Raw genomic sequence first — 144,179 nt, 5'->3', positions numbered from 1 at the left:
CTATTTAAAACTAATATATAGGCCTATTTATATTTACATTTATATTTACATTGATATTTATATTTAGCTATGACATTACCCTTTAATATGAAGTTCATTAAGCACATTCAGGACACATAAGCACTTGTTTAGCAGGTTCCTCGTACGATAATACACTGAGGCACGTGCATTTTAAGTGGTACCAGTGATCACAAAAGTGACACATAATATATTTAAGTGTATCGTTCTCTATATCACTTATGAATTCTTCTTCAGGCCTTAGACGGCATTTCAACAACTTCTTGCGTCTCGTCTTTTTAACTACTAGTGCTACTTGGCTTGACAGTCCTTTTCTCTTTTTTTTGACTTAAAATTTCTCCTTTCTATTGTATTCTCTCCCTTTTTCATTTTAGACATTCCTCTTCTAGTTTTCTTTTCTTTTCATTCTTTACCATCTGATAATTTCTCCATGCCTGGGAGGATACTGCACTTTAAACTTTTTCTCTGGGCACATGTTTGGTAGTTTTGTTTTTGATTGGAGCTAGCCAGAAAAGATGCTAATCAAAGCCAGATGATATGGAAGTATTTTACGAAGGTTTTCTTTGAATTTCTTCTGAGATCATATGGAGTTATTTCTGGCTCTACTGACTGTAGAAACAGAAGCAGACCTTTCACTTTGCGTCGCTTCAGTACAAGATGCCACAACGGATATGTTGTTTTCCTGGTTTGAGTGAGACGTAACGTCTATTTCTGATATCGAAGATATATTTGTAGGCTCTAGACGGCCAATTGCTAAAATTTGGTATATTCCAGGACTAAGATATCGAGCATTTCACTAGCAAGTATCTACTGATAGCAGATCGATCCTCTTCGGACAGAACAATAGCCTTATATGTGTTCATTAGTGTAGAATAAGAAGACTCTTTGGATAGAGTATCCTCAACGCACCTGATTGCAAAAACATCTGACACTGAGTGTATTTCAGTAGATGTCTTTGGACTGGTTGAAAGAAACGCCAAATCACGCGTTCTTAAACTGTTAGACATATTTTCCTCACGCTCATAGTGAGTTAGAATGTAAATATTTGATTATTCTGTATTGTTTCGGCAATCAGGCAACTCTAGGAACAGAGCAGATAAGAACAGATAATAATAATAATAATAATAATAATAATAATAATAATAATAATAATAATAATAATAATAATAATAATAATAATAATAATAATAGTTGAAGAGCAATTGCAGCCTTGGAATTAAAAACGTGCAGAAACGCGACATTGTGCGGAGTAATTTAAAAAAATAAATCAATTAGATATGGATAACCCTTACTTCCTCATAGCTACCTTAGATTAAAAGACTAAGCTATGATCAGGGTCAAGGGCGTCGATCCTGCTAGGGCCGGGGGGCCCGGGGCCCAAAAGCTTATGTAGGGCGTATGCTTAGGGTAAAATAAATACTCATTACCTGTCCTTTTTAAATTTTAGAGAAATAATTCAGACCAGCCATAAATCCTTAACCTTTTTTCCCTCAGTTCTAGAAAAATACAAGAATTGAAATGGTTACAATACCAGACTGATATTAAAGTACGGGACAAAAATAAACGACCAACATCGTCATAAGTTTTAATGGCATTTTCGATCTTTAATTTTGTCCCGTACTTTATAACTGTATTATACTTGTATGATGCAATTAGTGACATCATAACAGTTACTTTTTCATTAAATCGTTAGAAAAGTCTTCTACGTATTAGTTAAGTGTCTTAGTTGTATGTCATGTGTCATTTAAATTGAATGAATGATAAGTGGATGACTACTGGAGTATATGTATCCAGTAGTCGTCCGTTGAAAGTAATGGGGGGCTGACCATTGGAAATTGAAGTGAAGAGTCATTTCCAATAGTCAGCCCCTAATGGCTGACTACCGGAAAAGGTTATCAAAAATGCAACTTGTAGTCAGCCCCCCTTATTTCTACGCAATATCTTGTTTTGTATCATAAACCACGAATTTTTGATAAGCTACGATACATTCATGCATAGAAGAAAGCAATAACTCGTACTATTTTACAATAATATAATTTTAACTTAACTTTGAAGTAAAGCTTTTTCCTTATTTTTTTATTAACAAAATGCGCACTTTGCTCACTTGCATCAGCAGACCTCAAATGATAATTTTTCTTTTCTGCCACGAGGAGTCACACCAGGCCAGAACAAATGAGGTTGAATAGTGGAGCTCTGATTTAAGTTATAGTTGATTATTTGTTTGATAACAAGCTACTGTATATTTATTTAATATGCTTTTTACTGAAAAATGGCTGACTACTGGAGACGGCTGACTTTAGGCACACTTACTCTCCTAACTAACTAACTAATTCTATGGCCTATGGAACCCGGAGGTTCAATGCCGCATTCACAAAAGCTCTCCACTGACTTCTATCCTTAGCTAACTGGATCCAGTTTCTACTTTGTATTCCTATTTCTGCGAGATCCATCTTAATATTGTCCTCCCATCTGCGCCTAGGTCTTCCTAATTATAAGCTCAAGTAATATGTAACATAATAATAATAATAATAATAATAATAATAATAATAATAATAATAATAATAATAATAATAATAATAATAATAATAATATCTTAGTATCAAACTTTAAGCGATTTTTATATGATGCATATATTCATGAAAATAGTCACTATTTGTTATGTACTCATTTGGTGTTCCCCTAGGGTTACTAGGAATTGAAATCAGGATCTCTGACTGTGCAGTCCAGTATGCTAACTGTATGACCACAGAGCACGGATCTGACAAAAAACATTTTCATAACGTTTTGCTACCCCTCCTTTTCCCGTATCGATTAAAGTGCCATCCGTGAAGGAATTGTTTTCAATTCTTGGCGAAATCAGTCACTTTTTTCTGGAGAATCGAAATGTCCAATCAGAAATGGGGGTCCCACTTTGAAAATTTTAAAGTTACCCCTACCGCCAAAGGGAATGGGGATAGCGGATTTTGTTTGGTATAATTGAACTATACATATAAAGCAGAAACATATATTCTCATTTTGGGCGTGTGTTTTCAATTTGATATTAACTTAGAAATCTATTTGAACTTTGGTAGTGCTAGCATTTCCATAGCGTCATCTTCGTATACAAACAGATGATGAATAAAAGTGACAGAGGTTTGAAAGCTGACAGTTTATCTGATTTTGTTTTTATAACCAATTCAAATGTTAAAAATGTAACGTTGTATTTAGAAAAAATAAAATATCCTTATATTGAAAGAAAACCGGACTGGGAACCGAACCGTCAACCATTACTGTAATTTCAAGCGCCTCGCTAAACCCACTTATTTTCTTTAATTTACGTCGCGAAAGGCGGCCCCGAAGTTCACTTACCAAAGTCTACTTTCCCCTTATCAGTACTTTCTGTATATTTCCTACTCGGTTATACACGTTTTACAGTAACCTTGAATGATAGGGACACAAACACAGACACGTCGAGAACATTTAAAATTCCAAAAGTTCTCCCACCGGGAATCAAACCCGGTACCCTGTACACCACAGACACACATGCTAGCCACTAGACCACACAGCCAAGTTATAAAGCCAGCGCGTTTTAATAATTCTACTGGAAATGCACGAGATATGCACTTGTAATACATTGAGTGATTTATTCGAGAGAGGCAAAGCACTTTACTTTGAATTCATTTCTTGGTTTCGTTTCTACTGTGTTTATTCTTTGTATTTTTCGTACACTACTTGAAAAAGCAAATACATTTTTCGCTACGGTGTCCAGAAATACTATTTTAACTGATCATAAAACAGAAATCTTTCGGTGAAATAATATGGGGTAATGTGTGCTATTCTAGTTTCATACCGAGTTCCTTCGTAGCTAAGCGGTTAGCATACGCACCTTTGACGTAAGAGACCCGGTTCGATTCCCGGTGTGAGCTCATGTGGTTCGGATTTCACGCTAATCATTAGGTAAACGTCTCATATAGCCTCGATGCTGAAAGGGATGTTAAAATCAACTCAACATTATTTTATACCATCAATTGAAGAAAAAGGTAGACGATACTATCCTGTTAAAAACATGCATTTATTTCTTTGGCATATATTACAAAGCATCGGACTATTTGCGACACTTCAAGAAAAAGATGCTTTATGAATATTAAGTCGCTTCAAGCGTTCAAATCGCTTTGTAAAAATCCAGATTATGAATTGCAATAACTTTTTACGTTGTAATTAAAATTACAGCATATATTGTTTTCTATCTCTCTCACATACTTTCTCTCTCTCTCTCTTTCTTTCTCTATATATACACACCTGTATATTACAATAGGTATCAGAACATGAATAATTTTCATTTTGGACGTGTGATTTAAGGTTGGTATTCTAATCAGAAAGTTGTTCCCATTATAACAATGTTAACGTGCCTCATTTTAGCGTCTTCGTATATAAATGATGACAGGGTGAACAAATGTAACAGGCTTTGAAACGTGATAGTTCATCTGATTTTTTTTCAAGCACTTCAAAGCAGAACTTTATATTTAAAGAAATGTTTCCATATGTTGAAAAAAATCAAAACTGCCGGGAGACAGATTCGAACTGCCGCCCTCCGATGCTAGACTTTCAAGAACACTACTAAACACGCTTGACCACCGAGACAATTCATGAAAGAATATGCTGTAATAATGCTCATATATCGCTCCAAGCGCACGTTCACACCTGAAGTTTTAAATAGTCATTTTCTCCCTATATCAGTAATTTCAACTGAAGATATTGACTGATTTTGCATATTGGAACTGTGCATGAAGTATGAATTGCATATTAAACGCAGAAATACGTAGTTGACTCTTCAGTTCATGTTTCTGTTCAATAGCTTCACATGTTAGTGAGTGTTTCCTAATACCTGTGTCATTTTCCCTCTTTTTTCCCACGGGATATTCTTCGTGTAATTATTTGACACACTAAGGTTTCATAAGATTAAAGGTTTTTTGCTTATAATTTTCTTATTTTGCTTTATTTTTTCTCTAAAATAATAAATAATTATGCATTATTACACTGCTTTGTTAAGGAAAGCACAAAGAAGCGATAATATAGTCAGAAAAGCGAGTTATTAATGAAAATGTGGAAGTTACAGTATATGCGAACTTTTTTTTGCGGATGAGGATACATAGACACGCGTTATTTTGTTATAAAATTACACGGCGAACGCATTTTATATTATCCCAAACGGTTATTATCGAATACGTGGTTTGAAGAAGCCCTCCGACTCACCAAATTAAAAAGACCTCACAGATTTATCCCTTTATAAGCAAACTTTCTTTCGTCACCACCGTGGCGAAGTCGGAAGAACACTCGCCTCGTAATCATAAGGTTGGTGTTTCGAGCACACCTCGGGGTACTTTTCTTATACTTTTTAGTGTTTTTTTAAACTCACCTTAATGCAAACAAGTCACACATACAGGAGATCTAACATATTTTGGGGGAGTAATTTTGTGGTTCATTGGCGTTTGCTCGCGTCTCTGCCGCTGGTGGTATAATTTTCAAAACGGAAGAGGGGCCACCGCGGATCCTCGCTGCGGGGCCGCCACTTTTTGGCGAGATGTCACTGGCTGCTCATCGATGGTCTACGACGCATATGGCAAGGGGTAATATTTATTGATAAAATCAATTTTCATAATCAACCAACAACAACAATAAGAAATCACAGACAAATAAAGGAGCCGTAAAACAAGCAAAACAATTAAGCTAAAAAAAATGGTTGTGTTGGCAATATTCTCAGAAAAACTATATTTTATAATTCTTGGTTACTGTTTTAAATCAGAAACGTCACATTTCTAACTTAGTTTCAGCGGAAGCAATCTTCTAATTCATTGTGCTGACAACGTCGCCGCAACTGGATTGGTTGACGTGAGAGCAGCCCTGGTCATACGCCAGTTGGGGTGTCGTGTTTTGTTTCTATTGACAATCGGGCTTTACTCAAAAAATAGCCCTCGTACATTAATCATGATATAATTTAGAAGATATGGTAATGTTTATTCTACCATATGTATCCAAGAGGAGTAATAAATCCATTTCTGAATTTTCTTGTTTAATTAATTGTGGTAGGAAACACAATGTACATATTATATTGTACCACAAATATTTTCAAAACCAAAGAAAGCTAACTAACAAAAGCATTAAAAGTGAAAAAATAGTTTTTTCCAAGTGAAGTCTGATTTTCAACTTTGAAAACACAAGAAAGGGTTAGTATAACACCTGGAAAGCAATATTTACTGTTTGCATTTTCTAAAAATTGCTGCTAACAAAGCTGATGATGTGGTTCTGAAACCCTACTTCTTTGCGAACAATTTAGCATGATGGTTGGGAATGGCCCATAGTGTCAGGTTGATCTTACAAGACGTCCTGGGAACGTCACGTTTAGGTAATCACGCATAACGTGCGCAAAGTGCGGTGGGCACCGCGTTATTAAAACACCACCGAATGCAGAATGTTTTGTCGTTAAAGAATTGAGGACTGCGGAGTTACTGAAGCATGTCCAGGTAGGAATGTGCAGGTATGTTCGTTGCTTCAAAGAAAAAACTATAAGTATGCTGTTGGGGACACCTAACCAAACGTTCACCTTGGTAGTGCTACGTTCTAATTCATGATGATGTTTCCTTGTTCTTCAGCCCATACCCAGGTGTTCAGGCGATTGACGAAGCCACAAGTGTGAAAAGTTGCTTTACCACTGAGCAGAACGTGTGTTAACAAATTTTCATTTCTAACTACCTCAATTAAGTAGTGACACATTGCCGTATCTACCGTATAGTACTCAAGTTCAATATGATGGAGCATCTGGATAACTTTTACTTCAGTACGGAGCAAAGATTTGCTACACGGTGGACTTTGGGATGCCGTGTTCCCGACTGATGCGACGTGTCGAAGCTTTTGGATTCGCCTGTCTTATTGTCTCAGCAGTTTCCTACGACCTCTATGGCAGCCAACAATGTTTCTAGTCACGAACACTCCCAGTTCGCTAAAACTTGTTGATCAATCCTCTAATAGTGTTCGTGTTGGTTCTTCTCTATGGTGACATCGGCGAGAAAGCTCTTGGGTATCAGCAAATGGCAGTCAATTGAGGCTCTACCTTATGACATCTGCTTTTTATTGTAGGGTCAACATCTTTTAGATTACCTGCAATAAAGAGACAAAAATTAGCGTTTTCCCAGAAATGGTTATGGACTTCTCGAGCGCCCAGTATTATTATTATACAATACAGGGTGGCCCAAAAGTATGTATACAGACCATCATCAACCAAGTATGATATTTTTATTTATTAATTTATTGAATATATTTGCTTTGGTCTGTTCCGAGCTTAAGGCATAAGTGAAAATAAATTAAGAACAAATAAGGAAGAATCTAAATCAATACCCGTATGGATAACAACAAGTAAATGATATAAAATGTCATGATCGATCCGTACGGAACTGTATACCTACTTTTGAACCACTCTGTATATTGAGTCAGCATTTTATATTATATTACATTCGAAAAGTTTTCACAACAAGGAATCAAACTGAAAGATTCGTTACGGTTTAATGGACACATAAAAATACAGATAATTAAGTAATAAAATGTGGTACCTGTTTAATCTAACGTGCAGTTACAGCTGAAATAAAAAAAAAACATTATGAATAAAAACACAAAAACATAATTCAGGTTCAGAGAACTTCAAAGATACTAGGATAATAAGTTATAAGAAAACGTAGGGGAATAGAAGTAAGTCCGATTCCTTTGCATTCTAAATTTGCACGTACACCAAAAGGAACAATTCTCAGGACAGATCCTAACATAAAAATGGCGTTGTCAAGCATTCTTGAGTCTGTGTATTCAACTTTTATCCGTGCTTCTGAGGTTCAGCAAATAGTCTGAGTAGCCATCATTTAGAAATCATTCTCGGTGTGGAAAACCCGAGATCCTACTGCACTGTGATCGGCGTTAAAGACAAATCACTAATGACTGTCCAGTCTAAGGTTTCGTCTTTTAAGGAAGACCATAGACGGGTACATGTCAAGATCATCAATGGTCAGTGCAGAAGTTTTTCCTTTATCCAGGCCGTCCTGTTTGTATGGAAACATTTTGCCATGAACTTAGGAGCGCACACCACGTCCTTTCTAACATCTATGCTTCAATAACCGCATGGCTTCCAAAATCGCGACAATGCCTGTTGTAAGAAGACGAGATAGTGACTACGGGGACTCGAAGCCAGTATATTCTACCTTGAAGATTAATTAACTTTATACCCAGTATAGTTTGCGGTTGCAATAGAAACCGTACATATCTCAGTCTCTTTAGCACAGCATGGGTCTCCGCATAGGAATGACGTAAGCAGGGCTGTATATTGTCCTTCATACACAAACAAGATATATTTTTTTATACATTTTTTTCTAAACCCTTGTGCATTGAAGCTGACATCAGTGAGGTTTTCTATAGCGCTAAAAAGTTGCATTTAGCAAAGTATATTTTCAAAATATGAGCGCCTTATTTTTTCTTTATTATTTTTAACTCTTGTGGTCAGGACACTACTACTACACAATCTCACCAAACCCACCAACATTGTCTTCGCATTCGACCGATTTTGTCACGCTTTATTCGGTCGTGGTAAACCTGGACTTTTCACTCAGAAGATTGGGCCTTTGTTTCTGGGTCATATGGTTTGAATTTTCACTTTTTAGCAAATAACATAGGCTATATTGTTTTCTTATCATTTCGGTTCATCCATATTAAATTTTACTGTTATTATATTTAATGTTCATAGAGACTATTACAGCTGGGTTTTGCAGAATCAGTTAAAGATACATTTTCAGTTTTAAATACAGATTTCATTAGAATAATCTTAACCATCTTCTCAAACAGATAAATTTATAATACTACATTACAATGTATAATTCCTATTTGGATAAGACCTACGTTATATTGATCGGACTTCGCATATAAACAACTAATACTGTATAACAGGTACTTTAAAATGGTTGAACTTCATGTATACCCATTCAGTTTTGCACAATAGAGATATTCCAGCTATTGAATTTCATAGTTATACATTCATTTTCTAACACAAAATACGTTACGATTATTGGAATTCATAGATACACAGACAATACTGTGTAGGAGGTACATTTCAAACGTCGGACTAAAGGATTTAACATTTCGAAGGTACTTTGCAGCTACTCGTATCTAAAACAATAAAATAAAACAAACACTTTACAGGAGAAGAAAAATGTTTGAAGAATTTGGGGATTAGTTAAAAGTAGCTGACTTTCAAATAATCTCCTACTTTTTCAAACATTTATTTCCTTCTGCAAAGTTGTGTTTTGTTTCGGAGATACGAGGTAGCTGCAAAAGACTTTCGATATATTTTTATAACAATTAGGTTAGAATATTTTGAAATTATAACAAAGTATTTAAGAGAAATACTGTAATTATCAGCTTTTCCGCCTCCACATTACAATCGGCATGTAGAATTTTGACTACGAAATACTTAGACTTAATATTTCATGGCTATACATCTAGTTTTGTATAAAAGATACACAACAATCATCGGAATTCATCGAGATACATCCAATGCTGTGTAAGAGGTACATAACAACAATGGGACTTCATGAGCATACATCCAAATTTATATATATTGGGTACATAAAAAGCACAGCGCTTGATACACACATTTAATTTAGTATAATACGAACATAAAAACAAAAGAATTAATGAATACATACCCAATCTTTTATAAGCGGTACTAAAAATTAATATACATACAATTCTGTGTAATAGGTGAATAACAAGAATCGAACTCCATGGATATGCATCCAATTTTGTATAATAAGTGCGAAACAACGAACGTACTTAAAGAACGAACATGCAATTTCAAATTAGAAGAACGAAACGACGAATGCACTTAAGATATATGCACAAATGATTTATGTATAAGAAGTAATATATTAATCCAACTTTACATAAAAAGTACATAACAGCAGCCAATGGACTTGAAGAATATAATAACCAAATATTGTATAAGAAGTACATAACAGCAGCCAATGGACGTGAAGAATATATTAACCCAATCTTGTATAAGAAGTACGTAACAGCAGTCAATGGACTTGAAGAATATACTAACCCAATCTTGTATAAGAAGTACGTAACAGCAGAAAATGGGCTTGATGTATATATTAATCGAATCTTGTATAAGAAGTACGTAACAGCAGCCAGAGGACTTGATGAATATATTTATCCAATCTTGTATAAGAAGTACGTAACAGCAGCTAATAGAATTCATGTATATATATTTTCCAATCTTGTATAAAAAGTACGTAACAGCAGCCAATGGACTTGAAGAATATATATTTAACCAATCTTGTATAAGAAGTACGTAACAGCAGCCAAGGGATTTGATGAATATATTTATCCAATCTTATATAAGAAGTACGTAACAGCAGCCAACAGACTTGATGTATATATTTAACCAATCTTGTATAAGAAGTATGTAACAGCAGCCAGCGGACTTGATGAATATATTTAACCAATCTTGTATAACAAGTACGTAACAGCAGCCAGGGAACTTGATGTATATATTTATCCAATCTTGTATAAGAAGTACGTAACAGCAGCCAGCGGACTTGATGAATATATTTATCAAATCTTGTACAAGAAGTACGTAAAAGAAGCCAGGAGACTTGATGAATATATTTAACCAATCTTGTATAAGAAGTACGTAACAGCAGCCAGGGAACTTGATGCATATATTTATCCAATCTTGTATAAGAAGTACGTAACAGCAGCCAGCGGACTTGATGAATATATCTATCCAATCTTGTATAAGAAGTACGTAAAAGAAGCCAGGAGACTTGAAGAATATATTTAAACAAATCTTGTATAAGAAGTACGTAACAGTTGAGAATGGACTTGATGTATATATTAATCGAATTTTGTATAAGAAGTACGTAAAAGCAGCCAGGAGACTTGATGAATATATGTATCCAATCTTGTATAAGAAGTACGTAACAGCAGCCAGCGGACTTAATGAATATATTTATCCAATCTTGTATAAGAAGTACGTAACAACAGCCAGGGGACTTGATGAATATATCTCTCCAATCTTGTATAAGAAGTACGTAAAAGCTGCTAACGGACTTGATGAATATATCTATCCAATCTTGTATAAGAAGTACGTAAAAGCAGCCAACCGACTTGATGAATATATTTAACCAATCTTGTATAAGAAGTACGTAACAGCAGAGAATGGACTTGATGTATATATTAATTGAGTCTTGTATAAGAAGTACGTAACAGCAGTCAATGGACTTGAAGAATATACTAACCCAATCTTGTATAAGAAGTACGTAACAGCAGAAAATGGGCTTGATGTATATATTAATCGAATCTTGTATAACAAGTACGTAACCGCAGCCAGGGAACTTGATGTATATATTTATCCAATCTTGTATAAGAAGTACATAACAGCAGCCAGCGGACTTGATGAATATATTTATCAAATCTTGTACAAGAAGTACGTAACAGCAGCCAATGGACTTGAAGAATATATATTTAACCAATCTTGTATAAGAAGTACGTAACAGCAGCCAAGGGATTTGATGAATATATTTATCCAATCTTGTATAAGAAGTACGTAACAGCAGCCAGCGGACTTGATGAATATATTTATCCAATCTTGTATGAGAAGTACGTAACAGCAGCCAATGGACATGACAAATATATTTAACCAATCTTGTATAAGAAGTACGTAACAGCAGCCAATGGACTTGATGTATATATTTATTCAATCTCGCAAAAGAAGTACGTAACAGCAGCCAACAGACTTGATGAATATATGTATCCAATCTTGTATAAGATGTACGTAAAAGCAGCCAACAGACTTGAAGAATATATATGTATCCAATCTTGAATAAGAAGTACGTAACAGCAGCCAATGGAATTGATGAATATATATGTATCCAATCTTGTATGAGAAGTACGTAACAGCAGTCAATGGACTCGATGAATATATATGTATCTAATCTTGTTTAAGAAGTACGTAACAGTAGTGGATGGACTTGATGAATATATATTTATCCAATCTTCTATAAGAAGTATGTAACAGCTACCAATGGACTTGAAGAATATATTTATTCAATCTTGTATAAAAAGTACGTAAAAGCAGCCAACGGACTTGATGAATATATTTAACCAATCTTGTATAGGAAGTACGTAACAGCAGAGAATGGACTTGATGTATATATTAATTGAATCTTGTATAAGAAGTACGTAACAGCAGGGAATGGACTTTATATATATATTAATCGAATCTTGTATAAGAAGTACGTTACAGCAGCCAGCGGACTTGATGAATATATTTATTCAATCTTGTATAAGAAGTACGTAACAACAGCCAATGGACATGATAAATATATTTAACCAATCTTGTATAAGAAGTACGTAACAGCAGCCAATGGACTTGATGTATATATACATTCAATCTTGTATAAGAAGTACGTAAAAGCAGCCAGGGAACTTGATGAATATATCTATCCAATCTTGTATAAGAAGTACGTAACAGCAGCCAACAGACTTGATGAATATATTTATCGAATCTTGTATAAGAAGTACGTAACAGCAACAATGGAATTGATGAATATATTTATCCACTCTTGTATAAGAAGTACGTAACAGCAGCCAATGGACTTGAAGAATATATATGTATCCAATCTTGTATAAGAAGTACGTAACATTAGCCAGCGGACTTGAAGAATATATATGTATCCAATCTTGTATAAGAAGTACGTAACAGCAGCCAACAGACTTGAAGAATATATATATATCCAATCTTGAATAAGAAGTACGTAACAGCAGCCAACGGAATTGATGGATATATATGTATCCAATCTTGTATGAGAAGTACGTAACAGCAGTCAATGGACTTGATGAATATATATGTATCTAATCTTGTATAAGAAGTACGTAACAGTAGTGGATAGACTTGATGAATATATATTTATCCAATCTTGTATAAGAAGTACGTAACAGCTACCAATGGACTTGAAGAATATATTTATTCAATCTTGTATAAGAAGTACGTAAAAGCAGCCAATGGACTTGATGAATATATTTATCCAATCTTGTATAAGAAGTACGTAACAGCAGCCCATGGACTTGAAGAATATATTTATTCAATCTTGTATAAGAAGTACGTAAAAGCAGCCAACAGACTTGATGTATATATTTATCCAATCTTGTATAAGAAGTATGTAACAGCAGCCAGCGGATTTGATGAATATATTTAACCAATCTTGTATAACAAGTACGTAACAGCAGCCAGCGAACTTGATGTATATATTTATCCAATCTTGTATAAGAAGTACGTAACAGCAGCCAGCGGACTTCATGAATATATTTATCAAATCTTGTACAAGAAGTACGTAACAACAGCCAAAAGATTTGATGAATATATTTAACCAATCTTGTATAAGAAGTACGTAACAGCAGCCAGGGAACTTGATGCATATATTTATCCAATCTTGTATAAGAAGTACGTAACAGCAGCCAGCGGACTTGATGAATATATCTATCCAATCTTGTATAAGAAGTACGTAAAAGAAGCCAGGAGACTTGAAGAATATATTTAAACAAATCTTGTATAAGAAGTACGTAACAGTTGAGAATGGACTTGATGTATATATTAATCGAATTTTGTATAAGAAGTACGTAAAAGCAGCCAGGAGACTTGATGAATATATGTATCCAATCTTGTATAAGAAGTACGTAACAGCAGCCAGCGGACTTAATGAATATATTTATCCAATCTTGTATAAGAAGTACGTAACAACAGCCAGAGGACTTGATGAATATATCTCTCCAATCTTGTATAAGAAGTACGTAAAAGCTGCTAACCGACTTGATGAATATATCTATCTATATAATCTTGTATAAGAAGTACGTAAAAGCAGCCAACCGACTTGATGAATATATTTAACCAATCTTGTATAAGAAGTACGTAACAGCACAGAATGGACTTGATGTATATATTAATTGAGTCTTGTATAAGAAGTACGTAACAGCAGGGAATGGACTTGATGTATATATTAATCGAATTTTGTATAAGAAGTACGTAAAAGCAGCCAGGAGACTTGATGAATATATGTATCCAATCTTGTATAAGAAGTACGTAACAGCAGCCAGCGGACTTGATGAATATATTTATCCAATCTTGTATAAGAAGTACGTAACAGCAGCCAATGGACATGACAAATATATTTAACCAATCTTGTATAAGAAGTACGTAACAGCAGCCAATGGACTTGAAGAATATATATGTATCCAATCTTGTATAAGAAGTACGTAACAGCAGCCAATGGACTTGAAGAATATATATGTATCCAATCTTGTATAAGAAGTACGTAACAGCAGCCAACAGACTTGAAGAATATATATGTATCCAATCTTGAATAAGAAGTACGTAACAGCAGCCAATGGAATTGATGAATATATATGTATCCAATCTTGTATGTGAAGTACGTAACAGCAGTCAATGGACTTGATGAATATATATGTATGTAATCTTGTTTAAGAAGTACGTAACAGTAGTGGATGGACTTGATGAATATATATTTATCCAATCTTCTATAAGAAGTATGTAACAGCTACCAATGGACTTGAAGAATATAGTTATTCAATCTTGTATAAAAAGTGCGTAAAAGAAGCCAACGGACTTGATGAATATATTTAACCAATCTTGTATAAGAAGTACGTAACAGCAGCCAATGGACTTGAAGAATATATATGTATCCAATCTTGTATAAGAAGTACGTAACAGCAGCCAACAGACTTGAAGAATATATATGTATCCAATCTTGAATAAGAAGTACGTAACAGCAGCCAATGGAATTGATGAATATATATGTATCCAATCTTGTATGTGAAGTACGTAACAGCAGTCAATGGACTTGATGAATATATATGTATCTAATCTTGTTTAAGAAGTACGTAACAGTAGTGGATGGACTTGATGAATATATATGTATCTAATGTTGTATAAGAAGTACGTAACAGTAGTGGATGGACTTGATGAATATATATTTATCCAATCTTGTATAAGAAGTACGTAACAGCTACCAATGGACTTGAAGAATATATTTATTCAATCTTGTATAAGAAGTACGTAAAAGCAGCCAATGGACTTGATGAATATATTTATCCAATCTTGTATAAGAAGTACGTAACAGCAGCCAATGGACTTGAAGAATATATATGTATCCAATCTTGTATAAGAAGTATGTAACAGCAGCCAATCTACTTGAAGAATATATATGTATCCAATCTTGTATAAGATGTACGTAAAAGCAACAATGGAATTGATGAATATATTTATCCACTCTTGTATAAGAAGTACGTAACAGCAGCCAATGGACTTGAAGAATATATATGTATCCAATCTTGTATAAGAAGTACGTAACATTAGCCAGCGGACTTGAAGAATATATATGTATCCAATCTTGTATAAGAAGTATGTAACAGCAGCCAACAGACTTGAAGAATATATATGTATCCAATCTTGAATAAGAAGTACGTAACAGCAGCCAATGGAATTGATGAATATATATGTATCCAATCTTGTATGAGAAGTACGTAACAGCAGTCAATGGACTTGATGAATATATATGTATCTAATGTTGTATAAGAAGTACGTAACAGTAGTGGATGGACTTGATGAATATATATTTATCCAATCTTGTATAAGAAGTACGTAACAGCTACCAATGGACTTGAAGAATATATTTATTCAATCTTGTATAAGAAGTACGTAAAAGCAGCCAATGGACTTGATGAATATATTTATCCAATCTTGTATAAGAAGTACGTAACAGCAGCCAATGGACTTGAAGAATATATATGTATCCAATCTTGTATAAGAAGTATGTAACAGCAGCCAATCTACTTGAAGAATATATATGTATCCAATCTTGTATAAGATGTACGTAAAAGCAGCCAATGATATTCATGAACATATTTGTCCAATCTTGTACAAGAAGTACGTAACAGCAGCCAGCGGACTTGATGAATATGTTAATCCAATCTTGTATAAGAAGTACGTAACAGCAGTCAATGGACTTGATGTATGTATTTGTCCAATCTTGTATGAGACGTTCATAACAACAGAGAATGAACTTGATGAATATATTTATCGAATCTTGTATAAGAAGTACGTAACAGCAGCCAATGGACTTGATGAATGTGTTAAACCAATCTTGTATACGAAGTACGTAACAATCAGTATATTTAATGAATAATATTAAAACAATCTTTATAAGAATTAAGTAACAGTCAATACCCTTGATGGATGGAGACCTAGTTGTGTATATGAGAAACATTAGAATTATTGGACTTTATTAATAGACGTAGCATTCTGTGTAACATACATGTTAGATAATTAAAAGTGATGTCAAATGATGGGACAAACTTCTATATTTTTAAACAAGATGTTTGGCAGGTTCCAGCCTAAACTTGTAATATAGAGAGAAACAATATTATTACTTGAATTGGAAGATCCGCTTTTTACTGTATAACGCACATTTTTTATGTATCCTAATGTTTTCTTTACCAATGCGTCAAAGACGATATTGCTATTTTGGAATTTCAATTTTTATGGAAGTTGTTAGTATAGTTCTCCATTAATTCTGGAAGAAAATAAATTGAATGACATGAAATTGAAATTTAGGAATATTTAGTTAAACTGCTCAATAGAAGCAAATGGTAGAAATAGAACGCGATGATGAAGAAGGATAATTTTGGCAATGTATGTACGAATGAAAAGGAAGATTATATAACAGAATAACCTATTATATTTTTATATTTTTGTAACTTAAACTTAATTATATAAAATTATATAATATAATGAGGATTATAGAAGTATTAGTCTCATGTCTCATGCAGCTAAAATTTTGCTACGAATACTGAACAGAATTTTATTTGGAAGAACAAATAAAGAAGTTGGGAAGGAGCACTTCGGGTTCAAAAGAGGTAACTGCACAAGGGATGCTATTGGATTATTAATAGCGATCGGTGAAAGATTTATAGAGAAACGGAAAGAGGTGAATGTATTTTTTGATCTAGAAAAGGCTTTTGACCGCGTGAATTGGGAATTGTTGTTGGGAGTTCTAAAGAAGATAGGGTTTTCTTTGAAAGATCGAAGATCCATAAGAAACTTATACATGAACTAACAAGTAAGTGTTAGGATAGGGGAAGAACTGACGGAAGAGAGTGCAATTAGAAGGGGAGTTCGACAAGGATGCTGCCTCTCGCGAACACTATTTAATGCCCATCTAGAAGACACAGCGATAAAGAGTTTACATGATGATGACGGCATTTCGGTAGGAGGTAGAATGATTAGATGCATAAGATTTGCAGGCGATATGGCGCTTGTTGCAGAATCCTACAAGGAAATCACTAGTGTTAGAAAACCTGAGGATGGGTTTGAAGAATACGGGATGAAAATAAATGTTAGAAAGATAAAAGCCATGGTGACTGGAACGAAGAGGTCTGTGTAAATATAAAAATGGGAGAAGAGCAAATAGAACAAGTGAATAGTTTCTGATATCTGGGTAGTATTCTTAATAATGACATGAAGTGTGAACGTGAAATCAAAGCAAGGATAGGAATGGCGAAAGGAGCCTTTAGGAGGGAGAAAAGTCTGTTTTGTGTGACCTTGAATAGGGAGTTGAGAAAAAGACTCATAAAATGCTTCGTGTGTAGTGTTGTACCGCATGGGGCGGAAACATGGACATTACGTAAAAGTGATGGGAAAACGACAGGAAACCTTCGAAATGTGGAAAGAATTAATGAAAAGATAGAAGAATGGAAAGAATTAGTTGGGTCGAGAGGAAAACGAACGAGAGATTTTTAGAAATAGTGGGGGAGAAAAGAATAGTTTTAGATATTGTTAAGGAGAGGAAGAGAAACTGGTTGGGACATTGTCTAAGAAGAAATTGTATCATGGGGGACGTCCTAGAGGGTATGGTAGCGGGAAAGAGAGGGAGGGACGAGGAGACTACAATTAATGGATGTTATAAAAACAGAAAGATCATATGTGAAGACGAAGAGGTTAGCGGAAGATCGTGGAGCGGGGAAGCTTGTCAGCTGCTGCAAGTGACCTGCCAGTAAGGGCAGAATGCCTATGATGATGATGATGATATAAAATTGCATAGTCTTATTTTTATATTTCGAAAATCTCGCATGAAACGCACGTAAAAAACAATAACCATAACAAAGCAATTCAAACTGTAATTATTATGCTGAATTTGTTTATAGTTGTTTTTAGGTGAAGTAACATTTTCATGAAAGCTTACTGATAGTTAACTCTGTTATCTGTTATTTTTGTTTTCAGTTTTGTATTAAATTCGAACATAATTTTGAAAAAGGTAACAAATTTATTAGAGAAATAAAATTCTATGAACTTTATTCTACAAAGTATTATTTGTACCATCTGTAATTCAAACTATTATTTAAGCGATATCCCCTTAAATAAATAACAGAATGGAATTTTACAATTATAACAAGATAAGTAGTTTTTACTTAAATGGAGAGACTAAGAAGGTGTTAGTCTGCGATTTTTCTAAAATTTTGCACATAGATAGTTAGTGCTTCAGAAGAATGCAATATGAAACGGTGTATGGTACCATTTCATAGCAACTACTCACCAAGATATAAGGTTTGTATCTGAAAAATAACAAAGTAAATAAATAAATACGTAATAAAGAAATAATACATTTGGCAGTGTGTAGTTAGCATACAGCTTACAACAACCAGTAAATCTAAAACGGTTTACGATATCAGCTACTAGAGGTCAATATAGAGGTGTGTGTTTGAAAAATGTGGAATACAAATTGTCCGCAAAGTCGAGGGGCAATTAACGTTTCTGTGTTACTTTCATTGGTTGGTTTTGTTTACATTTGTAGTAGTAATAATGTGGATCGTAATAGCTGTTCGTGAACGTATGCATATACATGGAATCAACATGCTTTGTATACAATAAACAAACATTAGAGTTATTATGCTCAATTGTGGTGGTGAAGTGTATTTGCATATTGTACAAATATACGGAATCCTTACGTTTACTACGGAAATCAGTACGGAAAGTAAGTTATACATATGCTACATACTTTTCCCGCTTAGATGTTACTTCATGCCATTACAGGATGTATGACATCTAACAGCCTTTTGTACATTACATACATATACGTATGTTGCATACGTCAGCTAAATGTTACATACGTCCATCTGTATATAAGATCCTGGCAGTCTATGTAGAGGTCTTTCGTTCGTACGGAAAGTACGTTTATTCCGAACACATACGGACAGTACATATAAAATATACTTTTTCACTTATACTTTTGCTGTACGTTAATTCCAAAAGATACAGGATTTATACATGTAACCAACGGCTTTACGTACGCCACATACATTTTTTTCTCAGTGTACATTTTCCTTAAGTAAGGAGAGAACTTGCGATGATAAGATATGTTCTTTTCAAACATGTATACAAATACACCCACTGCAGTGAGCGTACTTGATAAATCGATCCTTCATGCATACATCAACGTGGCAAACCAGCTCATTGAAAGCCCAAAATATAAAAACATGCTTCTTTCACTTTTAAAAACGAAACTTTCTCTGTAGTCAGTCCTGTGGAATACTACGAGCTTTGTATCATAGGTTTAAATATTGGGGCAATTAACTAAAGATGTAGAAAATATTGAGGTTTCAATGTATTCCTTTGCAGGTAATCCAAGCATCATATATGGGATAAAACTCTTGTGAAGGACTTTGAGCATCTGTATTTTCTGCTTGCTTTGCTGAAAGGATTACTTCAAGTAACGACATATATTTCCATATTCCTATGACATTTAATTGTCTGTGGAAAGTTGTGTCTAACGGCTGGCAAAGTGGTGAACATTTTTCAGTTACAATGTTGAGGGTAATATTGGGTCTGCCGATGGGGATGTTACAAAAAACTTGTTGTAGGATTCTATTTTATTATGTCCACCAAAGTAGTCAATAATGTACAGAAAATCCTGCGTTACATGCGGTACTATTTGCTTTTCGAGTCCTTATTTTCCCTGACGAAGTACATATTAAGGTAATATTAGGAGGGATGTTTTGTAATATAACTCTCAACTCTTGGGTCAAATTTACCACGTGGTTTTTGCAAGCATACGATGACATTCCCTTTTCTATTACCTACCACGATAATAGTATACTGAACTGAATAGCTATGAGTATTTAAATTTTTTGGAGATTGTGCATAGCCGAAAAAGTTCTTTTCTCACTTCAAGGTCAAAGTTCGTGCGGACATTAGCTCATTGGAAGCCTTATTTATCAGTGTTTATTATGTGGCTCTAATCGAAATATGGAGCATACGATTGAATGTCGACTTGATAGGTCCGCGCATTTCTTCGAATGTGCTCCTCGGATAGGACTCCTCTGCGACTAATTTTGTTTTCTTTTGTTTTCTAGATATGCCATGCCTGGATTTAAATTTTATAAGCCATGATTTGCTAGCTTTAAATTGCAAATTGTCGTCCCACATTTTCAAACATTTTTCGATGGAAACCCTCTTAGGTGAGATGCTCATAATATTTTAAATGTTCTATGGTTTTCTTCAACCACATTGAAGACACAGTCATCTATTTCTCTGAATTTCCGCCCTTGCGATCTTCTATTCACTTGCTCCTTGAATCTATTCAGGTGCTTTGGACTTTTTATTTCGAAAAATCTTCCTTTATTTTCAAAGTCTACCACCTCCACCGTGGATGCCGCCCCATAAACGTATAATATGTACCTTTCTGTTCCAAAGTACCTTAGATAGTCGACCACGTTTTGCTGGGGTAGGTGGTATATAAATGTCGTCTTCGTGAATGGAGCGTGTTCCTTTATATTCTTCATCTGAAGTATCACCATACCCGTACTCTTCAGAAAGTCTATGTGGTAATGCATAAACTCTTCGCCTCCAACAGCAACAAATTCGTCTAATAGTGACTGGAGTTCTTCGAAAAGCTTATTAGGGTTGACTTGATATTAGTTTAGCGTCCCTTTCAGCAGCGAGGCTATGTAAGAAGTGGACCTACTGATTAACGTGGAATCCGAACCACATGAGCTCCCGCCGGGAATCGAACCCGGGTCTCCCACGCTAAAGGACTCTACCCTAATCGAAAATCTTATTAGGAAATTGCACGTCCGTATTTCTTGGAATTTTCCTGCAATTCTTATTGTTGTTGTAGCGAGTATGATTGATGGAAGTAAATTCTGTTAAAATTCCCAATAAATTTGATATATTTTGTTGACTGGATACATCCTTTTTATGTTCCTCACCAACCATAGATTCTGTTTGTTACCTTTGTCTTGGCAACACCTCCCTGAGGATGAGGAGTGTCGGACCTTATTGTTTTTGTAACACCTCACTGAGGACGAGGAGTGTTGGACCTCATTGTCTTTGAAATATCTCCATGAGGATGAGGAGTGTCGCTTGTAGAGCTATCCACAAGAACAAAAGTGCCTGTGGTACTATCTCCATGTTTGCAAAGAGTTGTAAGATTTTGAGACGCATCTATATAACTATCTCGGCCCTGCCTACTTGGCACTGCCTGTTAAGGAAGTTGGCGGTTTTAGCGGGTAGGCTGGGTAGGCACGGGCCTACCCAGAAATTTTGATAAATATATAAACGCTAAAAGATACAATAAAGAGTAAATATACAGGTATTTTCCAATATTTATATTAATGGTAGATAATTATTTAACAAAATCACATCAACCACTACTGTAAAAATAATATCCTACTGTCATTAATCAATCAAATGTGTATATCTATCCATAAACGAGGGAGCGGGCCTACCCAAAATTAAAGCCATAAAGCCGGACTGGTTATTTCTGATAAAATATTGTGAATAGAACTTTTACACTTTTTTGAACACTGCCTTACGACGATAGCCAGTTGTGTTTCTGACGTGGCAATCTTCGATCAAAAACGGCGAAATGTAGAGCAAGAAGGAGCTGCTGATTCAGAGTGTCGACGCTTATGGCTTTTTAGTGAAAATCTCTCACGCCGAATAATTAATGTAGCTACGTGAAGTCAGAGCCAGGCTTGTTGTCTGTCATCTATACGGTAGGCCCACGTGTTAGAACATATTTGAGGCTAAGCTAACCTGTCTCTTAAAGAGGAGGCTATGGTAAATAGAAAGGAACTAGAGCGACCGAATTAGTTAGGCCTGCCATGTTTGTTTTCTTTTGCAGCTTGTATGTTTTCTGGGGACAATTGAATACCGAGTTTTCTATCCATTTCCGTTTTATTGAGAAGCTCTTTTATTCTTTACCACCACATGATTGTTACACACTTCCTACCATGACACCGATCTGCTATGCACTATATTGCTGATATTCATTTGATGCGATGCATATTAAGTTATAAACTTTGATAAAACTACTTTTGACTTTTTACTTAGATTGGGTTGTATTGAGTGCATTGATTATACATACATAATTTTGAGTCGTTATTTTAGAGAGAGCTCCCTTATTGCTATGTGGATAGCGTACGCGCCCTTGGCGTGGGAGACTCGCGTTCGATTCCCGGCGGGAGCTCATGTGGCTCGGATTCCACATTAATCAGTAGGTTCACGTCTCATGTAGCCCCTCTGCTGAAATATTTTAGTTTAATGGCAAACGATGAAGTCCTGTAGAATAAGGAAGACGATGATTAATAGCAACTGACTAATGCTGGAAGAATTGGTGGAATGAGAAAGTGGGAGGAAACGGAGTACTTGAGAAAACCCACGGACATGATGTCCACCACGAACTTACTTGATCGGGGATCGAACCAGGGACACCACGCACCAGAGGTAAGCGCTTTACCACTGAGCTACAGTGCCTCGCTACTGAAAAGGACGCTAAACTCAAAACCAAATCAAATCAGGCCCGTAGCCAGCCCCAAAATATAGGGGGACCCGGTGGATGTTAGGGAAGGCGATCCAACCATATTATAGTTCATCACCATATTATAGGTCATTTGCAAGCCTACCGTGTAAATTTTAGGGGAGACAGTAAAAATTTAGAAGTGGCCCGGCTCTCGTGCCCCCCGTGGATACGGACCTGAATCAAATCAAAGTAACATGATAAAAACTGAATTCGAAGTAGGTGTTATTCACTATATCAAAAATTTATTTTTAACGGTTCAAATGTTTTCCCTTGGCGTGATTACAAGATTCTTGTCATTTTTATATAATATACGTATTGTGTCAATAACATAACATTGCGGTTTAAGAACTGTTTTAAGTACAGAAAACCTTAACAGGGGCATCGGTCCCACCCATCCCAACCGTGTGTGCTTCCATAAAATTCAGTTATGTGTTAGGTACAACTTACGGGAAATACGTTTTGAATTTTGTACATCACAGTCTTAAGAATTTCCATATAGGTCTATATTATAAAAGTATCTTAAAATACCCTTAAGTAGACCTTCGTTATTTAAGCTGAAATTACCTTTTGCAACGAAAATAATGAACTAAGACAATCAGGATCAATTCTCTCCTATTATAAAATATATTTAAAATGTACTGTAATTATTACGAATTTATTTGAATTACATATGTTCATTTTCCATACCATTTCCCTTAAGAATTGTATAAAACAGTTTTGTTTAAAACTAACAGTTGCACAATATTGATGTAGGAACAAACGCAGTGTGACTAATCTCTACTGCTGGTGCGCTCTCGTTTTCATTAATTTCTCAACTGAATATTCAATTGTCTATGTGCGATTGCAAGAGCGGACCCAGAGAACAGGAAAGAACCGGCTCTTTCGGGCTTTTACGTACTTGACCTACCGTACTCCCCCATTCTAAAGATTTGATTTTAATTGATAGTTAAAAGTTTACGCTTTATTATGTAAAATATCAATGTAAGTCCAAGTGCCACATCAAAGTGATAAATATTTGCATTGTTGGTACTCTCTTTAATTTATTAATGCCAGAGGTGCAAATACACTAAGACAATGCACATTTGAAGAGCTCGACTGAAGAGACGCTCGCCATAGTGAGGACCAACGAAACTACTCCTCCAAAACAGTAACTGACTGAAGATTATAAAGCAAGAGGGCGGTTCGGGAGTGAGCGATGTACAAGATTCACATTGTCACTCCTAAAGAATCGTCCCTTCCCGAGAACAGTGGTTCAGAAAGAACCATGACTCCTGAAGAACCACGACTCCTGAAGAACAATGACGAACCACGACTCCAAAAGAGTTAGTCAGAAGAGTCGGCTCACTCACGAGCGATACATCACCACCTGTGAGGCCCATTATATTGCCAAATTTTCATACTTTTCACATCAGCGCTAAATAGCTTACTGATTTCATACGTTACACACTTTGTGCGAAGAGTATTTGAGAAAGGAGACTTGAAGCTAAAAACATTATGGTTAGTATTTGACTGATGAGGCATCTTTTCTTCCGATGAATACAAACACTGTTCATTACAATATATTATTGTTTCATTAAAAATGGTGTGATTTAAAGCACATAGTTGTTTCATTTTTAATTTTTTCCATTTCCAAGTGCAGTTTTTAAAATTTTTGGCGTGTATATGTACACTTTTTTGATTTATTTATTAGTCTGACTTCATATCATCTAAAAGTTCACGAAACATTTAAAAGTGAAGCAAAATACAATATCGTTTAAGTTAAGTTCACTTCATCCAAGGAAAGAAACACACAGAATTTTCCTTTTTCAAATGCTGCATTGCTGAAATTTACAATTGTCTATATAAATCAAATCTTCCCTTTGCCAGGGCTCGCTCGGTTTACCACTAGATCCACAATAACCGGGCCTAAGGCCGCACGTTGGATGATTAAAATAACTACAACAATAACACGCCAATGGGCCCTTTCCATATATCACAAATTAAGGGGACAATATTGACAAATCTCAAAGCCATACGAATAAATATTATTTCTAGGGCCCCTAATTGTAGACATTTTCTTTACTGAAATTGGCCCACGATTCATTTTTGTTTTATTTACCTTTTGTGTGCTATTTTGTTTATGCAACGTAGAGAACCAGTTTGACGCTTCATTTATAATTTCATGTTCGTATCGTATATGGAGTAAGAAAATTTTGTCTTAAAGTAGGACCCTCTCAAACGGTGGGGAGCTTCTCTGAGGGGGGCAGTTGCCCTCACTGCTCACCATAAGTTACGACCCTGTCGAGATATACTCTTTTACCATAAATTACAACTCATACATCCTTGTGTTGAGAATGAATGAAGTTTTCGAACCAGAATATATACATGAATCATTGATGCAAAACTCCATGAAATTGGTAAAATTTTCGTGAATTACTGTAGGGAAGAAGGTGCGTCCCTAGCGGGATCCAGGAGTTAGTACATGCACAAAAGGTATCCCCAAAATACTATATCTCCTAGGCTATAAATTTGCAATGTTTTATTGGAATTATATTAGTATATATGGAGAAATAATAAGAAAGTGAACAAATCTATACGTGACTGCAATACAGTATAAATCTATTTTATTTTTTTTCGGGGGGGGGGGGGCGTCATATCCCTCTAGAATGGCGCTAAACACATAATTTCATCTCGTAATTTTATAAATCTTTTCTAAAGAACTGACGGGAACGGTAGCTCACTGGTAGAACGCTTACCTCGTGTTTGTGGGGTCTCTGTTTCGATGCCCGGCAAGTAAGTTTGTGGTGTACAACGTTGTATACGTGGGTTTTCTCGGGGTATTACCGTTTGCTCCCGCATTCTCATTCCACCAATTCTTCCATCTCCATTCACTTGCCTAAACTATTGCTTCGTTTAGCTTGAAGTCAATATTAAAAAGTAATTTGGACAAGAGTCCTTTTGGCACTGTTTCAAGGACAAAGTACCTCTCCGAACTGTACGAAATCATTTTGGCATGGAGATAAGGCGTTTTGGAGACAGAAATGATACAATGATGTAATGTAATTATTTGATTATTATAATGGACATAAAATAAAAGTGATAGCTATAAAAAAATATATTGTTGTAATATCTGAAATAGAAGGACTTATGAATAAAAAATGACTGGTTCGAAACATTCTCAAAGCAGATGACAATAGTATTAAATGCATATGACAACTCCTTTTAAAACTTCACGAAACTAAACTTTAAAAAAGACCGCATGATCAAAGCGTGTTTGCATCAAGGATGTTATAAATAGAGGATCTGCCCATATGTATCTTCATCGTATTAAATCGATGAAGCCAAAAAACAACCGAGCATCGGCACGTCTGATTGGCTACTCTCGTTTCTGCCATCGTCTAATTGGCTACTTTCGTTTCCGCCATGATTGTTGGCTCAAAACATTGCGATCCTATTGGGCGGAGTGGGCAGAGTAAGGGTGGCGAAACTGTGACGTATGGCTTCAAGATTTTGTTGTAAGGGCATATCCTCTGTTCTATAAGATCCTTGGTTTGCATGGTAAAAAACAGTTTGTAAAGATGATTATGTGTGTGAACAATCATCTCGTTGTGTGTATGCTGTTGAGCAGTGTTTCTCAACCTAATTCCTATCACGATTCCAATTCTATCACATCCTCTTGCCAGCGACCCCATTATAACTTCAGGTTTGTAATAAACTTATGTGAGATTTTTAATATACCAATTGCGGAGATCTCACGATATCCATCTATTTCTATAATAATAGAATCAATTTCCTGTATATAGTGGATACAGTAACTTCCCTAAAAAGCGAATGGATTAAAACCAAATTTGTTCAGATTATTCATATTACAAATATCGAATCCGATTCATGATACTGTTTCAAAATGGAGTCCGTTTGAAAATTTTAAAACTTCATAACTCCCTTAATTTTGGGTCATATGATAATAACATAAAGTGATTTCTAATTTTGGTTAAAAAAACTTGGACAGTTGTTAAGAAAAATAAAACTTATTGAGTATTTTAAATGACTTGATAATTTGCGTCAGCAAGATTGAACTGGACATTACCGCACTAGTGAAATCAAACCATGCTCAAGTATCTCATTAGCTTTCAATTTTAATTGTATTTCAATATGCAGGTTTCGTTGCATTTGTATTTTTCTGGTATTTCAATATTCAGTTCTCATTACTCTCATATCGTATCGCTTATTTAAATTTATTTTTAAACAACTCTGCACATGTTGAAAATGTTTAATAGACCTACTTTTTCTTAACAGTATGTATAAAATAAAAATATGCCTATCAGAACAAAATTGAAACTGATATTTAAAAATATTTTCTGGTATTAGATTCTAATTATATTTATCTCTTCCGTTTATCTTCGCGATCCCAGATTGAGAAACCCTGCTGTAGAGGGATCAAAATTTCTCCATTCTCCGTCTGTTATAATCATTCTCTGCTCCTTCTTCCTCTCTAAGGGTATCATCACATTTGATATTCATATGGATAGGAATTTCAAAGGAATGAATATCCTGCCAGTCCGTTCCAACGTGTAGTTGAAGCAATCGTCTGATATCACCTGTACTTACCCGGTTTGACGTAAGATACTGTCCTTAGAATCTACTGTGTTATGAGAAAAGAATACATTTTTTAAATTTATCTGAATTTAGCTGTGACTTGTGGACAAGAGTCGCTTTGAAATTGTTTTTATTTACGCTAGAGATGTCTAAATAACAAAAAAAAACAGCTTGTGTCTGTAAATATAAAGAGTTTTCCTCCGCCATTTAGGTTTGTTGGAGAGGACAAAAGCCAGTTTGTAACTGTATGACATTTCCCACATTTGAACGTAATTTGCACCGCTTATCGAATGTTTTGGAACTATAAACCATATATCAAATAAAAGCTATTAATACCATTGATACAATGGTGCCAATATCTCAAAATCGAATTTTCTTGGATAAGATGCTGTTTGGAAATGGACGATTCATATAACAAATTACTTCGCTGTTATTGGTCTCAAGAAGTAAAACCAAAAATCGTTTCGTAAAGGGGCAGACTACTAAATATTTTTGAAAAGCTAAGGAATTTTCTTTTGCCCGTTTTTCGTAAGTGAAAAGAGATAATGAAATGTAACTTACCACAGTAATAGATTATGGCATTCTACATCCGAAAATACGATTCGAAAGAATTATCAGTGTTGCTATCCATAGAAATTAGAATGTGTCCAAAATTTGAATTACCCAAAAATCTAGGTTAAGGCAGCGACTAGAAAAATGAACTCGACGGTAGTTGATTAATTATAATGTTGTCTTGGTTCTTTGTTTACTACTTTTTAAATAATGTTTGTATTTATTTTGTAATAACTTTCAGAAGTGGAAACACCATACATCCCCAGTTAGCCACTGCGACCTGTGCCATAGAGGGAACGCACGTACATTTTGTTACCTCAATATTCTGACTGACTAAGAGTTGATAAAGGAATTGTCATTTATTACTCAATCTGTCGTGAAATGAAATGAAATATCTTATGTAATTTCTCACAAGTATGATTTACAATCTAAGGGACACTGATATTTTATGAATTATTACGAAATTATTGTTGAAATCATCATGTAGAAGGAAATGGAAGAATTTTAATAGAATTCTCAGACATGACGTTGTCCAGAACAAACTCACATGGGATCGAACCTGGGACTTCTCTGACAGAGGTAAGCCTTTTACTACTCAGTAAATATACTCTTCTCAATCTATTGTGTGTAATGTTATTACATCATGAAATTTATTTTTAAAAAAATACTATTTCATGAAAATATATGCTAGTATGTTAGCTATACAAGTTGTTGCAAAAATATGTCACGATATTTTGGGAACAGATTTTTCGCATGAAAATAAGAAACAAATTCATATGGATCTGTACTTAAAAGTGGATAGCTTTGGAGTTATAGGGTGACGAAACCGTGAAACAAGTGAAGTTTAAAAGTTCATAGCTCCACTATTTTGGGACCTATCGTAGTCAGGTCAAGACATCACTGAGAAACTGGTATGTGTACTATCCAAATATCCATGTTTAAGAATGGTCCAGTACTTGAACACCAATTTTTAGAAAGGTAGGGGGAAAGTGATCAAGTACTCGCAAACAGCTTTTCTAAAAATGATTGTACAAATACCGGAGGTTCTGAAAGATGGATATTTGGATAGTTCACATATTACAGGGTGGCGCGTATTGTATCTACCAGTTGCAGTTGGCAACCCTGATCAAATGCGCGTACGAATGCTGCGCATGCTTACGGCACTGAATAGCAGGGCCTCTGGCAATTAGTTTACCATGGAGCGGTGGTCTGTGCAGACGCGAATTGCGGCGGTGGAAGCCTTTATCCGAACCGGTTCTGTCAGTGAGGCTCAGCGGGCACTGCGACGAAACAGTGATGATCGCCATGTTGCTATACCCGAGAGACACAGTATTCTGAGATGGGTGAGACAGTGGCGGGCCACAGGTAGTGTTGTGAACCGGAAATCACCAGGTCGTGGACGAAGTGTTCGAACAAATGTAAACTTGGAACGAGTGCGCGTAGCGATGGAACGCAGTCCCAAACGTTCAGCACGGCAACATGCACGAACATTACATTTGACACGACGTTCATTGGGTCGTTTGCTGGGTGATTTGAAGTTCCATCCGTATAAACTGCAGGTGGTACAAGAGTTGAGAGCCATTGATAAGGAAAACAGACTCAATAACTGCCAGAACATTCTTGAGTTGATTAACCGAGATCCACTGTTCCTCCAACAACTTTTGATGTCCGATGAAGCAATCTTCCACCTGACTGGGTATGTTAATAAGCAAAACTTCCGGTATTGGTCTCAGGAGAATCCTCGTTCATTACATGAAAAGCCTCAAGGTAGCCCAAAAGTTGTGGTATGGTGTGCAGTTGGAATGTGTGGCATTATTGGTCCCTATTTTTTTGAGGATGACGCCGGACATGCAACAACTGTAAATTCCGACCGCTACTGCCATATGTTACAGACGTTTCTCATTCCGGAATTGCAGGAAAGGGGTGTGATCAATAACGTTTATTTCCAGCAAGACGGTGCTACGGCACACACGGCACGCCAAAGTATGTCTATACTCAGAGAAACATTTCCAAACCGCGTGATATCCCGATTTGGCGATGTCTCATGGCCATCCCGTTCCCCAGATTTAACAGCTCCTGATTACTTCCTCTGGGGATATGTTAAGGAAAGGGTCTTTGCCAATCGCGTGAAGACAATTGACGAACTGAAGACTGCCATTCGTCATGTGATAAGTTCCATTCCACAGGATACGTTAATGCGTGTGATGAATGCCTTCCCACGTCGCCTGCAGCAGTGCATCCAGGAAAAAGGCGGACATTTACAGGACGTTATTTTTAAAGTTTAGTGAGCTCCTTCGACAAGTGTTGTACAGTGTACAAATTGCCAGTCCATATACTTATATTCCATAACAGTTTTGCATTAAAACTTGCATAACACACCTTTGTATTTTCATTTGAAGTTGGTAGATACAATACGCGCCACCCTGTAGTTCCTCAGTCTTGACCCCATGACGATCGGTTCTATCGTAGTGGAACTATGGACCTCTAAGATTTCACGTTTTCGGCACCCTATAAGTACGAAACTATGCACTTTCGACCAGATGTCCATATGAACTTTTTTATTTTTATTTTGTTGTGAGAATGTATTCCCAAAATATTATGCCACATTTTTGCAACTCCCTGTATAAGTTTTAGATAAACATTACAATCAATCATTAGAAGCGTTCATACTAGGAACATACAACCTGCTTACTAGATTAAGGAGAGCCTCATTACGAGAAGACTTGACGGAAAGACATGACATTGCTAGTCATTAATTCAAGTTGTCTTCAATTGCTTTACAGTGTTGCAGAAATGCAAATATCTGGAGTCTATAGCAGTGGTTGAACTCTGGACTACTTGTACAAATTTATTGGTTCGATTGGAGTTTATCATCGCTTGCAGCACCAAAGCTATATAAGACAGACACCTATAGCTTATTCAGGGATCCGAACCATGTGAGCTTCTACTTAATATCCAACCCGGGTCTCCTTCGCCAAAGCCTAATACGCTGACCATAAAGCTACGCACTTATATGAATAACATTTAGGGGATACACAGAACAAAATATAACCATGTCATAAAGGCAAAAGATTTTTTCTCTTTTTGGAAACAAGTCTCTGGACCAGAAACTGGTTAGTAACCTCGCAGAGAAACTTTAGATAATAATTGATTGTTTTGCGTGTCTGTATCCTCCAGGATATGATAGTGGTCGATGCTTGCGAGCAAGAAAACAAAATTTGAGAACAAGCTTCTGGAGGAAACATGGAGAAGGAACGACAGCTGCTGACATCTAGGGATTCTGCCGCAAGATAATTACAGACTAATTACCTCGAGTTAAGACGTTCTCCTGACCCTATCATCCATCACCCAAAATTCCTTCTCTTTCCCCTCTCCCTCCCTCCATCTGTAGCCTCAGGATACTGCCCCTTCCGACTATCCAAAACATCATCCTAGCTGATGATAGAGGGTTGCCAGGTCTCATAACTGGAATAAACTGTTCGTCCGTATTCTCCCAGTAGTGAACGAAATATTTCTGAGAGTTGAAAGGGATATAGGCAGAAAGTGTTACTATGTAAGTAGCATACATTATGCCAGTAAGAAATGACTAATGTAATTCTCGTTAGTTACAATTTTATGTTTGATGTAAAGAAATATTACTAGATAAGAGCTGGCGCTGTAAACACTAAGTATTGGGGAGCTTTGCTCTCATTTTTTATTCAATTTTTACTATTTACGATTCATTACTTTGGACAATTTTATTATTTGTTAAATCTTCATATACTATTTTTCATTTTTAATAAGTTCATGCGCCGCTTATCCTTTCTTATAAGTGTGATAAACAATTATATTTAAAACAGGCAAATTCGGCCATCTTGGCACGTGCCATTTTAGTATATATATTCTTATTTCAAACAATTTATAATTTAAGCAAATAGAGTTACGTAGTCCACAGGGCTCTAAGGCCGAGACTTAATTTATAAATCTTCCGTAAAGGAGGTAACTGAAACTGAAACTGCATATTACTCTTCATAGACTAAGATCTGCACCAGAATAAAATGTTTTCCTTTTTAGGAGAGGATTGCTTTGGGTTAGAAAGAAATATTAGAAAGAATTGTGAGGCTTTACACAAAAAGTAATAAGAATACATAAAGTGTTATATATTGAGTTTGCTTATGAGCTAATGCACAGTTAAGTATACACTTGCATTACGTGTTTTAACCCTATTACTCATGTCAATGGTAAGATCTGCATATATATTTTTATTACTTACGTATATATCCGTGTTTTGAAATTATGATAGAAATTTTTTTCGCAAAGGAAGTGGGTAAGAAACACCATTTTTTCCACCTACGGTCTTATGGATATGAAGTGCAAGTATTAACGTTACAACTATATAAAATACATTCAGAAAAAGAACCCGACAAACTAATGTGCCTGCTGATATTCTACCAGTTTAGACGTTTATTTCGAACTTGCATCAACAATTTTACTATAAAGTGCTTCATGAACCATTATACTTCTTGTACTAGTGAAGACTGGACTTAATAATTTATCAATAAGCATTCGTGTAGTGTGCATGAAACATCTTGCACTAAACTTATTGTGTAAGCTCAAAGAACATCTATACTGATTTAATGTTAACAGCACTGTTTCGTTTGTGGGATTCTTTATGTGATTCTACAATATTTTTCATGTGTGTCTTACAGATATGGGCATTTATTCCGACGTTGGTCGTCCGCCTAGTTTTTGGCTAAAAACGTAATAATTGGTTCCTTTGTGTACCAAAGTTTAATATTTAATTCAAATAGTATTGCCGAGCAAGCGTTAGTGAGTGAAGGTAGGTTAGAGCCCCTCAGGGCACGTTATTTTCTGTCTTTATTACAATTAAATGGAAAGGGAGATCTGTGTTCTAGAACCTTACTGCCTTGTTGGATATGTTACCGTTACATTGACAAGTATAACTTTCTCTACTTTTCTTTTCAGTTATTTGCTTACCGCATTTTCTAGAATCTATTTTAGATTTATTAAGCCATGACTTTTACTTTTAATAGATTTTCCTGATTATCACCAGCCATGTTTACAAAACAAATGCTCATTACATTCCCATAATCCTACCCTGAAGTAACCTTGCACGAAGTAGTTCCCTCCGCTTGCCAAAGAGTTCCATGTTTAGAACCGTTTATATAAGAAAATAAACACAACTTTCCCTCTCTTTATACTTTATCAAGCACACCAACAAATTATTAATTTCTTCCCGGTAAATTTTCAAAATTTTGTTAGAAACGGACGACCAACTTTGGAACTTAACCCCAGATATGTAGCTATAGGATATACTGGCTTTTACGGACACTTACATTTTATAAGTATCAAAGGCGAAAAAAATGCTAATCTTTACCAATCTCCTTAACAAAAGTATGCGCGAATAAAATACTAGATGCACTGTACTATGTATCCGGAAAATTTCGTAATAAATTCCAGGACTGCCACCCGGCGAGACCTTTCCAGTGACTTCCTTTCATCGGCATAAAAACTACTAACCTACGATAATATAGCTTAATTTACCTACTCTATTCTCGTAATCTAACCTAACCTATCCTAACTTACTCCACTCTACTCTATGCTATCACAAGTCGCAGAGTGTTATTTGCCTAAATAATAGTTTTATGGCACACCACATTATGCATACTATGTATCTGTATGTAATTAATTGAACATGTGCCATGAAAATAACAGTGCTGAATACCTTAGAGAATCATTTAGTACAAGAACCGTGAAGTTTCTTTTCAACGACCTTTGTAAATTTACACAAAACATTTTGTTTCGTCGGAGACAACACTAGACTAAGGCCATTGTAACCTGAGCTCTGACAGGTCTAACATCGTGTAAGCTGACAACAGTGTTGCGAACTGTCATAGTAACAAGAATCAAAGTGAACACTCGACATCACGAGAAAGGAATCGAATTACTTTATCAGTGATTAAATCAGATTATAAGTTGAAATATTTACAAAGTAGATTTTCTTTCTTTTTTTTTAATAATAATCCTACCTCAGCGTTCCAGCACAACCTAGTTCCACTAGGCCTGACGTTCTGGCTACAGTAATGATTATTTTTTTTTCCTTTTTCCACTTGTATTTATACAACTCTGTCCTTTAGACAAGAATGCTACGGAAATAGGAGGGGTACATGGAACAACAACCGGTCCACCTCCCTGTCGCCGCAGGGAGTAGCTTTTCGTGGAATTGAAAGCGAAAAGGGTAGTGAGTGTGTCTGTATACGGCTCTTTTATAGTTCAAGGGCAATGATCCGTGATTTGGAATGTCAAGCTGAAATTTGTAGAATTTCTAATGGTCTTTGTAGACAATTTGTTGACATCCGAAAAAAAATATACATAGCAGTGGCGGCTCGTGGAATTTAAAAGCGGTGGGGCACATCCAAAATACCTACATACTAGGGCGTCATATATATATATATATAGCATTAATAATCTACTATAGTAAAATACTAATTAAAAATTTTAATTATGTCGGTGGATAGTCTTGCCTTCCGTCCCCCCACCATAATCTGAAACAGTCTACTGCTACATACTAGGATAACATTAAAAGCCAAACAAAGCAAAGCTTCCTTTTTTTTTTTTTTTGTATATCAGTTCCAGTCTTCTATTTTGGCTGTAGAAAACTCCTCTATCACACGCTTATTGAAGTCCGGAATGGCATTTACCATGTTCTTCTCTATTGATAGTATGGCCAGTGCGTTCAACCTTTCGTTCTTCATGGAATTCCGCAAGAATGTTTTTATTATATATATATATATATATATATATATATATATATATATATTTACAAATGCAATAATCCTGTCATACCACCATAACTATGCATAATAAATAAATACCTGAAATTTCAAAGCTGGTATTTAAAAAAAATGGTCTCAGAAAACTCGCCGTCCCAGGCCATAACCCATGTTGGCTCATGTGTAAAAACACCCCTGATTGATATTTTGGGTAACGAATTATTTATTTGTTTTCAACAACAATTTGTTTCAACTACTATATGTCCATTTCCTTCAATTATGGTGGTTTCTTAACTACTTTTCTGGGAAACATTATATACGTAAAGTGTAGCTCACTATTTGAAAATACGATTGGATGCCGATTGGTAACTTATGTGTAAATTTTAGAAGGTCAATGTATTGTAAATTAACTGCACCATGGTGGCAACCCGTAATATGTCATTCACTACACCCGGAAAGGCCAAGCATAAAACTTTACCACCCCCCAAATTCTGAAAATGGCTTGACCCTCCTTCCTCCTTCCCCCTCCTTCCGTTCCCCTCTGTACAGAGCTGAGTTTCCTTCTCACGACCTTCTTACCGCTGTATGTCCCGTAAGACAGAGCGCCTCATGCGACAGGTCTCAACATTACTGTGCCCATTTTCAATGGACATAGCCATAACCAGCCATAACATCCCCTGCCACCTCTGATGATAGGGCTACTGTCAAAGCATAGAGATTGTAAGTCCGCAGCCAAAAATCAACCGTCGCTGTGTTGCCAAGTTTCGTCTATCCTACGAGAGCGCATAACCACATCCTTCTTCACTCGCAAACACGGCTGTGGCGGAACAAATCCAACAATACAAAAGAAGGAAAGAAAGAAGCTTCTGTTAATGTATTAGTACTGATTTAATAATTGCAGTTCTATTTAGATCAGGAATGGCAGGGCACGTGACCGTGTGCCCCTTAAACAGATCCGCCGCTGATACATAGTCTATATATTATAGAAACCGTTATAAAGAGCTTTTCATAAGGACTGATTTAGAAATTGAATAGTAGGAAAGTAACGAACATGATCCAGCTATGTTTGTATTTTCGTAGAATACTTTTAAGAAAATCATTATGTGAAGGGCAAGATAGGTTTAGATGCACAAAAATATATTTGGCATGGTAACAGGACAGTGTTGTCGGATTTATACCTACTCAGTACTGTGAAACTTTTTCTGTTGTCAGATTGTTTGGTCTTTTAGTGCCATGTAATGTGTGCAATTATCTCAGTGCATTGATGTGAATATCGTGGTGTAATTGTTGTTATTTTCATTCGTCAGTGGAACACAGTTTGTTTTCGTATTATTCATATAGACTTAACGTATAAATTTAGTGTGTGTATGTCTGTGTGTTTGTGTTGGACAATGGCTGAAGTGCGTAAGAAGCGTGGAAAGGGGGTGCCCTTAACAAGTCAGGCACGGGAATTTGTGTTTAATCTTAGGGAATATTTCGAAAAAGAACGTGACAACGACGGTCCTTTATTGCCATTGAATAAAGTGATTGAAAGAGTAGCTTCAGCTTTACACATTAGCCCTGCAACTGTGAAAAGAATCACAAAAGAGAAGTGTCCGAAAGACCTCGCTGAACCGACATAAACTTTATCTACCCCAGGAAAAAAGTGTAATAGGCCATGTATAGTCAAAAATTTGGATGATTTTGACATAGATTCTATTCGACGTCATATCCACGATTATTATAAGAGGAAAGAATATCCAACAAGAAAAAAACTTCTGGTGTCTTTGAAGGAAAGTGGATTGTTCAAGGGAGGGAAAAGTAGTCTGAGCAAAATTTTGCACTCACTCACTCACTTAGGCTTCACTTCGAAAAAATTTTCCGGAAGAACTGTTCTTCTTGAGAGGGAAGATGTAGTGGCGCATCGTGCCCGGTTTTTACGGGAAATAACTCGTATTCCTGTTGAGGAAATAGTGTGGGTTAGTGAAACATGGGTGAATGCAGGACACGTTAGATCTATGGGTTGGACAGACAACTCAATTCGTTGTACTTCTAAAACCCCAATAGGAAAAGGCGGTCGTCTCATTCTTTTACACGCAGGGTCAATAAATGGGTTTGTTCCACATTGCATGCTTCTTTTCCAATCAAAAAAAAAAAAAAAAAAAAAACAGTGGACTACCACGAGGAAATGACATCCGAAAAATTTAAGTCGTGGTTTCAAGACTCTCTTCTCGCGAATATTCATCCTCATTCCACTATTGTTTTGGACAATGCATCGTTTCACAATACAGAGGTAAATAAAGCGCCTACCACGTCTACAAGGAAAGAAGCGGTGTTAAAATGGCTTGAAGAAAATCGAATTCCTGGTTTTTGTTCTTCAATGAACAAAGCTGAATTACTTCAGATTGTTCGACGTTACAAAGACACGGTAGAACATTTTGAGATCGACGAATTAGCCAAGACAGCAGGACATAAAGTTATCAAGTTGCCCCCTTATCATTGCCATTACAATTCAATTGAATTGATTTGGGCACAATTAAAAGGTTACGTTGCGGAAAACAACAAGACATTCACCATGCAAAGTGTTCGCGGTTTAATATTGCAAGCGATTAAAGAAATTACTCCAGCAAAGTGGAGAAAAGTCGTGGATCATACTTGGCAAATAATTTTGAACTCCAAGGAGGAAGAAAGTTTACTTGAAAACACTGTAGAAGAACTGGTGATCTCGTGGCAAGACAGCGATAACAGCAGTGACGAAGACGCAACAGATTATGAAACTATGAGTGATAATTCAGAGACATCGTACGGAAGATCTGATGTACAGGCTTTGATGGACTACTGCGAAGTAGGATTTCTACAGTAAATGGCATTAAACTGTCTACAATTGAATGCCGTTCTATAACGTAAGTAGTTTTCATTTTTTTTTAAGATATAGCATTATGTGTTTAGAAGTAGTGATAAGTTTATTTATGATTTTGTAAACAATCTTAACACAATACTTTCTGTTTGTTTCTTTTGACTGATACTTTCGTCAGTTATGATGCTAAACAACATTTTTGCTGTAACACATATGTGATTCTTCTCCCAAAAAAATTCCCTTGTATTGAATGTCTTTTAAAGTTAGCTAGCTATGGTGTAGCTAGCACCCATTGCGAGGGCTACACCTTATATTAGGGAAAGAGATTTGATATTATTATGGGGGAAGAAAGAAATTTCTGTTGGGCAAAGAAATTCTATGGTTACGGAAGGTAAATGTGGCAACCGCGCTAGATCGTACGTGAGAGTTGTCAGAGCTCTTCTTAGCGCGGCCTCACTCTAACATAATTCACGAAAATTGCAGAGCAGATTCTTGTGGAAATAAGAGCACTTTTCTTTTTTCCAAATAAATAAATAAAAATTATGTGCGTGGCTTATATAAACAACTGATAAGGAATACATGTATCCCACAACCAGGCCGGTAGCCAGCCCAAAAATGTAGGGGCGGCCCGGTAGAAGTTAGGGCGGCCCGACCCAACCACATTATTGTTCATCACCATATTATAGTTCACTTGCAAGCCTACCGTGAAAATTTTAGGGGGTCAGCAAAATTTAGGGGGGACGGCACCCCTAGATCCCTCTTGGATACGGGCTTGCTCACAATTCACCATCTGCTGAACATACATATTTGTGTTTGAAGCATGCGTTGTTAAGGAAGCAGGCAGCATCAGTTATCGCCCTAGAACAGGCAGGCCTGGACTTAGTGCGGAGACAATTCAGAAGGTAAGAGACATCTTCATAAGAAATCAAACAGCAGAGCCAGATTCGTAAGACATCAGTGCACCGCATCTTACATAAGCGTCTTCTTTTCCGTTTGTACAAAATCCAGATCGAGCAGTTCCTACAACCAACGGAGTACAGTGTTCGTTATGACTTTACTGTTGCCACGATGGCTGAGATTGAGGGAGATGTTGACTATCCGAAACGTGTCCTTTTCTCAGATGAGGACACATTTCATTTGAATGGGGTTGTCATCCGAAATAATGCTCGTATCTGGGGGTCTGAGGATCCCCATGCTGCTTTTGAGACCGTCACAGACAGCACTAAGCTGAACGTGTGTGGTGCGGTCTTATGCACAATCAAATCACATAACATTTTTTTTTCTGCAGTGAAAAGACGATCACAGTCAATACCTATCTTGATGTGTTGCAATTATTTGTTGTGCCATAGATTCAGAACATTCCGGACTTAATTTTCTAACGAGAAGATGCACTACCTCATTGAGGTTAGATATTGGTGCCTATTTGGATACAAGATTTCCTGGAAGATGCATTGGGCGTGATGGTTCCATAAACTGGCCTTCCCGATCACTGAACATAACACCACTGGACTTCTTCTTTTGGAGATATGTTAAGGATTACATTTACCAAACACCAGGGAACGACATCGCAGGATTATGGCGCGGAAATACTGAAGTCATAACATTCAACCCTCACATAATGTTGACCAACACACTTGCAGAATTGGAATATCACTCGGATATCCTTCAGGCAACGAAAGGATCACACGTAGAACTTTATTAATTGTGTACAGAAAAACTCGAATATGTTACATGCAATTCAATATAAAAAAACTATTTGTCTATGTGTCATATTTTATTCCTTATGAATGATTGTAATCAGGGAAAGATTTCTACTACACCCTATACTAATTTTGTCCCGTTTCAATATATCTAATTATAACGGATTATTTATAAATTAACGTCTGTATTTGGTTCTGGAGAATCTGGTGTTCTGCGCTGCAAACGTGAAAGCAATAAAAACGCACAGAATACGTCGGCTTGAGCGTATTTGGTGCGTTTCAGAATAATAGACCGCATGCTGTTTTGGAATCAGTAAAATATGTCTAAAGGAAGGGAAAAAAAGGAAAGACGTGTTGCCAGGCATTGAAATTTTAGAAAGAAACATCCGCTTGGAAAATGCTTTGTGCAGAGTATGAAACTCTGCTATTATAAAGTACATATGCGTGTGTATAAAAAAAGAAAATTCACAAAATTACAAGGAAATTTCGAAAAATTAGCTAATCACAGAAAAATCTATGTAACACAAAAGGGTTATTTCTCGTGATTCGCATGAATGAGAATAAGGGTGTGGCAGTAAGATCTGGAAATCCTGACGGACTCAAAATATGATTTATAGCCCTTGCGAAAGTAGAATTACCGAGTAGCAACCTAGATCACGTTCACGGACGGGTGTAACGCATCCTTGAATAGACAAGGCTAAACTAATAATTAAAATCAAAACAAGGACAAGTATTAATAGGCTTTTCTTATATATTTTTTTAAGTTTCGGAAGTACAGTCTTCTTCTTGATAATGAGTGATAAGTACGATATTGCAAGCAGTAAAATAGAAAAGCCGTCCCTAATTCTAGCGCAGCAAGGCTATTGTTATCACCTTGAACAAACCCAGGTCCAGCCCGGCTGGATCTGAATTCTATGCTCGGCCCGGCCCGGCCCGGCCCGAATCTCGATCCGGGCGTAACCGGCCTCAGAACAACCAAGTCTGATAAGTCAAGTCAATCCTTCAATATGCAATGGAAAATGAGAAATGTGTCGTCATAACATTGCAATGTCTATTTGTCCTTCTCGAATGAGAAAATCGTGTGAAAGGTTACCCAAAGTTTGCTTTCTATATCCTTATTCTGTATGTCTATTTGATATATGTACTTGCTCTTTCCAGCCATGTTTATTATATAATACAGCTCATGGACCTAAAAGCCTTATACTACACTGATTAGTTGTAATGGACCCGTTTGGTCTCCATTACAGAATAAGATTATTTTTCTTTTAATATGCCCTTATTGTTTATCTTTACCATTATCAAAAGTTTATTAGTTATTGTTAGTATTGCATTTATGCTATTATTTTTGTTATTCCGTTGTATAAGTTAATGTTGGATTATAATTAATCTGCGCCATCGGTGTACTGGCGTTAATGGCCGCGAAATTAAAGCCAGTTGTATTCCTTTTCTTCTGTTAAATTGATATTTTCTGCTGTTTATATATGATTAGTGAGTGAAATAGAAATAACTATGTATATAGTAGTGTTGATCAAGAGAAGAAAATGAATTTGTCGTATTAGTTTAAATAGTCTGGAATCCGTGAGGATTCCGTAACTGGATTGTCTTCTCTCCTGTTTATAAATAACGTCTTTTGCATCAGGAAGAATAAGGTATACGTATTGCTAAGTTCATCATAAAGTTGACAACAGATGCCTATACATATTCATACTCGTTTAATTGGTTATTATATGTGTATGTTTTTGCCATATCAAATGATTCAGTTTGCTTCCTGTAATTAAGTGATCATCCTTCTGCTGTTAGTATAAATATAATATAAATGTTTCTTGATATATACAGTATATATGATAAAAATGCGACAATTTGAAGAATTAATTGATGATGTACAATGAATAAATATTAATTATGTGCATTGGGATGAGTCAGATCTAGAACAGGAATGCTATTAAGTAACCTAGATGTTAATGGGGATAACTTTGAGATATATGAATGTTTACATATAATTGTATTGGCATAACGTCTTGACTATACCGAGGTGATGAGAGGACAACTGTTTGTGTACTGACGTGAAGTCTTAGCAGTTGTAGCAGCATTAGCAGTGGTCGTAGTAGTAATAGTAGACGAAGTAGTAGTAGTAGAAGTAGTAATAGTAGTAGTAATACAGTACTTGGCTTGTGTATAGCCCGCTCCCCCAGTTCTCTGTCACCGGAACTGGAAGAGTCACTACTACTGCTACTGCTACTGCTACTGCTACTACTACTACTACTACTACTACTACTACTACTACTACTACTACTACTACTACTACCGCTATTACTACTACTACTACTACTGGTACTACTACTAATACGTATATCAGGAACAGAACCCAACCAACCCCTGCGGGGCTTCTAACCCGTTCCTACTACTATTACTACTACTACCACTGCTACTATTACTACTACTACCGCTACTACTACTACTACTACTACTACTACCGCTACTACTACTACCACTACTTATACTAAAGCTTCCCTTACCACAAGATTTACATCTTAAATCTTTATAACATGTGATTCCGATTCATTATGAACTAATGTGAATCGGTAGAATCACTATGATTCGTTTAAAATCACTGGGGGGAGCGGGCTATACTTAATCCCAGTACTTTACAGTCTTGAATAAAGAGTCAGTTTCCCAAACACATTACGATTAGCATAGGCTAACATTAGTTTCCGATCCGTCTTTCACAGAGTCCGATGTATATTTATATCCGATCCGGAATATGCCCGGCCCGGTTAGTGCCCGGTCCAGTTTGATATACTTGAAACAGGCATAACCGGGCCGAGTAATCCGCCGGGCTAAACGGGCGCGCCCGGCCCGTGCAGGGCTCTTGTTTTGGATCTATGTGAATAAAAAAAGAGCAGAAATGTGTCATGGGAAGCAGAGAACGTCAGAAGATGGAAATATAGTTTCAAGTGAGAATTACAACTGTACTCCGTATATTTCTGGGATCGCAATGAAGAAAAGGTTAGATAGATGTAGAAATCGTGCAAGAAATTATTTGTCTGAAATTACACATAAAATTTTCTCAGAATAATTACAAGATCTGAAGGAAAGCGGATACGATTTTGTAACTAATTTTCCGAAACATGATAATTTTAAAACAACGCTATGTAGGCCTAATACACGACGAATATCTCTAAATACCCAGCTAAACCCAGCAGTAAGTGGTAATAGTGAAGAGATTATTACGTTACCGGGAGGCGGTAATTTTTTTGAAGGCAAACGATACTGCTGTATCTTGTGAACGAACAATTGTGTTCGGAGTCGATAATTTGTAGTTTGTTCTTGAGGGCTATAAGGAATTCTTTGTGGATGGGGCATTTTCCACATGTTCGAGGCAGTTCCAGCCAATAGTAAGTGTTCATGTTGATATTTCTAGTTCTGGCGGTGATACAAATGCATGCATGCCCTGTGATATTCGCTTCGTTGCCTAACACGAGTGAGAGAACCTATAAAAGACTATTTTCATTGCTAAAAATCATCCACCCAGAAAGCAGTTATAAATTCGTTGAGGGTAGTATTTTCTGAGTCTCGGTTGTATGGTTGTAACTTTCATTTCCACCAAGCCCTATTCATCAAGATTTAAGAAATTAGTTTATGCAAGATAATAGACAATCTACAACTATCAGGTTCGCATACAGGATGTGTTCAAGCCAGGGCGGATCCAGGAATGGCTTCTCAGGGGGGGGAGGGGCAGTGAGTTGTAATACTGCTACTTAGAGCTACTTTCAAGAGCTCCAAGGTCTGGGATGTTTTTATTTATATATAAAATAAGAAAGTGTTTTCTTCTGGAGAGGCGATATTCCCTGGATCCGCCCCTGGTTCAAGCTTATCTCTCTTGCTGCTAGAAAAGAATTCGAATGGTTGCTTGGAACTAGTATCTTTACAATAGATACACTTATCTAATATAGGGGAAGATGGGGTAAGAAGAGACAGGAGTAATAAGAGACAAAATATCTGTGTAGGTTTCTTTATCATCAGAAAAAAACGAAACAAATCTGCAGCTTACTGTATCCTTCTGTGTACAAGCCATTAAAAATCCATTGCTTTTAGGCAACTTCTTTACTTCTTTTCTGCTTTTCAAAAAGTGTCTACCAAAAACATTAGATATTAGATATCTAAAGTCAGTCTTTTTCGTGAAGATTTTTTTTATATATAACTTACAAGTAACACTTCCCAAGTGTAACACTCCGATTTTGATAGAATTTGGTAGGTAGATACTACACATGAAATAAACGAATACGTGTTTCTTTCTTTTCTGCGGAAAAACGGTTTTAGGGGGGAAAAGCCCCCACCAAAAATTTTGAAAGTTGACGCCCGAAAGGCAAGAACAAGTGGTTCAAAGTGAACGAAATTGTGCACAGATATTGTAGACATAAAACGAGGGAATAAGCGTTTCGTATTTTCCTGGTAAAAACGGTTGGGTGGGGCACGGTCCCCTCCAAACCTTTGATCACGAAATATCAAAAGTACTAATATCAGTATGTTAGATATGCGTAAAGGACATGAAGAATTGCAACGGAACTTTGTGTAGGGACAATTCGAAAAAATAAACTAATACGGGTTTTCTTTTTTCTGTGGAAAAATCGTTTTAAGGGGCAAAAGTCCCACCCAAAAGTTTGAAATTTGACGCCCGAAAGGAAGAAGAAGTGGAGCGAAGTGGATGAAATCGTGCACAGTTATTGTAGACATAAAATGAGGTAACACTTGTTCCATATTTTCCTGTAAAGAAGCGATTGGGTAGGGCACGGACCTTCCAACTGTTGATTACGAAATATCAAAAGTGCAAATAAGTGTACGTCAGAAGTTTCTAAAGAATATGGAGAATTGCAACGAAACTTCGAATAGGGACAATTTGCAAAACAATAAATGAAACGTGTTTTAATTTGTGCGGAAAAACCGTGTTGGAGCCTAGACCCCCTCCGAAAAAGAAGTAAATATTACCGTAATAGCGCAGGAAGAGGGTCGAAGCTAATGAAATTGTGTGTAGATATTGTATATGCTAAATAAAGCCTTACTCAAGTCTCCTTTTCCGATTTGCTTCAAATTTGACATATCAACTGTACACAGGAAATAAATCGATACGTGCTTTTGTTTATATGGAAAAAACATTGTAATGGTTAAAGGCGCCTCCTGAAATCTATAAAATACGCTATACTGTTTGACCTTACTGTTGATCTGCCAAATTTAAAGGAATCGGATGGAGACACTTGTGAAACACGAAAAGTTTTATTTTACATATCCAATATTTACACACAAGTTTTCACGCTTCGGTCTACTCCTTCCGCCACCCAACGCCTCGGTCCACCCATCAGTTTTTGTTTTTCAGGAAAATATGAAACCCTTTTTCCCTCGTTTTATGTCTACAATATTTGTGCACAATTTCATTCACTTCAGTTCACTTCTTCTTGCCTTTTGGGCGTCAAATTTCAAAATTTTGGGTGGGATATTTTGCCCCCTAAAACTGTTTTTTTTTTTCGTAGAAAATAAAAGAAAATATATTCGTTTATTATTTGCTTATTGTCCCTACACAAAGTTTTGTTCAATTCTTCATGTCCTTTAGGCACTTCTGATATTTCATGACCAAAGTTTTTTTGGGGGCCGTAGCCCACCCAACCGTTTTTTCCAGGAAAATATGAAACACGTATTCCCTCATCTTATTTCTATAATATTTGTGCGCAATTTCATTCACTTCGGTTCACTTCTTGCCTTTTGGGCGTCAACTTTCAAAATTTTGCTTGGGGGTTTCCCCCCTAAAACCGTTATTACGCAGAAAATAAGAAACCCGGATTGGTTTATTTTTTGATTATTGTCCCTACACAAAGTTTGGTTCCAATTCTTCACGTCGTTTAGGCACTTCTGACATATTGTTATTAGCAATTTTGATATTTCGTGATCAAGGTTTCGAGGGGTCAGTGCCCCACCCAACCGTTTTTTTTTTCAGGAAAATATGAAACCCGTAATCCCTCATTTTATGTCTACAATATCTGCGCACAATTTCATTCCACTTTTTCTTGCCTTTCGGGCGTCAACTTTCAATTGTTTTTGGAGGGGCTTTGCCCCCTAAAACAGTTTCTCCGCAGAAAAGAAAAAAACACGTGTTCGTTTATTTGATGTGTAGTATCTTCCTGCAAAATTTTATCAAAATCGGAGTGTTACACTTGGGAAGTGTTACTTGTTAGTTATAAATGTTTGTAAAAATGTTTTGAATAAATTTGTACAGTCTACAGAAAAAAAACCCTGCAACATGAGCATGTAAGTTTATTGTGAAACTACGCCTAACAGCGCAGAGAATCAACATAACATCTAAGTAGCACGAATCACGTCAGGAGAAACCTCGGTATCCTACCCTGCACACTTATTTTGGAGCAAGAGACTTGTTTCACAATAAACTTACATGCTCATGTTGCATATTTTTTTCCTGCTGACTGTACAGCATTACTGATACTTTAAACTGGAATTTTTTAAATTTTTCTCTGATCAATGAGCTTGCCAGAAAATGTGTGTCTGTTATTACCCCCCTCCTTTTTTTGTGTCTTGTCTCCTCATGATGATATTCACGAAGTGAATAAAGTGTTTATCTTTTATGGTCCTGTAATTTTATCAGGAAACGATAAGTTCATTGTTGAAAGAACAGAATTTAGAGGCTTTTTATTCTGTTAAAAAGAGATTATATTTGGTTTAAAAAAGATTTGGTTTAGGCCTATTATGTGTTTTCACGCTTAAAAGTTTCATCCCATTATTGTTAGACCCTAAAAGTATTCACGTAGGCTATTTTTCAGTTTGTTACAGCAAATTTTATTTTGTATAGTCTACTGTGTAAAAAGTCACTGTAGCATAAAGAGTTGTTTTACGTTGTAGGCCCTATATTTTTAATTACAAAAATATTTATATTACTATAATGTGTATTTTTGTCATTCCAAAATGTTCACAATGAGTGGGAAACTTTACGAATTATGAAAATCTCTAATTGGTATAGTTTGTAATGAAAAGTATTAAGCTTTCAAGTACGACTTTCACTAACTTTAATTTTTACGTGGCAATTGACAGAAAAGTAACCAGGATAAAAACATGTAAAAAGTTAGGACAATAGAATACATCTTAGGCATATCCCTTGTAACACAATTTAATAACAAGGTACAGCATGAAAGAAATCTGGACAGCGTCTCTTATTACCCGATATGGGGTAATAAGAGAAACAACTAAAAATTAAAAAAAAAACATTTTTTCGCAGTCTTCCTGTACATTGAGAAGAAATAAAATAATTTTCTATTGTATTGCCCAGTAGCAAAGTATATGTATACACAAAGAATCAGAAATGTGACTTGAAAACTGTTAGCATTTCAAATTACTTTTGTCTCTTATTACCGAATCTTCCCTCTAAAGTTTATTCTAAGTCCGGAACGGTTATCAAAATTAAGTGACCATGTAACTATTAACAAATACGAGGGAGCATCAGAAACTACGATTGCAAGATCGATATTTCTGGAGTTTCGTCTGTTATAGAGGAATGAAAAGTGTGTGGTTATTTTAATACATGGAGTTGGCAACTCTGCAGAGTTTCAGCCACCTGTCACTTACGGTGCTAGTTGTAGGTAAACGCAAATGAGAACTCGTTTGGAAAGCTGGGCTCGCGAAGAAGTCGATTCAGTTATTCGATTTCTCTGGACGTAACATGTATGTCTAACCGCTGCATAAATCCACCGACAGTTAATAGAGGTCTACGGAGAGACGGCAATGGCTCGTCAGCATGTCGCAGAATGGTGTCGAAAGTTTGAAGCTGGTAGAGGAAACGTCACCGACGAGGAGCGCGATGGCCGACATAGCGCGGCATCAGATTTCAGCGCAGCTCGCAGTGGCGTATTTAGGGGAAGCTTCCGGGCTTAAGCTCCCCCCGAAATCTTACTTACTATAGTAAAGTATATGAAATATCTTGCAGAATTTTCACATTTTCAGGTAAAGCCCCCCCTGAAAGTTAACAAAGCCCTCCCCGAAACAAGATCGTAAATACACCACTGACAGCTCGTGTAAAGGAGCTGATTCAAGATAACAAAGGATAATATTACGGTATCTGATAGTGGAAATGGGAATGTCGTTCGAAAGTGTTCGTCACACCGTGTGACAATATTCTGTAGCACCGGGAAGTTTGTTCCCTATGGATTCCACGCTATCTGTTCAAGGAGCATGATAAGATCATGGGGACAAGTCTGCAACATATGGAACGGTTCCCCACGGAAGGGAACTCTTCTCTTTCACAGGTTACAACGATATTATATATATCTGTGCCCTATTTTCATGTGAATTACTTCCATTTTTCTTGTAGCTATTGTGGGCTAAGGTGTTTAATAGTGCACAATCTGTTGTTAAGAAGGAGACAGATAATATGTTGTTGATTTGATATAGGAATTAATGCGTAATCGTAGGAGCAGTAATTACGAATAACTGTTTGTTTCGAGTTCATATGACAACTAAAAATTAAATTAGTAGAGATTTTGAAAAGTAAAAAGGTAATTGTGATGTGTATGTGATGATTTTAATTTCATGTTTGTGCACTCACTAGTTCTTAGTGGTGACTGGTATTTAGTATTCGAACTGTGGGCTATAAATATAACGAAAGAAGTACGTAAAAAGAAGTAAATTGTTACATAACAAGAAATTCGTTGCAAGGTGACGAAATATGGATCCACTCTTACACCCCCGGCAGTCATCAAAGAATTTTAAGGTCACTTCATCTGCTGGGGAGTTGATGGCCATAGTCTTTCAGAACATCGACGCTGTCGTACTCGTGGAATCTTTCAAAAGAGGGTTCACAGTGACCGCTGACCGATACTGTGAGACTTTGACACGATTGCACGAAGTAATCAGGAGGAAACTACCAGGACTCGTCACTAAGGACAACATCTTCCTTCACGACAACGCGCACTCGCATACAACCCAGAAGACCACCACGTTGTCGAAACACTTTCGCTGGGGTATCATCGACCACCCTCCCTACGGCTCGGACCTCACTCCACCTGATTTTCACTTCTTCCCTCACTTGAAGGACCACATAGGAGGCCGTCGCTACGCCTTAGACAAAAAGGTGAAACACTTCGTGAACACGCAAGGGCAGGATTTTTACCAGGAGGGAATCTTCAAACTCACACCTCGACGCAACAAGTGCTTCAAGCGATATGAAGACTAGGTCGAAAAAAACTAATGTATGTATTATCTGTTAGCTGTATTGCTTGTATGAAAAAATATATACATGTTTCACTGCAGGCTGTGTAACCTTACTTTCTGATCACTTCTCGTAACGTAAGTAAAGTCAATATTCATATGAAATAAAATAATGCAGATTTAGTGTACATATTTATTTATGCCTAACTTTGTATGTAAAAATATGAATTCTTCTTCTTCTTAACGTTGCTGGCGTGGATGATAACATTTGAAGGTCCACCGAAGTTTCTAATCATTTTCCTGAAGCTGTGTGATTTCATTCAGTTCGCTGTTCGTATCAAACACTTCATTTCATAACCACTATACATTTCATATGATCGACGTTCAAAACATATCCTATTTTTGTAGTTTTGTGACGATTCCATCAGCCGAATATAACACTTTCTTAAAAAAGTAAGTTGAATAAATGATTGGTTTTCCAAAAAATAGAAGGAACGGTAGATGTTATCGGATCATTCTAGACGTGTGATATCCAAAATTGTTTCAGTAATCTATAAATTCTTGTACATCTTATTTCATTATGTCGAAATGTAGTGATTTGCTATATATGATAAGAAGAAGAATTCATTTACAATTATCCACTAATAGTTACACAAATGCCATCTGATAGTATACAATGAAATGAAGAACTATTCGATGAAATTATCTTGTGGAGGTCATTTTGTAATTGGCTAAATAAGCACATTTCTCAGAATTGTGTAAAATTTCATAAAGTACGTAGATAAAGTTTCTTCCATCAACACTAACCAAAGAACCAGGGGAAATTTGTTGCATGGAGTAACTGCCCGCAATCTAAACGAAATTCCTCTCTTGTAATAAGTGTTCAGTTCAAAGAGTTACACTGCACTTTCATATTAATCGAATACTTTTTATGTAAATACATTCCGTAGGATATCTCAAAAATTAAAAATCTTGTAATAGAAAGAATAAGGAGAAAACTTTTCGCACACACTACGCTGCCATTTCATTCTCGTCGTTTTCTGAAAAAAAAAAAAAAAAAAACATCAAATGCTTTCTTATCACAGGCACTGAGTTATTTCATTTAAATCGAGTTTCAAAACATACAGTTTCGTGGGATTTTCATTCGCATAATACAACATTTTGTGATCACTATTTCTTCATTTCATTTCACCGATCTACATTTTGCTCATTGTTTATACCCTCATAAGCGAAGAAACACAACGAAATGATGCTTAGACAAAGAGAAGTAACAGCAGAAAGGAAGATTTCATACTCTGTACGATACTTATACAGTTAGAGTGTTGACATATTTCTTCTAAACCAATACCCATTACCAGTGATTGAAGTTCTTGAATACAACTTAAAATAATTACAATTGATGGCACTGAGAATTTCTGAGCTATATAATAGCGTAGTAATCGAATGTTACTTATCTAAACTGACATAAAAATACTTGTAAGTTGTCCGCTTCATCTGAATATCAGAGAGCTATTTTTGCCGAAAAAATACGTTTTTTCCGCTCACCCGAAAAACAGGGAGCTATGGGCCAAAATGGAGTAAAAAATTAAGCAAAAATCATTCCCAGGGTCACAATAGTACCCATGAGAGTGATAACGTGACACCACGAAGAGAGTAAAAACCGGATTATACGTTTTTTCAAGTACTTTTTTATCCGTTGCCATCTTATATTCAGGTTAATTCCTGAATGTGGAGAGCTTCTTCTGATTTCCGAAAGATTATCTTCCACCATATTTTGGATGTTGATCTCCACCTGTTCCATGTTTTCTTTTAATTTTTCCCTTAACTCTTCTGGACTTAAATTTTCGGACTGATAATGGGTAATTAGTGCTTTTGTTTGGTTGAAGCTGCTTTCAACAACTTGTACAAACTCTTTCTCCAAATCATCACACATTTCTTTTTGACAAAATTGCATCTTTTGCTCATATATCTTCGCTTTCTTCTTAATTTTCTTCTGCAGGAAGTTCTTCAATTTCTTTTCTTCATCCTCTAACTTCTTCAGGACGTCCTCATCATAGCTTGTTTCATGTTCTTCTTTAACACCAGATATATTTTCATCAAGATCATTGAATTCCAGCAAAATTTGTGAGGCATCCACTTGCGAGGCTTCATCAACCTTTGTATGATGGCCCTTTTGCGTTTTTTTATTATAAGTTTTTGGACGCATTTGGACTGCTTTGTCCCTGGTATTGAGGAGGGGAGGTTGCTGGGTAATGTAGCTGCGGCCTTTTTGAATTTTCATGTTTTTGGTTGAAACCACTGATGTTTGTAGTTTCTTATTTTTAGTTTCAGACTTTTGTCTTTCTTCGCCAATCATACATCGGGAATCGCTTTTTTTCTTCAACGCCTTGAGTAGTATGATCTGATTTGCAATTGGTATTTCTGACGTGCGGGGACTTAACAAATTCATCCTATGTGAGCAATTAACTTTTAAGTCATCTTCTGCAAGAAACCCGTCTCTAACCAGGTGCAGAAAAAAGTCATTATCCGGTTCTTCAGGAAACTTAACTAATTCAAGTAGTCCCTTGCTTGCTTCCTTTATGGCTTTCAAGTAACAGTAGTGGCACCCTCCTGGTAATACTTTAGTGATTGGAATAGATGGGCTAGTCTTACTTTCATACTCAGCGAATGCGTTGTTGAATTCTCTCGAATTGTCAGAAGTACTAGGTGGCATCAACACAGTCTCTGAAGATGTACTTTGTTTCAACTTATTTGTAAGTGTAGAATCATCATATTGGTTCAAACATTTAAGTTTGGCGCTTGGATTGATCGATTCTGGAACAGATGACGGAAGTGCACCAAACACACTATTAAACTCGCTCGAGCCGTCAAAAGCCCTAGGTGCCTCAAGACTATCACTAGACGATCCACGTTGTCTGGATTCGTCTGTAATCGTAGCCTTATCAGATTCATTTGTAGATTTTAATTTGAAGCTTGGATTGAACGAGTCCGATACAGATTGGTGAAGTGCACCGAAGAAATTGTTAAACTGGCTCGAATTGTCAAAAGCACTAGGTGCCTCAAGTCTATCAACGGGAGATCCACTTTGTCTTGCCTTATCAGTAATCGTGGACTTATCAGATCGATTCTTCGATTTTAGTTTGACTCTTGGATCAACCTCCATAATGTTTAGTTTTTATTAATGATCCAATGTACCTTGGCTAATTTTCGAAGTACTTATAAATCAATGGAAACGTGCATACATTGTTTAAATATATAAAACAATAGAGAGAATAATAATAGCAACAAAAGTTCAAAAATATTAAAAACTAAAAATGGGAGAGCTGTAAATAAATATTTGATAATTAATATAATTGTATTTCGACTTTCATTTCTTATTCCAGTTAACATAAAAGTAGGTGAAAGCAGCAAAATAAGAATGATTTGACAAATGAAAATTACTGTTAATCAAAATTAAATTTAAATCAATTTTTTTCAACATTTTTATTGTGTATGTTGATAATTTCAAAATTTACACGAGTGTTGGGGAAAAAATACTGACACATACTGTTACTTCAATGTATGTCAACACCCGAGGGCATTGCTTTCCTAGTGAAGTGTAGAGGTGTACAGTAGGCCACACAAATTTCTGATTTACAAACTCCGCGAGATATGCAACCCAACTAACGCCTGCTCCAAGATTAATTACGCCTGCTAGTAGCTAGCAGAGCTGTGTGAAGTTGCCCCCACCTATTAAAAGTACAAATCGTAAAGAGTATTTTAGTGCAGAAGTGGAGCGAAACGCTGACTGCAGAAATGACAAAAGAGAGTCTTTGGATACTTGAACTCACAGTACTTCTTGTTTGTATGATACACACATAAAATTATACACGACCACTTGAAAAAATATACGGATACCACAGACGCCGAAGAGAAGATAACAGCCGGGGGACTTAGTTAATCTTATAATTAATCAAATGAGGATTATACAAACAAGTTTACTTAGGTCATATAACTATACATATCCACGTATCAAATAATATACGGATAGATTATGAGGTATATTATATGGTAGGTTATTTTCTTTTAACTATCCCAAAGCTTTCCGCCGAGTTTCTCGCTAGTCCTACCTGCAAATCCAATAAAAGGTATGGATGGATCGTTTTGGGGGAAGAATTAAACCCCCAATGAAAATTTGGGAGGTCTAACAGGGCGTGAACTCCTAGGTTCCGGCGGTGCTGATTCACACGTAATCCTACTTCGAAAGAAGAATTTGTTGATTTCATTATTCGTCAAATAATTTTTGAAAATACTAACTATTGGCAATTTATTTGTAAATATTAAAAAAAAACAAAATTCGATAACACCCAAACGAGTTGGAGAACTTATTCCTTATTAACGTATTTCCGTTAGGTTACAAATATAACTGAGGGTTCATGATTTGTATAATATTTGTGAAATTTTACACATTGAGACACAAAGAGAAACGGGAATAATATAGTGTCAATAAACAACTTAAAAATGCACGAAATTAACGTATAATATGAAATATAGAACCATACACAGAATTAACTCTGAAACTCGTTTTCTCCATTCACTTTCTTTCCTTTATTTTCATGATTACATCATCACTGAATTTCTCCACTGGAGATTATCTTTCATTTTACAGCATCCAACTGGAGCTCAGCATTGTAAATGAAATACTTTGAAAAGGTTAAACGGCGAAAACGGGAATAGAGCCCGGGCCACCTGATTAGAAATGCTACAACTCTAACCACTCATCTAAAGCGTTAACTCTCCCGGCTCGTCTAAATAAAGAGCGTTTACTATTCGCTCAAAACAGTAGCTTGTTAATAGTCAGATTGATTGGCAAAACACAGGATCGGAGGGCACTATATCACTGTACTCACTAAATTATCAACATTACAGATTTTTTAAAAAACAAAATACAAAACTCCTTTATTTTGAATCAAATACGGCGCGTGTATTAGACTCGTAAACAAACTAAAGACAAATCAATTACTGCGTAGTAATCGTGGTTAAATGGTCACGGCGCTAGACCAGTAATCTGAACACTGGAATCGTAAGCTTTTTAAATCTGGGGGAGGGGGTCGGATGAATCAAAATCAAAATCCTCTTTCCGACGAAGGTTACATATACATAGTAGTATAGTTTCTTCAAATATACTTGACTAAAGTATGGGGGGAACACGAACCCCCGACACTCCCGCTAACGACGCCCGTGATCTGATTGTAGTCGAATCGAATCGGATCCATGAACGACCAGTACATATTTTTTACTTTAGAATTTTTGGTGGCGATTGATCGGCGACGACACACGTTTTATTTTCTTCTGATATTTGAATACTCGGATCTTTCAATACTTGAACTATCAAATCTTCACGAGTAATAATAATAGCAATAGCAATAATAATAATAATAATAATAATAATAATAATAATAATAATAATAATAATAATAATAATAATAATCTCATAGAAGATTAAAAGTTTGTAGCTTATAATCGCTCAGGGCATAACATTACAATCAGAAATGTAACATTTGGCAAGAATATTTCGGTTTTGTTTAGTGTTGCTCACGAGAAGAGGAATTCTCATCTCGTTTCTGAAACAAAACAAAACAACTCATTGGTTTAAAATTTTGTAGTTGCAGAGATAGATATCCTGGAGGTCCAGACGCCCTCCCGAAATCTCGACTTATCTGTAAATTTTGTCTAATTTTAGGCAACTTTAAAAATTTTAATGCCATTATTATTATTATTATTATTACTATTACTATTATTATTATTATTATTATTATTATTATTATTATTATTATTATTATTATTATTATTATTATTATTATTATTATTATTACTGGAAATTTAAGAACTCAAAATTAGGTCCTAATGCAATGTTAATAAGCGTACTGAAGTTGATAGGAAAAGAAAAGGAAAGGATAAGAGATAGTGATAAGGAAAACATAAGAGCTATTACTATCCGAAAGGAAACGAAAGGTGAGAAAGAAGATGTCAGCTCCTGATCAATATTAATATCGAAACTTCGGATGCCTAAACAGAAATTAAATAGGATTTGTCTTCACCACGATACATAGTAGCACGCTTTCTTTGGCTAAAAGACTTTGGATTATGTATGCGTTATATTGGTATTTTAACAAAATGTAATACCAATATAAAAAAGAATAGTTCCTATTTACAAATTTTGGTTGAACGGATATATGCAACGTGTTGGAAATGGCAAACGAAAAAATTGTTTTTTCTAGCAGTAGGAGTAATAGTGAAAGACGTTCGGAATAATTGCTCGGATACAATATCGTTTCAGACACATTTACGACTCATACTAGGCCTTAAGCATAACCCTTAGGGGTCGTATTCATGAATTGTTTGCTAGACACGTTACGTTTTCCACCACAGTACGAATCAAGGTTTTAGACAGACATGTGACGTCATTTTGCTAGTATTTCCCCTGTGAAGAAAACAGTCTCCACTCTAACATGTAAGACCGAAAGAAATTGAGCATTTTTCATTTCATTACACATCAGAAGTATGCATATTGTAGTTCATAAAAACAACTTACCTCACCGAGAATCGAACCCGGGACCCTTGAATTACGAAACGACTGCTCATGCCACCACGCTAAGACTTCTCTGTTAAGTCAGAGTCAAAAACACTCGTTTATGAATCAAATTACATACGTTGACGATAACGACGAAACACACAGATTTCTGTGATAAATAAAATGCTATAATCGAGAGACTTCAATTTTAAATTAGAAAACAAAAATAGACTTATAGTGCAACAGACCAATTTTTTTTCTGATTCACCGAAAGTATCTCCATATCTTGCTATTATTACAATTACTATCAATATCCAAAAATGACTGAAGTTCTTTTTTTTTTACTTACAAGGAGAAAGCAGACTTTGGTAAACTAACATCGGGGCCATTTTTTGCAAGGCGATTGTGAAATTTAAAGTGTTCATATTACAAACTGGGAGAGCGCAATGGCCTAATATAGCATGGAAAAAGCGTCTTAAAGATTTCGACTCGACGCATATGTCGTGCGTTGCGCAAATTTTTAAGTGACGTCGTTGCATGGTCAGAAGCGTTTGTGGCTCACGTTCTAAGGAATACGGGTTCGATTCTCGCGGGCGTCAACTTTTTATTTTGCTTTTTTGCTTCAACCAATAAAGCAGTCACTTGTAGCCGCAAGTAAAATGTTAATTCTCCATATGTTTATAATGAATTAACACAATAAAAGTATTCAAGTCAGGTTTAAAGTCATTCAATATTTCATGGTAACTGGCAAGGGCGCTGATCCTGCACCCCCAAAGATGATGTGGGCCCTATGTATTTTTATGAATATGTATTTTTATTATCATATGTATTGTTGTATGTTTTTTTTATGAATGGGCTCCCAAATTGACAGAGAAATCGGCGCGGTTGGTAACTGCCCAAAAAAATCTATTTCGTAAATATATTGCTATCACGAGTTATATTATGGTTACCACAGTCGTTGTATAAAAAATGTTCTTATGCTTCGTGTCTACATCTGTTGACAGTGTGTGTATCACTAGCACTGGCACAAAAAGCACGGGGGGATGAGGGTGACATGTCCCCTCCAATCTTGAAACTGAGGAATTGTGCCCCAATAATTCGATTTGAAATGTGTTTTCTGGGGAGAAATGTGATGAATTGTGTCCGATTGCCACATAGAAAAATGAGATGAAATTGATATTACCCCAGAATATGCATCAAATCTGCCAGCATCACAATGTTGAAGACAACTCTGCTCCCCTGATCCTCCACAGTATTGTTTTTCAACAGCATAAATATTTTCAACATCGCTTTATGGAAACGGTCTTACTTGTCGGCCCCCCCCCCAATATTGGAGACAGATTTTCGTCGCTTAATAGAAGGGGAATAAGTGGTAATCTCCTTTGGTTATAGTAACATCCAGTATTATCAAATAGGATTTCCTTCTCATCACGCTTGGAATTTTCACACTGTCAACAGATGTAGGCACGAAGCGTCAAGAATATTTTTTACACAACGACTGTGGTAACTATAATATAACTCGTGATATCAATATATTTACGAAATAGATTACATGGGGACAAATTACATGGAAACACGAATTGCCTTATTTTACATATACAATATCTACACACAATTTCAATCCCTTCGATCCACCCCTTCCCGTACTTGTACGATAATATTTACTTTTTGAGGAAGAGGCCTTAGCCCCAACACTGTTTCTCCGCACAAGCTAAAAACACATGTTTGCTTATGGGAGTAAGACCGTTCCCATAAAGCGATGTTGAAAATATTTATGATGTTGAAAAACAATACTGTGGAGGATCAGAAGAGCAGAGTTGTCTTCAACATTGTGATGCTTATTCTGGGAAAATATCAATTTCATCTCATTTTTCTTTGTGACAATCGGACACAATTCATCACATTTCTCCCCCAAAAAACACATTTCATATCGGATTATTGGGGGCACAATCCCTCAGTTCCAAGATTGGAGCGGACATGTCCCCAGGGATGAATTCAGGGGTTAGCTCGGGGGAATCTCTCCCGAAGAAAATTCATTAACACCCGGAGAAACTTCCAAAATTTCAGTCACAAAATGTAGAAATTACTTCACCCAATTATTTGCTTTTCTTTCCGTGCACGTGCAGACGAAATCCGATCTCTCAATATACATATAAATGACGCAGACCCATTCTATATAAATATTAAACAATTAACATCTAAGATAGAATACCAAAATAGTCAATAAAACTTGTATTTCTTAACACTATGACCGAGTTTGGCACAACATGAAATTGTCAACTGTTGAAGAAAGGTTTGTATTTTAATAGGTACTATACTCTCGCCCTATATTATATATTAATACAGTAGGTAGCACTAGCACAGATCGAGATAGGAAAGGAAAGATAGAGAAGATCTTTCGATCATTCCGTATGATCTCTGATGTCAGCAGACTTCATTTAGTTCTTGAAAATGTACAGTTCTTGCATTATTTGAAATAGAGCGCCTAAATTCCATTTCTCGCATCGGAAGTAACAGACGTAAATGTGTTTTACGATTGTTAAAGTAAACACACCTTTCTTTAACTAAAAATAAGTGAGTTAAAGGATGAGATTCAAAGGGACCAGGGAGGAACAGTTATCCCTCCTGGGTTAGAGATTTATATAGAATTTATCAATATAATAGTAGTATATAAGTGAAAGATTGCTATTGAAGGTGACGAAGATCCTGCTCAGTGCCGTGCAATGGGGGAGGGGCCATGGTCCCGGGCGCTGAAGTAAGGGTTGCAAAATTCGGGAGGGAAAAAGAAAAGAAAGTAAGGAAAGAAAAAAAGAGAGGAATGAAACACATATGCACATGTGGGCATGTGCACATATATAAAACGAAAGGGAAAAAGTAATAAAGAGTGTTCAAAATCAAGGAAAAGCAGGGTTTACTTTTTAAAATTTTCCCACCTTTCGCGGCTGGTCTGTCGACCTCACTCATACGTACTGGGCTACCGTCGTATACTCTCGCCCCAAGCGCTGATTTTCCACGACACGGCACAAAGTCGTGGAAAATCCCACTGAAGATTTCGTAAACTAAACTATTTATGTGTATGCAATGAAGAAACCAAGGCTAATATGCTTGATTTAGAATCAGAAGTGTGAGAAAGAATGATAACTTTTTGTTAAGATATTCCTATGTATCTTTGTTTTAGGACAAAAAAAAAATATTTGCGTTAATTTAAATCTTTTTGAAAACTTCTACATTAGTAACAAACAGTAACTACTGAACATAGGAAATAATAACAAAAATAGCTACTGTAAATAGCAGTTAAAGTTTAGTCTAAAATATTTTTGCCAGTCTTTATTTAATGTTTTCGATTAAATTAAACGATTGTTTTTTTAAACTATAATCTCACATTGAATATTTATCAGCAATTAGTCTCAATATTAGGTAAGATGTGCATGTGAATGGAATTGTTAAATATGCTGCTTTCTTCCAAAAATACAGAAAAACAACCCTTCCCCTCCCCCGAGGAGTTCACATTTCCCCCGGGTGAACATGTTTGAATTCAACACTGCATGTCCCCCTCGATCCCGTGCCATTTGTGCCAGTGCTTGTAATCCACAATTTGTCAACAGATGTAGACACGAAGCATAAGAGCATTTTTTACACAAAGACTGTGGTAACCACAATATAACTCGTGATATCAAAATGCACGACAGTGCATGGCAGCCAAGTTTCGCGAAGAAAATGAAAACTGGCCTGCACTGCCGTAAGTATATTATACACGAACAACAGTTTTGAGTAAAATCGCCGATTTCGAGGCTTGTAAAAACGATTCTATTAAGGATAGAAACATGAAATTTAGATTTTATGGAGATATAACAGAGATGTACTCATATGCCAACTCTCACACTCCCACCTTCAACCATATTCGAGTACTGAGCCCCTGAAATATCCAGTTTTCAGGCTCACTGACTCATTCATCAAATTGATTAGGTACTTCCCAATGAGATAGAAACGTGAAACTTTGCATAAAGGTACCCTATAATGACGTGAGTATCGAAAACATTCCGAAATTTGAGGAATGTGCTATGGGAAATTTTTTATGGGCAAAAAACTGTCCTTAGCCAGGAAAAAATCGTTTCACTCACTCCCTCATCAAATTGATTAGGTACTTTAGAATGGGACAGAGAGGTGAAACTCTGCACCTCGGTACTTTATAATGACTTGAGTATGAAAAAAGTCCGAAATTTGAAGAATGTCCAATGGGAATTTTTTATGGGCAAAAAATTGTCCTCAGCCAGGAAAAAAATCGTTTCACTCACTCCCACATCAAATTGATTACGTACTTCCAAATGAGATAGAAACGTGAAACTTTGCATAAAGGTACCCTATAATGACGTGAGTATCGAAAACATTCCGAAATTTGAGGAATGTGCTATGGGAATTTTTTTATGGGCAAAAAACTGTCCTTAGCCAGGAAAAAATCGTTTCACTCACTCCCTCATCAAATTGATTAGGTACTTTAGAATAGGACTGAGAGGTGAAACTCTGCACCTCGGTACTTTATAATGACTTGAGTATGAAAAAAGTCCGAAATTTGAGGAATGTCCAATGGGAATTTTTTATGGGCAAAAAAATTGTCCTCAGCCAGGAAAAAAATCGTTTCACTCACTCACTCATCAAATTGGTCAGGTACTTCCCAATGAGATAGAAACGTAAAACTTTGCACAAAGGTACCTCATAATGACGTGAGTATGGAAAAAGTCCGAAATGTGAGGAATGTGTTATGGGAAAGTTTTTATAGGCAAAAAAAAAAACTGTCCTTAGCCAAACAAGAAATCGTTTCACTCACTCAACAAATTGATTAGGTACTTCCCAATAAGGTAGACACGTGAAACTTTGCATAAAGGTACCCTATAATAAGTTGAATATGGAAAAAGTCCAAAATCTGAGGAATGTGCTGTGGAAATTTTTATAGAAAAAAAAACTGTACTTAAGCAAGCAAGAAATCGTTTCACTCACTCACTCATCAAATTGTTTAGGTATTTCCCAATGAGATAGAAACTTGAAACTTTGGTTAAAGGTACCCTATAATGACTTGAGCATAGAAAAGTTCCGAAATGTGTGGCATGTGTTTGGAGAAATTTATTTAGTGGAGAAAAAATTTTCTTAGCCAAGCAGAAATCGGTTCATTCTATCACGCATCAAATTGATTAGGTACTTCCCAATGAGATATAGATGTGAAAATTCGCATAGAAGCACCCTATAATGACTCGAGTACAGAAAAAGTCCGAAATATGATTAATGTGCTATGGGAATTTTTATGGATGATAAATTGTCCTTAGCCAGGAAAAAAATTGCTTTAATCACTCACTCACTCATCAAATTGATTAGGTACTTCCCAATGAGACAGAGACGTGAAACTCTTCGTAAATGTATCTTATAATGGCTTAAGTGTGAACGAAACATGAGGAATGTGCTATGGGGAATTTTTCATGGGCGAAAAACTATCCATAGCAAAGCAGAAAACTTTTCATTTACTCGCTCATCACACTGATTTGCTAGTTCCCAATGAGATAATGACGTGAAACTGAGAATAAATGTACCTTATAATGACTTGAATGTGAAAAAGGACAATAATGTGAGGAATATGCTACGGGAAATTTTTCATGGATCATTTTTCATGGGAAATTTAAGGAATGTGCTATGGAATTTTCTATGGGCGAAAAACTGTCCTTACTCAAAACGGAGATCGGTTCATTTACTCATTCATCATTGATTAGGAGCTTCCAAATGAGATAGAGAATTGAAACTCTGCATAATGGAACCTACCTTACGTAATGACTTGTGTAAGTAAAAGGTTCCAAATTTAAGTAATGTACTATGGGAATTTTTATGGGCGAAGAACTGTTCATAGCCATTAGGTACTTCTTAATGAGATAAACATGCGAAACTCTCCATGAAGGTACCCTATAACGGCTTGAGAATGAAATTTAAGGAATTTGCTATGGAAAATGTTTCATTGGCAAAAAGAAAATGTCCTTACAATCAGAAATCGGGAACGATTCCGTTATTGAACACATCATGTGTATAGTGATAATGTTGTCAATCGTCCGAGTGGTCGAGTTGGTGCCCTCCTCGCTGGTCTATTGGCTACCACGTGCGCCTTTGGTGTATGGGGTCCTGGGTTCGATTCCCGGTGGAAGAGCCTTTGGAATCTTAACTCTCCTCGATGTTTCTGTGTTCGTGTCCCTGTCGTTCTAGGTTAATAGAAAAATGAGCTAAGGTCACTGAGAAAAATCCGTTATCCGAACAGCGGTATAGTGTACAAATATACGGGATCCTCATGTTTACTACAGAAAACAATATTTAACATACGTTATCCATATGCTACATACGTACTGCCCTCTTTCCCGCTTAGATGTTACACAATGTCGTTGCAGGATATCTGACATCTAACAGTCTTCCGTACATTACGTACGTCAGCTATAAGTTACATACGGTCATCTGTATGTGAGATCCTGACCGCCTACATACAGTCTTTTCGTTCGTGCGGAAAGTATGTTTATTCGGAACACTTATACGGAAAGTAGGTATAAAATATACTTTTTCAGTTATACGTTTAGTGTACGTTAAGTCCAAAAACTACAGGATTTACACATGTAACCAACGTTTTTACGTACACCACATTTTTTTCTCGGTGTGCGAGTAAAATAAGTGAAAGCTAGTAATAAGTAGTTAAACAAGTTAATAAGGCATGTTCTGTGAATCAGTTAATTTTTAAAAACGTGGGCTAAGACACGTACATACTGCCGTAAATTTCGTGGTTGGAAACCCAGACAAGGAAAACCAATATTTTTTTTCTTTTCTCGGTGAAGATTTTTCCTTTATTACAGTCATTGGTATTAAATAGATATTGAAATTAATTTGATAAGTAAGATAATGTTGAGATGAGAATATTTAAAATTAATGAAGTTTTCGAAGAAATGAGAAATCCAATTGTTCGAATTTATGTGAGACTAGCAACAAAATGTAGCCGATTTCGTAAATATATTGGTAATACGAGATATATTATGGTTACCACAGTCGTTATGTAAAAATGTACTTGATGCTTCGTGTATCTATCTGTGAACAGTGTGTGAATCTCTTTCGTATCAGCCTTTTCATCAACAGTGAATTTCGTGCCTTTGCTCTTCATATTTTCTGAATTTGCCCTCTTGGGGGTTCGCCCCGACACCCCCGCCTTTGCTCGGCCTACTTACTCATACCTCTTAAGCTCACAATTTCCGAATTTCAAGTTTCTTTTCCTATTTCAACTATCTAAAAGATAAGATTTTGTATTCCAGGAAAACGCCTATTTAAATAACATGGTGATTTCTTCATCTCCCTTTAGACTCCTTAAAAATTAAAAATATTCACTTTTGGCAATTTTTCTGTCGGTTAGTTCCGAAAAACTACAATCATGTCAAATTTAATCATTGTAGCCCTACAAGAAGTGCTCTATAATTTTGGGGTGTAAAAGGTGTCCGATATAAATACCATGGAAAAGATTTTTCAGTTGCCCATAAAACCACTCTAAAGTTGGAATTGTTTATTTTTACTGATTTTCTTACGTAATACTAATGAAAACGTAGAAGCATACCGAATTTCAACTTTTTATTCCTATTCCAAGTTCCTAAAACATGGGATTATAAGTCAAAAAAAGATCCATTTAAATAACATGGGGAAATTCTTCATCCTCCTTCATCATTTCAAGTTTCCACGTCAACCGGAAGCACCTCTTTAATTTATGTCAGTTCATGTAGTTTTATATACAATTAGGATATGTTGGTGGCAAATATAATTAAGATTACAAGCTATTTTAAAGGTGTATATCATTGGAAAGAAAACCCGAGACAGTATGAAACTGCGCAACATGCGCGTCATATAATGAACTCCGTAATTTCGCAATGTGGAAAAGTAGAGAACAACTAAGTATATTGTAACACCAGCTATGTCTAGTGATGTAGCAGCGAGGATTCAGCATCCAGGGCTTTGGGCTCTGTTGATACTCTTCGTATTTAGGTAATGAAAAATGATATATTAGCGATCGTGATTTTGTAGTTGGGGTAAATGAATTAGAATCTCGTTTGGACATAACTCTCTGACACATATTAAATATAATAAATCCTCCTCGCTGCTCTAGTGGCTAGAATGTACGCCTTTCTTGTACAGGGTCTTAGGTTCAATTCCCGGTGGGAGAGCCCTTGGGAACTAATGTTGCATGTGACACATTATGACTCCTTTAAAAATATACAATTTTAAATTTAAATCCAGCAATATGCCACAATTGAGAATCCCAATATACGACATTGACATGGCGAACTACAAAAAGAAGTGAAATATGAACAAAAACACCAGAGCTACAAAAAGTGCAGCCAAGTTCGTCAGCCTCAAAAAGTGTTGTGATGAGAAAGGATAAGCCAGGTTCCTTGGCCACTGCATCTGAAACGAACACTGGAACTTGGCGCGAGGTGTCAAGGAAAATGATGTTAAGGAACCTTAGGAATAGTGGTGGTGAGCTTGGTGGGTTTGGGACTACCACAACCTGAGGAATATCAACTTTGCTAACAAGTAAGGGACCATATGGTTGTCGCGCAAATCAGATACAGACATACGCCATCTGATTGAGCATGAAAAGATATGGTGAACACAGAAATTTAAGGTGCTAAGGGCCATAGGGAGCGGAGCGAGGAAAGAGGAAACATGCTATGTTCGCACGTGTACAGAGTCTTTTCAATTGTCTTTTGTGTTACTAATATTTTTCCTTGTGCTTGAATTGCTATACTGTTCTATATCTTCCATATCAATATTATGCAGCACTGGCAACACTTCGGTCCGGATGGCAACCCTGATTATGATCTTCGTCCTTGATGCCCTTGTTATGTTTAGTTTCTTTCTTTTGGTTGAATTTCTTTCCCTGTTTGCACGAAATTAACTTTTCCCGTCATTCCTGACTTTCTCCAATTTTGCCGACATTCAATGTTTCCTCTTTCCTCGCTCCGCTCCCTATAGCCCTTAGCACCTTAAATTTCTCTGTTCGCCATATCTTTTCATGCTCAATCAGATGGCGTATGTCTTCATCTGATTTGCGCGACAACCATATGGTCCCTTACTTGTAAGGCGCTAAGGCACATATACAGTATACTGCAGTAAGGTTGGTGGTTCGAAACCCAGACAAGTAAACCTTATATTCCTCTACGAAGTGTCAAGGTAAATGATGTTAACGAGCCCTAAGGATGGTATTTGTGGGCGTGGTAGATTTGGGGGTCACCACTAGCCTTAGGGCTGAAATGTCCCGGCAGTGAAACTAGGAACAGACATCTTAATTTATTCGAATATGTTAGACACCTCGCGCCATGTTCCAGTGTTCGTTTCAGACGCAAAGGCCAAAAAACTTGGCTTATCCATCCTCATTTCAACACCTTTTGAGGCTGACGAACTTGGCTGCACTTTTTGCACCTCTGGTGTTTTTGTTCATATTTACGAAATAGATTATATTTTTTTGCCAGTTACTAACGGCCCCGATTTCTCTGTAAATTTGGGGGCCCATTCATTAAAAAATACATGCAACAATACATATAATAATAAAAAATACATATTCATAAAAATACATGGGCTTACATGAGCTTTGGGGGCCTAGGATCAGCGCCCTTGCCAGTTACCACGAAATATTGAAAGATTTTACAACTTATTTGAATATTTTTAAGGTTTTAATTCATTAAGGTAATTGTGGGGAACTCCGATACTTGATAGTTAGCAACACTGTAACTTGTAGTTGGAGGACAATAAAAGATAACCGATTATCGAGGTTGATGCAGGAAAGTTTTAAGACGAGTTGTGGAAAGTTTCGCCATTACATTTGAATTTACTGGGATAGAAGAGGGAACAAAAAGAGCAGATGTGAGTTCATGCATAAGAAAATATGTGTGTATTATAAAATTGTGATACTGAAAGGTAAGTAGTGATATCAAGATCATTGCGAGTTGTTATTTATTGAGCATTGTGTGGTGGCACAAGCTCCATGCTGAGGAATGGTGTACAAATCATTTGCCTGTGCAGTGTTGGTAACTGTACGTATAATGTACTAAATTGCAGACGTGCTACTACGGGGAACTCCAACATAGGAAAATCGGGGAACTTCGACACTTCGTGAATGGCAATGTTTTTGTGCCTTAGATGGATATAATTAAGCAACACACTTAAAATCGTGTATGTTGTGTTTTTCACGGTGCGAATATGGTAGGGAACTATAAAAGAAAATCATCGAAATGCCAGTGGACTGTTGAGATAATGAGTGCTGCTATCGACGCAGCGAAAAATGGTATGCCTTTGGCTACTGCTACTCGTGCATACGATGTTCCCAGGAACACACTGAGAGACAAAATACACTCTGGATATTCGGAAAGAAGGAATAATTTCTACTAGGAATGCCGCCAGGAACAAAAGTAGGAATGTCAGAGACATGCTACACGACATACGACATCTTCCCCAAATTTCTGGATCACCTAGCCTCTCACAAACCAGACGGACCAATTTTTGCTTGTGTTAGGCGGTCATGAAGCCCACTGCAAGGATGTGCATGTTCTTGAACATGCATTGGAGAATGGTATTCATATGATTTGCCTTCCTCTACATGCTATGCACAAAATGCAGACCTTAGACGTTGCATTTTTAAAACCCCTTAAGCAGTATTACAATGATGCATGTAAGCTGTTCGTATATACTCATCCAGGAAAACCAATTTCAAAAATATACTTTGGACATCTTCTCAACAAAGCTTGGTCTAAAGCTGTGTGTGTTGATACTGGTGCGAGTGGATTCGAATCAACAGGAATTTACAGACTAGATCCATTCAAAATTGCAGATAGTGATCTTTTGCTATCGGTACCTCATTCATTAAATGACAATCTTCAAAGAGACACCGTTGAAGGACAAGGAAGCAGTGTTTCTTTAACTTCACAGGCAACTCCGTCTATTACTTTCCATGACTTGACCGTACACCTACAAAAACAGAGATTCGTCTCAAAGGAAAAAGGCAGCAAAAACAGGTTTAACTGCAGGTGGAACAATAGTCACATCTCCAGAGTATATGGATGGTCCTCGAAAAATACAATCGTGCCCTAAGGGTAACCAGAGGAGCACTCGAAAGGTTTTATTTTCTAGACCGAGACAGCGAACCTTCGAAGCACCCCAATCCTTGCGCAATCGCAATGACAACCAAGTTTGTCCCAAATGTAAGGTTCAATACAACAGAGCCCTAACAGTGGGGACTGGGTACAGCGTATGGTTTGCAGTAACTGATATCACGAACGATGTGTTTCTAATGCAGATTACCCTTATTTTCCATGTGACGATTGTCTGTCAAGTGATTAGAACAGATCCAGAAAGGACGAACTATTGTTTGATTTATATTTGTATCCTTCTGATTAAAAAAAAATAAAAAATAAAAATGGTATTATAGCCTACTTGTATTACTTTACTTTAAATTGTTGCTTTTTCGTATAGATTAAGATTATTTCATATGCTGCCTGTATTACATTAAAACTTTCTAAGCTGTTCGCCTGAGCCGACATGTTGCGTGGTTTACTTTTATATTTTTTTCCCACAGTTGTGAGTGTGCTACATGTATGGTTACCCTGTCATCCATTTGTTAAATAATGTACTTCAACTGTAAATATAAAACACTGTTGCAAAGAATTGCACTTTTCTGTTTTTGCCAAGAAATCACTTACCATGTCGGAGTTCCCCACAATTCCCTCTTAAACATATGGGGAACTAACATTTTACTTGTAGCTACAAGTGACTACTTTATTGGTTGAAGCAAAAAAAACAAAATAAAAAGTTGACACCCGCGAGAATCGAACCCGTATTCCTTAGAACGTGAGCCACAAACGCTTCTGACTCTACAACGACGTTACTTAAAAAAATTGTGCAACGCACGACATATGCGTCGAGTGGAAATCTTTAAGACGCTTTTTCTATGCTATATTAGGCCATTGCGCTCTCCCAGTTTGTAATATGAACACTTTAAATTTCACAATCGCCTTGCAAAAAATGGCCCCGATGTTAGTTTACCAAAGTCTGCTTTCTCCTTGTAAGTGAAAAAAAAGAACTTCAGGCATTTTTGGATATTGATAGTAATTGTAATAATAGCAAGATATGGAGATACTTTCAGTGAATCAGAAAAAAAATTGGTCTGTTGCACTATAAGTCTATTTTTGTTTTTTAATTTAAAATTGAAGTCTCTCGATTATAGCATTTTATTTATCACAGAAATCTGTGTGTTTCGTCGTTATCGTCAACGTGTGCATGTTTTTGACTCTGACTTAACAGAGAAGTCTTAGCGTGGTGGCATGAGCAGTCGTTTCGTAATTCAAGGGTCCCGGGTTCGATTCTCGGTGAGGTAAGTTGTTTTTATGAACGTAACGCGTCTAGCAAACAATTCATGAATACGACCCCTAAGGGTCATGCTTAAGGCCTAGTATGAGTCGTAAATGTGTCTGAAACGATATTGTTTCCTAGCAATTATTCCGAACGTCTTTCACTATTACTCCTGCTGCTAGAAATAATAATATTTTCGTTCGCCATTTCCAACACGTTTCGTTTTCTTTGGTAATTTTACGATCAGTGAGATGTTACAAAATGATTGCAAGTTTGCGATGGTTAAATTGTTGAAAAGAATCTTTTATGTCACAAAGCGTAACAAATTGTAAACCTTTCTCATGTTCTGTAGCGTTTGAATTTTGTTATTGTGTCAAGGGCCCTTTTTGTCCCTGGATACCCATTAGCGATTTCTTAAAAATGCACTGCCAGTAAGATTGAGTAAGACTAAGATATGTTGAAGATCTTGTCATGAGAAAAAGTCTTAATGGACATAACTATCGAATTATGACCGTTTGGCCACTACAGGCTCAGATTTTTTTAAAAACATCTGAGTATAATGACATTTTTTATTTCAGTGTAAATGAATGAAACTGTGATATGTTGTAAGTCGTGATCCTGAGAAAAAATGTCTAGGACATTCTAGAGTTTTCCTTGTCTCGCACAAATGAGCATCTGCATGTTATCTACCGGTATGCTTAAATAATATTGGCCGCTACTCTCCCATCCCTTTTTCGGGTTGTTAGATAGAACTTTTCATGATTTTATACAATTCTACCAGAATTCCAGGTATCCTTACCTTCTTCTGTTTTAAAAAATGTGGCCCCGTAGTTGCTAAATGGTCACTGATTGGTGTTTGTGTCCATTAAGTCTTTTTCTCAGGATCACAGTATCTACAATATATCACGATTTCAAGCAATTCCACCGACATCCAGAATAACGTTACCTTCTGCTGTTTTCAAAAAGGTGGCCCTGTAGTGGTCAAACGGTCAGTGATTGGTGGCTGTGCTTATTGAGACATTTTCTCTGGATCACAACATTTACAACCTATCAGAGTTTCAGTCATTTTCATCGAAATCCACAATATCAGGACATTCGGCTGCTTTTAAAAAAGTGGCCCTGCAGTGGCCAAACGATCAGTGATTTGTGGTTATATCCGTTAAGACTTTTTCTCAGGATCACAATATCTACAGCATATCACGGTTTTAGTCATTTTTACCGAAATCCAGAATGTCGTTATCATCGGCTGTTTTCAAAAAAGTGGCTCTGTAGTGGCCAAACGGTCAGTGATTTGTGGTTGTGCCCATTGTGACTTTTTTTTTTTCAGAAACATCATATCTACAACATATCACGGTTTCATTGCAGTTCCACTAAAATCCCATTCCCGTAAGGATTGTGCGGGGTCCTTTGTCATTTCGAATCGGACATTGGCCCTATAACCCTTTTCTCGCAAAAACGACAAAACCGGTATTCCCTACTTTGAAGTCATCTTTGCATGGGCAGAGTTTAGTTTCTTTAAAATGGCCCTTTTAATCAAGGTGACCCTTTTTTGAAAAGGGGCCCTTTGCCCCCTTCAACCTATTTCCCGAAAGAATCAAAAAATACGTGTCGATTTATTTTCGGTCTAGTATATATGTGTCAAGTTTGAAGGAAATCTGATGAAGAGAAACGGAAAATTATTATTTATATATAAACATTAAAGCTGGTCGTTTGGGGGGCGGGCAGGAAGTCATTTGGGGGGCTGGCCCTCTTGGAAGTCCCCGTCGCTACACCCCTGGAAGAGATAAAAAAAAAACAATGCAAGCCGTTCTCACTGTCATGGCACCCAAGCAGGGGGTTCCTCACACTCTTTTTTATGCTAGTCACTTTGACCCAGGTGGATGAAACAAAGATCAGCAGTGCGTCAGAAATACAGACATCTAGAACCGGTTTTCTTTTAGCTTCATTAAAATAATAATAATAAATACAAATTTCCACTTGTAGAATGCAATAATTCCGCGTGAGTCGATGAATGCTTTAACATTGTAATTGAATCTGTAACACTATCACAAAATCGTTGGTGCATCGTTACTGGTTCTTAGTGCAACAACCTCTAACGTTAGTGGTTCATTAGTGTAGGTGCTACAAGTAAAATATCATTGGGGTCAGGATGAACTTGCCCACACTTCAAGCACTAATGAAAAAAATTGTGCCATTCGTTAGTGCATCATTAGTACTTCTAGAAAAAAATAACAGTTTGTATGGAATTTGATATTTCTGAAATTGTCCCCCCCCCCACACACACACCAAAAATCTTGAATAAATCCCAAAATATGGTAACGCTAACATTAGTGCTCAGTGCGTTTAAGAGAACTAACGATGTACTTATGATTGCCGTTAACCCATGTAACCTATCTATGTCAGTTAGTATGAAATTTGATGTTTCTGAAGTCGGACCACCCACCGAAAATCTTGAATATGTCCTACAATAGGGTAATACTAACCTTAGTGCTTAGTGCGTTTTAGTGCACTAACAATCAGGGTGGATTGATTTAAATCAGTCTGTTTTAGATCACGATTTAAATCAAGATTTAAATCACTTGATTTTTTAATAAAAATCGTTGATTTAAATCGAATTCCGAAATATATTAATTTAAAGTGAAAATAAGTAAAATCCCGTTTCTGTTCTGTTATTTTGATTATAGAAGTTAATAATCATAATACAATGAGACTCAAATGTAGAGTATAGTATGAAAACAAGTGTCATGCAGAGGATGATTAGGGAAAATCCCGTTTTGAAGAGGTAACGGAGCAATCCTGCTTTCTTCTTTTCGTAACATCGGGTTTGGGTTTTAAAATCGTTAACTATTCCAACGGGGAAATCACCTTCGATATTTAAGACGAAAATTCTTTTTGTGCGTGTTTGTTTGTTTGTTTCCAGATAATAGGAAACAGCGAGGTCCAGAGGGGCAAAAATGTTTTTTAAAAAAATGATATTTTTAACAAAAAAATAGCTTTTTTCGTGATTTTTCCGCCTCAAATGGAGACATATGAATGGTACCGTTTGAAAGGCTGTTCTATTCTGAAGAAAATGATGTACCTACTATGCTCTTGGGATAAATAGAGATGTCTCAGGAAACTGTTACCTGAGATCCTGTTTTATACGGGAATCTGGGGTATTTGGGGAATATTATTTTTCGCAGGCTTACTTTTGGACCTACAAAATTGAATTTTTTTACATTTACTCAGTGCACCCTTCAGTATTTTTCAGATTTGTTTTAGATATCTGCCTTAACCCTTTCCCCTCGAATGCGGCGAGAGCCCCGACATTCGAGATTTTCCTTTCCGCTCGTATGTCGGGGCTATCCCGCACTAATTTTGACGCTTTAATTGCTCGCATGTTGAAAGAGCCCCGCTTGTATGATTTAGTCGACAACTTCTGCCATCTTTTGGCCGTCTATTCAACTCCTTACTCGGCTGTCCCTGCCACAGTTTTCAACAAATGAGAAGCGATATACAAATGTAAACAAACACCAAAGATGGCTGGGTTTGTGAGAGACGAAGATATACAAGGTGTTTTGGAAGCTTCAGATACCGATTTCAGTGATAGTGGTAGCGAATATTTAGATAATGATAGTTTGAATGAAGAAAGTAGTGGTGATAAATCTTCCGATTCCAATGAAAATGATGACCAAGTGACAGACAAGGGACAATTGGACTCCCTACGGTAATAATGATGCAGAGTTTCCAAAAATACTATCCACAGCAAATTCCGGGTATAAACCACCAGTTGTTGGAAGGCCAACTACAGAAATTGAATTTTTCCAATTATTTTGAGTGACACTTTGCTTGAGGAAATTACAAATGAAATAAACAGGTATGCTAAGTCTAAGATACAAATGTCACTACAAAAAAGGTCCATTTGGTCAACTTGGCACGAGATGACAGTTCCTGAACTGAAGGCATTTTTGGCTGTAATACTAAATATAGCACAAAATCCTAAACCAAATATACAAAATTACTTTTCAGAGGAATGGTTGGACAAATGTTCATTTTATAAGGACATTTTCAACCGCGATAGTTTTTTTTAAAATTTTTTGGATGCTTCACACTAGTGCCCCCCCAGCACCTCAGATGCAACAAGGTGTTCGTGCAAGGGGTTCAAAGATTAAAAAAAAAACATTGTGGAACATCTTGACAACAAGTTTAGGGAATTTTTTGTGGCAGGACAAAATGTAAGCATTGATGAAAGTACAGTGGGGTTCAAAGGGAGAATAGTTTTTAAGTGCTACTACCCACAGAAGCCAACCAAATGGGGGCTATGAGTATTTGTATTGGCCAACTCAAGTACTGGGTATATCTGAAAATAAATCCCAGCTGTACAGCTTGCTGTGTCAAAACAAATTCGAGGGTTAAGGGTTAAAACAGGGGGAGGGGTCCACAGAGGTAAAAACTGAAAAAAAAGATATTTTAAACAGAAAATTCCTTTTTTTTTCGTGATTTACCCGCCCCAGATCCATGATGGAGAGATTTGAAGGGTACCGTTTGAAAATGTGTTTTATTCTGAAGAGAATAATGTACAAATGTAGGATAAATAGGGATGTCTGAGGAAATTTTTATATTACATCCTGGTCATTTGGGGCATTGTGGGAATGTTCTTAGCTCATTGTTAAATAGTTTCCTCACCCTTACTACTCAAGATAGAAACTTGAAATTTTGTACACACATTTAGTACATCCCTTAGTATTTCCCAGTTGATTCTGAGATCTATGCGTTAACACAGAGGAATCCAGAGGGGATCAAAATTTGAAAAAAAAAGTTTAAAAAAGCCGATTACTATCAAAATTTCCCACTTCAGGGACATGATAGGGAAATGTGAATGTTACCGTTTCAAAAAATGTTTTATTCTAAAGAGAGTGATGTATGTACCATGATCGTAGGATAAATAGAGATGATACTGTAGCTGCTTGACTGAAAGTCTATAATTTACCTTTAAATAGGTATTAGTATATTTTATAGTAATTCTGTTAGTATATTTTATACCGGAGTCACCTACTGAAAAATATGAGGAAGTGTTCGACATAATTGATTCAAAATGTCCATCAGGTTGTACCCTTCTCATACTTGGTGACTTCAATTTACAGGACGGAAATTTCAATGACTACAATAGTTATCTCAAAATTCCGGCCAAACTACAATGCATTAAAAATTTCATGTCATTTAACAATTTAGAGTCATTTAATAATGTACATAATAAATTCGGTAAAACTCATGATCTAGTTCTAAGTAATTTAGACCAAGTAAAAGTTAGCAAAGAACTTTATCCCTTTGTCAAAGAAGATGAACATCACCCTACTCTGAACGTTGAAATACAATTGAGTCGTCTAAAACAAGCAAAATCTAAGCGTAATGTAACGGGATATAATTTTAGAAAGGCAGACTTCAAACAACTTTACACTGAACTTGGGCGGGTAAACTGGGACTATCTTACAGGATACAGTGATGTAGACGAAGCTTTTAAATGCTTTTACGACACTATATATAGCATATTTGACCTCTGTGTTCCAAAGAAAACAAAATCCCCACAAAATTATCCAACGTGGTTTACTCTGGATATAATTAAGAAAATTAAATCAAAAACATATCATCATAGGAAATTAAAAAAGAGGGAGGGGATTAAAAGTTTCCATCTACAAGAGTTCAATAGATTACGAAGGGAAATTAAAAATGAGGTACGGAATGCATATAAGAATTTTGTACTAATGTCCGAGGCATCCTTAGAACAAAATCCATCCGAATTATGGAATTTTGTAAAAAGTAAGACACGGCATTTAAATGCCGAATTCATGTCTAATAATAGTAAAGAAATAAACAACGACGACGAAATCGCTAAGGAGTTTGCGGACTACTTTCAGTCTGTATACAGTAAAAGTAAAAACAATACAACAGAACAGTTAGTGTGGGTAGATAACGGTCTAAATATACTGCGTATATCATCGATAGAAATTGCTAATATAATAAAAGAAATGAAATCCAAAAGAGCAGTAGGACCCGATGGAATCCCAAGCTATATTGTAAAGGGTTGTATAGATCACTTCCTAACACCATTGAAAATCATATTTAACCTGTCAATTAAATCCGGAAAATTTCCTAATGAGTGGAAAACAACGAGAGTTTCACCTATCCCGAAATCGAATAATAATAAGAGAGAAATTAAAAACTATAGACCCATCTCAATCTTAAGCACCTTTGCTAAAATTTATGAAACAGTCTTATACCAGCGGATAATAGCGCACGTGCGACCATCTATATCAGAATCACAACATGGCTTTCTTACAGGCAGGTCAACGGTCACAAATCTTAGTCTAATATCTACCTTTATAAGTAAAACACTAGACTTGGGGGGACAAGTAGATGTAATCTACATAGATTTCGCGAAAGCGTTCATTTCATTTAATTTCATTTCATTTATTTGCCTGTTTCATTAGCTTACAAAGCATGAGAAATTCTCATGTAAGCATTTCAGTTGTCAGAAAAAAAAAAGAAAACATACAATATTGTCAAGTACTAGAAGTATACATCATGCAATCTTTCTAAAAATACAAAACCACATAATTAGGTAACTGTTTCTACCACACCAGGCATGTACTCACGGGTAAGTATCTGTTACCAACTCTTCAGTTAATGAGTCATTTAAATATTCTTTAATTGTATAATAGCACTTTTCAGTGAGTAGATTATATAAAGTCTTACCAAGAATGGAAACATTGGTCATATTTTTCAAGTACAGAGGAAGTTTATTATACAATCTGACACAATTCATGTACACGGTTTTGCTTATATTAGCATATTTCTGATGCATCACAAATATGTCACTACCTTGTCTTGTATTATGGCTATGAACATTTTTATTAAAGATAAAAAGATGCTTGTTTTTCACAGTAAAAAGAATAGATTTATAGATGTATAAGCTGGGGGGTGTTAAAATTTTTACTTCTATGAAAACCTTTTTACATGACGATTTTGTGGGTAACCCAAAAATTATTCTAATCGCTTTCTTTTGCAATCGGAAAGTGCTTAAACTATTTTCAGCAGATCTCCAGTGTATTATGCCGAAATTAATTAATGAATTAAACTTGCCGTAGTAAAAGCTAAGAAGTGCTTCTCTCGATACAGTACCTTGAAGCTTGTATAAGGCAAAACACACGCTACTTAGTTTCTTGTTTAAAGTGGAGATATGAGCAGACCATGAAAGATCATCACTTATGATTACACCTAAAAGCTTTGTTATGCAAGAATATTGGAGTAAGTTAGAAGATATTTTTATTCTAGGTGATATACGCGGTTTTCCTGGAAAATGAAAATGTAAAAGAATCGATTTATCATGATTTATAATTAACCTATTCGCTGTTAGCCATTTTACTAATTTGTCCGTAAAAATGTCAGATTTCCTCTCAACTTCTTCTATTGCGTTCGACAGCGTAAATCATAATAGATTGCTCAGCAAGCTTAAACAATTTAGCTTCAGCAGCGAACTTATTGATCTATTTAAATCTTACTTGGAAAACAGAAAACAATTCGTCGTGTACAAAGGGTGTAAGTCTCAGGAGTATGTACAACTATCAGGGGTGCCACAGGGGTCAAATTTAGGGCCATTGTTGTTTCTACTATTTATCAATGATCTACCGCGAAGTATAGAAAACTCTCACACGCTGATATTTGCAGATGATGTTAAAATATACATGGCAATAGAAACATTAAATGACTGTAAAATGCTTCAAAATGACTTGAATGAACTGATGGAATGGTCCAAAGAGAACATCATAAACGTGAACACTAACAAATGCAATGTAATGTCCTTTACAAACCGCAAAACCTCTCAGAAATTTTCGTAAAAGATGAAGGACATCACTTTACCAACCTCGGATACTGTCAGGGACTTAGGGGTGGTATATGACAGAAATTTAACATTTAATAATAACATAAATCACATGATTGACCAGGCGTACAGAAACCTTGGATTTATCATAAAGATCAGAAAAGAATTTACTAGTATTACCGCCATCCGAAAGCTATATGAAATCTACTTACGTACAAAACTCGAATACGCAGCCACTATATGGAACCCTTACACAAAAACAAATTTAAATAGTATAGAAAAGTTCAGAATAAATATCTAAGGTACTTGACATATAGGGAGACACAAGTATATCCGAAAACATATAATAGTCAATCTTTAAATTTAAACTTTAATACATTAAGTTTAGAACAGCGACGAATAATGCAAGATATGTTGTTCCTATATAAGTTATTTAATAATAAAATCGACTGCACCAATTTACTGCAAGAATTTAAAATACGCACTCCTACAAATGTAACTCGCCTTGAAAATTTCAATTTCTTTCACTGCGACAGATTACACACAAATGCAAACAAGAGGTTACCAGTATGGAGATTGAGTACAACCTACAATAGGTTAACGAAATGCACAATGGATTTGGATATTAATAGTAACAGCCTAAGTCAATTCAAGGAAGTTCTTTGTAATGTAATAAGAAATAATTGTAAATGAAAGAACATCAATGATATTGCAATCACATTATAACTATGTATTATAAGATGAATGTATGAATGTGTTATAGTTGCTTAATACATGTAACGGACACTGTAATTGGGTTATATAGCCTGTTGTGTCTAGAAATAAATAAATAAATAAATAAATAAAAAGAGCCACAATTTAAAACAGTTATGAAACATTGTTTGGGATTGATATAGGTTAACGATTGAGGATAATTCAAAATTCAACCCCAATACTTTCACTTAAATGGCATAATGGCATAATTAGCATTTAATACTAATTTCTAATGCTTTTTCTTCAGTTCTCGACTTGTATTATACGAGAAGAAAGATTTGATTTAAATAAAAAAATCGATTTAAATAAAAAAATCAACAAATATGGCTGCCATCCGTAAACTATGATCGAAGAAACATTGCAAACCTGTGAGCAGAGAGTAACATAGTATGATTTGGAGCATACCTCATTAATGCAGGAGATGCTCGAAGTGTGCACCGCCCACTTCCTGGCAGTAATGTAAACGTTGGACGAACTCCTCTCGAACACCGGTAAAAGTCATTACTGGTATATATAATGACAGGCATCAACTATGCGTTGGCGCAACTCCGCAATGCTGTTCGACTCCGTGCGGAACACTATAGTCTTCAAATAGCCCCAGAGAAAAAAGTCGGGTGGAGTAAGGTCTGGCGAACGGGCTGGCCATTCAATGGTGCCGCGACGACCAATCCATCGTCGCAGAAATTCACTATCTAAATAGTCACGTACAAGGGCAGGATAGCAGTCATGCTGAAAAACGGGCGGAATCTCTCCAAATTCTTGCGGATTCTCTTCCATTGCCTCGACAATCAACGGTGCAATAAAGTCTTGCAGCAGCGCCAGGTACTTCTCACCCGTTAATATTCCATCGATGAAGAGGGGCCCGCTTATGTGATTACCTAAGATACCCGCACAGACATTCAGCGACTCTGGGTGTTGAGTGTTGCCTTCACGAAATACATGAGGGTTTGTGCCACACCAATATCGGCAGTTATGCCTGTTGACCTTGCCATTCAAGTAGAACGTACTCTCATCGCTGAAACACACGTTTGTCAGCACAATGGTCCCACGTGCCAATGCCTCACACATCTGCTCACAAAACTCGATACGCATATCGGGATCATGTTCACTTAACTCCTGGACCATATGTAGTTTGTATGGATGGAAGGTATGTTTTTTTAAGATTTTGTATGTCGTTGTACGTGACACACCATACGTTTAAACCACAGTTGTTATGGACTGTTGAGGATGCACATTAGGGTGGGCCGAAAATGGCCGAAAAAAAATTATTTTAGAAAATTAAGATTGAGTACCGTGGAAAAGTTGTAAAATGTTATATTATGTTTCCTCACCAAAATAAGCCGGATAAAAAGATATTTAACCGGGCCCCGGGGGCCCCAAAGAACGTTAATATTGAATAAAATAGTTTCGAGTAGTGAAAATATTATTGAAATATTTTTTTTTAGAAAGTTAAGTTTGAGTACCATGCAAAAGTTGTATAATATTATGTTATGTTTCTTCACCAAAATAGAGTCGGATAAAAAGATATTTAACCGGGCCCCAGGGGCCCGAAAGGACGCTAATTTTGAAAAAAAAGTAGCGACAAATGAAAATATTATTAAAATATATTTTTAGAAAGTTACGTTTCAGTACCGTGCAAAAGTTGTATAATGTTATGTTTCTTTACAGAAACAGAGCCGGAATAAAAGTTATTTAACCGGGCCCCGGGGGCGCTAAAAACGTTTATTTTAAAAAAAGATAGTGTGAATAGTGAAAATATTATTGAAATATATATTTTTTAGAAAGTTAAGTTTGAACATCGTGCAAAATTTATAATGTCATGTTGCCTCGCCAAAACAGAGCCGGATAAAAGATATTTAACCGGGCCCCGGGAACCCGAAAGAACGTTAATGCTGAAAAATATGGTTGGGAGTAGTGAAAATATTATTGAAATATTTGTTTTCAGAAAATTAAGTTTGAGTGCCGAGCAAAAGTTGTATAATGTTACGTTTCTTCCTCAAAACAGAGGCAGATAAAAATATTTCACCAGCCCTGCGGGTCCGAAATGTGTTATTTTGTTTTTAAAAATATATATACCATTATTTTAAGTATGTATAGAAAATTGGTTAAGATTCCTAATACTTTAACTTGACCCCAGGATTTTAAATGTTCTGATCTGATGTGCAGCTCTTCGTCTGATTGGTGTTTAGTAGATATAATAGTACAGACACAAATACATAACGTAAGATTGAAAAATTGACCAACAAACACCAAACCAGCCCAGAACTCACCACGTGGAGGTGGCTACACAGCGAGTTCCTCCCACCCACCCTCCTCTTACTTAAAGCTCCTTAGTTGTATCTTGGAACAAAATATTGAGATTTAGGTTCGAAGCTTGGTAGATACTTTCGTGCGTCCAGTTTTGCGCGAATATAACCGTCTCGTGCAACACTCCCGCATACTTCTGAAGAAGATTCTGTCACTAACTTTACACACCTCTCCAAAGCCTGTGTGTGGAAGGGGAACGTGACAAACTGTGAAACCTCCTCTTTCGAGAATCATTTCGGTTAGTTCTTCTGTTGATACGTTAGCCGAAATTGGAAGTTTCTTTACTATTACTCCCGACCAATCGGTCAAATCGATATAGTCCGCATATTTTTCAGTGCTTTGCCTACTGCAATTGTAAATTAGAACTATAGTTTGGTATTTCCGGCCATCAAAATTAGTAGACCCTTAAAATTAGTAGCTTTACACTATAGACGGTTTCTTTTTTTCTCTTTCTTTTCTTCTTTTGCTAGTTTCCTACGGATTTTGTTTTTATCTACTACCTTGTCTTGGTTAGTTTTGTTCAGTAAATTCATATCATCTAAAACAGCGGATACAATTTTAGCAGCCGACCTATTCGAGACACCTGTTAAATCTTTTGCGGTACTCATTTGTTTAGGGCTCACTATTGTTTATTTAGGTTTACTTTAGATTTTATTCTCTAAACGATAGCTCCATGCGAACTCCTCGTCGTCTGAATTCGGAGTGGAAGCACTTAATGTATGTTCCAAGTGCGGGATTGAGGCTAACGATTGTAACCCTCTTGTATTTGGTATCGCAGCATCATAATCGATCTGTGTGGCATGGTTTCTTTTGAGCCTATGGGTTTCTGCTTTATCTACATTGCAACTCGTCATTTGTCTCTGATTTCCCTGATCTAATATGAGCTCCCACGGCGGTATTTAATTTGATTTATCACACTTACAAGTTAATCTATCGCAGCATTTGCAAGAGAAAATATCAAATAACTTCTGAGCACCGTTCTTAAATTTCTTTAATTTGGCTCTTAATGGAGGTATCTTGTTTCTTAATGGGATTAATGATCGTTTTGCATTTTGAGTTGTAATTCAAAATCATATCCTTAATATGAAGGCAAGACAATACAGGAAGAGAGGCTCGCAGCCATATCGTTTCTAGTTTGTTTGAATTCAGCAATGTAAGCGCCGCCTTCGGAAAGCCAGTGTTGTGCATTTGAAAGAAAACGTTCACGTCCGTTGCCATAGAAACCGTCGTTTCTAGGGCAACAGATCCTGTCACGGTTAGCCAAAATTGAAAGAAGACGTAAAAATTTAACGAAGATAAAAAAGCTAATGCAATAGTTGGAGAGGAGTCGCTAAAATCAATTTTCTTTAACGAGGACGATTACGAAAGATCACTTACTGATTGAAATCCAGATTATTTTCCAATAGAGTAACTTCCAATAAACCTTTTGTTATTGTTAATTATTCCATATCGGACTCCCGAAGAAAACTCATCGAAACAACTTATTGACCGTGCCAATAGCGACTACTCTCAATCATGACTCCGTTTTCTTTCATTTAGAAATAGGAAAGAAAGAGAAGAAAGTAGAAGGGTAAAAGAAGGAGGTAGGTAAAGAAGAAAGAAAAGAGATAGGGTATTTTAATGAGAAACAGATTACTGGATAATTCCGGAAATATAGTAAAAGGTCGGGAGAGTCGTTGAAAGACGAATCATTCTAAATGTTATTAACGACTAATCAATTTTGGAATGCTTCGGAATAGACACATGTTCCCTCATACCACCCAGACCTAGCTCCAGGCACCACGATCATGGGGTTGCCCAGACCTAGACCTGGACATGAGAAAAGTGAAATTTAATTCTTTGTAAAGTTATTCCGACCGGTGACTGATAACTATCCAGCATCTGAACTCTGTCCTCTAGGATCGACCACACATATAAATTAGCCGAGGAAAAAAAAAAATCACACTTATCAACTCAATATAAATTTATGTATCGCATCAATAAAAGTCTCAACTTCCTGGAAGAAAGATGTCGTATTTAGGCTTATTCTTGCTATTTTTGCTTCACTCCTCGAGCCGATTTAAACCATTAGTGACGGTCCTTCATGACCTAGGTTATTTACCTTAACACATATATTAAAACATGACACATATATTACAGATGTTAATATGACAAATGATATCACTAAAATTACTTATATTAAATCTATCATGCATTCACACGCTCACTCACTCAGGACAGTGTATATATGTTTAAAGGAAACCAACTAACTACAGAGGTACAAATAGTTTATTACATTCATAGTGGAAAAAAAAGGACAAAACAAATAATTATGAAGAAAATATTAAACGCACAAGTTCTTGGTTATATATTAATAGAGTACATAGTGTTATATTTTAGTAATTTTTTATATATTCAATCATATTGACAAATGGAAAAGAAAGGAAAACAAAAAGAAAATAATTACACGTATCATATCCTAGGCATGCTAAAGCAAAATGATGATTTGCGACATACGCAAAAGAAAAAAACTTATTTCACTTAAAAAAAATTGGACAAAGAGGAAAGGAAAAAAAAACTTTTTGGTGTATTAGAACTTATATGAGTCTCTACCTCACGTCGAGATATTAAAATATTAATAATTTCGAGCGTCCAAATCACAACTCACGCACTAGTCGTAGTGTCCAAAACGTTTCGCTCCATTTAACTTAGTTTGTGGTCATTTATATATATCTCTATATGTATATATATATATCTATTGGTTTACAAAACCATTCGTCGTCTATATTTGGTTTGTAACTGGTAACAGTTTATATCTGCAATCGCACACGGCTACGTCTATACCCATCTAGGGATTTCGAGAAAATAACTTTCACTAGAGGAAGTTTCTCCTCTTAGACGGTCTATTTCCAAATTTATTAATCGAATAATTTCAAGTTATTTATCCAACACTGGGACACTTCACGAGACCTTTCATTAGGATCACTTTCGTATATGTTTATACATGGTTCGGATTAAAAAAAAATGATCTTCCACAGGTGTACGGAGTATGATGGTTCAAATTGAGGATAAAAAAAAACTGGTCAAGTCATAGGATACACATGTAGGTGAGAAGGATTCAAGGTGCACTTTCCACAATGGTTTTAGGTTAATTGCTCAGGGATAATATTTGTTATGATGTGGGTTACGTTTAGACCTGCCGATATTTTTTCAATGCATGCCATTATATAATTACAGAGGTTATCACTTACATTGATTCAGAAGAAAAGGAAAATTACTTAAGTGCACGGCGGTATTCTTAACAAAATCTACATTCTTAAATTCGTCGGAAGACTTCTGGTAAACTATAGCAACCAATACACGTCTAGGGGGGACAGACACGAGCGCTCTTACATATATTCATAATACATTTAATATCATACTTTTACTTTAACATCATATTCACATACTAATTACACATACATTTCGAAGTATTTATTTCTCTCTATATATATATATATATTTATAATCAATGCGCACACATTTAAATTAATCATCCCCAACAATAAAATTTTACAAGGTTGCAACATTGTTCAAGAAAACAAATGACTTCCAACATTACATTTGGAAACAAATTAACTTTTATCTGATACCGCGCGTCTATAAATTTTTTAACTTTTATATAATCAATTCGTGTTTAAATCATGAAGGAAAAAAAAACTTTGTGAGGGCAGGCACGTAACACAGAGCATTTCTAAGATATAACTAGGTAAATCAAAATACAATTTCTGGGCCCAGGTTAACTACAAAGTAATTGAAAACCAACACCAAAAGAAAGTGACCAATGGATTAAAAAAAAAAACTTAAGAGGAACGACGGTGAATGAACGTAATCGAAGTGTCGTCAAATACTAAGTCTTTGTTCATTTCAGCGATAGGTCAAAATGTGATGGAGGACCCAATCATTATCTACTTTATCTATGAATCGTGTCTTGTAACGTCTCAGCTGGTAATTTCAGATCAGAGTTGTACGTTAAATAAATTGTAAGCAACAAGTTCAAAATCTTGGGGGGGGGAAGGTTGAAAAAATTAAAAAAAAAACTTGAAGAAATGAAGAGAGAGAGAGAGATAGAGAAGAAGGAAGACTAAGAATAGGGGCGCCAAAGACTTAAGTGAGAAATAACTAACGCTACAAAGTTAGAAGTCGAATTTCGCTCTCAACAAAATCCATAGCCAAAATATTCTTAACATGCCAAAAAGGGTGGTCTACTCAAATACGTAGACTCAAGGGGCGTCCTGCTGCCAAGGATGCAAGTTCTGTGTCCATCAGATCCCAATCCCACAAGAGTTGGCTTGTAAGATTGAAATCCGATCCCCGTATCCGGCCCAGACCAGCAGGAAAAAAGGAGGGGGGAAAGGGACCAGGTAACTGCGTCCCCAATTTTGAAATCTCTAAGTAAAAAAAAATATTCGACCCCTTAGAAAAACTAAGAAGGTTCGAGGACAGTAATGAAACTAGAATAGAAGTATTATCTAAGATATCCCTAACTAATGATTTGCCGAAATAAAAAAAATTAAATAAACTGAATTTTGGATCGGTGATTTCTATTGCCAAACTTCACCGATAGCTACCCTGCGCAGACACGCCACAGTCTGGGATGTCGTTAATTTCCCTCGTCTAATTAAACTAAGAAAAGAAATGAAAATCCTTAAGGGGACTAGGGGTCGACATCCGGGTACGCGAAAATAAATTTCAATAACTAATTGTTTTGATTCTGTACCCAGTCAGAGCTGTCGCCTCCATGAACATTGTAAGCTAGCCTGAGTAGGTAACGTGAAGAAAAAAAAAATCTCACGGAGTGGTACATTCTATTTTTAAAACCGACCAGAAGATATGATTCACTACAGCCCTGTTGTCTAACTACTATTGTCTTTTCATAATTTATTATTCAATATGTCTAGTCAGCGATTATATGATGCTACCCATTCTATCAGATGGTATTACTATGGTTGATTACTATTATGACACATAAACTACAAAGTATTACCGTAGTCCGACTATATATCGCCCTCCGGTCCGCGTGATATTATGGTGCAGGGGTCAGAACCTGAGATGTTTGTAGTTACACGTATCTATTCAATATCTATATATCAACACGCGGCGAAGCATTCACTGGGCTACTATATATTTAACTATATGGGTGTCCTATATTCTATATTCATTTACTACAATATTCATATACTTATTAATATTCATATTCACATTAATATTCATTTGCCACGACGCTATATTCTACAAACACCCTGTTTCCTCTATCTACGCCCAGCCTATTTACACATTTCATCATAATACTTTAAAATCTATAATCACTACAAACATTTCCCGCTCCGATCACCGCACAACCACCTCACTCGAACCCAAGACTCCTTCACACACACACAATACTATGTAATACTTGGTAGCTTTATTAAGAACGAAAGAAAAAAAAATCCTATGTATGTTCACTGAAAATAGAATTATCTGCGATAATGTCTAATGTTTATAAAATTCTGCATCAACAATGAAATTCTACAGCCACGAAGGAAAATGGACATTTAATATATTTTCAAAGCGAAGAACTAGCATCATATCGCCCGACTTCTGTTAAAAATTTACGTATTGTTTATTTATTTAAATATTTAGATTTCTAGACTATGCAGAATGTTGAAACTTTCAGAATATATTAATTTTAGGTCACTTGACCTAACTGTACATTCATATGGGCTGTGAATTATACCTTCTAGGTTTTATTTCGGAAAGAAAGGTCAATTTCATGAAAACTAAATCACTAAGCACCTCGACGGAAGAATGGCGGTTAGTACTGACTTTTGCCACTAGGGCTAGCGACGATATAATGAACCCTTGAACAACTGAATGTGACCTTGTATACGGAATTATTATACTATATTACGTTCACTTAATGACGGAGTAATAAAAATTTATCGCATAGTAAATACTACACTGTCCAACACACTCTTTCATCACTTAATTATCACTATCACTGATACTACATTACAAATATACACATACTACTCGAACTACAAGACACATCATGCCACATTCATACTACACACTACATTAATACATGTTATACTAATAAATATACACAGAAATCATTCAGCTTTTACCATGTTAAATCGGCTCTATGAAAGGTAACGAAAGGAAAGAAATGAACAGGGCCAACTGGCCCTTATATTTACTAAATCATATTCTTTACTCGACCTATTTAATCGATGCCCTGAGGGGACACATCGGAGTATTAGCTAGCAATAGGACCCCTGCCCTGAAGGGGCAGGAACCCGAAACAAACTAAATGTTCAACTCATCCCGCTGGAAGCCGTACTCCCAATTTGGGAGTCAGATAGGAGCCCTTACTGAAATTTACACGTGCATTGTGATTACTGGACTGACTACCACAAAATTAAATACCGCCATGTTACTAATAAATAAATACAAAAAGAAATCACATCCACTACATACACGAACACAAACGGTAGTGAGGCAGGCCTTACGTAACTAGAAAAGGAATAATTTTAAGGATAAGAATATTTTAAGGGAGAAAACACCACTCCTCCGAAACTGTTTATAGATTCCTAAGAAAACTCGCAAACTGATGCACTTTACAAAGCCTGTCCATAGCGATCCGCAGATGAAAACATGGCGTCACTGTTGCACTTACTATTTCAGCTTTTTTAGTCCAGTTTTGACTATGAAATTTAATAGTTTTTTGGCTCCTAGAGACTTCCAACGATTTTAGGTTAAAAAACTCTCAAATATTACCTTGTTTGCAGTTTTCTCACTCCGTTGCGACCTTTTAAGCTCGACGATCGAAATCTGGCTGTTGTCAGCAAGATTTTCCGGCTTGGAAATGGAATAATTGCGCCCTAATATCATAGCGTGGGTTTATCAGCCAATCAAAACTAAGCATTTTGGCGGTGGGGCTTTGAAACGAATAAAATTTGGTGAAATCTGGATTAAACTAGATTTTAGAAGGACCTAGGTATCTAAAAGAGAGGTGAAGGGTGGTCCTGAAAATTCTGTCAAATTTTAGATTGGTTATTTGATCTGGAAAGTTCCGTCCAATAGTGGATCTATATTTTCGGATAGCACTGACACCGTAAGAATTGTAATAATCCATTTACATATACATATGCAAGACTTATAACTAATTTAAAATATAAATAAAGATATTGATTCCCAAAACTATCATTCCCAATGAATTTTTTACAGTTTTTTCATGTTAATTTGAAATAGAATAACAAATAAAATTACGAATTATATGAACAGCCAGAAATTTTTTTGTTAAGCTTCAGGTACAGTCGGTGCAAAAAATTTCGGGCACCCTCCATTTAAAAACATAATTTCATTAGACTGTAATGGCACATTACACATTTTGCATCCAGATGCGAAAAAGTGGAATTGTCTTAAAGGTTGAGAGTTCTGAGCTGGGCTCAATACGAAGGTTTTTCGTGTGTTAATATGGTAGTTATGAAAGTTAGTTAAGCTCTTAATAGTTATTTGCGTATATTAAGACCATGTATTTTATGTTTTATGTATCAATAGTATTGTCTGGTAAAATGTTCTTGTTACCTAATATCATTTTATTGGAACAAAAAATTAGGCACTTTAGGGCCACGGGGGCCCGGTTAAATATTTTTAAAATCAACATATTTTACATGGCTTCATTTCGTACCAATGCACAACTTTTGATAACTACTCAATCCTGAACATCTGAAAAAAAATTTTTCGGCCCACCCTAATGCACATTCAGCTCCGCCAACACTTGTATCTGTGTTTCTTCCGTAGCAACACTAGGGTTTCGAGGCTTTTGGGCATTGGTCACACTGCCTGTCGTAAAGAATTTGATTAATAAATGGCGTACAGAAGAAACACGAATTGGGTTGCGCACATTTTGTTCATTGAACAACCGTGCTGTTGCACTGTACGAACGATTCGTAGCACCAAAGAGTAACACAATTTCAATTCTCTGTTCAAGAGATCACATTATGTATGCAATGTAGGATGGTCAAACACACCAGCACAAACACACGTCTACGTCCTTCAGACCTACTGTTCCGGGTTGTAATGTAGCGCACTGTTGGTCGGAAAAGCACATCTGATAGTGGTGCATGAGTAAACAGAGTAGCTTTGCGAAAGTACGTGTGTCCAACACCAAAGCGCCACCACGGGCAACTCGTCGTCATGAACTACATCTCCTCGTCCGTAAGAGTAGCAGTTCGACAGTAGCACAATGGTAAAGTGTTGGTTCAGTACACGTGCGGTCCGGGGTTCGAGCCTCGGAGGGTTCAGATTTTTCAATAATATTATGGTACTCTCTTTTCTAGCGGTTTCAGTTCAACTTGCATGTTTTGTATTTGCAATACTGTTATAGTGTTAGTTGTGTGGTATGTGTATTGTGCATTCGTTCCGAAGTAGACCTACGTTAGACTTTAGAGTTTGTTGTGGACACGGTCTGGTCTCTATACGCGATTACTTTTCCAGCGAGGTACCACACAATGGGGGTTGCTATTCAAAAGTTTTGAGTTACCCCCAGTAACCCCCTTTAGCCCCCTTGTGGGGGATTCTCCTTCTCAGCATAATGTTGCCTTTCATGTCCCTTGAAGGTTCCAAAAGGTTTCATGTTTATATCTGCCTTCGTTTCTTGTGGAGACGAGCTTTAGTGTTATTCGTTGAACGCACTTCGACCGTCCTTTACGGATGGCCGCCATGTTGGCTACGGACATGCTAGCGACTTACAATTTTCACAAGTGGTCTTTACTCGTGATTACCTTTCAAACGAGGTACCACGCGATGGGGGTTGCTATTTAAAATTTTTGAGTTACCCCCAGTAACCCCCTTTAGCCCCCCTTGTGGGGGATTCTCCTTCTCAGCATAATGTTGCCTTTTATCTCCCTTGAAGGTTCCAAAAGGTTTCATGTTTCTATCTGCCTTGGTTTCTTCAGGAGGTGGACCTTAGTGTTATTCGTGGAACGCACTGTATATATATAACTCTTGAAAGACAAGACCGATCTCGATCAAATTTGCTACATAGATGAAGTTAGGGCCTGAAATGATTTTTCATTTCACTTTGACGGTGCAACTTACGGGTGGGGGTTTCATCCCGCAAAGTTTTGTCCAAGTGAAAATTTGGTCGACGAGGTTTTGTACGTAGAGGTTTTAACCAGGTGATATTCTCGTTTTCTTTCTATGGCAATATACGTTGGAACTGAAAATAGTTAATTTTAAAAAGTTCCGTTTTCAATATAGGACTAACGAAGCAACTGAAACTCATTTATCTGAATGAATTTAACAAACACATCTTGACAGTATTTACCCATGGCTAAGCGGTTAGCATATGCCCTTTGGCGTGAGACACCCGCGTTCGATTCCCGGCGGGTTCATGTGGTTTGGATTCCACGTTAAACAGTAGGTCCCGTCTCATATAGCCTCACTGCAGAAGGGCACGTTAAACTCAAAATCAACTCAACTCAGATATGCTCTATAGAAATCAGTATTGAAACCGGAAGTAATGATAAATATGAACCACTTTCGGTTTCGATGGAGTGTTGTGAATAGTCAGGACATGTTGTCTAGAGATGCTGAATCATTTGCGGAAAATTGCTTCGAGGTATCTGTTGCCGTTTTCACTCTATGGTAACAAACGTTGAAACCGTAGTGGTAAATTTTAACCACTTCTGGTTTGAATGGATGATTAACGGAGCAGATGGAATCTATTCTTAGAACACTGAATCAATTGCAAGAAACTGCATCTTGATAGTATTCACTGCTTTTCCTTTACAGAGATTAGCATTGAAACCGGAAGTAATAGTGAATTTAAACCACTTCTGTTTTCGGTAAAGTAGTGTGGCTGTTCATGATAATATTATGTTGTCTTGAGGGGCTGAATCGTTTACCAAAAAAAAAAAAAAAAAAAAAAAACAATAAATAAATAAACACGCTTCTTGCTATCTGTTACCGTTGCCGTTCTATGATGATAAACTTTGAAACCTGGAATGACTAATTTGAATCATTTCCACTGTTAACGGTGAACAGCCTATCCCTTACATGCTGAATCAATTGCGGAAAACCGGCATCTCAATATCTCTTCTCATTTTTGCTCTGATATCTGTCGACAGAGGAACAGAGCCGTTCTGTAAGACTTCCAACACTTATGCATAGCAGAGTATAGAACTAAAAACTGGTTTTCCAAAGCAGTAATGCTATTACCTTGTAATTACGTGTTGTTTAAAGTATTGGAAATGAGATGAGTTTGGAAAGGACGGAAATATAATGACAACTACGCTTGGTAGCTGTAACGAGAAGACGTTTCAACCGAGAGAAACTTGGGCTTCTGTGTTGAGAAGGTCCCTGAAGCTCAGAGGGTTTCCCGTTAGAGGGCTTTATGTGGGTTTTAGCTTATATCCTCTTTCCTTGTGAGAAGCTTGGAGCTTTGAGCGATTAATAGTACTTTCACCACGCCCTGTTCCCCTCAATAGACGACACTGACCGTAGGTTTTCTCTTTCAGTATGTGTGTATATGTCTGTATTTGTTTCTGTGGGAGAAAACGAGAGTAATCCTCGTTAAAAAATCCTTTTTCTAGGTATTAGAGATGGCTTTAACACTGTTTTCGTCGTAGTTGTATTGGCTTATGGAAGAAAGTCATTGTTTTGTCGTTAGGTAAATGTCACTTTTCCCAATAGATCTTCCCTAAACAGTTTTCTCACTCGAGAACTTACTAACTTTTAAACATGGTTTTGTCTTAATTTTATTACTTCAGGGTAAATTAGCCATATTGGCTTTCTAATACCCTGTATTAGTAAGAGCTTCACTTGAAGAGTAATTGATAAATGCAAGAACTTAACGACGATATTACTTTTCTATTTAGTTCTACTTATGCTTTACTTAAAGATAGTTCTGAGTTGATCCTCCCGAGCCTTCGGTGTGCTGTACAGTATAGTTTAAAATCGTGCTTAACTAAAAGCTCTATCAATAGCATAGTTAAGGATGCACGAATATTTAGAAGTCCCTTCTTCGTTTCACGTTCATGAAGGCACGCATGATTTATACAGCAATAGATCTTTTTCTCTACATTGGATGTTTCAGCTAGTCAGCCACTATTTGATCATATTATACAATTATTATTATTATTACACAACGACACAAAAGAATAAAAGGTTCTGTGCACCGGACATAAGTGATTTTAAATAGGGAGAATACACGTACCATAGCTATAGGTCCTACACAAAAACAAGCAAGAGTCCTTTGCCGCGGAACCCAAGGTATAGATTCGATGTATTTTGCTTTACACAAAAACAACCAAGAGTCCTTTGCCCCGGAACCCAGGGTATAGATTCGATGTATTTTGCTTTACACAAAAACAACCAAGAGTCCTTTGCCGCGGAAAACAGGGTATGGTTTCGATGTATTTTGCTTTACACAAAAACAAATAAGAGTTCTTTACCGCGGAGCCCAGGGTATGGATTCGATGTATTTTGCTTTACACAAAAATAAACAGGAGTCTTTTACCGCGGAACCTAGAGTATGGATTCATTGTATTTTGCTTTACACAAAACAAATAAGAGTTCTTTGCCCCGGAGCCCAGGGTATGGATTCGATGTATTTTGCTTTACACAAAAACAACCAAGAGTCCTTTGCCAAGGGAACCCAGGGTAATGGATTCGATGTATTTTGCTTTACACAAAAACAAATAAGAGTTCTTTGACGCGGAACCCAGGGTATGGATTCGATGTGTTTTGCTTTACACAAAAACAACCAAGAGTCCTTTGCCGCGGAACCCAGGGTATGGATTCGATGTATTTTGCTTTACACAAAAATAAGCAAGAGTCCTTTGCCGCGGAACCCAGGGTATGGATTCGATGTATTTTGCTTTACACAAAAATAAGCAAGAGTCCTTTGCCGCGGAACCCAGGGTATGGATTCGATGTATTTTGCTTTACACAAAAACAGGCAAGAGTCCTTTGCCGCGGAACCCAGGGTATGGTTTCGATGTATTTTGCTTTACACAAAAACATGTAAGATTTCTTTGCCGCGGAGCCCAGGGTATGGATTCGATGTATTTTGCTTTACACAAAAACAACCAAGAGTCCTTTGCCAAGGGAACCGAGGATAATGGATTCGATGTATTTTGCTTTACACAAAAACAAGTAAGAGTTCTTTGACGCGGAACCCAGGGTATGGATTCGATGTGTTTTGTTTTACACAAAAACAACCAAGAGTCCTTTGCCGCGGAACCCAGGGTATGGATTCGATGTATTTTGCTTTACACAAAAATAAGCAAGAGTCCTTTGCCGCGGAACCCAGGGTATGGATTCGATGTATTTTGCTTTACACAAAAACAGGCAAGAGTCCTTTGCCGCGGAACCCAGGGTATGGATTCGATGTATTTTGCTTTACACAAAAACAAGCAAAAGTCCTTTGCCGCGGAACCCAGGGTATGGATTCGATGTATTTTGCTTTATACAAAAACAAGCAAGAGTCCTTTGCCGCTGAACCCAAGGTATAGATTCGATGTATTTTTGCTTTTTGTTACACAGAATCCAAATGTCAAAACCATAGGACGATTGACCCTGTCAGTGTTTTGTTTTATGGGCAAAAAAGTGTATCCTTCCTATCCAAAATCGCTTAAATTGTTCGTCCATAAAAAATTTACACTGTCAGATTTTATACATCAAAATACGTCGGATACCCTGTTGTTCTGTGCACAGAACTTCTATCTTTTATGTGGTTATTATTATTATTATTATTATTATTATTATTATTATTATTATTATTATTATTATTATTATTATTATACGAGAGTCATTGTTAAAGCTATGGCAATTATACTTTTTCTTGAAAATGGTAACGAGTAAAAAGAATCTGAAATAGTCAAATGGAAGGTTACTTCATATTTAAACATTACGTGTAGGGAGATGGATGAACACATACACCACCATAAAGATATAGCACAAGAAAGAATGCTACTTGCAACAGTGTGTGATGGATTCTTTGCGAGATTACTTCGAGGGACATTAACATGCCACAGGCACGTGTTCCTGCCCTGTACTATTCTGTACTGTTGCCATTGACATTAAAACATATTTGAAACGACAAATTTGTTTCGTCTTTTTCTCGTGCTATATCTTTATATTGGCGTGTGTGTTCATCCATGGATTAGAATGATTAATATTTGGATTGCCAGCTTCGTTTTGCAAATAAAGTGAAGTTCCTTTAAAGGCCTATTTGGTATTAATATGTGTTTTATGGACTTATGCCGTGTAATGTCGGTTCCTGTCACTTCATAGCGCGTCCTCAGATTGCAAAGCGAGGAGAAGGCCTCTAGATATAGAGGTTAGCTGCAAATACAGGGTGAGCACAGAAACTGTCCCAGGTTTCAAAATAGTGAAAAAAATGAAATGAAATCTTTAAGTTTAACGTCCCACGGTTATGCCGGTTAGGCTAAAGGAGACGGTGATAATGAGAAATGAGTGAAATGGTGGAATGAAGAAAGTGGGAGGAAACGGGAGAACCCCGAGAAAACCCACGAGCACGGTGTTTGTCCACCACAAAGTCCACACGGCGCGAGCTGGGATCGAACCAGGGACCCCAAGCACCGGAGGTGAACGCTCTACCACTGAGCCACCGCGCCCCCGGTTTCAAAATAGTGTAAATTTAATATGCGAAGGAATGTTTTGCTGAAATTTTGAACAGTGATACATAAACTCAAAAAGTTTTTGTAGCAATAATTGAAATCACAAACACTCACTGTGCGCGCCACCTGTAACGCGGAAAATATCGAGGCGGTAATCTAGCTCCAACCACACGTTGTGAAGCATATCCGGTGTGATGGAGTTGACAGCATCACTGATGCGTTCTTGGTGATCGTTCAGAGTTGCGGGTAGTGGAGGTGCATAAACTTACTGTTGTTTGTGGCATCTGCAACTCTCTGCTAGCTTTACGTGTAGACTTCTGTGGGCTGTGTACGAAGTCTGCTCTTACGCGCTCCACAGTTTCTTCGGAGACTGGACGTCGCCCTGAATGCCCTTTTCTTTGATCACAAATGCACCTCGTCTCAATAAACGTTCTATGCCACTTCACACTGGATTTGTGTGTGGGTGGATCAGCATTAAATTGTCGTTTGAAATCACGCTGCACCCTCACAAAACTGCTTGTTTTTGCAAATTGTAAAACGCACCAGCTTCGTTGCTGTGGGGTGAACGCCATTTCCGATGTTACTGCCCTATAACTGCCCTAGGTCAGAGCTAGGATTCTGAAAAGAAAGATGGGAAAATACTTTGAGTTTACTGAGCTCTGTACAAAATTTCATGTAAATATTCAATTAAATGTTAATTATATGGCACTTTAAAATCAGATACTATTTCTGTGCTCACCCTGTATACTCAACAAGCAGTCGCGGAACAGACGACAAGGAGTGGTCCTCCAGTTTGGGAGTTTGGGTAAAGCTAACAACCACATCCTGTAAAAAAAAAAGACACTTGTTCAGAAACATTCAAGAAGCCTCGGACAAGAACTGATAACTTGGCACGACCTCGGTAAAAGAAAATGGACATAAGATTTGGAACATAGAATATTAGAAGTCTTTATAGGACAGGCGCGTTAAAATCCATAACAAGTGAGTTAGAGAAATACAGGATGGACCTAGTAGGAGTTCAGGAAGTTAGGTGTGAAGGAAATGGAACTAGTAGTGAGTTCCGGAAGTTTTACGTTCTTTTACATGGAAGGAAATAAAAACCACCAATTAGGAACAAGGTTTTCCGGTCACAAACGAATAACATCAGCAATTAAGCGGTTTTAATTTGTTACTGACAGACTTTCTTTTATTACTCTGAAGGGTCGGTGGTGTAATATTATTATTTTAAATGTACATGCCCCAACAGAAGAATAGGATGACGATATAAAAAACAGTTTTTACGAAGATGTGGAACAGATATTTGACCAATCCCGCGATACCATATGAAAATTGCCTACATAATTCGAATGAAATGACTACACAAATTTCGTAGACATCAGGCGAGAAACTTCCAAAACTTTTAAAACAAAGAAACGCGATGTTTTGAAAGCTAAAATTAAGGAAATTGAAGATAATAGTAAAAATAAAAACATTTGAGACATGTATAAGGGGATCAACGAATTTAAGAAAGGCTATCAACCTCGTGCTTATATATTAAAGAAAGCTGACGGAACAGTTCTAACTGATATAGATAGCATTTTAAAGAGATGGAAAGATTTCTTTGACGATTTGCTTAACACGCAACAAAACACTAATGTGCGTGGAAAAAGAGAGATACACACCGAAGACCCGTATATTCCTGAACCTAACCGAACAGAAGTAGAAATTGCTATAAAGAAATTAAAAAAATACAAATCTCCGGGTGTAAACCAATCTCCGGTTGAGTTAAGTTTAGCTGGTGGCGAAATATTGTGGAACAAGGTACACAAACTCATTCTCCTTATTTGGAACAAGGAAGAATTGCAACAAGAGTGGAAAGAATCAATCATTGTTCCAATTCACAAGAAAGACGACAAAACTGACTCCAATAATTATCGAGGTATTTCATTTCTGTCAACATTCTACAAAATCCTTTCGAACATTCTATTAGCAAGATTGACCCTATAAGCAGATGAAATTATTGGCGATTATCAGTGCGGATTTAGACAAAATCGATCAACTATCGAACAAATATTTACCATTCGACAAATACTCGAAAAGAAATGGGAATACAATACACCGGTACATAACTATTTATTAATTTTAGAAAGGCCTACGACTCGGTTAGGAAAGAAACATTGTACAACATTTTTACAGAATTTGGAATACCGAGAAAGCTTATTAGATTAATTAAGATATGTTTAAATGAATCCCAAAGTAACGTCCGGGTAGGAGAATTTTTGGCCACGGGCTTTCACGTCGAAAATGGCCTGAAACAAGGAGGTGCGTTGCCGCCATTATTATTGAGCTTTGTCCTGGAATACGCTATACGGAAAATCCAAGATAGCAACCAGGGCCTAGAGTTGAACGGTGTTCGCCAGTTTATGGTGTATGCTGATGATGTAAATTTAATAAGAGATGATAGGAGAACAATAGAAATAAACGCAGAGGTCTTAACCGCTTGCAGGGGCATGGGTTTAGAAGTAAATGCAGTAAGAAGTAGTACATGGAAGAAGTAAGTAAGTACATGGAAGTACGTCGGGAGCGTAATACGGCGAATTATGGACGCGTTAAAATATTAAATAATACTTTTAATTAAGTGGATACTTTCAAATATCTAGGGTCAACATTAACAGACGAAAATCATATTCACGAAGAAATTAAATGTCGATTAAAATAAGGAATTTGTGTTATTATTCAGTTCAAAATCTCTTGTCGTCGCGAATTCAGTCCAGGAATTTGAAGCTTAAAATATATAAAACAATAATCATACTTGTTCTGTATGTTTGCAAAACATGGTCGCTTACTCTGAGGGAAGAACATAAACTGAAAGTATTTGAGACCAAGATCCTGAGACAAATATTCGGAACCAAGAGGAACGAGAATGAGAAAATGTTTAACGAAGAACTACATAATTTAAACGGTTTGCTGAATATTGTTAGAGTCATCAAGTCTAGGAGGCTGTGGGCAGGGCATGTAGCTAGGATGGAAGAAAGTAGAAACGGTCTTGACTGGAAGACCAATCGGAAAACGACCATTAGGAAGACCTAGGCGCACATGGGAGGACGATATTAAGATGAATCTCGCAGAACTAGGAATACAAAGTAGAAACTGGGTTTAGTTGACTAAGGATGGAAGTCAGTGGAGAGCTTTTGTGACCGCGGCATTGAACCTCTGGGTTCCATAGGCAATAGAGTTAGTTAGTTAGTTTTATGGACTTATGTGTGCATATGAGGAGTGGTTAAAAATCTAATACTGATTCCAGAAGTCGTGAGTGTTAGTTTTTTCTTAATAGTTGCAATAGTTTAACGGTGAGTAAACATATTATTAATATGACTCGAGAAGTAGGCCACGATGTAGTTTTGTGTTATTTTTTCTTTTATGTTTTCGTGTTGTTCTTCTGGAAGGCATTGATTCTAATTTTGTATTCGGCTTTACTTCTGTTGCCTCATCTCTGGTATTTTGTCTTTGGTTATTTGTTTTCCTCGATTAACATGCACTGTTATGTATTTTTTTTTTCTATTCTAAACATCATTTTTACGTCTGTTGAAAATACTTTGCTGAGCTTCAGTAGGTCCCTTAGTTGGTTCTTCGTGCTAATATTATTAAGTGATTACATGGAACCAAAAGAAGTTTCTTAATGGAAACAATTTCTTGCTAAATAGATTACGTAACACTTAAAATGTTTACAACTAATGTACGGAAACTTACCAAAATTTTTGGATACCTCTCACATTTTTTTAAATAAGAGTTCCTTTCTGGAGAGGAATTCGTTTGGCCTCAATTTCGTAGTGGTTTACTCAACGTAACACAAAATTTGCGTTTTAGATTGCAATAGTCGGCATATTATTTATTATCAATTGTTGTATTACTTACGTTGCGTTCCTTTCTGCAAAATTTAAGGAGACCGTTATGGAATAAAGCCCATTTGATCACTTTATAAATATCTTTCTTCGCTTTCGAAGCCCAGAATTGCTAGAGAGCTCAACATCATCTCAAACATTTACTACGAATATACATTTCGATGGTTTCTAGTTTGCTGGATAATGACTCAGAGGTTGCAATCGTCAAACAGGGAAGTCCGCAGAAATTTATTACATGGCGGGTCCAAATTCAACATGAAGATATATTATATTAACATTTATAACATCGGTTCTAAAACCAGACTAAATTTACAGTAAAGTCGGAATTTCTGGAATATGGAGGGCGGATCTTTCGTCAAAAGTAAAATATAGTTGTAACTTAAAAAAAAAAAAAAAATCCGGAACACTGTTAGCAATGAAAAAATGTCGAGGTCTTTATGTTGATTTCCGTTCTCATTCTTACCTAGCAAGAAAATAAAACTTATTGAATATTCTTAAATCCTTTCTGTTTATTATTCCAGGATCTTACTGACTGCTATAATAAATTAAATTGCTTTTTAAGAACTAAACTAAAAGTGTTAGAAGACTACAGAACAATATTGAAGGAAAACATATGAAGTAATATAAAACCTGGAAAGCAGATTTTAATATCCTAACATCATAAAATTACTCTTCAAGACTTAAATGGTAACGTCGGGGCCGCGGTGGCTCAGTGGTAGAGCGTTCACCTCTGGTGCTTGGGGTCCCTGGTTCGATAACAGCGCGCTCCAAGTGAACTTTGTGGTGAACAAACACAGTGTACCTGGGTTTCTCAGGGTTCTCCCGTTTCCTCCCACTTTCTTCATTCCACCATTCCATTCATTATTTCATCATCATCCTCTCCATTAGCCTAGCCGGCATAACCGTGGGACGTAAAACTCGAAGATTTCATTTCATTTTTAAATCGCAACCTGTCGTTTCCTCCCCTTACCCCATGCCATAAACGTCGCCAATACCTAGTGACTCACTTGCCGGTAAATGTCGATCGTCGATACAGCGATACGTCGAAGGATTGCCTCTAGTGTGACACTAGCGGCAGGGTTTCGTCGAGTCGAAACAGATATCTAGAGACGGGGTGTTGAAGTTACCATAGCGTAGCAGCCAGGACTTTATTTTGGACCGCGCTCCTTCGATTCGTGGCAGCGATTCGCGAAGGGACCGACACAAACTAACGCCAGTCATGTGCATGCGGTTATTATGATATATTATTTTTTCCTAACTAATTATTCCTAAAGTAAACTCCGGGGATCAAAAGTAACCACTGTCTCTACGTCATGAACTGAAAACTCTTGACGTGAGAGCGTATAATTGTATGAATTTACATGTCAACTGTAGCCGATCATTAGAAAGTGAATATGGAACACTATGAAATATCTTAAATAGACGAGCATCAGCTAGTTATAAAATTACACGGCGAATGCATTTTATCCGATCTCATACGGTTACCGTCGAATATGCACGGTCAAAGGAACACACTGATTGGCCAAATTAAAAAGACCTCAACAATTTATCCCTCTAGAAGCTAGGTTTTCTTTCATCACCTCCGTGGAGAAGTCGGAAGGACACGTGCCTAGTAATCGTAAGGTTGGTGGTTCGTCCTCGGGGTATTTTTCTTAGTGTTTTCTAGATTTACTTTAATGTTAACAAATCACGCATATAGGCGATTGAAAATGTTTTGTTGTTTATTTGCGTCTCTGCCGCTGGTGGTATAATTTTCAAAACGGAAATGGGGCTACTGCAGATCATCACTGCGGAGCCTCCAATTTTTAGTGAGATATGCTTATATGTCATGGGATAGTTACCCCACTGACTCTAATTGTTTTCATTTAAGGCTGTCCAATACTCGGAACGCGATAGGATTTCCCTATATAATAGCATGGCATATTTCTTTCCAAAATTTTATGAAAACTATTTATTTTCTACAGTTCAAAATTCGGCCAAATGTTTGTTAGAATTAATATTGCATGTTCCCTTTTACTGTTTTTTGCTAAGGTAATATTAGAGCGCGCTAATTAAAAGTTAATGTTCTTCCATTTAAAAGCTGTTTAAGATATTGGCTTCATTTTGCAACAGTGTAGAACAGCAGATAGGAAGCTATTTAACCAGATAGATTTCTTTTATTCTCTGCCCCCGCTAGGTCACGTACGTGAACTTAGGGTTGTCTGCGGAGAAAAAGAAACCGATGGAATGCAGATTGACAGCAGATAAGTGCAAAGTCTGTTTCCTCTCCCTTCATAGATCGTCAAGATTTCCTTGATTCTACGTAAACATCTCCGCGAATAGTTACCTGTACAGACATATTGCAGCTAACAACATACGAAAGTTTCAGAAAATCTGTCTATGTTGTTTTCAAGTGAGAAAAGTCTGTTCATCTTATAAAATTGGTTTCGAACTGTATAGCGTAGAGAAAACTCGCTTATTTGTTGCATCAACTGACAAAAGTTTACATATAGATCAAAGAGAAATCTTAGGAAAACAGACTATATACTAAATGCTGGTACTTACTGTCTGTTAGGTATATTCGTATCAAAATTGTCTAATAAATCTAGAAATGAGTAAAAATAAAGACGGTAGTCGGAATATAGTATGATTCTTTTACTATATATATTTTATTTACATATCTGCGTTTTGAATGGCATCGAGAACCAATTCTTTGCCATTTAAAAAAAATCAAACTTAAGACTACAGGGGCCTACGTCTCAAAACTACTAGTCTTGAAATACAAGTGTGAAACTTCTCAAAATTAAATATTTTACACTTGTATATATTGTAAAAAAGCGGCAATTTAAAAATGTCAGCAGTAGTCAGTATTAAGTGTCAGTCAGTTTTCGAAAACTGTCCCTATCTATTTTATTTTTATGGCGATCATTGTTAAAACCGAAAACGGTTTATTCCTACCACTTCTGATTTCAATACAGGGTTAACGGAAGAAAGGGAGCTTATTCTTGAGACGTTGTTTGAATTCCTGAAAACTTCTCGAGCTCTCTGACAGTTTTTGCTCTATGAAAATCAATATTGAAACCGGAAATAGTAGTAAATTTCTACGATTTGTTTTAATAGTGAGATAGGAGTAGAGATGGTAAATTTTCTTGATGTTGAATCGATTTCCGAAATCCTCTCGTCCCTAGTTATTTCCGTCTTTGATTTATGGCCATTAATGTTGAAACTGGTTGTGTCGATTTTTACCACTTAAGGTTTAAATAGGTCGGAGGAGACGGACACGGAACCTATTCTTGGGGTGCTGAAAACTGCTTCTCGATATATCTTATCGTCTTTGCTCTATGAAAATCAATTTGAAACTAGAAGTAGTAGTAAATTTCTACCAGTTCCGGTTTTGATAGAGAGATAGGGGTAGAAATGGTACATTATTGAGAGACGTTGAATCAATTTCCTAAACCCGCTTGTCGCTAGCTATTACAGTTTTTGATTTATGACCCGTAAGTATCGATCTCTATCACTTCCGATTTATAGAAGATTGATGGAGGATGTGGAACCTATTTTTATGACGCTAAATCTATTCCGGAAAATTCTTTTCGATATCTCTTACCGCTTTTCGTCTGATACCTGTCAACAGACAGAGCCTTTCTATTAGACTTCCAATACTTATGCAAAACATAATTTGGAAGTATAATAAACCCAGATAGAAGAAATACTATTCATCAAATATATTTTCGTGCAGATTATGAATATGGGAATTTCAAAGAATTCTTTTACATCAGTTATTATGCCATGAAGAATAACGGAGACCATGGTAGCTCAGTGGTAGAGTGCTCACCTCTAGTGTATAGGGTCCCAGATCCAATTTCAGCTCGCGCCAAGTGAGATTTGTGGTGGACAAACGCCATGTGCGTGGGTTTTCTTGGGATTCTCCCGTTTCTCCCACGTCCATCATTACAGCATTTCGTTCATTCTCATTATCACAGTCTCCTTTAGCATATCCGGTATAATCATAGGACGTAAAACTGAAAAATTTCATTTCATTTCTAAATAATAACCTAATGCATTCTAAAGCGTTCTACTTTTGGCTAATACCCAATAACAGCGTACATATTGATGATATGCTTGGAGATTGATATGCCATAAAGTCGATTATTCATGCAAAAAAATGCACCAACATTTGCCAGCTAGTCACTACAAGCAAGAAAGATATCTGCTTCGTTCAGATAATGTTTCTCATGAGATGAGACGAGACGACAAGTAAAGTTTTCTCGTTTCGTCTCCTAAATTTAATAGGTCTTGTCTCGTCTCGATCCTTGAAGACTATTTTCACTCTTGTCTCGATATTTTATTCCTCCGTTTTGTTAATTTATGTTTAAAAAAAATCTTATTTTTTTCTTAAATTCAACTAGAAGTTTTCGCAACCGTTGCGCGTCACGATTGTTCCACGAATAGTGTGATATAGGAATATTTAAACTACATTTATTATTGGAGTAAATTGTGTAATGACTTGAATATTTTAAACGTAGATAAGTTCTCTTCATTGCTTTCGTACCATCATTTGTGTTGTACGTATGATGCGAAAACGTAATAATGAAATTATTTCGGAGGGTATTAACTCCATATCCTCTAAATACGCCAGTGATGAAAACATATTTTTCATAATTTTTAGTCCATAAATGCAAGTTACTCTTCATAATTTTACTAAATACGTATGTTCATTGCATTGTTCATATAGAACAATATCATGGTGATGGAAAAAAACTTTTTAGTGCTGTATTTCAGTTACACGAGTTACAAGTTATCCGTCTACATAAATAAGTTCTTCGTTTCTGAGTTAACAGGTTTTTATCCGTACATTTTCAAAAAAAAAGCCACCTCATTCTTGTTCTGTCTCTCTATTTAATTAAATTATGTGGTGAGCGTGAAATGTGAAGATCTATTTTCGATGCAAGCGTTAATGAGCCAGGAACTAACTACTTACCTATCTTTCTTTTCCTCTTTTAAAAATTAATAAAATCACTTCGCTACTGCAAGGTTTGATCCCGCGAGATTTTAGATGGTTAAGCTTTATCCCGCGAGGATCTGGCCAAAATCAAATAAAAATATTGATCTAGACCCTCAAAAGTATTGTAATATTTATTTATTTATTTTGTATATTACTGTTACGCACACGCCTAAAATGCCATGGTTTGTTCTCTCGTCTTCCGAGATATTTCTTTTAAAGTTATAAGTTTTTATTTTTTAAAGTAACATTTCTTATTTTGGAATGCAAAATATTGATGATAATGCTTTAACAATAATTTTGTGTTCCTTCTGTCGTGTCTCCATTTTTCATCTCGCAAAGATTTAGGATCAAAAATGCTTGAAAAATGAAAATAGGAAAAGTTCACCCTGTTTGACAAGTATTGTTATAAAATACAAGTAAAAAGATGTGTAGATAGATAACGTTGTCTCATTCCTGACAGCGGCCAGTCTTGCCTCCCGCAACTCTTTCTTTTTCCGAATCAGATAATCAGATTGTCAACTAACATAACTTTGAAGATATCCATTCTCCACATTATTAGATGAACGATCTTTTCTCATTTGGTAACTTGTTTCCCTCTCCTACCAACCTTCTGAAGATCAATGAGGAACAATGGTGTGAATGGGTCAGGTGGGCGTGTTTATTTCTTCACCTCCACGAGTAGGAAATCAAACCTTGTTGATTCTGCAATACCTGAATGTTGTTTCTAGCCTTGTCGCATTTCCTTATAAAAAGAAATATTAATGAACTATAAGAGCTATTAATGAACTATAAGAGCTAGTTTAAAAATAAAAAAGCGTACATTAGTATTGGGGTAGGTTAACATCTGGAAAAAGTTTGAACAGCATAAGACAAATAGTTTTCATAATATTTTGAAAAGAAGTTCACCATGTTATTATATAGGGACTGATGATCTCAGCTAAAAACGTTAGACACAGCCTCAACATTTCATTGTGTAATTTGCCAACCAAGCAATTCAAGCTCCTAACCATATTTACGTAATTATTCAAGGACTTGATTATATACAACATTTTGTTGATTTAAGGTATGTTGTTTTGAGACGAGATTTCTTTTTTGTTTCTTGATGGAAACGAGACAGGAGTCGATGAAAGAAGCACCATTTTAAATTCAAGATGACACGAGAAATTGTACGAGTCTCGTCAACAAACCTAGAACGCGAAAAACTCGTGACGGTCAACGTCGCTATGACCTGAACCCAGGATCTTCCTATTGAAAAAAGAAAACGCTGTCACACTTGCAGGCTTACGTAACCTTTTTCAATTTGTTTATTTCGTATGAGTTTCAGCTCCTTTTCAACAACGAGATTACATGAGGCGTGAATCTACAGTTCAAGATGAAATCTGATTCACCATAGTTTGAAATGTCAAGACTCTCCCAGCGGGAACAGAACCCAGAACATCGTACTCCAAAGACTCATATGGTAGCCATTAGATGAGCAATCATAATTAATTTGTTTAATAATTAGCTTTGGATAGAATGTTTATTTTATTTGATAGAAATAAAATATTTTCCTTTCCAAGTGGGTAGGAACGTCTTCGTTATTCTTGTGTTCATTACGCATTTCTAGCCATGAGATTATTGTTTTGATTGCTCAGTGTTCTCTTCATCAACTTCTCCTTTCTTCTTTCATCTATATTTTCTTCCTTTTTTTCCTGTCTTCTCTCGTCCCCCAGTCTGTTGCGATTCTTGCATTGCAATTGGGTAATTAACTTCAGAAACAAAGGAAAATGAGAGACAACAAGGGTTGCAGGGTCAATATATTTTTGCAGAAATATAAAGGAGAATTTCTTGCTGAACTTCCATTTGTTATATTTTCTTTAAGCAGGCAAATCTCTCATTTCATGGCCTACCCTAAATGAAATCCGTTCTATTGCAAACCAAGAAAACTTCTGTATGGTTCAAAGTACGATAATAGGAGGGCACAGCAGTTCATTGGTAGAACGCTTACCTCTAGTGAGAGAGGTCCCTGGTTCGCCAAGCCTGTGCGGCCAAGTGAGTTTATGGTGGACAACATCGTGTCCATGAATTTTCTCGGAGTACTCCCGTTTCCTCCCACATTCTCATCCTCCCTTCCTCATTTAATTAATCACCATCATTCACTTGTTTTAATCATCATAATCGTCGGACGTTAAACAAAAGGATTGGATTTCATTTCATGTTTTCAAAGTACGATAAAAGTAGTGGGAAAAGACATTGCCACTTCGTGGGCGAATGACTAACAAAGGACCTTCTCTTTCAATAACCTAGGGTTCAATTATCGGTGGATAGCTTATGACGAACACAAATCAAATTAATATTTGTGTCCCAGTAAATAATCAGTAAGTCCCACTTTATAACCTGTGCTGAAAACGGAAGTTAAACTGAATAAAACTCAATAATAAATCGAACACATGTTTCATTATGTTGTGGAACTTAGATTGATATTTCTTAAAATTCTGAAACTGAATGTTTAGAACCAGAATGAGTTTCCCGGTTTCCGAAAAAATCCAGATACTGATTATAGCAAATCTTTATTACCAGTCCATATAACACTAAATGTCTCAGGTCAAATTAGAGTTTAATCGGTTTGTACCTTGTATTTTGCGCTAATTCTTGGTCAAAGTACAAATTAGTGAACTGTGGGGTGGAAGGCAACCTGGGAAAATACCATTCTATTATTCTTTAGTTTCCTGACAGCAAAAGGATATTATAGGTACAATAGTCTTTCACAGGTCAAAACACAGCTCCAGAGGTAAAATAACCCTCCATTGGGATCTCCGGGAAGGAGATGTCTCGGGAAGGACTATTGGAGAAAAGAAGTAACAATGTGGGTAAAATAGAGAAGGAAAGACAAACCAAGAGCAAAGGGTTTACGATAGGGACATGGAACGTACATAATAGGAGAGAAATTAGAAAATCTTAAAGAATAAATGAAACAAAGTAATCTAGATTTGGTAGGAGTTTGTGAAGTTAGGTGGAAATGTAATGGGATGTTGAACAGCGAAAGATATGGAATGTTTTACTCAGGTAATGAAAAGGGCAGTTGTAATGGTGTATGAATAATTCTTGGTAATCGTTTGAAAGGAAAGGTAATGAAATTAGAATGTGTTGATGATAGAGTTATGATGTTAAGACTTAAAGGGAAAGGAAGGATCTAGTAGTAATACAGACACATAAACTAAAGAACTAGAGAAAAATTATGAGAAAATAAAATAAATTGTGCACAGGGAGAAGAGGGGTTAATTGTAATGGGAGATTTCAATGCAGTTATAGAAGAAAAACAGGAAGGAGGTGTCGTAGGCAAATATAGTTTAGGCGAAACATATGAAAAGGAAGAGGGACTGGTCTATTTGTGTAGACAGAATTCACTTGTAATTGTGAACACTTGGTTCAATTAGGACAAAAGAAGATATACCTGGAAATCCTCAATAGCCGGCCGAAGGTATCACTTAGACTATATTATGATTCAGGACATATATCAGAATAGCTTGAAGAATGCGAAGACCTTCCTCGGGATCGACATTTTCTGTGATCATAATCTTGTGCTGGCCGAAGTGGATATTGAACTGGAAAATGCAGATAGCAGGAAAATAGGCAACAAGATTCTGAATACTGAAAACTTGGAAAACGAGGAAGGAAGAAATCTGTTCGTTGAAAAATTCCAAGAAAAATACTCAATCGAGAAAAGGATAGGTGCAGGTAGTAACAGATGGTGGAAGCAGGCTGCAGATGAAGTAGTAAGTTACCGCGAACATAAAAGGCCGAAATATGATTGGTTACAGTGCAGATTTTGTAAAAAAAAGTGGAAAAGGGGAATATGACCAATGTCAATATAGAAGAAGGAAGAAAGATGTACAGAAAGTTAAACAACGAGTTAGGGAGGGAAACAATCAGAGCAAGGGAAGAGTTTTACAAAAGAAACTACGAGAACATAGAAAAATTAGAAAGACTTGGGAAATAGGAGGAAATATACAAGGAGGTGAGATGTATGGAACTTCGAAGGAAATAAAGGGATATGATAATGACAGTAGGAAATAAGAATGGAAAGTAATACCCTTTTTCTTTTTTACGAGTTTTTTTAAGATGGAAAGAAACTATTTTCTTCTGATATCTATTTCTTACTATTAATCTCCTTGGAACTGCTTAAGGAAGATCATTTTGTAAATTTTCATTGTGTCACTTAGTCTGTGTTGTTCTCTCTTTCCGTTTCCTGTGGATATTTTTTGTTGTACTATTGGGCGTTTATATTGCACATTTACATTATGTAATTTTTAAGAGTTCTTTTTACGAAGGAAAAAAACTTCTTTCCTCTGATATATATTTTTTACCATTCATTTTGTTTGAACTGCTTAAGTAATATCATTTTGTAACTTCTTGTCATCTAATTTCCTCATAATAATAAAACCATGATTCTTTACAATTTATTTTATTCTTTTATTTGCAGTTCGCCATACTGATATATTTGTAACAAAACTGAGGTTTGATCCTACGCCCTTCTAATTCTCAACCAACCCAACGACCGTGCGTTTTGGGTTGGTCCCAGATTGACACAATAAAATGTTGGTCTTTTTGCGATATTTCGGTACTGGTCACCATTAGTCACAACCAGGCCAAGAAGCACTGTCAAATATGTAAAGGGAAAAGTTTGAAACAAGAGTCATGTTTTGCATGTGGTGGAATATTTATGATCCAGTGTTCTGGAAACTCGTTCCAGATGGTCGTGCACTGGATGGTACATTTTATACTGAACAATTAAAGTGGATTCCTCTTCACAGAAATATCTAACGTTGATCAACAGAAATATCAATGGAAAAGGGTTCTAATTCTGGTGGATAAAGTCCCATACCACTTGTTATTAGTAACTAAACAGAAGCTCGAGAAATTGCTTTGATCTCCTTTGAGAGCTGTGGTTTGAAAAAAAAAATGAAATGAAATGTTTGAGTTTTACGTCCCACGCATGTGCCGGTTAGGCTAAAGGAGACGGTGATGATGAGAGATGAATGAAATGAAAGTGGAATGAAGAAAGTGCGAGGAAACGGGAGAATCCCAAGAAAACCCACGCACACGGTGTTTTCATGTGGTTTGAATCACACTTTATGCTATAGGTTTACGTCTCATATAGCTTCGGTCTTGAACGGGACCTAAATTCTAGATCAAGTAACCACCCAATCCAGGAATTGCAGGCATTTGATCTACAGGTCTCATTTGAGAAGGACAGGTGCAATTGATCATAGTGAGTTTGAGAAACGTAAGCTTTTTAATAAATGTTATACTAATATATAAAAAAAAGGGGGAATTCTTATGTCGGTGGAAATTTTGATTTTGCGTGAACGCTATTGATTTGAACTTTTACAACATCCTCCAAACTGCCCAAATCTAACCCCTGCATTTACCAGAAGCAGGATTTTCTCATACAACTGACAGTGTAGCAAAAGATTTGCGCGAGTTTTTTAAACTTCCAAATGTGTCGAAATGGTATCGTTGTGGAATTTCGGCTCTCGTAAAACATTGATATTGGAGATTCCATCATAATGAACGTATTTTAGGACAATTAAGTAAGCATTCACGTTTTCTACATAGTACGAATACTCTTTACCAAATAACAAAGACAATTATGTTCCATTAGGGTAAGTTAATAATTATTACTTTCAAACCATCAAAAATAACTTCTTAAACTGGCAACGCTGTCAAGAATGTGGTTTGAGTTACATTTGGAAAGACAAGGAGGAAATCTTGCAGCAGATAAACAGACAAAGGATCCTCCATGTTGTCGTCTTCACTACGTCATCAGTTGTTCTGCTAACGATGACACCGTATATCTCCTTCTGTCGTTAATGACTTGAAAAACGCCACAAAATCCCATTTCACAATACAAAGGTGAAACAAAAAGTTTACCAACTGCACGCATTTTCGTTTCTATGTATCTTCCCTTTGTTTATTCTCATTCGTAGAAACGTAACACTTTGGAAGAGAGAGAGAGAGAGAAAGAAAACATTATTGTTTAGCTTTTGTTCAATTGTAAATAAGGAAGAAAGGTACTGTATACCTACTTTACATACGACACAAAGAATGCGCTTGCTGTTATTAACGTATGGTCTTTAATTTAAAGTACATAACAAGAATTTTAGGAATGATTCAAAAAATGGATCAAAAGATTTCGACCTTGGTCAAGAATTTTAGGAATGATAAAAAAATGCACCAAAAGATAGTAACATTCTGAGTTAGTAATTGGATTAGGGTCCACAATTTTTTTTGACCGACCCGTAAATCAAAAATTTTCGTATTTTCTACGGAATAAACATATCATACTGAGTTAAGTAATAGTTTGGGTTTGGCTATACTATATTAGTCCAGTAACTTTAAGCAAAAAAAGTCTGAATTTGAAAAAGATAGGGGAGAGGTGAAACCTTTTGTAGTGATCTCAGTTTTATGTGGACAAACACCGTGTGCGTGGGTTTGCTCTGGTTTCTCTCGTTTCCTCCCACTTTCTTCACTCTACCATTTCATTCATTTCTCATCATCACCATCTCCTTTAGCCTAGCCGGCAAAACCATTGGACGTAAAACTTAAAAATTTCATTTCATTAAAAATCGAGCTATGCACAGCATCCTAAATACCGGAACTGATACAAATATGCTTACACATTCGACCGGTTCTGCAGATATTGTAGATGGAGGATCGAACGCACATGGCGGCATTTACTAATGGGGTAGCTGTCCCTCCACAAAAGAGTCTCTGCCCGTGCACTTGCGCCTCTAAAGAAATTAAACCTGGCGTCGTCACTGTGAACTCCATGTGTTCCTCTCGCGACCCTAGAATTTTGATCCCTAGGCTGAGAAACCCTGTGATAGAGCACTTTGGTAAGGACGGATTCGAAGAGGTTTATGTTGCTCTTAAAACGTTTCTTTGAAAACAAAAAATGTCTGTTTCTTGCACCATATTCTACATATGTTACAGCCTCATTTAACTTTTGTAAATATTAAGAAAAGTGGACATACTTTCCAGTAGACCATATACTGAACTTTTATTTTTAAAAAAATTCTTTGGCTGGCGAAGGGATATTAATTAGTGCGGAAATGCTGTTGCTAGCAAATTACTCTTAACTATTCTTTTGTTACCAACATCCGACAGAATGTAGGATCCAGCGTCTGGGTGGTTACAGAAATAATGGTATTCTGAATTCAGTCCTTCAGTTCTTGTAGATCTAGCACTTCGCTAAAAACATTGGGCCGTATGCAGAGTCATTTTCGCATGTGATTAGAGTCATATAAGGGCTTGACTACTGCATGAAACATATGTTAGTCGAACTTTATAGCATGGCGCTAGTCACGCACCAGAACGACTCTGAATACGACCGATTGTGTCTTTGGTGTACTCCAAGTGAAAGATGTCCAAAGAGGCAATGTGGATATTGATTTCCATTGGTTACGTGTGAAACGGACCCTTATACACTATACAGGTTCATCTCATACTCGGGGTTTACCATTATACGAAACGTTTTACCTCACTTCCTGTCGATAAAAAAAAATATTCCTGACCGTGTCTTGATAGTACTACATGACGAAAAATCCTTATGAAATACATGGTGAAAGTTTCGCTGTATTTGCACAGCCATGTACTACCGGTCACATTGTGCGCTTTCCTGAATCAAAGCATTTTTTAAAGCTACACTAGTACCGCCAGCACCAAATTCCTCTCAGTTGTAGGCTAGATTGATACCGATGAAAAAAGGAACAGCCTTTGAAATTAAGAAATACGAAGGCAGAATAAAGAGAGAATTGTTTTCCGTATCTCCGCAGGTCCCTAAGCAAGTAAAGGAACAATTATCAAATATGATCAAAAATTTACCCTTTTCACCATTTGCCCTCTGCATTGGATTGGTGAAGTAGAGCAAATTAATTTCTTACACAGCTGAGTTAAGTTCTCTTTTTTTTAGTCCAAACATAATCCTTCCAAACTTAGAGATATTTACTTGTACATAAACATTAATAACTCTGTCTTAATTTCATCATTTTATTTACTCTAAGGCAAAACATGAACCTTTTGAAGAATCAACCAATAAACAGTTAAGAACGATTCAATGTTTGTGTGTGTTATTAGATCTAAATGATCGGCTCTGAATCTCCTCTCTCTCTATTCAAGCAATACATATCTTTATCGATTTTAGAAGTAAGAAAAAGACTATAAAATATAAAATAAATAAGAATATTTAATATTTTTTCATTTTTTACATTGCAGTGAGTCGTCAAGTTTTACTATGGTATAACTGCTCTATGCGCCCTCCATTTCAGGCCCGAAATCAGCCTCCAAATTTAGGGGGGCTAAATGAAAATTAGAGTGGGCAAGTTTTACGACGGTTTCTCTATTATACACACACACAAACACACGATATATATATATATATATATATATATATATATATATATATATAGAGAGAGAGAGAGAGAGAGAGAGAGAGAGAGAGAGAGAGAGAGAGAGAGAGAGAGAGATTAATAGATATAGATATAATGTCTGTCTCTGTGTGTGGTGATGAATAATTTCTTATGCTCTTGAAACTAAAACTACAGTGTGAAAAATTATAATTAACATTTGAACTCATTACTCTGTAATTTCAGGGAAGGACAGACATATGTAGACCTTTATCGTTAGTAGAACTGTACCTGAAAGCTAGAACACAATTATTTCCTTATTATTTATTTGTTATGGCAACAAATTGATTCTTCCGTTTTCTCATCTTCAAAGAAATATAAGCAATAAAAATATGTTTAAAAAATAGTTAGCTGAACGAACCAATCATTAAAATTTTCAAAGATTTAATACAGGAAATACGTTTTTCAATTTCTGATTGACTGAGAAAATATTTGTGAAACTTGAAGAAATAACATCCAGAGAGTAATGACATTTAATACTACCTTCAAAGAGATTCTACAGAAAAGGGTCTGAAAATGGTAAATCAATATTTTGAAATACATATGGCCTAAACAAATACATGCATATTTGAAAAATGCAATTAACATCTTACCTGTATTATTATTTACATCTCCTTAGATACGAAACTTGATATTTCTTCAAATATCACGAGCTTTATAGTTGTACTTCTAAATATTTTCTCATCAGTTTTTTTATGGTGATGTTCGAAAGAAGTAATGGCATGTTTATGGGTTTTTGTTCAGTTCCGTATTTTCTACAAATTTATAAATTTCATAAGGTTAAAAAATAAAAATACAACACGCAAATATACACTCCTCATTTTGGCACACTAATAGAAACAAGTTGAACAATCACTAACAACACAATCACAATATAAGTTTCCTTGTTTTGGATGCTGCCAATCTTAGAACGATTGTTTCCAGATCGATGTTTCTGGTGATGTCCTTGTTGTAACTCAACAAAACAAGATCTTGCAGTTCTGAGACATAGATAACCTTTAGTGTCGTAAAACTGGTGTCAAGAGGGAGAAACAGTTTTCTACGGTAGCACTTACTTGGTATGGCTAGAGTTGTCTCTACCAAAAGATTAATACCGGGAAAGACTGCCCCATATGTTTGCAATTTATTACCCAATTCTGAAAGACAACTTACATTCAGAATAAGTGTTTTAGCTAATTCAAGTTCAGTGTTTAAATTTTTCAGTGCTTCTCGGTATTCTGGGTTCTGAATCAAGAGTTCCTTTAACGGATTCAATTTTTCCACTAGTCCTAACTGAAGCAAGTAATTGCAAACAGCTGTTTTAACTTCATTGTTTTATTTCTTGAAACCGACTTGCAATTTCACTGCAACAATGAGATCTTGTAATATATTCTCAAATACTCTGCTTCATCATCACGTTTACCATCAAAGTTAACACCACAAGCATCAACAATACTGTTAGAAAACACACGTGGAAGATAACATTTTCGTTTCAAAGGAGGGTCACATTCGATAGCATCACGTTTTTCTTTTACTGTATCAAAATATCTTTGAAGATATTAGGCTTTCTCATTTCTTGCAATTGACTTTGTACACTTTTGATTAATTTCAGTGCTACCTCAATATCTAACTTCTTCTGTTGTAATAGTACAGTAGCTGGTTTCAGATACCCCAATACTTTAACTATAGCTTTTGTGAGGAAATGAAACATTGTCTAATTCATTTGCCAGAACAATCCAATAGCCTCCGTCTTAAGTCGTCCAAATTTCCTTTCAGATGAGAAATCCGTGATTAACTCAAGTGTTTCTAGAATTAACTCCTTTTGTGAATGAACAACGCTAACTGATTCCAAGTGTTCCTGCCCATCTTTGGCTTAGTAATCGTTTTAGAGCACTTTCCTCATAAATCTGTGCAACACATCCTTTTCTGAAAAACACATACAATTGTTCACACAAATTAAAATAATCCTTAACTACTGGTGATTTTCAGTAGAACGCATTAAAACTAAGTACAGTTGGTGGTTGAAACAATGGACATACAATATTTTACTGTTCAGTTCTTTTTATATCAAATTTTGAACACCACCAATTGCACCTCCCATGACAGAAGCACTATGATATGATTGGCAATGAGTTTACTAGTATTAAGCGTAAGCTTACTTAAAATGGACATAATTTCGGACGTAATATTTTTAGCATCTTGGGAACGAAGATTCAAGATAGCAACACACATTTCTGTTGGTTTCATATTAACGGTATGTTGAAAGGCGATTGATAAATCTTCAATGCATTGCTTATTCCGTTTTTCATCTGCCAAAAGAGAAATGCATTTACTTTCTTGAATTTGATTCATAATGTTTTGTATAACAGTATTAATCATAACATGTATGATCTCATTTTGAATTTCGGGGGTAGTATATGTTGCGTTCGCTGGAATGGTGTTACATATTTCCGAAAGTTTTTTATTCTTCCTCATGGAGAAGTCAAACAATTGCAGAGAAAGTCCACTGGAATCTTTACATCTTTACATTCAGAGTTCCCTCTTAAAGGTAGTTCATTAAAAACCAAAAACTGAATCACTTCAGCTATCGATTTCACGTAATACCTATTTTTTCTACTAAGTCACTGCCCATAATTTTCCCAATGGTTTCTCCCGTTTTTTCTTTTTGCTTCTGTTCTAATTATCAACTTATTGCAAGCTTGTGGGACTAGGAGCTGCAATGTTTCTGAAACCCTTTGCCTTTTTCTGTTGCGTGCTTCCAATCACTACAATCAATCCAGAAGTTACAAATGCTGGATCCGAATTACTTGTTGGAAATTTCCTACACGGAAAACAAAAGGCTGAATTCGCAATAACGGAGTACTCTAACCATTCTCATAATTTGAACCAGGAATATTGAAATCTTCGCTTCTGACCTTCTGTTCTAGTTTCTGGATAAGACGTCAAGTAAGTCTGTGCTGATTTGTCGATACCGAAGTCTGAAGGTGCTGCTTTTGAGATACCATCTAGTTTTTCGCTCCTGTCTGTTATTATAGATAAGGTGTCTTTCTCTTTGCTAGATCAGGCACGTAGCCAGGATTTTGTGAAGGGGTGGGTCCGTGACATGAAATACTTTGGTCATCACACCAGGGGCTCGATCATTTTAAACTTTTACTGGAACATATACTGGTTCGTTTAGCCAGGATTTCATAACGGGGGTGGGGAGTGACATGATACACTGAAGGCACAATCAATCCAAACTACTTTACTATCAACATATATTAGTTTGTTAGAACAATAAAATGAGCATATGTTGGTAAATGTTCTTCCTCTGTTTATTCAAATATAACAATTTTTCCTTCGTCACTACTCCAACTATTGTAAAAAGTACATATTCACTATTATAAAAAGTGCACTCATATCCAAAATGATTGTCGCATATCTATGACTGTCTTCTTGTAAGAATATAATTTGATAATGATTTTGCAGGGTACTTTTAATACTGATACCATCGGGAAATATATATTGGACATGAGTGTACAAACTCAATAATGTGTTGTAAAATATTTTACAATATTTGCATTCCTTTCTCTGTTGAATCAAATGTTAACAGAACTTTCTTTTCATATAAATTTTTGTTTTTATTATTCCTTCAACTACTGTCTGTTCCAAATGACAGGTTAAAGGAGTAGTAGAAAATTGTTTTTGAAATAACATGTTTGATACTGCAAGGATGCTATGACGAAAAATTATGATAAAAAATGTCCACGCTGTTACACAATCGGTATTATGCTTTCAGAAACTTGAAATCTCCGTGACTAGTAGCTGAAATTCTAAGAATTGCGTAACTTCCGGAAATTTTAAATTCCCTGACTCTTCCAGGATATCCCACTTACCTCGCCACCATGTATTGCAAGTAATACAAATCTATTGATAAGAAAGAGTAACCAAAAACTTTCTGTAGTTTTTTTTAAAAAAATTAACGTCGATTCTTTTTCTCATTTCATTTCGTTTTATTCTTCCATAATTTTTGTCATTTCTGGTTTCGAAGGGGGTTCCAGACCCCCCAGACCCCCTCCCCTTAGCTACGTGTCTGGCTAGATGCGCCACTCGCAGAAGAGTTGTCTGGAACAGATTTTTCATTTGAAGAATTTGCTGCGATTACACCACGCTTACTACCGGTTGCAGGAAAGAATTTTTGATCGAAGCTTGCTTAGAAGCCATAGTAACCAACTCCTTGGAATAAATCTGAAAGAAACAAAATAAAACATTCACACTCACTCACTCTATGGCCTATGGAACCCGGAGGTTCAGTGCCGCGTTCACAAAAGCTCTCCACTGACTTCTATCCCTAGCCAACTGCATCCAGTTTCTACTCTGTATTCCTATCTCTGCGAGATCTATCTTAATATTGTCCTCCCATCTGCGCCTAGGTCTTCCTAATGGTCGTTTTCCTATGGGTCTACCAGTCAAGACTTTGAAAGCGTTTCTACTTTCTTCCATTCTAGCTACATGACCTGCCCACCTAAGCCTCCTAGATTTGATGACTCTAACAATGTCAGGTAAACCGTATAAACTATGTGGTTCCTCATTATGAAGCTTCCGCCATTCCCCATTCTCGTTCCTCTTGGGTCCGAATATTCTTCTCAGGATCCTGTTCTCAAATACTTTCAGTCTATGTTCTTCCCTCAGAGTAAGCGACCATGTTTCACAACCATACAGAACAACAGGCATGATTATTGTTTTATATATTTTAAGCTTCAAATTCCTCGACAGAATTCGCGACGACAAGAGATTTTGAACCGAGTAGTAACACGAATTCCCTGCTTTTAGTCGACATTTAATTTCTTCGTGAATATGATTTTCCTCTGTTAATATTGATCCTAAATATTTGAAAGTATCCACTTTATCAAAAGCATTATTTAATATTTTAACGCCTCCACAATTTGCCGTATTACGGTCCTGACGCACTTCCATGTATTTAGTTTTCTCTGCATGTACTTCTAAACCCATGTCCCTGCAAGCGTTTAATAAGATCTCTGCATTTATTTCTACTGTTCTCCTATCATCCCCTATTAAATTTACATCATCAGCATATGCCATAACCTGGTGAATGCCGTTCAACTCTAGACCCTGGTTGCTATCTTTGATTTTCCTTATGGCGTATTCCAGCACAAAGTTAAATAATAATGGCGACAACGCATCTCCTTGTTTCAGGCCATTTTCGACGTGGAAGCTCGTGGACAAAAATTTTCCTACCCGGACTTTACTTTGGGATTCACTTAAACATATCTTAATTAATCTAATTAGCTTTCTCGGTATTCCAAGTTCTGTAAGAACGTTGTATAATGTTTCTCTCCTAACCGAGTCGTAAGCCTTTCTAAAATCAATAAATAGTTGATGTACCGGGGTATTGTATTCCCACTTCTTTTCGAGTATTTGGCGAATGGTAAATATTTGGTCGATAGTTGATCGATTTCGTCTAAATCCGCACTGATAATCTCCAATAATTTCATCTGCGTATGGGGTCAATCTTGCTAACATAATATTTGAAAGGATTTTATAGGATGTTGACAGAAGAGAAATGCCTCGATAATTATTACAGTCAGTTTTGTCGCCTTTCTTGTGAATTGGAACAATGATTGATTCTTTCCACTCTTGTGGCAATTCTTCCTTGTTCCAGATAAGGAGAATGAGTTTCTGTATCTTGTTCCACAATTTTTCGCCTCCAGCTAAAATCAACTCAGCCGGAATTTCATCTACACCCGGAGATTTGTGTTTCTTCAATTTCTTTATAGCGGCTTCCACTTCTATTCGATTGGGTTCTGGAATATACGGTTCTGCGGTGTGTATCTCCTTTTCTTCACGCACATTAGTTTTTGGCTGCGTGTTCAGCAAATCGTCAAAGAAATCTTTCCACCTATTTAAGAGGCTCTCCGTATCGGTGAGAACTGTTCCGTCAGATTTCTTTAATATATAAGCACGAGGTTGATAGCCTTTCTTAAATTCGCTGATCCCCTTATACATGTCCCGAATATTTTTATTTTTACTATTATCTTCAAGTTCCTTAATTTTAACTTTCAAAAAATCCAGTTTCTTTGTTCTAAAAGTTTTGGAAGTTTCCCGCCTGATATCTGCGAAATTTTGTGTAGTTGTTTCATTCGGATTTTGTAGCCACCGTAATTTTGCCTGTTTTCTCTTCTCTGCTAGTTTAATGCATTCTTGGTCGAACCATGGTTTGTTCCTACGTATTTCCGCGTGTCCCAATTTTTCTATTGCTGAACTTTTAATGCTATCTCTAATTTCAATCCAAGTATCCTCAACACTAGTGCACTCCGAGTCTTCTAAAACCGCGAATCTATTCGAAACTTCAATCTGGTATTCCTCTCTTACCTGGCTCTCTTCTAATTTCTTTAAATTAAATCTCTCCGTTTTCGGACATTGAATATTACCTTTATCCAACGATAATCTCTCCCGTATTATCGCTACTACCAGGTAGTGATCAGTGTCACAATCAGCCCCTCTAAAGGACCGGACGTCAATTATGCTAGATTGTCTTCTTCTATCTACTAAAACATGATCAATTTGATTATGTGTTTTTCCGTCTGGTGATGTCCAAGTGTATTTATGAACGTCGCGATGTGGGAATTTTGTACTCTTCACGATTAGGTTTTTGGATGTTGCAAAGTTCACGAGTCTAACACCGTTGTCATTACTTTCCTTATGCAAACTTTCGTTCCCTATAATCGGTTTGAAAATATCCTCTCGTCCTACCTTCGCATTGAAATCCCCTAATAGAATCTTCATATGGTATCGCGGGAGTTGGTCAAATATCCGTTCCACTTCTTCGTAAAAACTATCTTTTATATCGTCACCCTTATCTTCAGTTGGAGCATGTACATTTAAAACAATAATATCACACCACCGTCCCTTAAGAGTAATAAAAGAAAGTCTGTCAGTAACAAATTCAACCCGTTTAATTGCTGGTAATATTCGTTTGTGAACGAAAAACCCTGTTCCTAACTGGTGATTTTTATTTCCTTCCCCGTAAAAGAACGTAAAATTTCCGGAATTCTCAGATCCATTTCCTTCCCACCTAACTTCCTGAACTCCTACTAAGTCCATCCTGTATTTCTCTAACTCACTCGTTACAGATTTTAACGCGCCTGCCCTATAAAGACTTCTAATATTCCATGTTCCAAATCTCATGTCCATTTTCTTTTGCTGATGTCGTGCCAAGTTATCAGTCCTTGTCCGAGGCTTTTGTGAATGTTTCTGAACAAGTACCTTTTTTTACAGGATGAGGGTGTTAGCCTTACCCAAACCCTCAAGCTGGAGGACCACTCCTAGTCGTCTGTCCGCGACTGCTTATTCAGTATATTCGCAGCTAATCTCTATATCTAGAGGCCTTCTCCTCGATCCGCAACCTGAGGACGCGCCATGCCGTGGTGACAGGAACCCACGTTAAATAAATAAAACATTACAAAGCACAATTTTAAAATACACAGTGTGTTGTCAGCATATATTTATGTATGAAAATATGATTTTTAAACGTTTTCAAAGAGCCGGCATTTTAAAATAAAATTTGGATGGAAAAATTTCATAATTACAAAGTTATCGTATTCAAAAAAGACGTTATGCAACCTACGAAATACAAGTATTTTTGAAATTTTTAATCAAATCATGTTAGCTTAAACATGTTATCTAAGGCAACAAAAATATAACTTTTATTTTGTCAAATTTCGTTCCATCTGTTAATATCCCGCCAAACCCGCAACCAGCTTAGCCTTCTAGACTCTTTCGATCATACTATCAGCAATCATTTAGGACAATTGCTACTAAAATCATGTTTAAGTAAAAAACAATAATGTGTTATGCTTTGGTCCTCGAGCATTCAAATAAATAATAACTTCAAAAAACTTGTAAAAAGTTCCCTACTCTAGCGCAATGACCTTCTCTTTTGAAACGAAATTGATAAGAGAAGTAACAGTTCATTAAATTTTCTTTGCGTAGCCATTTTTTTAACCGAAAACTAGAATTTTAATACCTTAGAATTGATGTTTTGAACAACAAAGAACGGAAATGTTTGTATGAATTTCTTTTCTTAATTTTGTGTGAGAAATAACTTCTTGAACTTATACGGAGACAAACCCCACAAACGAGAGCCGAATTAGCTCATACTTTCCGAAATACGTATTTCGACGTCACTGAGAATTATTAGAATTATAGCCGTTCTATTCGGTTTTACCTTGTTGCACCTAGCCAACGGGCCTCGGAATTTTCATCTCCACACAAACTGACTACATAGGAAATATTTGAGTATAATTTCAACTTCTATGAAACAATTAAAGCGATCAAAACAAAACATAACACTCTTAATTTTGGTTCTAGAGTAAAGATTTTTAAAACGTGGGCCTACTTTCTAATCCTCGTGAAATGTTCTGCTTAATTTCAACATTGTCGAACTAGTGAAATCACGCCAAGATAAGGTTTCACAATCGTCTTTAATTTGAAGTTGATTTGATTCTGCAGTTTTTCTTCTATCTATCTATCTATCTATCTATCTATCTATCTATCTATCTATCTATCTATCTATCTATCTATCTATCTATCTATCTATAGTTTTCCACCATTTTCTCACCTCTTTTTATTTTACTTTTAAACAGCTCTTTGTTTACTTAAAATTTTGTTTAACTCTACAATCACACCGTGGGGTCACCGGCGACCCCAGTGCATATAAAATGCGTTCTGCGCCAGCGCCGTTGTGAGGGAGAAACACAACATTTCGTCTAGCTTCAGTTCGGAGCATGCTGTTGACACTACAAGTTGCATTGTTGTGTTGATGCGAAAAGTTCTGTGTTATTTTGAGTGCTCGGGTCATATATGACCCCACGCTGTGATTAATGAAACATAGTTTGTTTTGAATAGTCATATAACAAATCATTTTCTAGTGGGCGATTTTTTTACGAATGGCGGCATCAAGGAAGTTTTCTAACCAGGAAGATATTGTACACATTTTAGAAGAATCAAATGATGATCTGTCCGATGCTAATGAACTGTTAAGTGAAAATGAGGATAATGAGGAGCAGGATGATCAATCGGAGAATGAATTTGAAGCTGATGTTGGTAACGATGATGTTGCCGACTTGTTACAACGTAAAGTCATTTATGGGAAGAATGGCAGTAAGTGGTACACTAAACCCTTCCACCACAAATCCACTAGAACGTTGAAAAAAACATTGTTATTCATCTCCCAGGGCCCAAGAAGGAAGCGAAACAAAGAACCGATGCAAAGGACATTTGGCTACTGTTTTTTTTTTCAGATGACATTTTGAACGCAATTGTGATTTTTACCAATGAAGAAATAGAAAGACAAAAGTATGTCTTCAAATCAGCTCAGAGTTATCTATCTCCCACTGACAAAATTGAATTGTGTGCCTTATTTGGTTTGCTTTATCTAGCCGGTGTTCTAAAAATTCTCACCTGACAGTAAGTGATATGTGGTCTGAAGCGTTTGGTTCACCTGAATTTAGGAGCACTATGTCAAGAAATAGATTTGAATTTCTCATAAACTGCTTGCGCTTTGACGATAAAGCTACAAGGGACCAAAGGAAATCTGTAGACAAATTCGCTGCCATCCGTGAAGTGTGGGATATCTTTGTGCGTCACTGTTCCGAATATTATACTCCTTCAGAATATGTCACGATAGATGAACAATTAATGGGGTTCAGGGGTAGATGCCCTTTCAAAATGTACATTCCCAACAAGCCCGATAAATATGGGATAAAAGTTATGATGTGTGACGCCAAAACATCGTATATGTGTGCAGCAAAACCATATGTTGTAAAAAAGAGAAGAGATTCACAGCTTGCCATTCCAACTCAATATGTGTTAATCTCACACAATCCATCCATCACACAAACAGAAATGTAACTATGGGCAACTGGTTTAGTTCATGTGAGGTAGCTGACAAGCTCTTGGAAAAAGGACTCACGATGGTTGGCACTATGAGGAAGAACAAACCAGAACTTCCACCATGTGTAACTGAAACAAAAGGGAAACCAGTTTATTCCTCATTGTTTCTTTTTCAGGAAAACAAAACCGCTGTCTCCTTTGTACCAAGAAAAAACAGGTGCGTAGTTCTGATATCGTCTATGCATAATCAAGCTGCCATAGACAATGAGACGCAGAAACCAGAAAGAATCTTATTCTACAACCAAACTAAAGGAGGCGTGGATCAATTTGATCAATACTGTCATTCGAAAACAGTTGACAGGAAGACACGTAGGTGGCCACTCAGAGTTTTTTATGGTATGTTAGATGCAGCGGCACTAAATAGCTTCGTTATCTTCAGGTGGAATTCGGGATTTAGTTCAACACTGAAGAAGCGTTCTGATTTCTTTAAGGCTCTTGCATTGGCACTCTGTGAAGAACACATGAAAAGGAGAGCAAATAACGAGAGGTTGCCAAAACAGCTAAGGAACAATATTCGTCATGTTCTTGGCATCGAAGAGGAACCGGTACAAAGTGTGACACCAGTTAGATGTGCTTTCTGTAGCCGGAAGAAAGACAGAAAAGGGGTAGCAGTGTGTTACTTGTTGTAAGAGAAGTGTGTGTGCTGAACACCAACACAACATTTGCGAGAATTGCAAAATGTAAACAATGGTAAACAATGAAAACTGCTTCATTTATGTCCATGTAAAACAATGAAAATATCAAACAATTGAAACCCAATGAAAACATTTAATATTGTTATAATGTAGAACTCGTGTATTTTGGACTAATTGGATAATCGGTAAAGAAGCGAATTATGTCAACATATATAAAATGTGATACGTGAAATGTATAAGATTATATAACCTAATAAACCTAACCTAACCTCACCTCATTTAACCTTACTTAATCTAATCTAATACATATAGATATAATCTAACATATATATACATATATATACACATATATACATAACCTACATAAACACATATGATCTAACAAACCACACATTATCTACCCTAAGTTAACCTAACCTAATATTATCTAATCTAACATAATATAACCATATCTAGTCTAATAAAACGACTCTTCAGACTGGGGTCGTATATGACCCCACGGTGTGATACATGTCCTAATAAAAGCACGGTGTGGTTGTAGGGTTAATATTATTTGTTGTATTTATGTGAAATAAAAATATATCTATCAAAGCATAAGAAATTAATTCAAAACTAGGGTCACGCAAAATTCCACAGGATAACTACTTCTAAAGTAAATCTTAACAAACATTTTCCGAATATACCATTGTTTCCTCTCACTATGTTTGGAAGATTTGTATTTTATCAGCAACACCTGCCACATGAAACTATTATTTTATGTTCACCCTTAAGAAAATCCTGAATTTACAATTCATATCAAATGACAATTCATATCATTATAATTCATCCTCAGTAACGATTAACTGAATAAAACTTATCTTTAATTTAAAAATAGATTAAAAATAATACTTACTTATTCCAAGTTATTTAACAAATAATCAAGTCACTGCTACACTACAATTCCTCTCATTCTTCAACTCAACTTCGGTGCATCTGTAGAAATCAGCGTCGATGAACTTTCAATTACAACCATGTATATACATTTTGAGCAATATTAAATCTTAAAGTGTACTTACCGTGTTCATCGTGGGATATTTAATTTAAATTATACTTGAAAGCCTTTTTCAATAGTGTTGGCATCACATTTAACATTACAAACGTAAACAGAATTGCAGTTTAATAGTTGTTTAAAATTTATGATAAGGCACATTTAATTGAATGTTTTCTAGATTTATTTTAAGTAGATATACATTTGTAAGTTAACCCATTGCAACTCCTTGGCAGTGTTGGGCAAAATCAATTGAAATCAATTGCAATTGATTAATCAATTGAAAGTAATTGATCTGAAAATTAATTGCAATTGATTTCAATTAGTAATTGACAATTAATTTCAATTGCAATTGAATTCAATCATAAAATTTGTAATTGAGTTTTTTCAATTGTTAATGGTTAATTGGTCACCATGCAATTGAAACTTTTAATTGTTAATTGTCTATCGCAAAGGATGCAAGTGAAACATTTAATTGTTAATTGCAATTGACAATTGAAACTTGTAATTGTTAATTGTAATTGAAATCAGAAATTAAAACTGAAGATAAGAAGATGTGTGTATATTGTGTTATCCACTTGTTACTGTTTTACATATTTCAAATAAGGTACTTATAAGAAATGCTGGATAACTACCATCCCTTCGCCCCCCTTGGAAGTGAGCCGTAAAACTCAGTATTTTTTAAATATATTATGTTTATGGCATTATCCCCCCCGAAGAAACTCTATATGCCCGGCACGTGCGAGTTTTTCTTTAAAACTCGACTCGACTCGAAGCAGGCATCTTTGAGCTCAACTCGAGAACTCGGCTCGAAAAATTTCCCCAACTCAACTCGAATTCGGATCGAGTTTCGAGTCGAGTCGAGCCAAAACGAGCCAATTCGACCTAAATCCTTTGTGTAGTTCCAAGTACTACTCTTATTCTACATAGACAATATAATTATTATTGATACCACTACTACTACTATACTTAATTATTATAACACCGTGTATAAATATTTAATATAGACGGTTCGTATCTGAATACTAAAAATTAGTGATTGTCGATCTCGATCGTCAAGAAATCTTCAATAGGCAAGGAAATCGGTCACGAGGTTCTAGGTGTGAGTTCGGGAGGAGCAAGTATTCGGGCTCGAGCCAAAAATTGTGAAAAGTTATAGGACTTCAGCCAAACATGTTTAAAACTGCTCGACCCGGGTTTAGGGTTGCCAAGGACACAAGCGGCTTGCTCACAGCTCATTCACTTATCGAGCCGAACCGAGAAGTAAGCCGAGCCAACAGCTCACCCAACCGAGCCAGCTCGAGTCGATGGCTCACTTGAGCAGAACCAAACCGAGCTGATTGCTTACCCCAACCGAGCCAGCTCGAGCCATCGGCTCAGTTGAGCTGACTCGAACCCAGCCGATGGGTTCGTTTCAACCGAGTTGGTTTGAGCAATTAGCTGCAATCGAGCCGAGTCGATGGCTCGTCCCTACCGAGCCGGCTCAATTGAGCCCAGTCGATGGGTCATCCCAACCAAGCCAGCTCAAGCTGTTCGCTCAGTTGAACTTCGCCGAGCCGGTTGACATCACTATCCCGGTTGACCTGCTTTGGCTAAAAAATTGGAGCTTGCAGTTCTCAGTCTTGATAATAAGAACTACAGTATATGCTTATATTGGTGCCCACGGCGTCATTAACTTGTTCCGCCACTAACGAATTTCGAGCTGCTTTGTATTGCATCTTTTGTGAGTGTTTTGTGTCGCTTTGTGCGTCACCGGAAGTGGGTCAAAATGGGCTTACAAATATGGCAGAACAAGTTATTGCTGTTCCGCCACCAACGAATTTCGAGGTCATTTCCTTCACATCGTTTTGTGCCATTTGTGCGTCATGGGAAGTGAGTCTCCAAGGTGGGACGAAAATGACCCACTGTTCTGCAACGAACGAATTTTGAGGTTCTTCTTTCGCATCGTTTAGTGTCAGTTCCTTGCCCTTTTGAGTGCGTATTTCCACTTTTTGTGCGTCACTAGAAGTGGGTCAAAATGAGCTTCCAAGATGGGACGAAAATGACTAAGAGTTCCGCCACTATCGAATTTCGAGGTCGTTAATTTTACATCGCGTATCCTTTTGTGCGCCTATTTCGACGTTTTGTGCGTCACTGGAAGAGGGTAAAAATGAGCCTCGAAGGTGGAACGAAAATGATCCACTGCTCCGCCATTACCGAATTTCGAGGTCCTTCCTTTCGAATCGACTAGCGAATGTTTCGTGCCGTTTCGTGCACCTATTTTCACGTTTTGTACGGTAGCAGAAGTGTGTCAAAATGGGCCTCCAAAATGTGACGAAAATGACCCACTCCTCCGCTACTATCGAATTTCTAGATCGTTTCTTTTGCATCGTATAGTGCCTATTTTTTAAAAGTTTTCTGTGCCTACTTCCTTGTCTTGTACGTCACCGGAAGGGAGTTAAACGGGCCTTTAAAGTGGGAGTTAAATGACTCACTGATGTGGGAGTTAAATAAAATGTCGAGGTCGTTTCCTTTATATTTTCTGTGCGTGTTTTGTGTCGCTTTGTGCGTCAGTAGAAGTGGGCCAAAATGGGCCTTGAAAGTGGGATGAATATATCTTTTTCTGACATATTTGTAGTTCCTCTTTGACTCACTTTCGGTGGCGCACAAAACGTGAAAATAGGCTTACAAAACTGTAGAAAACACGCACAAGACAATGTGAAGGAAACGACCTCCAAGTTCGATAGTGGCGGAACAATGGTTCTCTTTCCTCACACCTTGATGTGCCATTTTGACGCATATCTGGTGACGCTCAAAACGTGGAAGTGGGCGAACAGAACGGTACAAAATACGCAGTAAACGATGTGAAGGAAACGTCCTCCAAATTCGTCCCTGACGGAACAGCATTAACTTGTTCCGCCATATTTGTAGGATAACATTGACCCATTTCCGGTGACGCACAAAACGTACAAAACAGGCACTAAACGATGCGAAAGAAACGACCTCGAAATTCGATAGTGGCGAAAGAGTGAGTCATCTAACTCCCACTTTGAAGGCCCGGTTAACTCACTTCCGGTGACGTACAAGACGAGGAAATAGGCACAGAACACTTCAGAAAAAAGCACTAAATGATGAGAAAGAAACGACCTAGAAATTCGATAGTGTCGGAACAGTGGGTCATTTCCCTCACACTTAGGAGGCCCATTTTGACACACTTCCGGTAACGTACAAAACGTTGAAATAGGGGCACGAAACGGCACAAAACATGCACTAGTCGATGCGAAAGGAACGACCTCGAAATTCGGTAGTGGTGGAGCAGTGGGTCATTTTCGTCCCACTTTCGAGGCCTATTTTGACCCACTTCCAGTGACGCACAAAACGTGAAAAAACACGCTCAAAATGGCAAGTAACTGGCACTAAACGATGCGAAAGAAGCGACCTCGAAATTCTTTGGTGACGGAACAGTGGCTCATTTTCGTCCCACCTTGGAGACTCATTTTATCCCACTTCTCACGGCGCACAAAATGTGGAAGTAGGCGCACAAAACGGCACAAAACGATGTGAAGGAAAGGACCTCGAAATTCGTTGGTGGCGGAACAGCATTATCTTGTTCCGCCATATTTGTAGGTCAATTTTGACCCACTTGCGGTGAATCACAAAAAGTGAGAATAGGCGTTCAAAATGGCAGAAAACTATGCAAAAGAAACCACCTCGAAATTCGTTGATGGCGAAACAAGTTAATGACACCGGTGCTCACGGCATTTGACGCTGCCTCGTTATAAAAATCTATAGTCGTTTCGCTATCGAGACGAGACGAGATGCACTAAAAGTACCCCTCGAGATGCACTAAAAGTACGAGACAAAATCCTACCCTGTCGTGAGCATCACTTAATGTATTCCACATTACTGCTTACATTTCGCATTTCTTTCGCTTTCTAGTATAATCAGATCATGACTTCAAAACGGGTTAAGAGGCCCCATCACTGCGAAACTAAAATACAGTTAATTTTACAGTAATTATGTGATATCTTCAAATTGATAAAAGATAATCGAAAAGTGGAACAAGAGCTCCCTAGACAATATTACTTTACATGAGATATCATTATCCCGACTCACTTATCTGCTTTCGATTTCCAGCCACTTAGAAAATCGGCATTTATTTTCGCGTTTCTAAATGGCTGTAAACGGAAAGCTACTGGGTGACTCGTGATAACAGTATCTCATGCAAATTAATATTGTCTAGGGCGATCTTGTTCCACATTTTGATTGTCTTTTATCTATTTGAAGATATCATATAAGTACTGCAAAATTAGCGGTATTTTAATTTCGCAGTGATAAGGCCTCTTAAAACGAGCTGAACGAAGCAGCTATTTGTCAAATTCGGCTCGACACAAAACTCCATATCAATTTATGGAGCTAAAAATAAACAGAACATGTCTTTCCATTAAAAAAAAATCTCTTTTATGAAAGTGGGACTTTCTACGCATAGGAAATTAGTAGTGGATTGATTTGTAAAAAATAATGGAAAACGATCGATATTAGTTTAGAAACAAATTGAGAAACAAAAAATACAGTGCTTCGCATTATATATCTACAGCTTTCTATTATAATAATTGCTAACGTGTTGCCAACGTTTCAAGATAGGCCTATATGAATTCCTACATGAATCTCAGATGTAGAAGAGAACATACAGTACACGATTCAAACTAGTTAAAACCAAAATATGAGACCACAAACAATAATATAATCACTCAAGCACGAAAATAAGGGACGAAGCAGAGTATCGAAGCAGGTTTGCCTAAGTGGAAAGTCAGAATAGTATCAAACACAACACACAAAACTGAAATGATGCATGCTCTTGGATTGACAATTGATTAGCTTGATCCACGTAATATTGTATCACCTCATACATCATTGGTAGTCAATTTTTCAGTGTTGCTGTTGATAAAGCACTCCGCAGTGTGTTGGTAATGTATGTACTCTTCTACATCCGAGATTCATGTAAGAATTCATATAGTCCTATCTTCAAATGTTGGCAACACTGTACATCATGACTTCACAGGTATGGCTTTAACGATAATTAGATTTTCTACATGTTATAATTTGTTTCGTGCCATTTAACAAAACTTCAATTTGTGCTTAGTTGGCAACAGTGCATTACATACGATGTTATTGTTCATGTCTGTAAGTACAATGTTTGTTTATTATACTGTTGTGTAAATACCATTTTGATTACTTTAATCATTTTGAAGTTCTTTCTGTGTCAGTGTATCTTTTGCATTGCTATCTTCACATGATCCTAGATTCTTCTTTCCTCTGTATCTCCTGTGTTTCTGTGTATCGGCTAGTAAAACTTTGGATTTCTCACTTTTCTTCATTCCTCTTCCGATTGCACATTGTTTGATTGGGCAACGCTACTATCAATATAAGATGTTCCCTTGTCATCGCAGGCTTCGCTAACGAGAAAACGGTCTTAAGTGTAAACAACCGATTTGGCTGGGGTCGGGATATGTGTTACGGGAGACCAAAGTAGGAGACACGTATTTTGGCGTTTCGGCCCATACGCAGAAATTTCCGAAATACGGGGCCCCAAAGTGGCCCTACATGCTATAACTAGGAAGCGAATGACATTACTTGTACACAACCGATTTGGCTGGGGTCCGTATATGTGTTACGGGAGAAAAAAGTAGGAGACACGTATTTTGGAGTTTGGGCCCATACGCAGAAATTTCCGAAATACGGGGCCCCAAAGTGGCCCTACATGCTATAACTACGAAGCGAGTGACGTTACTTGTACACAACCGATTTGGCTGGGGTCGGGATATGTGTTACGGGGCACCAAAGTAGGAGACACGTATTTTCGTGTTTGGGCCCATACGCAGAAATTTTCGAAATACGGGGCCCCAAAGTGGCCCTACATGCTATAACTAGGAAGCGAATGACGTTACTTGTACACAACCGGTTTGGCTGAGGTCCGGGTATGTGTTACGGGAGACTAAAATAGGAGACACGTATTTTTGCGTTAGGCCCATACGCAGAAATTTCCGAAATACGGGGCCCCAAAGTGGCCCTACATGCTATAACTAGGAAGCGAATGACGTTACTTGTACACAACCGATTTGGCTGGGGTCCAGATATGTGTTACAGCAGAAAAAAGTAGGAGACACGTATTTTGGCGTTTGGGCCCATACGCAGAAATTTCCGAAATACGGGGCCCCAAAGTGGCCCTACATGCTATAACTAGGAAGCGAATGACGTTACTTGTACACAACCGATTTGGCTGGGGTCCGGATATGTGTTACGGGAGACCAAAGTAGAAGACATGTATTTTGTCGTTTGGGCCCATATGCAGAAATTTCCGAAATACGGGGTCCCAAAGTGGCCCTACATGCTATAACTAGGAAGCGAATGACGTTACTTGTACACAACCGGTTTGGCTGCGATCCGGATATGGCTATTATGAGCCCTAGTCGAAGACATGTAGTTTATCTTCCGACAAAACCTGACAGGGAGGCAAACTTTACTTCTGCCACTGTGCCCGGTTTCCTGACAGTACACGCCGTATCGATTAAATATTAATGTGCACTCCCTTGCAGAAAAGTGTACCGCCCGGTTTCCACACATCCTAGTCATAGAAATACAAGCGAAAAACGCAAACATTCTTTCGCCCCGTTGACACCCTCGTGGTCAACAGATCCCCCTCGACGGTTCGTTCTAGCTGAAAATCTGTTCAGAATTGCATGGGTACCACATACGCCAACTTCATGGCCTTATTGACAATCTACTAATATCGGACCCTGTACATTCGACATTCCTTTTTGTTGGACATACCAACAAACACCAGTCTTATACCGTTGGGTATAACATATTCCAACCAAGGCCAACATTCTCTACCAGTAACGTCATTCGCTTCGTAGTTATAGCATGTAGGGCCACTTTGGGGCCCCGTATTTCGGGAATTTCTGCGTATGGGCCCAAACGACAAAATACGTGTCTCCTACTTTAGTCTGCCGTAACACATATCCGGACCCCAGCCAAATCGGTTGTGTACAAGTAACGTCATTCGCTTCCTAGTTATAGTATGTAGGGCCACTTTGGAGCCCCGTATTTCGGAAATTTCTGCGTATGGGCCCAAACACCAAAATACGTGTTTCCTATTTTGGTCACCCGTAACACATATCCGGACCCCAGTCAAATCGGTTGTGTACAAGTAACGTCATTCGCTTCCTAGTTATAGCATGTAGAGCCACTTTGGGGCCCCGTATTTTGGAAATTTCTGCGTATGGGCCCAAACACCAAAATACGTGTCTCCTATTTTGGTCTTCCGTAACACATATCCGAAGTCCACCCAAATCGGTTGTGTACAAGTAACGTCATTCGCTTCCTAGTTATAGCATGTAGGGCCACTTTGGGGCCCCGTATTTTGGAAATTTCTGCGTATGGGCCCAGACGCCAAAATACGTGTCTCGCACTTTGGTCTCCCGTAACACATATCCGGACCCCAGCCAAATCGGTTGTTTACACTTAAGACCGTTTCCTCGTAAGAGGGGTAAGATGTTCCCAATGACCAGGCGCCTTAGGATTTTCTTTACTTTGATCAACCGGGTGACATTGATACTTCTTGAGGTGTGCTCTCCTTTTTTATACCATAATGTTGGTGACTGCTGGCCGCTGCCTCACAAGTCGAATATTGGTGATGTTGGATGACATCCTCTTCGTTAATGTCGTCTGTAATGTGTTTGTTCACTTCAAGCACGTTTAATAGACACATGGTTACAGTATGGTGTGAAGACATGTGGAACCTTACAATATTAATAAAAAGAATTCCTTAGTCCACGACCTGCCAATATGCAGAATACTAAATAATAATAATAATATTTTTAAGACTTCCTTATTAGAATCAAGCTAATGGGTCTTGTAAGATTGTAATGTAAGTCCTCGTTCGGTACTACACACGATAAATTCGAATTTTTAAGTTGCGTGTTTTTGCAACAGATAGGTAGAGTGATTATTTGTACCAAGTTTATCAATTGGGTTAGTCCGTGAACGTCTTCATGGTTAACATTCACATTAATGATGGCCATCCATACCCCTTACATGGGATACTGATAGCTTAAACTGCCAGTATAGATTCATTCATAAAAGTAAGGTTCGAGTAATATTCTTTCTTATTTTTTACCACAGTTTATTAGTTTTTTTGTTTAACCCAGCTTATGTCCATTACTCTCTATACCCTTTTTTAAAAAGCCTCAACCTTCCCCTCCCTTATGTTTTGTATCTGATCTATGTTTTTGCTAACAAACCAGTGCAATAGTACTATATGAAAAACATTAGCTTTTTCTTAAACATTTATTTAAAGTTCAAAATAAGAAAAAATCTGAAATCGGAACTTGGATAGATTTGAGTGCAAACGTACCTTTGAGCAATGAGACTATATGCACGGGTGGAGCTAGGAATTGTCTGCTGGGACGGGGCAGTGGGGGGCATACCTTTTGGTCGGTCTTGTAGGTCTTGGTAGGTGGCCATCTTTTAGGTGTCATTTCTATTTAGGGATGCGCACGAGACAAGATTTGAGGCTGTCTCGTCTTGAAAATGTGCTGTAAAAGTGATGTCTCGACTCGAAAAATGTATAGTTCTCTATTGGAAGAGCTGTCTCGACTCGAATTTTGTCACGAAAATTCTGTCTCGTCTCGTCTCGAACGCATCCCTATTTCTACTTTTTGCCAAAAAGTTGGGGGGGACAATGCTCCCCATGGAGCCATAGTTCCGCCCATGACTATATGATACATGAAAACTACAGTTTAACATAAGATCCGACCCATATCAACTCCCACCTGGATCTACCAAGTCAAAGGCTAACGAATTTCCACTACAAAGGTACGAAGTGTGGTATGTTTTTATAGTTCTTGACAACAGTAATAGATTGAGATTGTTTCTAAAACATATCTTCTAGTAGTACGAGCAATAGTAGTAGTATCCATTTACCTTAAAGTAAGCCCTAAAAGAACTTATATATTCTAAGCATATTTATAAAAGAATGAAAATTCAGTAAACATGATTTATTACAAATCTGATTTTATAACAACAATTAATCCCAATTGCAGATTTGATCTCTACATGAATAAAGAAGAGTAAAGTAGAATAAAGTAGAACAGAATAAAGTAAAGTAAAATAAAATAAAGTGCACTATCAAATATCAAATATTAAGTCAAGAATTAACTCTTGTAAGTGAACTCATTAAAGGTAAGCCTTGAGGAGACTACCAATTGAGATATACTTCTCAAAAAGACAAATCACTAAAGTAAAAATGTTTGAGACTTACATTGCAAAGAATCGACTAATTTCTCTCATAATGTATCTCTGAATATAAGGTACTGTATAAACTGTTCGCTAAGAGAAAAATGTCCATGAATGTCCTTCTGAAACTTTCCCAACTATATATGATTTTGAATTTACAAATATCATTTTCATTCCTGATGAAATCTAGGAACTGGATTATACTAAGACTGTTTTTGTAAATAGTTTACATCCTTCGGATTTACGTTCAGTTTTCTTAAAAATAAATTGTTTTTCACCTAAGTTCCTGATTCCATGTACATGTTTGAAAAAAGGGCTTCACTCGAGCAGACGGCTCTACCAAAAACAAAATTTATAGGTAAAATACGATGTCAAACACTTTTCGCAAAAGAAGAGGAGTGTGAATATAAGTAATTTCAGTCAGTGGATATCATATTGAAATATATTTTGAATGGTAATGAACGTATTCTAATTGTAACTATTCACTGAAGCGGAAGAGTACAAGGGCGCGAAAAAGGTGGAAATAAACGGCGGGAATATTCTGTTCGCGTTAGCAATGGACGTTTGCGATGCATGTAATGCAATATACGATTCTATTACAAAGAATTGTGCGATAAAGAGCGTAATATTATCGTGGTTTATGCATTAGCTTCTCATTTAGTGCATGCTGTGCAAGAAGAAACCGGAAAATGCAATAGATGTGTGAAAATTTGGTAGAGCCGTCTGCTCGAGTAATGCCGAAAAAAGTTTTGATTTAAGTACATTCATGGAAAAAGTTTTTTTTAAAAAAAATATTACAACAAAAATAAATGGTAATTGTTAATTAAACAACACAGAAGGAGTTCCGAAATTACAATGTCATTCTCATCCTTTACAAAAAGAAAACAGCAGCCTAAAATTGAGCATTATTTATATTGAAAACCGTAAAGATTAAATACTTTCCAACACTTTTGCTTGAACCCTTTGGAAGTTATAGAAAACAAACATTCTAACGTTGCTCCAGTAAATAACAGCTTACAATTCGTACAATTCGTTTGTATTGTCTCTGCTTCATATTATAAATATATCAAATTTGTTTTTCCTCTATTGTAAGTAAAAGGAGTCCGAAAACATACGTTAGTCAGAGAGGCGGAACATATACAACAAAGAATGCACAACATACATGCAACATATATATAAAAATATAGTTTGTGATTGGTGTGCTCCTGCTCCGTTTGGAATTTTCTCTCCTTTTTTAAATATTTCTCTTGTTATGCTATTTCTTCGAAATCTCGTCTTTTTTATTTTTATTTTTTTTTTAAAAAGTCCTTCCGTTTTCTGTGGCACCACTCATGCATTGAAATAGGGTTGGGCCCGCCCTTACCTCACCATACCGCACCGCGCTATATGCCTTCCTTTTGTACACGGCGTCCACGCAAAACGTGAATTGATTTTGTATATATATGTGTGTGTAAGAGTAGCAGTGGTGGTAAAGGAAGGGGAAACACGGGGGCAAAATAACCCGAATGTTTCCTTCCGCAAAGAAGAGAATGTGGAATACAGAAAGCAATGTACGGAAAAGAAGAAAATGAAGAAAACACAAAAACGAATGGAAGAAAATGGGAGAAAGAAAAAAGAGAAAGTTGTTCCGCACAAGGAACACAGGAAGATACAAATAAACGAGATTTTTTTTTCAGGTCAAACTTGGCAAATCTTTATAACTTATATATAGGAATATATATAGGAGTATAGGGAGAAATGCCGAAGATATAGTAGGGTAGAGGTGAATGAAGGTGCAGAACAGCGAAAAATGCATATAAAGAAATTTTACTTTTATAGATACGTATATACAAAGGAAAGTGAAAAGGATAATAAAAAATTCCATCACAGTACAATAGTGAAAGAATATTAACGATTCAGAGCTTGCTTTATACGGTACCAAAGCTCTATTTTGCGATTATCTTTTCTAAATACGGTGTCTCTATTCTCACTTTCCAAGGCCATGCTATGAAATAATTTGGAATGGAATTTGTTTCTTCAAGAAAAGAAGAGAAATTAAAACATTTGTTGAATAAGCCTAACAAGATGACCAATAATCTAATTTTATCCAATCTTAAGAATTTGGCAGAGATTTTGACCACAAAACTTGTGTGAAAATGTGGTAGACTACATCGTGTCTGTGTATGTTTTCGATTTTCTCTCACTTTCACCTAATTTTCATTCTACAAATTATTTCAAAAGCATTCATTTTCAGTAATAATTCGTTGTCTACAGATTAAAGAACAATAGTAGGAAGTAAAATTAAGAAGTTCTCTTCATATCATTTATTTGTGAATATGGCATTGCAATTTTATTCTCTATACAGATTATAAAATTAATTTAGTGTAGATTTTCAAACACTTCTGTAATTTTAAACACACCACTTGTAACGTTATGGCGTTACAGGTTTATAATTTGTATCCCCTAAGGGAATTTTCTAATTTAATTTTATTATTTTTAATTTCCGTTGCTTTAATTTATCGTATTTATGTTCGAAATGAATTATTGAGTCAATTTGTTGTTAAAACTGTTAATATTAGAGTTGCCCCCATAAGGTTGATCTGTACGCAAGTACAGAGAAGATTTCTGGAAAAAATTCTTCGTTATTATTTTTAAAAAGAAAAAATAATTCGTCAATTTTTTTCGGTTAATGTTCCGTTAAGTGGGTCTAGTGTCTTTGACACCACTTCTTCCTATTGATTTTCGTTTGATTACATAATATAACGTTATATTAAGTTTTATTAGGTTAGTTTACGTTAGGTTAGTTCAGGTTAGGTTAGGTTAGGTTAAGTTAGCTTAAGGGGGTCCAGTATAGTTTGGACCCCCTTAACGGAACATGGACCGTTTTTCCGTTGTTAACGTATAAACAGATTTTAAAATATCGTAATTACATAATATATTTACATATATAAAGTGTAAAATAGAGACGGTTTAAATTTACAATGCCCATTCCAGCTGATATATTCACTTACCAAACGAGAAACTACATCATATTAATTTTATGAAAATGAGTCAAAAGTTCTCTAATCTTAAGCTAACCTGTTCCTACCCCTACTCTACTTATCCCTATGTAACTCTATTCTACCCCACTCTACTATATCGTTTTAAAGCGGATCGCATGAACATGTACACGGAATACTAATGATTGTACTGTTGATACTGATGAATACTGTTGATGTTTTGTTCATTGATAATATGAAATTTAATTTTAAATTAACTGCACAGTCATCATTACGTCCAGCGTAATGATATAGTACAAACGAAGAGTAACGATATCGTATAAAATTGCTGTAGTACTCGGAAACACTGTCATGACAATACTTCTCTGTATGTGAAGTTTTCCACTAGATAAGATTCTTAGGTAAAGTGTGAATTCCCATTTTGCTTAAGTTGGCGAACACAATGAAAACAAGCTCGCCAGGGATTCATGCTCTACGTGTTCTTCACGAAATATCAAAACCCGGAAAGAATTTCTCCAGCTTAAAAGCTTTTGCAGGGAGCACTATTTTTAGAGCAAGCCAATTGATAATTCATGTGAATTGTCATCATACATGTTTTCAATATGTACTGACAACGTACTCCACTATCAAGTAAGAAATAATTGTTATTTATTTAATTTTCATTATATCATGGAACGTCATCAACAAGTCTTCCCTGAGTTCACTTTAACAAATATTGAAAAATCTACGAAGTTTCCTCTGAGATAAAGATTCTGCCACCAGTAATATTATCAGAGCAAACTACGTGTTGACATGACAATACTGTGTCATCATTCAGTGTATGTTCTGCAACACATGTTGAATTATGGATAACCTACTGATAGTTTATTCCATCATGAATTAAGCATTAGTTATACTCCAACTAATGTTCATTCCATTCAAAGAACTTCGTGAACAGGTCATTCTCTGCTTGTCCATTTAATAGTGAAACTTGTAAACCGTTCCTCCAGTTTTGAAAATTGTTTAACCAGCGGTCTTTTTAGAACAAGACAGTTGTTAATTCTTGACACTACTTTGTCGTTATCCAATATTTGTTTTGGATCTGCTGACAACGTATTCCACCATCAATTAAAAAATGTTATTTGACTAATGTTTACTCTATACATGAACCTCATTAGCAAGTCATTCGCCAACTTCCCTTCAAGAAGTACTACAGTGTCCATGAAGTTTCCATTTATTCCACGAAGTTTCCATTGATTAAGATTCTGCAACAAGTAATATTTTCAGAGCAAGCTACTTGTTGACCAGTGGTGGTTATCTCATGTATGTAAGGTAAGGAGTGCATACCCAAAGATAAAACCCACAAATTATATTATTATTTTCTTTTATTCCAACTGATTTCCAGAATAGTTCTTTTCCTTTCCTTGCTCGACAGTGCAAGTGAATAGCTGTTGCGACTTCCTCATACTGTCACTAGAAAGCAGGATAATTTTGGTACTACTTGCGGGTCTAGAAGCAATTCTCCGCATTGTATACCCCTACCGAAAGTTAAAAATAGAAATATCACGAAAAACTGTAAATCTTCATATCATCATTGTAGAAAATTTGTACTAAAACTAGCCAAAAAAATCATTTATAAATTGTATTGATGTGTGTCTGTTTTACTGCGATATTCGATTGTTTACAAGTGTAGTGATATACTTGAATCTTGTATATACAATGTATACGGTATGTACATACCGGGAGGACGGTATGTAAAAGCAGTTTCTGATTATTGCAGTGGAAACAAGAATTCTTAGAAATGGAGACAGATTTCGGGAATAGAGATAATTATGATTGCACAATTTCTGATCTTCGGTGATCTAATCTGCTTCTAAAGCATGTGAAAATAAAAAGGTGAGTGTACAGAATGCTTGTCCAACTCCTCAATTTAATATTTCCACTAAAGTGAAACAATGTATTCGATATTTTAATATTACAATTGTAAATTATATTACATAATTTCATGGTTATGTGATTATTCTTCTACAAACAAGTTGTTCTGATACAAACATATATGTATCAGAGTTTTTTTTTTTTTTTTTGAATGATAAAACTATTTGAAAGAATAGAGGATATAACGACATTAATAATGTACACAAAGCTTTTAAAAATGCACCGTGCTTCTTAAGGTTCCCTGCTAGCAGTATTTATGGAAAAACTTTGGATAATCCAAACTTTATCGTGACAAAGGTGATATGTCCATTTTTCTTCGAAAATCAGGTTTTGACTGATATGGATAATGTCCGAAGCATTTTTGCATTTGTAGCACATTACATAAAAACAAAAGAACCTCCAGCAAATATTCTATTAATAGAAACAAAGTTTTGCATGAACCTCTGATTTATGAGATGCCTTGGATTTTGTGTCCTGCAAAAATTAAATCATGGACATATCACCTTTGTCCAAATACCCATCGAATGCTTGATTAATAAAAGCAAATAAGTGACAATGATCAGCAACACAAGTAGAGCGTTCGCAAACACAGAGACATTATGAAACGTGTCATTTATGTTTGTTTCTTGGACAAACATGAATAGGCTTTCAGAGGTCAAAATGAAAATATAGATTCTTCAAATAAAGGAAATTACATATAACTGCTTCTAGTTAACAAATATGATTCATTATTACGGAGCCAATTACAGGGACGTACGCAGGAATTTATTTCAAGAAGGGTCCAAACATAATTTCAGGCTAAATTATATTAAAAATTGTAAAATTGTCCCTAAAATGAGACTAAATTTACAAGAAAAGTCCGGATTTGGGGGTCCGGACCCCCAGGACTCACTTCCTGGCCAATTAGAAACTTCGAAACTGTTTAGTGGGTTATGTAATATAATTCAGAATGATTTACTCGAATTTGTTTCTAATGTATTTCTTTCACATATAAAGCAAGCAATTCATAAAACTAGTTTTTTATCGAATAATCCTGTATGAAGTTACAAATGTAAGTAATTTTTCCCAGCTCCCTTGTGCGTTTCATTGCGCAGGGTCCGATGGCAGAACTAAGGAAAGATCTATGAGGTTCGTTAACGTTTCTGAAAATCGTCAACTGAAGCTTTTTACATTGTCTGCCGGGTAGATTCTGGGTACGACTGTGCACAAGTTAGTAGAATCAAAATATGCTGGAGCGGTGATTTTTCGAACAATTTGAATGGACTTCGGGCAAATGTTACGACATCATGACTAAGTGTCATTTTCGTTGACTCAGGCGACCTATAGCATCTACGATAATTGTTCTTAATGCCATTAAACGGATTAGCTGCATTCTCCCTAAGTCCACAAAGAGGAGGCATCCATTGGTTACTGAAATTAGGAAGTGGCTACCCAAGTGTACTAACTACCAACACCACCTATATTAATCTAGGTGGTGTTTGTACTACGCGCTGGAGCAATAATTCTTGTTCAGTTAATAGTGTAACATAATATCACAAGGAACTTATTTCATTATTTGAAAAAAATGACAGATTCAAGTGAGATTATTAAGCATTAATACTGTAAATGCTAGTGGGATTTTAGATACACTAAAAAATTTTGAATTCGGTTTTATATTGAAGATATTTTCAAGCATTTTCCCTCTGACTGATGTGGTGTTTTCCATCTTGAAAAAGAAAATTATGTGACATTTATTATTATATTAGTAAAGTAAAAGACCTGAAAGCTGAACTTGAAAACAAAAAAAAACGTGAACAACTTGAAGACTATTGGAAGAAGACAGTACAGGAAGGAAAATATGTATGTGAGCCAAAGAGAAAGAGGTTAAGATTAAACGGTGAACTTGATTTTAAGATGTCTGATAAACACCAATTCGCAAGGGCAGGACAGATTTAAAAGTTCAGCATTAATCTCTATTGAAAAGAATCTATTTCGGAACTACGGAAAGACCCAAGCTTCTATGACTAGTTCACTAATGACTTTGGCAAGAAAGATTGAGGTTCATTCAAGTAGCTCTAGTTTCAGAAAACCGTTTTATACGTATTATTATTATTATTATTTTAATATCAGTTACAGTAATAATGATACTGTACTAGCAGTAGAGTAATATTAGGAGTAGTGTAACAGCAGAAGTCAGTGCCTTAGTTACCGCCCTTTCACATTATCCGGCGATTTGCCGGACAAGGTAGAAAGACATTGCAAACAATGCAGCTTTCCACATATGTGCGTCGGTCGCCGGACGTTTATCTGGCGAGCAAATGCAGCCGGATCTCCCTGCTAGAATCAGGGGTGGCAGATCGCCGTGTATAGCCAAGCGGGACATTACAAGCAATGAAGCTCTTCACATATACGCGGCAAACTGCCGGATGGGTGTTGGGGGAGGAAGCAAGTGTTGCCAGGAAGGAGTAGAGAGTGGCTGCGATAATATGGATGCGTGTGTTTTACGTATATATATATATATATATATATATATATATATATATATATATATATATATGTGTGTGTGTGTGTGTGTGTGTGTGTGTGTGTGTGTGGAGCGTGTTTCTGTATGTGGTTATGTTCTAGCCCAGTACACCTGGAGTAATTTTAACCAAACTTTTTACATACGAGAATATATGAGAAAAGATCACATGTAAAAATAATCGAAAACGACCGATACTACCGAAGTGTCGAATCATAGGTCGTTGATTAAAGATACCAAATCAATATAAATTATATTTTTCTATGTAATAGAAGATTATGAAATAAATGTCCGGGTAACACTGGACAAATGAGCTTGTAATTCTATAAATTTGTGGTGCCCAAAAATTGAAATATTTCAGGAATATTATATATTTAGTAATAATACCGTTATGTACTTTCGCAAAGCAAGAGAGAATTCATGATGTGATATTTGATAAATATACCGTACTTTATATATTTCATAATTATCTTTAACACTTCTATGGTTGTAATTTCTTGAATAGTCCTTTGAAACCAGGGATTAGAGCAGTCTTTCAAGGAGACTTGAGTCAATAGTCGGAACGCTTAAAACAAAAGAATAAATCCGAAATACTATAATAATAATAATAATAATAATAATAATAATAATAATAATAATAATAAATAATGCCTACAGATTAGCCTTGGGCTCAGTCGTTGTGGTGACTTGGGATTCTGGCAGTAGCGGATCTAGCCCGGGCCGGGGGCCTAGGCCCCCCAGTTTTCAGGGTGACGAAAATAATATAACCTATTATTTATATATTTTTGAAACTTTACAGTAAACTCATGATATATTTATCATAGTCTGTGATCTGGCAGCCCCCCCCCCCAGTTTTTATCTTCTAGATCCGCCACTGAATTCTGGGATAGATCTCAACCACCGACTATCCTGAAAGGACTTTATCCTGGTTTTCCCAGTCACAACAGGTGAATATCGGGATCGTATTTCAAATATTCAGAACTTGGCTGCTATTTTGCTCAAGTCTAGCAATTGTGGAAACAGTATAGAAAAATCTCCTTCAAGATACCATTTCTATATATATATATCAAAAAAATGAACCCTTATGTGTCTCGGACTTTTTTCCTGTCTCTCTTAACAAGGCGAGTAGAAGACACTTTTTGTATCTGTTAATTGCAACTACCACAACACGACAAGAGTCACAAGGTTTTGTTTCTTCAGTTGCACAGCAATCCTGCTCGCATATTTTTCATCCACGGCAAAGCGCCGGATAATATGAAAGGGTGCACTTCTCATCCGGCAAACTGCCGGAAACGGTTCCGGCAAATCGCCGGAAACGGTTCTTTTAACAGCTACTAGCTAGGGATGGCCAATTCCAGAATTTTTACTTTCCGGAATCCGGAAAGTAAAATCGGAAAAATTCCGGATTTCGTAAAAATTCCGGATTTTTCCGAATGTCGGAATTTCTCTGAATTCCGGATTTTTTCCGAAATCCGGAATTTTCCGAATTCCGGAATTTTTCGATTTTACTTTCCGGATTCCGGAAAGTAAAAATTCCGAGGCGAATAAAAAGTACGAATGCTATCTAACCGAATCGGAACAGGGAGAAGTAGGTGGTCCCGCATGGGACACATCCGAAATCGGTAAGCGCGTCAGCGATGGTAGTTCAAAGTACACGCGTTCTCGCAGTGATATGAGTTCCTATAGGACTTGATCGGTACCGGTACTGATCAAGAATAGTCTAAAAAATGGTATTTTTGCGGTTAAAATGAGTACACGTATATGACAGAGAATTCTGTAGGATATTAATTTCACTGTCAGAGGAATTTTTAACAGTGTAGGAAACCAGTATTTCATGCTTATAAGAGTGAAACCATTACAAGGGCTATTCTAGGGTTAAGATGAATGGTGTATTTGTAAGATGGCTTGTTTTACATACTAATTTTCATCTTTGTAGTATTTTTGCACGAGGTAGGTAACTTTTATTTTATGCTTACAAGTGTAAAACCATTACAAGTCGTCCAACCTATGTGATTTTATGCAATATCAAGTGATATTCACACTATCCTTTTCAAGCGCATATAATCCGTAGCTAGCGTGCCTGATTCCCGCGGATGTAGCCATGTGCTACCACACACGCGCTCCTTGCTGCGCTCCTGCTCTGACCCGGTTAGATAGCATTTTCACTTTTAGTGTCTATCGAGCTCAAATTGGTTTGAGATTTTTTTTTCTGCATAGTCGTTTTTATTCCATATTCCGGATGCATATTTATACCCGTAAGGGGAAAATCTCGTAAGGTGAATCTGCATACATGAATGCAACTTCTACCATAAGCACAATCAGTGAATTTCGTAATGAAATAGTTGCAGATAATAGAATAGCAGGTATAGATATTACAATTAATATAAGATTAACTAACTGGAATGGTAGAACAAGAAAAAGAAGCTCTGCACAAATCTGACAAAGTCAAATTCCAAATTATAAGGTTATTCGATGACCAGGAACCAGAAGCCTGGACAACATAATGTTTCACAAGCTTATATAGAGGTCATCGTCTACCCCACACCAAGTTTAATCCACAAAGGGATGGGTTTGTTTGAACTCAGTTTTCTGTTTGTGAAAATTTAACTATGCTTAGATGCCGATGATTATTTGGAACTATAAATCAGAATTGCAGTAAGTTGCTTTTCTTTTGAGCTTAGCGTCCGTTTCAGCTGCGAGGCTATATAGGACGTAAATCTATAGTTGAACGTGGTATCCAAACCACAGGAGGTCCCGCTGGAATCCAACCCGACGTATACTCTAACCACTTAGCCATAAGGGACCTAAAGATAGGAGTGAGTGGTACTAGTTAAATAACACAACTTTGATATGTAAAGCTGATATTATCAGGTTCAAACTCAAGTGTTCGTAGAATTTTCTTTCATCAAATAATACCCTGAGATAAATCACATTCCATATAATAGAACGGACCTCTCTTTAATACTTGTGAAGATACATTTATACGAAAGCTGTTAGATACAAAAGTATATGTCGTCATTAAAACGCATCAGCATAACATGCGGTTATGTGGTTAAGTGGTTCATGTAATGGATTCGCAAACTATAAAAGACCAACGATTAAAATAAAATTGCAAATTAAAATAATCCATATCTTTTGAACTGACGCAATTGAAAGTTCGATTTTACTGCTGCTAATAAACCACCCGGTGATACAACTAATGAATGTACAATGGTAAAATATGATGTGTCAAAAACTCCATATATGTTCAGAAAACTGGTTGAACTGCCTAGTCCGACAGGAGTTGAGTTGATTTTGAGTTTATCGTCCCGTTCAGCAGCGAGGCTATATAAGACGTGGACCTACTGATTAACGTGGAATCCGAACCATGTGAGCTCCCGCCGGGAATCGAACCCGGGTCTCCCGCGCCAAAGGCGCGTACGCTAACCGCTTAGCCACGGAGGAGCTCTAGTCCGACAGGAGACACTGCATTGCAGATTAGAGTCATGTAAAAAAAATGAAATCAAATATTTGAGTTTTACGTCCCATGCTTATGCCGGTTAGGCTAAAGGAGACGGTAATGATGGGTAATGAATGAAATGGTGGAATGAAAAAAGTGGGAGGAAACCGGAGAACCCCGAGGAAACCGACGCACACGGAGTTTGTTCACCACAAAGTTCACTTGGCGGGTCTGGGATCGGACCCGGGACCCCAAGCACCAGACGTGAACGCTTATTACTGAGCCACCGCGGCCCCAAAAGTCATGTAAAAGTTTACCATGGGGAATACATAATCCCAAGCAATTTTCCTTCAAGAGTTCACACTTGAATATTCTGCGGGGGCGCGGTGGCTCAGTGGTAGAGCGTTCACCTCTGGTGCTTGGGGTCCCGGGTTCGATCCCAGCCCCCGCCAAGTGAACTTTGTGGTGGACAGACACCGTGCTCGTGGGTTTTCTCGGGGTTCTCCCGTTTCCTCCCACTTTCTTCATTCCACCATTTCACTCATCTCTCATCATCACCGTCTCCTTTAGCCTAACCGGCATAACCGTGGGACGTAAAACTCAAAGATTTCATTTTTTGAATATTCTGCATATGTAGCGGCACGAAAACAGTAGTTGATTTGAACAAAGAGTATTGAATGAACTCATCATACGCTTCTGGTTTATAAAACTTCATGTAAGTGAAACAACATTGAGAGCTGGCCTTCACGGTATCCGATGTTCTGATAAAGTCCTGAGGAACAATGAAAACTGGCCTTGAAATACAAACGATCGAAATAACAAACATTAAATTGAAATTGAAACTTGAAATTGAAATAAACAAATTAAATAAAGGTTAAGAGGAAAAACAAGGATTGTCCATGTGTGTGGTTTAACAGGTGCTTTGCCCTATCTGTTGATGACTTTTGGTACTATTTGACTGTATATGCCATGCATCCGTAGATGTAGAAATGTCCATCTAGAAAGGGCAAAAGATTTGATTAACCCTATTCATTTTGTACGCGGTTTTCTATATTAAAACGTAGTTTTCTCGAAAATGCAGTTTTGTGACATTCCTTCTTTTTTTTTCCCTTACCCTTCAAATAATGTCAACATCCAAAAGATAATGCATTACATAGTTTGAAGAAAAAGTTCTCATATAATGTCGGAATACATTGATCATATTACATAAATGTAAGAATATATTTATTATTATTATTATTATTATTATTATTATTATTATTATTATTATTATTATTATTATTATTACAGTATAATATTTAGTCCGCTTTCAGTACACGGCATGAACTCTAGGCAAGTGTACATAATTACATCGGACGAATAGACGGACAAGTCCTTTTTCTTTAGCAAGCCATTAAATATGTAAATCAGTTGAAATTTGAAACTCGTCTTTTTTCTACCATCATACCACTTTCTTCTTTCCTATTGTTGATTAAGACTTAAAATAGATGCAACGTTAATCTTCAAATTGGGATCAAATCATAATAGCGAGCCAGGTCCCATCTCAGAATCGACATCCACGTGCATACACATCAATTTTGAACACAGTAACGTCAATAGAACACAATCTTCATGAGTTCGCAATACTAACGAACCAAATATTATAGAGCAAAGAGGGAATTCCTGAAGGAACATTACGAATTACGGGCGATATAGGAATTTAAAAATGTATTTATGTTGGACATTTGAAGATTAAATAATTAAATAGTTCAGTTTACATGTACTTGCGTTGAAGATTATGAATCTCTTTTCTCATGGGAGTCTTAAGCTGACACAATCTAGGCATCTGTTCCTTTCCAGAATAGAATGTCAAATAATATACAGTGAATCCTGCTCTTTTCAGCAGAGATGAGCAAACAATTTAGGAGAACAAATAAAACAAAAACACTTTAGACGGATCAATATTATCTTCGAAAACAACAATGGTACAATTTGCAAAATTCTTGTGATACTAATCCCTATTAATGATAGAAGTTTCTCATAATCTGGTTCAAACTGGAACGCACGGATTCTTCAGAAGTGAAATTAAGTGCTCATCTATCAGTTTGTTTAAAATATTAGTTTTTTCTGAGTAACCCATTCCTCTTTTCTTTCGTAAGATTAGGAATCATGTTACAGGCCGAACATAACCTTCAGGAGATCCCATCTGGCCCGCGGGCCGTAGTTTGGAAATAACTTTTTCAGTGTGGATACCTAAAATGGGGTAACGCCGTAATATGCGACATTCGATTTTAGAAAGGTGAAAAAATTAGAAGCAATTAATTCACGCAGCAATCAAAAGTTATATAACAAGTATTATGTATACTTAAACAATTAACTATCCCTATATAAATATCAAGCAATTTTAAAAGAGGAACTTCTTTAATCTTCATCATATGAGATTCTGTTTACCTTTAATAATGTAAATCAAAGTTTATTCATAATGGGAAGTTTAAAGTTTTTCTTTTATTTTACCTGATACACAAAGAGAAAACTCAAAGAGAAAATGTCCATAAGAAAGTTAATCTCCATTTATAATTCTTTACTTCTTGGTTCGTATTTTTCACTTTCACTCCTAGGAAAACAATGATTGTTATGGTGTAAAATATTAGAGTCATCTGACGTTCAACACTGTCTTCAAAAAATTAAATGGGATTTTATGTAACTTTCGTCGATAGAAGTTTTCCATTATTGACAACAGAAAACATCACTGTCAAAAGAACTACGAAATGATCGCGAATCATATACTGCCAGAGGCACATTTTCAAAATGTTGTTGGTAAACATGGAAAGTGTTTGTATTCTATAACTAAATTTTCGTCCTTTAATTTTTCAAGGACACTGTATCTCGTACGTGTTCAACCCAACTCATCCGCTCGGAATCAAACTTGGCACGTTGGTAGAATCAAGCACACTTTTTATCGTACGAGTTTAACCGAACTCATTCAACAGAATCAAACTTGACATAGTGGCGTTGTTTTATCTGCTACAGGGGATATTCTCCTGCTATATAAGTGACTAATATTAT

General features: G+C 36.5%; 1 protein-coding gene across 1 annotated transcript; it reads left to right on the top strand.

The window, feature by feature from the left end:
- The first annotated feature begins 119,325 nt into the window (after positions 1-119,325).
- LOC145665954 (uncharacterized) lies at positions 119,326-119,994 on the top strand. The gene has a single exon (XM_081733058.1). The coding sequence runs from the start codon at positions 119,326-119,328 to the stop codon at positions 119,992-119,994; it is 669 nt and encodes a 222-aa protein (XP_081589184.1).
- Positions 119,995-144,179: the final 24,185 nt, after the last annotated feature.

Source organism: Thermobia domestica, chromosome 12, assembly GCF_964235325.1.
Source record: "Thermobia domestica chromosome 12, izTheDome1.hap1.1, whole genome shotgun sequence".
Classification (NCBI taxonomy): Eukaryota; Metazoa; Arthropoda; class Insecta; order Zygentoma; family Lepismatidae; genus Thermobia; species Thermobia domestica.
Note: the sequence above shows the minus strand (reverse complement) of the source record. Positions and strands in the feature narration are given on the sequence as shown.

Excerpts from the sequence above, each read along its gene's own strand:
- LOC145665954 (XM_081733058.1), top strand. The coding sequence starts at position 119,326 with ATGGGCAACTGGTTTAGTTCATGTGAGGTAGCTGACAAGCTCTTGGAA.